At 45.0% G+C, this 140,042-nt stretch overlaps 6 protein-coding genes and 1 non-coding gene across 15 annotated transcripts; 3 read left to right on the top strand and 4 right to left on the bottom strand.

The window, feature by feature from the left end:
- Window positions 1-29,381: 29,381 nt before the first annotated feature.
- stx12 (syntaxin 12) lies at window positions 29,382-41,334 on the bottom strand. Its single transcript, XM_036970689.1, has 10 exons — window positions 40,747-41,334; window positions 37,896-38,073; window positions 36,898-36,967; window positions 35,816-35,915; window positions 35,193-35,330; window positions 35,040-35,083; window positions 34,798-34,903; window positions 34,401-34,473; window positions 32,783-32,865; window positions 29,382-31,185 (listed from the first exon to the last, which is right to left on the bottom strand). Exons 2-10 carry the CDS (start codon window positions 37,993-37,995, stop codon window positions 31,093-31,095), a joined length of 807 nt encoding a protein of 268 aa, XP_036826584.1. The 5' UTR covers window positions 37,996-38,073; window positions 40,747-41,334; the 3' UTR covers window positions 29,382-31,092.
- A 520-nt stretch (window positions 41,335-41,854) lies between these two features.
- On the bottom strand, window positions 41,855-50,202 carry LOC110487875 (tRNA selenocysteine 1-associated protein 1). Of its 4 annotated transcripts, none has more exons than XM_021559790.2 (9): window positions 50,036-50,202; window positions 49,621-49,718; window positions 47,553-47,655; window positions 47,214-47,266; window positions 46,978-47,109; window positions 46,598-46,714; window positions 46,085-46,271; window positions 42,523-42,556; window positions 41,855-42,233 (listed from the first exon to the last, which is right to left on the bottom strand). In XM_021559790.2, the coding sequence occupies exons 1-9, from the start codon at window positions 50,057-50,059 to the stop codon at window positions 42,073-42,075; spliced, it is 909 nt and encodes a 302-aa protein (XP_021415465.1). In that variant the 5' UTR covers window positions 50,060-50,202; the 3' UTR covers window positions 41,855-42,072. The 4 variants fall into 4 exon arrangements, with proteins under 4 accessions (XP_021415465.1, XP_021415466.1, XP_021415467.1 ...); XM_021559791.2 differs by having other exon boundaries at window positions 47,553-47,652; window positions 50,036-50,201; XM_021559792.2 differs by having other exon boundaries at window positions 49,621-49,730; window positions 50,036-50,188.
- A 100-nt stretch (window positions 50,203-50,302) lies between these two features.
- LOC110489365 (phosphatidylinositol-3-phosphatase SAC1-A) lies at window positions 50,303-76,882 on the bottom strand. Of its 2 annotated transcripts, none has more exons than XM_036970929.1 (20): window positions 76,379-76,882; window positions 74,678-74,775; window positions 73,791-73,865; window positions 73,282-73,409; window positions 69,248-69,397; window positions 67,337-67,396; window positions 67,035-67,068; window positions 60,168-60,269; window positions 59,883-59,968; window positions 57,954-58,040; window positions 57,729-57,797; window positions 57,198-57,277; window positions 56,952-57,050; window positions 56,262-56,502; window positions 55,877-55,946; window positions 54,703-54,775; window positions 54,254-54,347; window positions 53,941-54,033; window positions 53,700-53,757; window positions 50,303-53,490 (listed from the first exon to the last, which is right to left on the bottom strand). In XM_036970929.1, the coding sequence occupies exons 1-20, from the start codon at window positions 76,405-76,407 to the stop codon at window positions 53,354-53,356; spliced, it is 1,863 nt and encodes a 620-aa protein (XP_036826824.1). In that variant the 5' UTR covers window positions 76,408-76,882; the 3' UTR covers window positions 50,303-53,353. The 2 variants fall into 2 exon arrangements, with proteins under 2 accessions (XP_036826824.1, XP_036826825.1); XM_036970930.1 differs by having other exon boundaries at window positions 56,364-56,502; window positions 76,379-76,537.
- Window positions 76,883-80,930: 4,048 nt separating this feature from the next.
- Window positions 80,931-81,013, top strand: LOC118946557. Its single transcript, XR_005041428.1, has one exon. It is a non-coding gene; the product is annotated as a small nucleolar RNA Z195/SNORD33/SNORD32 family (small nucleolar RNA).
- Window positions 81,014-82,989: 1,976 nt separating this feature from the next.
- LOC110487871 lies at window positions 82,990-88,073 on the top strand. Its single transcript, XM_036970628.1, has 3 exons — window positions 82,990-83,383; window positions 83,570-85,110; window positions 86,135-88,073. Exon 2 carries the CDS (start codon window positions 84,168-84,170, stop codon window positions 85,083-85,085), a length of 918 nt encoding a protein of 305 aa, XP_036826523.1. The 5' UTR covers window positions 82,990-83,383; window positions 83,570-84,167; the 3' UTR covers window positions 85,086-85,110; window positions 86,135-88,073.
- A 62-nt stretch (window positions 88,074-88,135) lies between these two features.
- LOC110487872 (E3 ubiquitin-protein ligase PPP1R11) lies at window positions 88,136-92,693 on the bottom strand. Its single transcript, XM_021559789.2, has 4 exons — window positions 92,365-92,693; window positions 91,505-91,613; window positions 88,647-91,373; window positions 88,136-88,615 (listed from the first exon to the last, which is right to left on the bottom strand). Exons 1-3 carry the CDS (start codon window positions 92,440-92,442, stop codon window positions 91,207-91,209), a joined length of 354 nt encoding a protein of 117 aa, XP_021415464.1. The 5' UTR covers window positions 92,443-92,693; the 3' UTR covers window positions 88,136-88,615; window positions 88,647-91,206.
- A 21,828-nt stretch (window positions 92,694-114,521) lies between these two features.
- Window positions 114,522-138,177, top strand: LOC110487870 (alpha-1,3-mannosyl-glycoprotein 2-beta-N-acetylglucosaminyltransferase). 5 transcript variants are annotated; one of them, XM_021559787.2, is made up of 4 exons: window positions 114,563-114,971; window positions 132,566-132,861; window positions 133,014-133,910; window positions 137,077-138,177. In XM_021559787.2, exons 3-4 carry the CDS (start codon window positions 133,038-133,040, stop codon window positions 137,776-137,778), a joined length of 1,575 nt encoding a protein of 524 aa, XP_021415462.2. In that variant the 5' UTR covers window positions 114,563-114,971; window positions 132,566-132,861; window positions 133,014-133,037; the 3' UTR covers window positions 137,779-138,177. The 5 variants fall into 5 exon arrangements, with proteins under 5 accessions (XP_036827265.1, XP_021415462.2, XP_021415460.2 ...); XM_036971370.1 differs by having other exon boundaries at window positions 114,522-114,654; window positions 132,566-133,910; XM_021559785.2 differs by having other exon boundaries at window positions 114,563-114,939; window positions 132,566-133,910.
- The last annotated feature ends 1,865 nt before the right edge of the window (window positions 138,178-140,042 follow it).

Here is a 140,042-nt window from a genome sequence, read left to right as displayed (position 1 = left end):
CCGGCTCTCTCTCTCTCTCTCCTGCTCTCTCTCTCGCCTGCTCTCTCTATCTCGCCTGCTCTCTCTCACTACTACCCCCCCTCTCTTTCTCTCTCCTGCTCTCTCTCTTGCACTCCCCCTCTCTTTCTCTCTCTGGCTCTCTCTAACACTCTCTCTCTCTCTCTCTCCCCATCTCTCTCTCTCTCTCCTGCTCTCTCACACTCCCCCTCTTTCTCTCTCTCCAGTTCTTTCTCTCCTGCCCCTCCCTCCTCTCTCTCTCTCTCTCTCTCTCTCTCTTTCTTCTCTTTTTCCTCCACCATTTATCATCTCTTTTTATTTGTGGTGTTCTTGTACTTCTTGGCAGGGACCAGGAGAACTGTAGGCTTTTGAGAAGGACTGCCCTGTCATCCTGTGGCACTAATATCTGGGCGAGGCCACCACAATAGTTGACACCAGCTGTGAGGTGAGCTGGAGAGGGTCTGGGGTGGTGTGTGAGTAAGGATGACGGCTTACTGACATGAGCCGCGTTACCGAACGTATGATAAGTGAACACTACTGTTGTTTGAAAAAGAGCCAGCACAGTGCTTTCTCAGCCCCATAATATAAGGGTAAGGGCCTGAGGACTCACATGGCTGAGGTGGAAATAAGGAAACCTGTGACAAGGCCTTAGAATCCACAGAGTGGATGACTGAGCTGCAATATTTACACATAGGCTGCGATCCTAAACAGAACCCTATTCCCTTTAAAGGGCACTACTTCTGACCGCCCCATAGGGCCCTGGTCAAAAGTAGTGCACTATACATGGACTAGGTTGCCATTTGGAACGCAGGAAAAAGACAGATAGGATGGATGTTACTGCTGAGAACAGCATACGGTTGCATTCTAGATGAAGAGCACACTCAGGGAGAGATGGAGGAGAATGACCGTAGTTAAAACTCTGCCAAAGAGCTTGTTTGCGTCCCAAAAATCATCCTATTCATAGGGGCCTTGATGAAAAGTAGTAGGGAATAGGGTACTATATAGGGAATAGGGTACACTATTTGGAACGCGGCCCTTTTCGTTAGCATAGCATCTCAGTATTACGGGGAATTAACGCCACTACCATAGTGTGTGTACAGTAGATCCTGTTAAGTCCTGCTGGATATACTATTAAATATCAGCAGTGGTAGAAAAACAACTGTCATACTTGAGTACAAGACCCAGTGCATTCAGAAAAGTATTCAGACCCCCCCCCCCCCCCCCCCCCCCCCCCCCCCCCCCCCCCCCCCCCCCCCCCCCCCCCCCCCCCCCCCCCAACAATAGACAAACACAGTCTGCTTAAACTAATAACACACAAACAATGATACGTTTTCATGTCTTTATTGAAAACACTGTGTAAACATTCACAGTGCAGGGTGGGAAAAGTATGTGAACCCTTGGATTTAATAACTGGTTGACCCTCCATTTTGCAGCAATAACGTCAACCAACCGTTTTCTGTAGTTGCGGATCAAACCTGCACAACGGTCAGGAGGAATTTTGGACCATTCCTCTTTACAATACTGTTTCAGTTCAGCAATATTCTTGGGATGTCTGGTGTGAACCGCTCTCTTGAGGTCATGCCACAACATCTTAATCGGGTTGAGGTCAGGACTCTAACTGAGCCACTTCTTCTGTTGAAGCCCTTTTGTTGTTGATTTACTTCTGTGTTTTGGGTCGTTGTCCTGTTGCATCACCCAACTTCTGTTGAGCTTCGATTGCCGGACAGATAGCCTTACATTCTCCTGCAAAACGTCTTGATAAACTTGGGAATTCATTTTTCCGTCCATGATAACAAGCTGTCCAGGCCCTGAGGCAGCAAAGCAGCCCCAAACCATGATGCTCCCTCCACCATACTTTACAGTTGGGATGAGGTTTTGATGTTGGTGTGCTGTGCCTTTTTTTCTCCACACATAGTGTTGTGGGTTCCTTCCAAACAACTCAACTGTAGTTTCATCTGTCCACAGAATATTTTGTCAGTAGCGCTGTGGAACATCCAAGTGCTCTTTTTCAAACTTCAGACGTGCAACAATGTTTCTTTTGGACAGCAGTGGCTTATTCCGTGGTGTCCTCCCATGAGCACCATTCTTGTTTAGTGTTTTACGAATCATAGACTCATCAACAGAGATGCTAGCATGTTCCAGAGATTTCTGTAAGTCTTTAGCTGACACTCTAGGATTCTTCTTAAACCTCATTGAGCCTTCTGCGCTGTGCTCTTGCAGTCATCTTTGCAGGATGGCCTCTCCTAGGGAGAGTAGCAACAGTGCTGAACTTTCTCCATTTAAAGACAATTTGTCTTTACTGTGGACTGATGAACATCAAGGCTTTTAGAGATACTTTATAACCCTTTCCAGATTTATGCAAGTCAACAATTCTTAATCTTAGGTCTTCTGAGATCTCTTTTGTTGGAGGCATGGTTCATATCAGGCAATGCTTCTTGTGAATAGCAAACTCAAATGTTTGAGTGGTTTTTATAGGGCAAGGCAGCTCTAACCAACATCTCTAATCTCGTCTCATTGATTGGACTCCGGGTTAGCTGACTCCTGACTCCAATTAGCTTTAGGAGGTCATTAGCCTAGGGGTTCACATACTTTTTTCTACCTACACTGGGAAAGTTTAAGTGATGTATTCAATATAGAGAAGAAAATACAATAATTTGTGTGTTATTAGTTGAAGCACACCATGTTTATCTATTGTTGTGACTTAGACGAAGATCAGATCAAATTTTATGACCAATTCATGCAGAAATCCAGGTATTTCCAAGGCGTTCACATACTTTTTCTTGCCACTGTACACACAATACCCCACAATGATAAAGCAAAAACAGATTTTTAGAAATGTAGAAACCCTTTACTCAGTACTTTCTTGAAGCACTTTTGGCAACGATTACAGCCTTGAGTCTTCTTGGGTATGACGCTACAAGTTTGGCACACCTGTATTTGGGGAGTTTCTCCCATTCTTCGGGTTCAAGTCCGGGCTCTGGCTGTGCCACTTAAGGGCATTCAGAGACTTGTCCCGAAGCCACTCCTATGTTGTCTTGGCTGTGTGCTTAGGGTCATTTTCCTGTTGGAAGGGGAACCTTCGCCCCAGTCTGAGGTCCTGAGCGCTCTGGAGCAGGTTTTCATCAAGGATCCCTCTGTACTTTGCTCCGTTCATCTTTCCTTCGATCCTGATTAGTCTCCCAGTCCCTGCCGCTGAAAAACAACCCCACATCATGATGCTGCCACCACCATGCTTCACTGTTTCCTCCAGACGTGGCGCTTGGCATTAAGGCCAAAGAGTTCAATCTTGGTTTCATCAGACCAGAGAATCTTGTTTCTCATGTTCTGAGAGTCCTTTAGGCGCTGTCATGTGCCTTTTACTGAGGAGTGGCTTCCGTCTGGTGGAGTGCTGCAGAGAAGGTTGCCCTCCTGGAAGGTTCTCCCATCTCCACAGAGGAACTCCAGAGCTCTGTTAGAGTGACCATCGGGTTCTTGGTCTCCCTGACCAAGGCCCTTCGTCCCCGATTGCTCAGTGCGGCCGGGCGGCCAGCTCTAGGAATAGTCTTGGTGGTTCCAAACTTCTTCCATTTAAGAATGATGGAGGACACCGTGTTCTTGTGGACCTTCAATGCTGCACACATTTCTTGGGTACCCTTCCCCAGATCTGTGCCTCGACACAATCCTGTCTCGAAACTTAGAGGAAACACTCTGGCGTTACGGGATCCCAAAGCCCTCGTGTGTGTTTTCACAGCAAACCAGTACAGTATAACAACAGAAGGGGGCTGGGGAACAGGTGAGAGAGTGAGGGATGGCGTTACGGGATCCCAAAGCCCTCGTGTGTGTTTTCACAGCAAACCAGTACAGTATAACAACAGAAGGGGGCTGGAGAACAGGTGAGAGAGTGAGGGATGGCGTTACGGGATCCCAAAGCCCTCGTGTGTGTTTTCACAGCAAAGTACAGTATAATAACAGAAGGGGGCTGGGGAACAGGTGAGAGAGTGAGGGACAGATAAAGACAGGTTGTCTAATATCTTTTTACTTTTGTTTTGAATGTTCTTCATTGGAAAATGCCAAAAAGACACACAAAAAAAGACAGGTAGGTGGGGTCAGAGGTCACACAGAGATGTTGTAAGAGATTACATAATGCAGCTGGGCAACATTGATATAGGCTAGAGGAGAGGAGGAAGAGCAGGAGGATGAGGGAGACAGAGAGAGAGAGAGAGAGAGAGAGAGAGAGAGAAATTAATATTATTCCACGGTGACTCAAAGATCTGCTTCCTCAAGGGGGAATCCTGGCATCTGGATCACGTTAGAGGAACTCTGTGTTGATCCTGCGTGGAGAACGAGGCTGAAAAACAGGCCAACTGACTGACCAGAGTCCAGGTTGGGACGCCAAGGGGGTGAGGGGGTGGTGGATTAGGGGGGGGGGGGGGGGGGGTGACCGTGTCGGGGGAATCCGGCTCTTCTCCGTCTCTTCTGCCAAGTGTTCATAAAAAGCTGGACATTGTTTCCAGGCTGGTGTGAGAAAGCACAGGGGCGAGAGGGGGTGAGAGGAGGGAGCGGAGCCAAGAGGAACGGGGTCATGCAGAGCTTTCCCGGTGATCAAAACAACTGTACCAGCAGCATCACTACCACCCAGTGAGGGGGAAGATAGGGAGGATTGGGCCTAATCTGGGTACAGTTGATCTCTCCCCGGTGTCACTGGAAACACTGACGATGTTGGCGAAGCTCCTCGCCGGCGCCGGCTAGCTCCCAGGAACACGAGAGCGCCTGATAGTGGGAGATGATGACAGTCAGCAACATTTATTAACCTCAATGTTTTGGTCAACTATTTCATAGCCAACAACAAAAGCTTTGTCAACAGTGTTTCCATTCATTATGTTCATAAATACATAAATTAAGTTCATAAGTTCACTGAAGTTCATAATACACAATGTTTACGGCTAGAACGTCATACTTCATAGTTGGAGGAATATGTATTGATAGTGTATTGTATAAGATTTTGGACTTTCTAATATCTCAGCTGAAAGATGCAATGATAATTTATGTTCAAACAAATGGAGAATGCCAGACGGGAGGGAGATCAGAGGGAGACCAGAAGGGAGGGAGACCAGATGGGAGGAAGACCAAAGGGAGACCAGAGTAGAGGGAGACTAGAGGTGAAGAAGACCAGAGGGAGATCAGAAATACCATATTTACAAGTATTCAGACCCTTTGCTATGAGACTCGAAATTGAGCTCAGGTGCATCCTGTTTCCATTGATAATCTTTGAGATGTTTCGGCAACTTGATTGGAGTCCCCCTGTGGTAAATTAAATTGATTGGACATGATTTGGAAAGGCACACACCTGTCTATATAAGGTCCCACAGTTGACAGTGCATGCCAGAGCGGAAACCAAGCCATGAGGTCAAAGGAATTGTCTGTAGAGCTCTGAGATAGGATTGTGTCGAAGCACAGATCTGGGGAAGGGTACAAAAACATGTATACAGCATTGAAGGTCCTAAAAAACACAGTGGCCTCCATCATTCATAAATGGAAGAAGTTTGGAACCACCAAGACTCTTCTTAGAATTGGCTGCCTGGCCAAACTTAGCAATCATGGGAGAAGGGCCTTGATCAGGGAGGTGACCAAGAACCCGATGGTCACTCTGACAGAGCTCCAGAGTTCCTCTGTGGAGATGGGAGAAACTTCAAAAAAGGACAACCATCTCTGCAGCACCCAACCAATCAGGCATTTATGGTAGAGTGGCCAGACATAAGCCACTCCTCAGTAAAAGGCACATGACAGCCCGCATGGAGTTTGCCAAAAGGCACCTAAAGGACTCTCAGTCCATGAGAAACTAGATTCTCTGGTCTGATGAAATCAAACTTGAACACTTTGGCCTGAATGCCAAGCGCCACGTCTGGAGGAAACCAGGCACCATCCCTACGGTGAAGCATGGTGGTGGCAGCATCATGCTGTAGGGATGTTTTTCAGCGGCATTGACTGGGACACTAGTCAGGATCGAGAGAAAGATGAACGGAGCAAAGTACAGAGAGAGCACTCAGGACCTCAGACTGGGGAAAAGGTTCACCTTCCAACAGGACAACGACCATAAACACACTGCCAAGACAACGCAGGAGTGGCTTCGGGACAAGTCTCTGAATGACCTTGCGTGGCCCAGCCAGAGGTCGGACTTGAACCCGATGGAACATCTCTGGAGAGACCTGAAAATAGCTGTGCAACGAAGCTCCCCATCCAACCTGACAGAGCTCAAAGATCCAGGACTCAAAGATCTGCTTCCTCAAGAGGGAATCCTGGCATCTGGATGACGTTAAGAGGGAATCCTGGCATCTGGATGACGTTAAGAGGGAATCCTGGCATCTGGAGGACGTTAAGAGGGAATCCTGGCATCTGGATGACGTTAAGAGGGAATCCTGGCATCTGGATGACATTAAGAGGGAATCCTGGCATCTGGATGACGTTAAGAGGGAATCCTGGCATCTGGATGACGTTAAGAGGGAATCTGTGTGGAGAACGAGGCTGAAAAAAAAACAGGCCAACTGTTTGACTGCAACGCAAGCTGGTGCTGATGGACCAGGGTCCAGGTTGGTGAACCAGGGTCCAGGTTGATGGACCAGGGTCCAGGTTGGTGGACAAGGGTCCAGGTTGATGGACCAGGGCCCAGGTTGATGGACCAGGGTCCAGGTTGGTGGACCAGGGTCCAGGTTGATGGACCAGGGTCCAGGTTGGTGGACCAGGGTCCAGGTTGATGGACCAGGGTCCAGGTTGATGGACCAGGGTCCAGGTTGGGACACCAAGGAGGGTGAAGAGGTGGAGGGGTTAGGCAGGGATGGCGGAGTGGCAGTGTATTGTAGAAGATTTATGGATTTGCTAATATCTCAGCTGAAAATACGCAATGACAGTCTATGTTCCAACAAATGGAGAATGCTAAAAAAAGCTGTGTCGAGTGTGATAAAGTGTTAAGTATTAGGACAGTAAAGGGAGTTGATGGAAACAAATGGACCTGCATTTATATCAACCTCTCTGGTGAGCGTCCTCAATGACACACTAGAGCCCTATAAGGCTCTGGTCTAAAGTAGCGCACTATATAGGGAATAGGGCTCTGGTCTAAAGTAGTGCACTATATAGGGAATAGTGCTCTGGTCTAAAGTAGTGCACTATATAGGGAATAGTGCTCTGGTCTAAAGTAGTGCACTGTATAGGGAATAGGGCTCTGGTCTAAAGTAGTGCACTATATAGGGAATAGTGCTCTGGTCTAAAGTAGTGCACTATATAGGGAATAGGGCTCTGGTCTAAAGTAGTACACTATATAGGGAATAGGGCTCTGGTCTAAAGTAGTACACTATATAGGGAATAGGGCTCTGGTCTAAAGTAGTATACTATATAGGGAATAGTGCTCTGGTCTGAAGTAGTGCACTATATAGGGAATAGGGCTCTGGTCTATAGTAGTGTATATAGGGAATAGGGTTCTGGTCTAAAGTAGTGCACTATATAGGGAATAGGGCTCTGGACTAAAGTAATGCACTTTATAGGGAATAGTGCTCTGGTCTAAAGTAGTGCACTATATAGGGAATAGGGCTCTGGTCTATAGTAGTGGACTATATAGGGAATAGGGTTCTGGTCTATAGTAGTGGACTATATCGGGAATAGGGCTCCTTTTGGGATGCGTCCTCTAAGTATATAGGGAACAGGGCTCTGGTCTATAGTAGTGTACTATATAGGGAATAGGGTGCCATTTGGGATGCACACGGGAGGCTGACATTCATCCCGCTCTGTTAAATTGCTCTTGAGGCCCTGAGTGGAACTGATGACAGAACTTGATTCAAACATTTCTCCCTTATTCCCCCCTGACTAAAAAGAAATGCATACTGACTGTCATCTAGAAAGTAGCCAGAGAGACTGGAGACCTATAAAACCCTCCCTAGGGAAGGGCTTGAGTCTATGTGTAAGCAATGAAGTAAAGTGCGTTCAGTTCAGTTTAGGGGGGAATGTTGAGTTAAGATGGTTTTCTTCTTCCACAAGGCTTTGAGTTCCGAATGGAACGTTATTTCATGTCTGGTACACAGGGTGCCATTTGGGGTGTGTAGTACACAGGGTGCCATTTGGGTTGTGTAGTACACAGGGTGCCATTTGGGGTGTGTAGTACACAGGGTGCCATTTGGGGTGTGTAGTACACAGGGTGCCATTTGGGGTGTGTAGTACACAGGGTGCCATTTGGGGTGTGTAGTACACAGGGTGCCATTTGGGGTGTGTAGTACACAGGGTGCCATTTGGGGTGTGTAGTACACAGGGTGCCATTTGGGGTGTGTAGTACACAGGGTGCCATTTGGGGTGTGTAGTACACAGGGTGCCATTTGGGGTGTGTAGTACACAGGGTGCCATTTGGGGTGTGTAGTACACAGGGTGCCATTTGGGTTGTGTAGTACACAGGGTGCCATTTGGGGTGTGTAGTACACAGGGTGCCATTTGGGATGTGTAGTACACAGGGTGCCATTTGGGTTGTGTAGTACACAGGGTGCCATTTGGGATGTGTAGTACATAGGGTGCCATTTGGGAAGTAGCCTCGATCTGAGGTTTCGGGCATCGCGTGACCGAGAGAGTGCAGAGCCAGATCGCAGTTAATTGGCGGAGCCAGGGCGTTGTCCTAGTTACCAGGGCTACGGTGAGCTCCAAAAGTATTGGGACAGTTCCAGATTTTTTGTTGTTTTGGCTCTGTACTGAAATGAGATTAAAGTGCAGACTGTCAGCTTTAATTTGAGGGTATTTTTATCCATACCAGGGTGAACTGTTTAGAAATTACACCACTTTTTGGACATAGTCCCCCTATTTTAGGGGACCAAAAGTATTGGGGCAAATCAAATGCTTACTTACAAGCCCTTTAACCAAAAACGCACTTTGACGAAAATACAGTATAGGAAAAATATTTACAAAATAAACTAAAGTCCAAAATAAACGAGGAACAATAAAGTAACAATAGCAAAGCTATATACAGGGTTACCGGTACCAATGTGCAGGGGTACAAGTTAGTCGAGGTCATTAGTACATGTAGGTAGAGGTAAAGTGCATAGATAATAAACAGCAAGTAGCAGCAGTGTAAAAACAAAGGAGGGGTGTCAATGTAAATAGTCCAGGTGACTATTTTATTCATTGTTTAGCAGTCTTATGGCTTGGAGGGGTAGAAGCTGTTGAGCATTTTGGACCTAGACTTGGCGCTCTGGGACCGCTTGCCGTGTATTAAAGTAGTCAAAAAGTTTAGTTTTTGATCCCATATTCCTAACTCGCAATGACTATATTAAGCGTACAAACTCGTGGAAACTTGGATTCATTTGCTGTGTGTTTTGGTTGTGTTTTAAAATGATTTTGTGTCCAATAGAAATGAATGGGAAATAATGTAGTGTGTCATTTTGGAGTCACTTTTATTGTAAATAAGAACAGAATATGTTTCTAAACACTTCTACATTCATGGATTGGACCCTTTTAAAAAATTTTGCCTAAAATGACATACCCTATTCTAACTGCCTTTGCTCAGGACCTGAAGCAAGGACATGCATATTCTTGATACCATTTGAAAGGAAACACTTTGACCAGCCACTGACTTGCCCAGTTAAATAAAGGTTAAAAAATAACCCCTGTGTTGTCTTAGGGTAAAAAAATGACCAGCCACTATGTTTAACAGCAGAGAAAACCCCCTAAATGATATTTTTTCAACTTGAAATTTGATGACTTTTCCTAGAGTGACACCAACATTAGAAAAAGTGAAACATTCCCTTTGTTCATATTTCCATGAAAGCTGTACACCCCATCAGGGTACAAAGATTGTCTTAAGGACATTTTTAACCCGGCAGTTATAACATCATTTACACACCACATTTCATTCAGAGGTAAATTTGTATTTTCATATCTGTAATGTAAGTGATTTTCACAGTTCATTTTATTATGTATTGCTGTAATATCATTGATTTATGTGATTATTTCTGTGACACTGATACTAATTACTGATAGTAATCTCTTTTGTCAAGAGGTCACGGTCCTTTCCGGCAGCATATGCCCAGCAGGCCAGCAAAGTATGGCATCAAGAAATGGGTGGTCTGTGATGCACAATCCACTACGCTTGAAAGATGCAAGTCTACACAGGGAAGCCGACCAGTGGAGGCCCGGACAAGAACCAGGGGATGCGGGTTTTGCTTGAGGTGACAGATGAACTGAGGAGGTATAATGTCACGTGTGACATTTTCTTCACCTCTTATGAACTCAGCCAGCAGCTCCTGAAGAGAAAGATCACCATGGTTGGCACAGTTAGAAAGAACAAGCCTGAGCTCCCCCCTGCACTCCTCTCAACAAGGGGGAGAGAGACCTTCTCATCAAAGTTTGCCTTCAACCCCACCACCACTCTAGTTTCTTACCTCCCAAAGAGGAACAAGAATGTGGTCCTCCTGAGCACACTGCACAAAACGGCTGAGATCAGTGATGGTGAGGACAGGAAGCCAGCCATCATCCTGGACTACAACCACAACAAAGGAGGCGTGGACAACCTGGACAAGGTGATTGGAACTTACAGCTGCAGGTGGATGACTGTCCACTGGCCCCTGGTCATCTTCCATAACATCATTGATGTGTCCTCATACAATGCCTTCGTGATATGGAACAAGATCTACCCGACCTGGATGCCTGATAAGCGGAACAAGAGGAGGGTGTTCCTGGGAAAGGCACTTGTAACCCCACACATTCAATGAAGGGAGCGCCTCACCCGCACAGCAGCGCTTGTGAAAGCTGGTCAAGGGGCTGAATCTTGTCCTGATCCACCTGAGGCAGACAAGTGGAGATGCCAATTCTGCCCCACAAAGAAGGACTGTTCTGCTGCACATGTGAGAAATACATCTGCAAAGTCCATGCACACACACCTGCATACTGTCCTGCATACTGTCCTGCATACTGTCCTGCATACTGTCCTGCATACAAGACAAAGAGCCTCTGAGAGTGACCACAGTTTTCGGGTCCATCCTGTTCTTTTCGTATATTTCAAGGGCACAGCTGTGTGTAGATATGACGAGAATAGAGGCTAGCGTGAGCAGCAGCAACAATTCTATCAGCAGAAAGGAGTAACAAAACTGGAAGCCCACTTGTTTGTATGCTATGTTCCCACCATGATCTCACACACCTGCTAAACTGCTACGTAGACAGAGGGTGTATTTTCCTATAAAGGCTGAGACCCAACTCTTGTTTGTTGAGCTCTTACCTCTACACTGTTGTTGAGTGAATTGTTGACCAGCTCCAGATTTGCAAATCTTATAATAAAAAGTTGCTGTTTGAAGAATCAACAGTCTCTTGCTTTCTGGTTAGAATTTCCACAACAATGTCCCAAATGGCACTCAATTCCCTACGTAGTGTACCAGTTTTGACCAGGGCTAAGCTTGTTAAGTGGTTTGAAGCCATGCCTGTAAAGAAACTAAGCTGGCCTCTTAGCGCTGACATGGGTTACACAGAGACTGAGCCAGGCTCTTAGCCCTGACATGGGGCACACAGAGACTGAGCCAGACTCTTAGCCCTGACATGGGGCACTCAGAGACTGAGCCAGACTCTTAGCCCTGACATGGGGCACTCAGAGACTGAGCCAGGCTCTTAGCCCTGACATGGGTTACTCAGAGACTGAGCCAGACTCTTAGCCCTGACATGGGGCACTCAGAGACTGAGCCAGACTCTTAGCCCTGACATGGGGCAACCAGAGGCTGAGCCAGACTCTTAGCCCTGACATGGGGCACTCAGAGACTGAGCCAGACTCTTAGCCCTGACATGGGGCACTCAGAGACTGAGCCAGGCTCTTAGCCCTGACATGGGGCACTCAGAGACTGAGCCAGGCTCTTAGCCCTGACATGGGGCACCCAGAGACTGAGCCAGACTCTTAGCCCTGACATGGGGCACTCAGAGACTGAGCCAGACTCTTAGCCCTGACATGGGGCACTCAGAGACTGAGCCAGACTCTTAGTCCTGACATGGGTTACACAGAGACTGAGCCAGACTCTTAGCCCTGACATGGGGCACTCAGAGACTGAGCCAGGCTCTTAGCCCTGACATGGGTTACTCAGAGACTGAGCCAGACTCTTAGCCCTGACATGGGGCACTCAGAGACTGAGCCAGACTCTTAGCCCTGACATGGGGCACTCAGAGACTGAGCCAGACTCTTAGCCCTGACATGGGGCACTCAGAGGCTGAGCCAGACTCGTAGCCCTGACATGGGGCACTCAGAGACTGAGCCAGACTCTTAGCCCTGACATGGGGCACTCAGAGACTGAGCCAGACTCTTAGCCCTGACATGGGGCACTCAGAGGCTGAGCCAGACTCTTAGCCCTGACATGGGGCACCCAGAGACTGAGCCAGACTCTTGGCCCTGACATGGGGCACTCAGAGACTGAGCCAGACTCTTAGCCCTGACATGGGGCACTCAGAGACTGAGCCAGACTCTTAGCCCTGACATGGGTTACTCAGAGACTGAGCCAGACTCTTAGCCCTGACATGGGGCACTCAGAGACTGAGCCAGACTCTTAGCCCTGACATGGGGCACTCAGAGACTGAGCCAGACTCTTAGCCCTGACATGGGGCACTCAGAGACTGAGCCAGACTCTTAGCCCTGACATGGGGCACCCAGAGACTGAGCCAGACTCTTAGCCCTGACATGGGGCACTCAGAGACTGAGCCAGACTCTTAGCCCTGACATGGGGCACCCAGAGACTGAGCCAGACTCTTAGCCCTGACATGGGGCACCCAGAGACTGAGCCAGGCTCTTAGCCCTGACATGGGGCACTCAGAGACTGAGCCAGACTTTTAGCCCTGACATGGGGCACCCAGAGACTGAGCCAGACTCTTAGCCCTGACATGGGGCACCCAGAGACTGAGCCAGACTCTTAGCCCTGACATGGGTTACACAGAGGCTGAGCCAGACTCTTAGCCCTGACATGTGGCACTCAGAGACTGAGCCAGACTCTTAGCCCTGACATGGGGCACCCAGAGACTGAGCCAGACTCTTAGCCCTGACATGGGGCACTCAGAGACTGAGCCAGACTCTTAGCCCTGACATGGGGCACCCAGAGACTGAGCCAGACTCTTAGCCCTGACATGGGGCACCCAGAGACTGAGCCAGGCTCTTAGCCCTGACATGGGGCACTCAGAGACTGAGCCAGACTTTTAGCCCTGACATGGGGCACCCAGAGACTGAGCCAGACTCTTAGCCCTGACATGGGGCACCCAGAGACTGAGCCAGACTCTTAGCCCTGACATGGGGCACTCAGAGACTGAGCCAGACTCTTAGTCCTGACATGGGTTACACAGAGACTGAGCCAGACTCTTAGCCCTGACATGGGGCACTCAGAGACTGAGCCAGGCTCTTAGCCCTGACATGGGGCACTCAGAGACTGAGCCAGACTCTTAGTCCTGACATGGGTTACACAGAGACTGAGCCAGACTTTTAGCCCTGACATGGGGCACCCAGAGACTGAGCCAGACTCTTAGCCCTGACATGGGGCACCCAGAGACTGAGCCAGACTCTTAGCCCTGACATGGGTTACACAGAGGCTGAGCCAGACTCTTAGCCCTGACATGGGTTACACAGAGGCTGAGCCAGACTCTTAGCCCTGACATGGGTTACCCAGAGGCCCTAGCCGGTCTGTATGGACCATTGCCCTTCTCCGCTCCACCATCACCCACCGTGACCGACATCTGCAAATCATTGCACCCCTTTAATTATCCTCCGGTGAACCCCATGGAAAATGCGACACAAGCCATTGGAATGTAAACTCAACCCGTTGAAAACTCCCATTGATGTTCTCTTTTGTTTTGTATTCAGCTCGGGGCTTGTCAGCTCGGGGATTCGATCCAGCAACCTTTCGGTTACTGGCCCATCGCTCTAACCACTAGGTTGGGGCCACGGTTGCCCTTGTGATGCTTGTACCGGCAGGCAATGGCTTGCCAATGCAAAAGACACATAAGAAGCATTTTACACTCTGACTTGTGGCTGATTGTTCATGGTACACTGACTATGAAAGAATAAGGCAAACACAACACATGGTCACAATAGAACATTAGATCAAGGCTGCAGTACTGGTTTGTGTCCCAAATGGCACCCTATTCCCTTGTCAAATAGCACCCTATTCCCTATGGCCTTGTCTGAAGCTGTGCACTATTAAGAGGAATGGGGTGCCATTTGGAAGCATGCCTGGTTATGTTGGCTATGTGCCTTCCCATCGCCAAAAAAAAAGCTAGTGATTTCCAAATCACTGCCAGAATCTTCCCAACATCCAAAACAAGCAATTCTAGAGGAATGTGCACGGCACAACAATTCTAAATGCTGAAACAATTATGGTGAGTCAACAGGGATGTTGAAGCCGTCATCAGAGCCTGCCTGTATACCCAGGCCAGTGATAAAACCTGCTCATGTGTTCAGACAGACAGGGAGGAGAGTGTACAGTACAGTACAGTGGTGGGCCTCTGTTACACATGCCAGGCACACCAAACACAACATGTGCACAGAGACTGGTTAAAGACTGGAGTACAGAAGGTGAACAACTCCTAGTAAGGGCTTCCCATGATCATGGTGTAGGTCTGATGTGTGTAAGAGCAGTAGCCCAACCAGGTAGAGGCCTGTGTATGAGCAGAAGCCCAACCAGGTAGAGGCCTGTGTTAGAGCAGAACCCCAACCAGGTATAGGCCTGTGTTAGAGCAGAAGCCCAACCAGGTAGAGAGAGGCCTGTGTATGAGCAGAAGCCCAACCAGGTAGAGGCCTGTGTTAGAGCAGAAGCCCAACCAGGTAGAGGCCTGTGTAAGAGCAGAAGCCCAACCAGGTAGAGGCCTGTGTTAGAGCAGAAGCCCAACCAGGTAGAGGCCTGTGTTAGAGCAGAAGCCCAACCAGGTAGAGGCCTGTGTAAGAGCAGAAGCCCAACCAGGTAGAGGCCTGTGTTAGAGCAGAAGCCCAACCAGGTAGAGGCCTGTGTAAGAGCAGAACCCAACCAGGTAGAGGCCTGTGTAAGAGCAGAACCCCAACCAGGTAGAGGCCTGTGTAAGAGCAGTAGCCCAACCAGGTAGAGGCCTGTGTTAGAGCAGAAGTCCAACCAGGTAGAGGCCTGTGTTAGAGCAGAAGCCCAACCAGGTAGAGGCCTGTGTTAGAGCAGAAGCCCAACCAGGTAGCACCTTGTACATTTATTTACAAAAAGGCTTGCTTGGTAGTGCAAGACAAATGTGTCTTTGTCTTGATGCTTCTGAGAAGCGGTTTTAATTGAATTGAGGCTTGGGTTTCCACTCATCTTGGTTTGCATTAAACTGAATAAGGATCATTTACATTACCATTTTGGACCAGTTTTAATTACTCAAACTAAGTTAATGGAATCCCTGGCAACATCCTGACAACAGGGCAAAACTAAAACACATAAAGAACCCCAGGCTCCTGACAACAGGGCAAAACTAAAACACAGAAAGAATCCCTGGCTCCTGACAGCAGGTCAAAATGAAAACACAGTAGGAATCCCTGGCTCCTGACAGCAGGGCAAAATGAAAACACAGTAGGAATCCCTGGCTCCTGACAGCAGGGCAAAATGAAAACACAGAAAGAATCCCTGGCTCCTGACAACAGGGCAAAATGAAAACACAGAAAGAATCCCTGGCTCCTGACAACAGGGCAAAATGAAAACACAGAAAGAATCCCTAGCTCCTGACAACAGGGCAAAATGAAAACACAGAAAGAATCCCTGGCTCCTGACAACAGGGCAAAATGAAAACACAGAAAGAATCCCTGGCTCCTGACAACAGAGCAAAATGAAAACACAGAAAGAATCCCTGGCTCCTGACAGCAGGAATGACAGCTTGTGCCTTGTGTTTTACATGTCTGTGTATATAATCTTTTAGTTCCAGAGTTTTGACGGGTGAGGAGGGAGTGGTGCTGCAGCTGGATCTAATTCAAGCCTGGATGTTTGAAGAGAGAGAGGGGGGCTTTAGACAGCATCCCAAATGGCACCATATTCCCTATTTAGTGCACTACTTTAAACCAGAGCCAATAGGGAACTAATTGGGACATAGCCTATTGTGTTCCACCACATTGGGGGAAACCTACTTGGTCCTAGCTGTCTTTATCCAGTTTCCACTCTGTTCTGAATCCACTCGCTAGCCTGGTAAATTAACAAGACATCTACTGACAACGTAGGCACCGAAATATAACATGTGCAGGACACTGAGTCACAGCCAAGACATGTGAGCTCCCTCCAAGTAATGAAGGACTGGAGGGTTTCTTTATTTCCACTCTGCCTCTTTCATCTTCTTTCTCATGCATCCTGTTGGTGCAGGAAAAAGAAATGGATGATTAAAGCTGGCAGCAATAAGAGGCTGCCATTGGCTGTCCTGTGAGTTAGCCAAGAAGAGGGAAGTCAGACTTGAAAATAAGAAATTAAACATCAGATAAATCCATTGGGCTCAGCTCTTATATAACTGGTGGTGAGCTTGTAGGAAAACAGAGCTCTGTGTGTACGGTCTACTGTTGACTGTGAAAACAGAGCGCGTGTGTACGGTCTACTGTTGACTGTGAAAACAGAGCACGTGTGTACGGTCTACTGTTGACTGTGAAAACAGAGCACGTGTGTACGGTCTACTGTTGACTGTGAAAACAGAGCACGTGTGTACGGGCTACTGTTGACATTGTTGTAATGTTGTTGAGACTGGAAATTAAGCCAGCTGGTTCTGTTGTTGAGACTGGGAATGAAGGCAGCCTGTTCTGTTGTTGAGACTGGGAATGAAGCCAGCTTGTTCTGTTGTTGAGACTGAGAATGAAGCCAGCTGGTTCTGTTGTTGAGACTGGGAATGAAGGCAGCTTGTCCTGCTGTTGAGACTGGGAATGAAGTCAGCTGGTTTTGTTGTTGAGACTGGGAATGAAGCCAGCTGGTTCTGTTGCTGAGACTGGGAATGAAGTCAGCTGGTTTTGTTGTTGAGACTGGGAATGAAGCCAGCTGGTTCTGTTGTTGAGACTGGGAATGAAGGCAGCTGGTTCTGTTGTTGAGACTGGGAATGAAGCCAGCCGAAGGAAACGGGGTTGGCCTGGGTGTAAAGAAACATGACGTGTGACACCTCTGAAGGAAACGGGGTTGGCTGGGTGTAAAGAAAGATGACGTGTCAGAGTGACACCTCCAGAGGAAACGGGGTTCGCTGGGTGTAGAGAAACATGACGTGTCAGAGTGACACCTCTGAAGGAAACGGGGTTGGCTGGGTGTAAAGAAACATGACGTGTCAGAGTGACACCTCCAGAGGAAACGGGGTTGTCTGGGTGTAAAGAAACATGACGTGTCAGAGTGACACCTCCAGAGGAAACAGGGTTGGCTGGGTGTAAAGAAACATGACGTGTCAGAGTGACACCTCCAGAGGAAACAGGGTTGGCTGGGTGTAAAGAAACATGACGTGTCAGAGTGACACCTCCAGAGGAAACGGGGTTGGCTGGGTGTAAAGAAACATGACGTGTCAGAGTGACACCTCCAGAGGAAACGGGGTTGGCTGGGTGTAAAGAAACATGACGTGTCAGAGTGACACCTCCAGAGGAAACGGGGTTCGCTGGGTGTAGAGAAACATGACGTGTCAGAGTGACACCTCCAGAGGAAACGGTGTTGGCTGGGTGAAAAAGAAACATGACGTGTCAGAGTGACACCTCCAGAGGAAACGGGGTTGGCTGGGTGTAGAGAAACATGACGTGTCAGAGTGACACCTCTGAAGGAAACGGGGTTGGCTGGGTGTAAAGAAACATGACGTGTCAGAGTGACACCTCCAGAGGAAACGGGGTTGGCTGGGTGTAGAGAAACATGATGTGAGACACCTCCAGAGGAAACGGGGTGGGCTGGGTGTAGAGAAACATGATGTGAGACACCTCCAGAGGAAACGGGGTGGGCTGGGTGTAGAGAAACATGATGTGAGACACCTCCAGAGGAAACGGGGTGGGCTGGGTGTAGAGAAACATGATGTGAGACACCGCCAGAGGAAACGGGGTTGGCTGGGTGAAAAAGAAACATGACGTGTCAGAGTGACACCTCCAGAGGAAACGGGGTTGGCTGGGTGAAAAAGAAACATGACGTGTCAGAGTGACACCTCCAGAGGAAACGGGGTTGGCTGGGTGTAGAGAAACATGACGTGTCAGAGTGACACCTCCAGAGGAAACGAGGTTGGCTGGGTGAAAAAGAAACATGACGTGTCAGAGTGACACCTCCAGAGGAAACGGGGTTGGCTGGGTGAAAAAGAAACATGACGTGTCAGAGTGACACCTCCAGAGGAAACGGGGTTGGCTGGGTGTAAAGAAACATGACGTGTCAGAGTGACACCTCTGAAGGAAACGGGGTTGGCTGGGTGTAAAGAAACATGACGTGTCAGAGTGACACCTCTGAAGGAAACGGGGTTGGCTGGGTGTAAAGAAACATGACGTGTCAGAGTGACACCTCTGAAGGAAACGGGGTTGGCTGGGTGTAAAGAAACATGACGTGTCAGAGTGACACCTCCAGAGGAAACGGGGTTGGCTGGGTGAAAAAGAAACATGACGTGTCAGAGTGACACCTCCAGAGGAAACGGGGTTGGCTGGGTGAAAAATAAACATGACGTGTCAGAGTGACACCTCCAGAGGAAACGGGGTTGGCTGGGTGAAAAAGAAACATGACGTGTCAGAGTGACACCTCCAGAGGAAACGGGGTTGGCTGGGTGTAAAGAAACATGACGTGTCAGAGTGACACCTCCAGAGGAAACGGGGTTGGCTGGGTGTAAAGAAACATGACGTGTCAGAGTGACACCTCTGAAGGAAACGGGGTTGTCTGGGTGTAAAGAAACATGACGTGTCAGAGTGACACCTCCAGAGGAAACGGGGTTGGCTGGGTGTAAAGAAACATGACGTGTCAGAGTGACACCTCTGAAGGAAACGGGGTTGGCTGGGTGTAAAGAAACATGACGTGTCAGAGTGACACCTCTGAAGGAAACGGGGTTGGCTGGGTGTAAAGAAACATGACGTGTCAGAGTGACACCTCTGAAGGAAACGGGGTTGGCTGGGTGTAAAGAAACATGACGTGTCAGAGTGACACCTCCAGAGGAAACGGGGTTGGCTGGGTGAAAAAGAAACATGACGTGTCAGAGTGACACCTCCAGAGGAAACGGGGTTGTCTGGGTGTAAAGAAACATGACGTGTCAGAGTGACACCTCCAGAGGAAACGGGGTTGTCTGGGTGTAAAGAAACATGACGTGTCAGAGTGACACCTCCAGAGGAAACGGGGTTGGCTGGGTGAAAAAGAAACATGACGTGTCAGAGTGACACCTCTGAAGGAAACGGGGTTGGCTGGGTGTAAAGAAACATGACGTGTCAGAGTGACACCTCCAGAGGAAACGGGGTTGGCTGGGTGTAGAGAAACATGACGTGAGACACCTCCACACACAGGCTGAATGGTTACCAGACCATGGTAGCGTCCCAAATAGCCCCATATTCCCTTTATAGTGCACTACTTTTGACATTGGCCTGTTCAACAGTAACACACTACATAGGAAATATTATGCCATTTGGGACACAGACCAGGATGTGACATAATGCCTTAGTACCTTTGAGCGCCGTGGCAACGCCCCGGCTGTTTCCCCTTGGCCAAAAGTGTCTCAAATGCCACCCTATTCCCTATGTAGTTCACTACTTTGGTCAAAAGTAGGGCTCCAAGGGCCTCACGGTTGGCGCATTAGTCTAGGGCACTGCATCGCTAGCTGTGCCACCAGAGACTCTGGGTTCGCGCCCAGGCTCTGTCGCAGTTGGCCGCGACCGGGAGGTCCGTGGGGCCGACGCACAATTGGCCTAGCGTCGTCCGGGTTAGGGAGGGTTTGGCCGGTAGGGATATCTGTGGCGGGCCGGGCCGGGCGCAGTGCGCGCTAACCAAGGTAGCCAGGTGCACGGTGTTTCCTCCGACACATTGGTGCGGCTGGCTTCCGGGTTGGAGGCGCGCTGTGTTAAGAAGCAGTGCGGCTTGGGTTGTGTTTCGGAGGACGCATGGCTTTCGACCTTCGTCTCTCCCGATCCCGTACGGGAGTTGTAGCGATGAGACAAGATAGTAATTACTAACAATTGGAAACCACGAAATTGGGGAGAAAAAGGGGTAAAAAAAAAAGAAGGAACAGGGGAAACAGGCTTACACCCCCCACCCGCAGAAATAGAGGGCGTAATGTGATAGAAACCAAACGGTGTTCACTCACGTTGCTGGGCATGGGACAGTTGCGGTAGCGGGCCTCTCGTTTGCAGAGAGGAAAGGTTCCCGTGAACCAGGAATGCCACATTCTTTAAGGCATACCCGCTCATATTTGAGTTTTAACTTGACAGACTTTTACTGTCAAAGAGGTAAACTATTTAAAGAGTGCATGGTTGGGGAGGAATTGACCTACAAATCTATGGCTATAGCAGCCTATAGTAGGCCTACCTGTTATTTCTTAAATAAGTAGAGTCTAATTAGTAGAGTCTAATTAAAATGAAGACGGTTGAAAGAAATTATTCTTACTCAAATTGTCTCCTTTCAGCACCTTGAGCTGTCCATTTCTGATTGATTGTGCCGAGGCTGCTGCTTCAAGTTTCAGGACCATGATGTAAGTTATTCAAATCTGGCTTATATTGAGGTCAAGCCCATAGGATTGAGACCACACTAAATAGCCCATAGGATGGAGACCACACTAAATAGCCCATAGGATGGAGACCACACTAAATAGCCCATAGGATTGAGACCACACTAAATAGCCCATAGGATTGAGACCACACTAAATAGCCCATAGGATTGAGACCACACTAAATAGCCCATAGGATTGAGACCACACTAAATAGCCCATAGGATGGAGACCACACTAAATAGCCCATAGGATTGAGACCACACTAAATAGCCCATAGGATTGAGACCACACTAAATAGCCCATAGGATGGAGACCACACTAAATAGCCCATAGGATGGAGACCACACTAAATAGCCCATAGGATTGAGACCACACTAAATAGCCCATAGGATTGAGACCACACTAAATAGCCCATAGGATGGAGACCACACTAAATAGCCCATAGGATTGAGACCACACTAAATAGCCCATAGGATTGAGACCACACTAAATAGCCCATAGGATGGAGACCACACTAAATAGCCCATAGGATGGAGACCACACTAAATAGCCCATAGGATGGAGACCACACTAAATAGCCCATAGGATGGAGACCACACTAAATAGCCCATAGGATGGAGACCACACTAAATAGCCCATAGGATGGAGACCACACTAAATAGCCTATAGGTGCAATTGATATTGCTCGCCTAGCGGAGAATCAGGGAAAAGGGGCAGCATTGGGCAAACATCAATATATAAAGCCTAATAAGCAACTCATTAAAAGGAGAAATATTGAAATTTCATCAACTACAAATTACATGACGCTCCCCTGGACTAGATTTCAAAAACACTAAACCCTCCCCTTGACTGAAATTGAAAAAAGCATGACCCTCCCCATTGTCTTTCAGGTAACCATTCTGTACATTTTTATCTATCCCTAATCTAAATGACAGCGGGAAAATAACTAAGCCTGTACAGAACAAAAATATATTTTTAAATGCATCCTGTTTGCAATAAGGCTCCAAAGTAAAAACTAATTGTGGCATAGAAATGTACTTTATGGCCTGAATACAAAGCGTTATGTTTGGGGCAAAACCAACACAACACATCACTGAGAACCACTCCTCATATTTTCAAGCATGGTAATGGCTACATCCTGTTATGGGTATGCTTGTCATCGGCAAGGACTGGGAGTTTTTTTTTTTAAATATAAAAATAAACAAAATAGAGCTAAACACACAGACAAAATCCCAGAGGAAAACCTAGTTCAGTCAGCTTTCCAACAGACACTGGGAGATAAATTCACCTTTTAGAAGGACAATAACTGAAAACACAAGGCCAAAATATACACTGGAGTTGCTTACCAAGATGACCTTGAATGTTCCTGAGTGGCCTAGTTACAGGTTTGACTTAAATCGGCTTGAAAATCTATGGCAAGACCTGAAAATGGCGGTCAAGTGATGACGAACAAAAAACTTGAGAGCGCTTGAATAATGTGCAAATATTGTACAATCCAGGTGTGCAAAGCTCTTAGAGAGGTATCTAGGAAGAGTCATCGATGCCAAATGTAATTCTAACATGTATTGTGACACCTGTATGTGGACACCTGCAGGTCAAACATCTCTATCCAAAAACATGGGCATTAATATGGAGTTGGTCCTGCATTTGCTGCTATAACAGCCTGCACTCTTCTGGGAAGGCTTTCCACTAGATGTTGGAACATTGCTGCTATAACAGCCTCCACTCTTCTGGGAAGGCTTTCCACTAGATGTTTGAACGTTGATGCGTGGACTTGCTTCCATTCAGCCACAAGAGTATTAGTGAGGTTGGGCACTGATATTAGCCGATTAGGCCTGGCTCACAGTCGGCATTCCAATTCATCCCAAAGTTGAACGATGGGGTTGAGATCAGAGCTCTATGCAGGCCAGTCAAGTTCTTCCACACCGATCTCGACAAACCTTCTGTATGGACCTTGCTTTGTGCACGGGGGCATTGTCATGCTGAAACAGGAAAGGGCCACAAAGTTGGAAGCTCAGAATGGTCTAGAATGTCATTTTATGCTGTAGTGTTAAGATTTACCTTCACTGGATCTGGGGCCTGGCCCGAACTATGAAAAACAGGCCCCAGACCATTATTCCTCCTACACTAAACTTTATAGTTAGCACTATGCATCGGGGCAGGTAGTGTTCTCCTGGCATCTGCCAAACCCAGATTTGTCAGTCGGACTGCCAGATGGTGAAGCGTGATTCATCACTCCAGAGAGCACATTTCCACTGCTCCAGAGTCCAATGCTTTACACCCCTCCAGCTGGCACTATACGCATTAGGTTTGTGTGCGTGCGGCTGCTCGGCCAGATAAATCCATTTCACAAAGCTCTTGAAGAACAGTTATTGTGCTGACACTGCTTCCAGAAGCAGTTTGGAACTCGGTAGTGAGTGTTGCAACAGAGGACAGACGAACGGTCCCGTTCTGTGAGCTTGCGTGGCCTACCACTTCACGGCTGAGCTGTTGTTGCTCCAAGACATTTCCGCTTCACAATAACAGCACTTACAGTTGACCGGGGCAGCTCTAGCAGGACAGAAATTTGATGAGCTGACTTGTTGGAAAGGAGGCATCCTATGAAGGTGCCACATTGAAAGTCACTGATCACTTCAGAAAGGCCGTTCTACATCCAATGTTTGTCTATGGAGATTGCAAGACGGTGGGCTCGATTTTACACACCTGTGGCTGAAATTGCCGAATCCACTAATTTGAAGGAGTGTCCACATACTTTTGCATATATTGTTAATTTCTGTATTTCCAATACAATTGCAAAAAAAATTAAAACATGCTTTCCCTTTGTCATTATAGGGTATTGTGTGTAGATGGGTTAGAACATATATTTCATCCCTTTTCAATTCAGGCTGTGACAACAAAATGTGGAATAAGTCAAGGGGTATGAATACTTTCTGAAGGCACTCTAGAGTATGTCTCAACAGATGGTTAGTAGTTTGCAGCTCCTCTTTTAGAACTAAAGTTCTGTAGACACTTACATGTTCTCCCCAGCCTGTAGCAAGAGCTCCACTGACCCCTGCTGGCTGAGGTCACAACTGTTTTCCTCAGCCTGTAGTCAGAGCTCCACTGACCACTGCTGGCTGAGGTCACAACTGTTTTCCTCAGCCTGTAGTCAGAGCTCCACTGACCCCTGCTGGCTGAGGTCATAACTGTTTTCCTCAGCCTGTAATCAGAGCTCCACTGACCCCTGCTGGCTGAGGTCACAACTGTTTTCCTCAGCCTGTAGTCAGAGCTCCACTGACCCCTGCTGGCTGAGGTCACAACTGTTTTCCTCAGCCTGTAGTCAGAGCTCCACTGACCCCTGCTGGCTGAGGTCATAACTGTTTTCCCCAGCCTGTAGTCAGAGCTCCACTGACCCCTGCTGGCTGAGGTCACAACTGTTTTCCCCAGCCTGTAGTCAGAGCTCCACTGACCCCTGCTGGCTGAGGTCACAACTGTTTTCCCCAGCCTGTAGTCAGAGCTCCACTGACCCCTGCTGGTTGAGGTCATAACTGTTTTCCTCAGCCTGTAGTCAGAGCTCCACTGACCCCTGCTGGCTGAGGTCACAACTGTTTTCCCCAGCCTGTAGTCAGAGCTCCACTGACCCCTGCTGGCTGAGGTCATAACTGTTTTCCTCAGCCTGTAGTCAGAGCTCCACTGACCCCTGCTGGCTGAGGTCACAACTGTTTTCCTCAGCCTGTAGTCAGAGCTCCACTGACCCCTGCTGGCTGAGGTCATAACTGTTTTCCTCAGCCTGTAGTCAGAGCTCCACTGATCCCTGCTGGCTGAGGTCATAACTGTTTTCCTCAGCCTGTAGTCAGAGCTCCACTGACCCCTGCTGGCTGAGGTCATAACTGTTTTCCCCAGCCTGTAGTCAGAGCTCCACTGACCCCTGCTGGCTGAGGTCATAACTGTTTTCCTCAGCCTGTAGTCAGAGCTCCACTGATCCCTGCTGGCTGAGGTCATAACTGTTTTCCTCAGCCTGTAGTCAGAGCTCCACTGACCCCTGCTGGCTGAGGTCATAACTGTTTTCCCCAGCCTGTAGTCAGAGCTCCACTGACCCCTGCTGGCTGAGGTCATAACTGTTTTCCTCAGCCTGTAGTCAGAGCTCCACTGACCCCTGCTGGCTGAGGTCACAACTGTTTTCCTCAGCCTGTAGTCAGAGCTCCACTGACCCCTGCTGGCTGAGGTCACAACTTCTACTTCACATATAAGATTGTATGTTTTGCATTTCACCTTATATAACAGAGAACGGCTTTAACTTTCATTTCAGTTGTGAGAAGATAGATAAGAATGGTATACCAAACCTTTTTTTATGTACTCAGTGGACCGTTACTAGCATGTCTTAACCACTCCATTATAACGCCATTATAACGCCATTATAACGCCATTATAACTCCATTATAACACCATTATAACTCCATTATAACTCCATTATAACACCATTATAACACCATTATAACTCCATTATAACTCCATTATAATGCCATTATAACGCCATTATAACACCATTATAACACCATTATACCATTATAACTCCATTATAACGCCATTATAACGCCATTATAACACCATTATAACACCATTATAACTCCATTATAACTCCATTATAACACCATTATAACACCATTATAACTCCATTATAACTCCATTATAACGCCATTATAACGCCATTATAACGCCATTATAACACCATTATAACACCATTATACCATTATAACTCCATTATAACGCCATTATAACGCCATTATAACACCATTATAACACCATTATAACTCCATTATAACACCATTATAACTCCATTATAACACCATTATAACTCCATTATAACACCATTATAACACCATTATAACACCATTATAACACCATTATAACTCCATTATAACACCATTATAACACCATTATAACTCCATTATAACACCATTATAACACCATTATAACTCCATTATAACACCATTATAACTCCATTATAACACCATTATAACACCATTATAACACCATTATAACTCCATTATAACACCATTATAACTCCATTATAACTCCATTATAACACCATTATAACACCATTATAACGCCATTATAACACCATTATAACACCATTATAACGATCCAGTACATTGAAAAATTGGAGGCCCCTTACACTTCAACATGTTGAAGCAAAAAAAAAATTGAGCAAAATGCAATTCACAGAATTAAAAAGGTATTGTCGCATATCATTCATCCTAATCAGACAGGTTTTTTATTTTTTACATGGACAATACATTAGAGATAATATAAGACAAGTACTGGAAACAATAGAACACTATGAAATATCTGGGAAACCAGGCCTGGTATTCATAGCTGACGTTGAAAAGGCTTTTGATAAAGTATGACTGGAGTTTATATATAAATGCCTGGAATATTTTCAATTTTAGGAGGACCTCTTATACAATATTATGTATAGTAACCCTAGGTGTAAAATAGTAAACAATGGCTACATCTCATAAAGTTTCAAACTGTCAAGAGGAGTAAAACAAGGTTGTCCACTATCGGCATTTCTATTTATTATGGCCATCAAAATGTTAGCTATTAAAATCAGATCCAACAACAATTTAAAATCCACAATGTTGACCCCTCCACGACCTCATAGATGAAATAGATACTTGTTCCAACCTCTATGGATTACAACCAAATTATGATGTGTACTATATTACGTATTGGATCACTAAAATATACACACAAGTCCGGGCTCTGACTGGGTCACTCAACATTCAGAGACTTGGCCTGAAGTCACTCCTGTGTTGTCTTGGCTGTGTGATTAGGGTTGTTGTCCTGTTGGATGGTGAAGCGCTCTGGAGCAGGTTTTCATCAAGGATCTCTCTGTACTTTGCTCCGTTCATCTTTCCCTCGATCCCGATTAGTCTCCCAGTCCCTGCCGCTGAAAAACAACCCCACATCATGATGCTGCCACCACCATGCTTCACTGTTTCCTCCAGACGTGACGCTTGGCATTCAGGCCAAAGAGTTCAATCTTGGTTTCATCAGACCAGAGAATCTTGTTTCTCATGTTCTGAGAGTCCTTTAGGTGCTGTCATGTGCCTTTTACTGAGTAGTGGCTTCCGTCTGGCCACTCTACCATAAAGGCCTGATTTTTGAAGTGCTGCAGAGATGGTTATCCTTCTGGAAGGTTCTCCCATCTCCACAGAGGAACTCTGGAGCTCTGTTAGAGTGACCATAACATGCTTGGTCACCTCCCTGACCAAGGCACTTCTCCCCAGCTTGCTCAGTTTAGCCAGGCGGCCAGCTCTAGGAAGAGTCTTGGTAGTTCCACACTTCTTCAATTTAAGAATGATGGAGGCCACTGTGTTCTTGGGGACCTTCAATGCTGCAGACATTTTTTGGTACCCTTCCCCAGATCTGTGCCTAAACACAATCCTGTCTCAGAGCTCTACCGACAATACCTTCGACCTCCTGGCTTGGTTTTTGCTCTGACATGCACTGTCAACTGTGGGACCTTTATATAGACAGGTGTGTACCTTTCCAAATCATTGGGGTGGCATGGTAGCCTAGTGGTTAGAGCGTTGGACTAGTAACCGAAAGGATGCAAGTTCGTATCCCCGAGCTGACAAGGTACAAATCTGTCGTTCCGCCCCTGAACAGGCAGTTAATTAACCCACTGTTCCTAGGCTGTCATTGAAAATAAGAATTTGTTCTTAAGATCCATCCTTCGAAACGAGCACACAGTGCCATTTACCAAATTGAAGTACTGCCAAATGCCTTTCCCTCACCTCGATTTATATTATATATACAGTGCTGAGTGGTAATAATTTTGCACGCCCAATTTTTCAGTTTATGATTTGTTAAAAAAGTTTGAAATATCCAATAAATGTCATTCCACTTCAAGATTGTGTCCCACTTGTTGTTGATTCTTCACAAAAAAATGCAGTTTTATATCTTTATGTTTGAAGCCTGAAATGTGGCAAAAGGTCGCAAAGTTCAAGGGGGCCGAATACTTTTGCAAGGCACTGTATATATATATACACACATATACACACACACACATATAGAACTGTAGCTGTGGATCATCCTCTATTGACCCAAACATATTTTACTCCTTCTCAACAGTTGTGGGATACACACACACACACTAAATCCTTTACCCCCACACAACCATAAACTCACATTCTCAACAGTTGTGGGATACACACATACACCCACACACACTAAACCCTTTACCCCCACACAACCATAAACTCACATTCTCAACAGTTGCACCATCCCAGAGCCCAACTCAAGAAAGGTCCTGATTTACAAATGCACTTACTGTTGCAGCTGCAAGACTGTGCAAAAAAATGGGCAGAAATGTATTTAACATTGTCACGTCCTAGATGGAGGTAAAATGTACACCTTTTCCCTGAAACACCCACAACACGGTCCCCCGTATTGACCATATTCCCAAGCATCTCCATGCAGTCAGACTTTTGATTTTGTGCCACCAGGGTCACAATATTATACCTGAATGTCTGAGTGTGACCCCCTCCCCATGGGTTACTGCAGCTAGTGTTGCCAGCACTGCCACTGCCTGGGTGGGGGCACCCCACCGGAATCCCCACCGGCTAGGTACAAGGTCGTTGATGGCAGCTTTGTACACCTGTTAATTGAAATGCAATCCAGGTGACTACCTCATGAAGCTGGTTGAGAGAATACCAAGAGTGTGCAAAGCTGCCATCAAGGCAAAATATATTCTTGGGTTACTACATGATTCCATATGTGTTATTTCATAGTTTTGATGTCTTCACTATTATTCTACAATGTAAAAAAAAAACAGTAAAATGAATGAAAATCCTTGAATGATTAGATGTGTCTAAACTTTTGACTAGCACTGTATATGGGGGATAGAACCATCCCAGCTCTGCAGCTTTTTCTGAGAAGAGACAGAATCATTAGATCATTTGTTTTGGTACGGTCTCCATATGTAACTTGTTTTTGGTGGCATGTTCGGGAATGGCTGAAGAATTACAACATTTACCTGGAGCTAACTGTGCAAATAGCACTGCTGGGTGATTTAAAATGTTTATCTTTAATTTACAATTGGTGGAACCTATGAGAATAGAAAGGTTCAGAACTTTGTGAAACATCACAGTTGAAAAATATTTGGCAAATAGAAGTCAAACCTGGATTGTGTTCAGAGAGAGATGGGAGGGATTGAATGGAGCAGGATGGGACAAAAAATAACAAGTTAACTAAAGTAAAATATACTGTGCTCCTAAAATATATATAGTATGTATAAGCTGGAAGTAAAAACCTAAGTGTAGGGGAAAATAATAAAAGGAAACTATATATTTTATATATTTACGGCAGGTAGCCTAGTGGTTAGAGCGTTGGACTAGTAACCAAAAGGTTGCAAGATCGAATCCCCGAGCCGACAAGGTACAAATCTGCCGTTCTGCCCCTGAACAAGGCAGTTAACCCACTGTTCCTAGGCCGTCATTGAAAATAAGAATTTGTTCTTAATTGACTTACCTAGTTAAATAAATAAAATATTTACGAAAAAAATATATGGGGGATTAGAAATGTTGCAGATAATTACATTGGATGGAATCTACAATATTCAAGCTGATCCACCCCCTAAAATATGAAAAAAAATTATAAAAATTATAAGTTGGATAATAAAAAGATATACAAAAAATATAAAACAGCTTTACAAGGTAAAACAGTGATTATATTTACACTATTGTCTATTTGGAAGGAAAAGTCATGACAAAAAAGTCTCACAAAAAGGAACGTGTATTTAAGAGTTTTTATTTAAGCATATTTGATAGAAGCCATAGATATCAATAAAACAGGTTGACAATTACTTTTGTTTTGTTTTTAAAACTATGGTTGCAATTAACAGATATAATATTGTCATTATAATGGGTTTGTAGTCCAAGATTGTAATATATTACAAAAAAAATTGCATCATAACGAGAACATCAGTCATAAATGAAGTTTTACAGCACATAAACAACTATGATCATCATATCCAGTCAACGCCATCTACGACAGGGATTATAAACTAGATTTGAACCGCGGAATGATTTAAAAAATTATTATTATTGAGCCGATGGATGGTCAAGGTGCCGGAAACGTAATTACAAATCATTTGAAGCTTAATCTGTATTTTGGAAACTGCTAAGAGGTTTGCTCTTCAACAGTGTTAATAAAATGTGTTTATTACGACCAGAGAGTTTGTTATTATCATGTAGACAGTTGGATTTTAAAAAAAAGTTTAAAAAAAAAGGTTCACTATCAGAACCTGATCTCACCTGAGCAATATAAGGACCATGAGGTGGTTTTCCTGGACACAGATTAAGACTAGTCCTGGACTAAAATGCAAGCTCAATGCAGAATCGCCATCGAGGCTCAATCTGTGTTCAGGAAACCTCTCCTATAACTTGAATGGAGTGTGGCACTCTAAACTGTTTTACATACCAGAAAGGTGCAGGAAATGTACAGGTTACCAAAATCATTTATCTCCCTACAAAACCCAGAGATGAATTTACAAAAACAACAGTTTTATTTTTTTTCCATATCGGTGTCCGTCCCCATTTGATATATAATAGTTCATCAACAATGATATAACAACAATTATGTATTATGTGTTTGGAAATACAATGAATGTTAGTGTAGTAAATATCACAAGTAGAATTAAACAGAATATCTTTATATTAATTTACACTCTCCAGCCCCATTTTACTCCAATACTCTCCTTCATTTGAATAGAAATACTACTGCCTTGTCTCAGGGTAAATGAAACAGGAGGTTAGCTGGAGGCCTTGAGCTCAGGTAGGGAGTGTCAGGTTACATATCCCAGACCCATCCCTTTGCCCTGATGCCACTCCCCTGACCCTGGCAACAGTGAGCTAGCTGGGCATTGCTTCAGGTTGGAGGGGATCCATCCCGGGCTGGTGTTTCAGGTTGGAGGGGATCCATCCCGGGCTGATGTTTCAGGTTGGAGGGGATCCATCCCGGGCTGGTGTTTCATGTTGGAGGGGATCCATCCCGGGCTAGTGTTTCAGGTTGGAGGAGATCCATCCCGGGCTAGTGTTTCAGGTTGGAGGGGATCCATCCCGGGCTGATGTTTCAGGTTGGAGGGGATCCATCCCGGGCTGATGTTTCAGGTTGGAGGGGATCCATCCCGGGCTGGTGTTTCAGGTTGGAGGGGATCCATCCCGGGCTGGTGTTTCAGGTTGGAGGGGATCCATCCCGGGCTGGTGTTTCAGGTTGGAGGGGATCCATCCCGGGCTGGTGTTTCAGGTTGGAGGGGATCCATCCCGGGCTGATGTTTCAGGTTGGAGGGGATCCATCCCGGGCTGGTGTTTCAGGTTGGAGGGGATCCATCCCGGGCTGATGTTTCAGGTTGGAGGGGATCCATCCCGGGCTGGTGTTTCAGGTTGGGTGGGGGAATGAAATAAATAAAGATGTGAAAGAGAGGAGGGTTGTCTGTCTCTCTTCTCATTTGGTGGCTTGCCAGATGATGATGCCTAGTATGGTCAGTACTATGGACATGACCATAGCCAGAATGCACATCTTCTTACGGGACTTTTGCTAAGGGGAGAAACAGAGCAGAGGGATGGTAGGTTGGTGACAGTCGATGTGCAGAAAACATCATGGCACCGATTCATTTCATGGTACCTGTTACTGGTGACGAAACGATCGATTCGACGGCTCAACGCTATGCGGGCCGATCTTTTTTTTTTTCCAAAGCAGCAAACCGACAGCATGCTAGGTCGTGCTCAGTGGTGTAGCGGAGGGTATTACGCTGTATATTTTCAGTGGGCTTTGTGTACACTCACTCCTCAATCCCCACTGACGTGTATCAAAGTAGTGTAGGTGGAGGGTACACGGCGAATCAATCATGAACAACGTAGCCTACACAAATGCAAGTCAGTCAAATATTTGGCAATATATATATATATGGGTGTGAAAATGTTATGTTATTCGGCACCCAGGGTAGATAATGTGGCCACGGCGCTTGTTGAACCCGGCGAAAGTCGGATCAAAGGCTTCAGCAACGGACCGGAAGAGTTTAAGGGACAGGTTATGAGGTTTAGGCCCTGACTTGAACAGGTAGCCACCCTTCCCACTGTATATTAAATAGGCTGGGTTTCTGTACAGCACTTTGAGATATCAGCTGATGTACGAAGGGCTATATAAATACATTTGATTTGTCTCATCGCGCACTAGCGACTCCTGTGGAGGGCCGGGCGCGGTGCACGCTAACCAGGTCGCCAGGGGCACAGTGTTTCCTCCGACACATTGGTGCGGCTTGTGTTTCGGAGGATGCATGGCTCTCGACCTTCGTCTCTCCCGAGCCTGTACGGGAGTTGTAGCGATGAGACAAGACAGTAACTACTAACAATTGGATACCACGAAATTGAGGAGAAAAAGGGGGTATTTTGTTTTGGAAAAAATAAAGAAGAAAGGTTATACAAGAACAGTAATATTAGCATAGAAATGTAGCCTAGTCCTTGTTTTGTTACCCATAACTCTCCTCCACCAAAGCGCTTGTTGCTGATCTCAGCAGCGAGTAGCATCCAAGCCTTTAGCTGAGGTGAAGTGCGGGAACTCCTCGGGTATCCCATTCTCATGTAACGCTGTGCCACCAGAGAGACTGGATTCGAGCCCAGACTCTGTCGGTAAGCTTGTCCTATTCTGAACTCTGTGCTTATCCCTTAGCCTAACGTATCAGCCATAAGGGCTGAGCCTATTGTTTCATTCTAGATATCATGGTCCATGACCATATCATGGTCAATGCCATGATTTAGGTCATTCAGAGTACACGCCACCGTTTCTCCGAATTTTTCCACGCCCCTTTCCTACACCGGGAAGGCCATTTTGAAAATTAGAGTATACCCACTTCTCCATGGCATCAACAGCCAATCAGGCACGGGCTGGAAGCTATAACGATCCTCGATTGGTCAGTTGCACCATTATATATCGTGCTGTGATATCGCCTGGAATTTGCATCATGTTCAGCTTTTGTCAACTTAATGTTCTGTTCACACTTTGTTCAAACTCAGTTCGCCATGAGACGCTTTCCTTCTATTGAAATGTAATGGGTTCCCTCATTTTGTTGACAGTCATCGCTAGCTAGCTAGCAGCGGACACACACTTACTCTGCCGCAGTGATATTCAGCCTTACCTGGTAGTAGGAGGCTCTCTGGAGCTGTTCTGTCCCTCGGTCTACGTGGACCTCAGCACTCTCCACGTTGGCCTCTATGCTGTCTGTGGTGTAAACACAGAGGGTCAGACATACTGGCTCAGCTTGTTACTGCCTTAATAAGGTACGCCAGATTTTTTTTTTTTTTTTACACATATGTGCCTTCAGAACGTAGTCACACCCCTTGACTTTTTCCACATTTTGTTGTGTTAGAGCCTGAATTTAAAATGGATTCAATTTAGATTTTGTGTCACGGACACACAATACCTCATCATGTGAAAGTGGTATTATGTTTTTTGACATTTTTTACAAATGTCTTTAGTCAACAAGTATTCAACTCCTTTGTTATGGCAAGCCTAAATAAGTTCAGGAGTAAAAAAATTGCTTAACAAGTCACATAAGTTGCATGGACTCACTCTGTGTGCAATAATTGTGCTTAACACGATTTATGAATGACTACCTCATCTCTGTAAGGTCCCTCAGTCGAGAAGTGAATTTCAAACCCAGATTCAACCACAAACACCAGGGAGGCTTACCAATGCCCCGCCAAGAAGGGCATCTAATGGTAGATGGATAAAAAAATAAATTAAAAAGTAGACATTGGATAATATCCCTTTGAGCATGGTGAAGTTAATATTTACACTTTGGATGATGTTTCAATACACCCAGTCACTACAGACATATAGACGTCCTTCATAACTCAGTTGCCGGAGAGGAAGGAAACCACTCAGCGAATTCACCATGAGGCCAATGGTGACTTTAAAACAGTTTAATGGCTGTGATAGGCGAAAACTCTGGATGGATCAACAATACTGTAGTTACTCCACAATACTAACCTAATTGACAAGAGTGAAAAGAAGGAAGCCTGTATAGAACACAAATATTCCAAAACACCCATTCTGTTTGCAACAAGGCACTAAAGTAATATCGCAAAGAATGTGGCAAACCAATTCACGTTTTGTCCAAAATACAAAGTGTTATGTTTGGGACAAATCCAACACAACACATTACTGAGTATCACTCTTCATATTTTCAAGCACAGTGGTGGCTGCATCATGTTATGGGAATGCTTGTAATCGTTAAGGACTGAGGAATTTATCAGGATAAAAAAAAAAAAAACAGAGTGGAGCTAAGCACAGACAAAATCCTAGAGGAAAGCCTGGTTCAGTCTGCTTTCCACCAGACACTGGGAGATGAATTCACCTTTCAGCAGCAGGTTGAATAATTCTTTATTTTTAAAGAATAATGGGCAAATGTTTTACCCAGAAAGATAAATTAATTATTATGTATTCATGTAAATTAGATACTTATGCATTTCATTTTTAATACATTTTCTACAATTTCTAAAAACATGTTTTCATTTTGCCATTATGGGGTATTGTGTGTAGATGGGTGAGAAAATATATATATTTAATAATTTTGAATTCAGGCCGCAACAACAAAATGTGGAATAAGTCAAGGGGTATAAATATTATAATACAGATAATTCAGTTATTATTTTTTTTAGAGAGTTCAAATCATGTTTCAGAGGCGTGGTTTTTATGAAGGAAGTAACTGATTGGGCACTGTACTCCAGTACTACAACAGTGATGGGACTCACCAATCATCTCTCCCTGATCATGGATCATCACTGCTAGATCCTTGAAGATCTGGTTCACATCCAAGATGTCCGACTGAAATGACACAATATAACTCAATAAAAAAGGCAACGCTGAAATAACACATAACTCAATTCCTTGTGCTCCCGAGTGGCGCAGCGGTCTAAGGCACTGCATCTCAGTGCTAGAGGCGTCACTACAGACACCCTGGTTCGAATCCAGGCTGTATTACAACCGGACGTGTTTGGGAGCGCCATAGGGCGGCGCACAAATGGCCCAACGTCGCCCGTGTTAGGGTTTGGCCGGGGAGGCAGTCATTGTAAAATAAGAATTTGTTCTTAACTGACTTGCCTAGTTAAATAAAATATAAATGTGATGAGCAGAGAGAAACAGACTGACCTCCAGCTGTCTGATGTTGGTCTCTCTCTCCTTGATAAGCTCCAAGTCCTCTTCTGTTATGGCCTCCTCTGTCGTCTGTGTGGTTGTCTGACCCCAATCTTCTTGGCTACAAAAAAAGAAAGAGCGAAGAAACACTTGTATGGAGAGAAGGAGATACAAACAATATGTAAGAAACCAGGCACCATATCCTGGAGTAGAGAAGTATCAAAACATCCTCCTCAGAGAGAGAAGCTTGAACCTACTTATCAAAAGACACGAGCTGTTCCTCAGAGGCACCATCTTCAGCCTGACAGAGAGGAACCAGACATTACTTGAAGTTTGATCATAGAAAACCTGCCAATGGTATGATACTCAGCATTCCAGCCATTGTTCTATCTGTATTTTCAAAGCCTTACAGAGAGACGGGAACCAGCTCTGGCTCTGGCCACAGACTCCTTCTCCTTCTGTGCTGCCTGGCGCTGTACGGCCTGGAAGTTGTTGAGGGCAGCGGAGAAATCATTCATCAGCCGGTCCTTCTGGATCTTCTGTTGCCTCTGTGGGTTGAGAAGAAGAAGAAATGGGTCATTCAAACACATTGTCCCTGTCAAGCGGTTGTCACTGTCACCGAGTCCCCCCCCCCCCCCAGGCACCGAGTTCCCCCCCTCCCCCCAGGCACAGAGTTCGCCCCCTCCCCCCAGGCACCGAGTTCGCCCCCTCCCCCCAGGCACCGAGTTCGCCCCCTCCCCCCAGGCACCGAGTTCGCCCCCTCCCCCCAGGCACCGAGTTCGCCCCCTCCCCCCAGGCACTGAGTTCCCCCCTCCCCCCAGGCACAGAGTTCCCTCCCCTAGGCACAGAGTTCCCCCCTAGATCTTGGGTCAGTTTTGCATTTCCTTCACTAACGGTTAAGGTTAGGACCGGGGAAGAGGGGATGCTAGATCTGTACCTATGGGAAACTTCAACCTGGAGCCATTCAAACACACAAAAGGTTACTCAAGGAACTCCCATTGTCATTGTTGGGATGTCCGTCCCACACACAAACCTGCTCGGAAGGTGCTGAAGATAGTGAGACGGAGCCCAGGTCTTTCAGGTGCTTGTTGGTCTCCTTGGCCAGCTGGTTTGTAAAGTGCTGTATGTGCTGCCTGAGAGAACATGAACAGTAAGGGAGATACTAAACTCTCAGGGAGAAACATAGAACACACACACACACTGTTCTGTATACAGCACACAACAAGTTAGTCAGTGTATCACGTAAGTAAATTACCAGTCAAAAGTTTGCACTCACCTACTCAGTCAAGGGTTTTTCTTTATTTTACTATAATAGTGAAGACAACAAATATGAAATAACACATATGGAATTATGTAGTAACCCAAAAAAAGAAACAAATCAAAATATATTTTAGATTCTTCAAAGTAGCCACCCTTTGCCTTGATGACAGCTTTGCACACACTTGGCATTCTCTCAACCAGCATCACCTGGAATGCTTTTTTTTTTTCAACAGTCGTGAAGGAGCTCCCACATATGCTGAGCACTTGTTGGCTGCTTTTCCTTCCCTCTGTGGTCCAACTCATCCCAAACCATCTCAATTGGGTTGAGGCCAGGTGATTGTGGACGCCAGGTCAACTGATGCAGCACTCCATCATTCTCCTTCTTGGTCAAATAGCCCTTACACAGCCTGGAGGTGTGTTTTGGGTCATTGTCCTGCAGATTGTCTGTTCTGAGTTCTGAGTTCTGAGGCTGGTAACTCGAATGAGCTTATCCTCTGCAGCAGAGGTAACTCTGGGTCTTCCTTTCCTGTGGCGGTCCTCATGAGAGCCAGTTTCATCATAGCCCTTGATGAGTTTTGCGACTGCAAAGCTGTCATCAAGGCAAAGGGTGGCTACTTTTAATCATCTCAAACATAACATATTTTGATTTGTTTAACACTTTTTTGGTTACTACATGATTCCATATGTGCTATTTCATAGTTTTGATGTCTTCACTATTATTTTACAATGTAGAAAATAGTAAAAATAAAGAAAAAAACCTGGAATGAGTAGGTGTGTCCAAACTTGACTAGTACTGTATGTACATTAATACGTTTATCAGCGTATGTACAAGCAAAACATTTTGAGAATACTTACAGACGGTCCTGCAGTTCGCTTGTGTCTTGCCTCGTCCCCAGCTGAGTCACCATGCTCTTTATCTGAGCAGCTGGGAAGAGAGAAGACGTACATTCTCTAAACTGTAGGCCAGGGCTGCCTAACCCTCTTCCTGGTGATCTACTGTCCTGTAAGTTCAGTCCAACCTTCTTCCTGGTGATCTATAGTCTTGTGGGTTTTCAGTCCAACCCTCTTCCTGGTGATCTATAGTCTTGTAGGTTTTCAGTCCAACCCTCTTCCTGGTGATCTATAGTCTTGTAGGTTTTCAGTCCAACCCTCTTCCTGGTGATCTATAGTCTTGTAGGTTTTCAGTCCAACCCTCTTCCTGGTGATCTATAGTCTTGTGGGTTTTCAGTCCAACCTTCTTCCTGGTGATCTATAGTCTTGTGGGTTTTCAGTCCAACCCTCTTCCTGGTGATCTATAGTCTTGTGGGTTTTCAGTCCAACCCTAATTTAACACACCTGATTCTACTAATTAGCTGCTCAACAAGACCTTAACTAGCTGAATCAGATATGCTAAATTAGGGTTGGACTGAAAACCTACAGGACAGTAGATCTCCAGGAAGAGGGTTGGACTGAACCTACAGGACAGTAGATCTCCAGGAAGAGGGTTGGACTGAAAACCTACAGGACAGTAGATCTCCAGGAAGAGGGTTGGACTGAAAACCTACAGGACAGTAGATCTCCAGGAAGAGGGTTGGACTGAAAACCTACAGGACAGTAGATCTCCAGGAAGAGGGTTGGACTGAAAACCTACAGGACAGTAGATCTCCAGGAAGAGGGTTGGACTGAAAACCTACAGGACAGTAGATCTCCAGGAAGAGGGTTAAGACTGAAAACCTACAGGGACAGTAGATCTCCAGGAAGAGGGTCGGGCAGCCCTGATGTAGGCTATAGAATACATCATGTATTGATCATTAAAGTACTGACTGAATTATCTTCATCACATCAACTCTTCTCTTTCTGCAGCAATTACTTACTGTTCTGTGTGATCTTCTGGATGTTTGAGCTGCATGTCTGGATGAGGGTATTGGAGTCCCGTGGCTGGGTGCGATAGCTGTCTGCTTTACTGTAAGACATTGCTGCCAGTGTGGCGTCCTCTTAGGTCTCACGGTGAAGACTGTTGGGTGGTTGCGTGGCAGGTGTATTGGGAAAACTCTGGGAGAGGAAGAAGTCGTTTAAAAGTTTTGTTATCAAGACAGAGATATACAGAGGGTGCAATTTGGGACACAGCCCAAAAAAATCCTATCCAGCTGTTAATAATGGAGAATAGAGCATGATGTCCACTATATAGTGCATTCGGAAAGTATTCAGACCCCTTCCCCAACTTTGTTATATTACAGCCTTATTCTAAAAAGGATGAAATAACTTATTTTCCTCATCAATTTACACACAATACCCCATAATGACAAAGCAAAAAAAACGTCATTATTTTAATTTATTTTTTGTTTACATATATATATATAAAAAATAAAAGAAATACATTTACATAAGTATTCAGACCCTTTCATATGAGACTCGAAATTGAGCTCAGGTGCATCCTGTTTCCATTGATAATCCTTGAGATGTTTCTATAACTTGATCGGAGTCCAACTGTGGTAAATTCAATTGATTGGACATGATTTGGAAAGGCATACAACCTGTCTATATAAAAGGTCCCACAGTTGACAGTGCATGTCAGAACAAAAACCAAGACATGAGGTCGAAGGAATTGTCGGTTGAGCTCCGTAACAAGATTGTGTCGAGGCACAGATCTGGGGAAGGGTGCCAAAACATTTCTGCAGCATTGAAGTTCTCCAAGAACACAGTGGCCTCCATCATACTTAAATGGAAGAAGTTTGGAACCACCAAGACTCTTCCTAGTGCTGGCCGCCCGGCTAAACTGAGCAGTCGGGGGAGAAGGGTCTTGGTCAGGGAGTTGACCAATAATCCGATGGTCACTCTGACAGGGCTCCTGAGTTACTCTGTGGAGATGGGAGAACCATCCAGAAGGACAACCATCTCTGCAGCACTCCAACAAGTCAGTTCGTCAAATTTCTGCCCTGCTATAGCTGCCCCGGTCAACTGTAAGTTGGAGCAACAACAGCTTAGCTGCGAAGTGGTAGGCCACTCAAGCTCACACAACAGGACCGCTGAGTGCTGAAGCATGTAAAAATTCTGTCTTCGGTTGCAACACTTACTACCGAGTTCCAAACTGACTCTGGAAGCAGAGTCAGCCCACATAGGGAGCTTCATGAAATTAGTTTCAATAGCCGAGCATCTGCACACAGGCCAAAGTTCACCAAGCATCGGCTGGAGTGGTGTAAAGCTCGCCGCCACTGGACTCTGGAGCAGTGGAAAAGCATTCTCTGGAGTGATGAATCACGCTTCACCATCTGGCAGTCCGAAGGACAAATCTGGGTTTGGCGGATGCCAGGAGAACGGTACCTGCACCAATGCATAGTACTGGTGTAAACAACTGTAAAGTTTGGTGTAGGGATAATGGTCTGGAGCTGTTTTTCATGGTTCGGGCTAGGCTCCTTAGTTCATGTGAAAGGAAATCTACAGCAAACAATGACATTCTTGATGATTCTGGGCTTCCAACTTTGTGGCAACAGTTTGGGGAAGGCCCTTTCATACCAATATAGATATCGTTACAGATCGGTATGGAAGAATTTTACTTGACTGCACAGAGCCCTGACCTCAAGACCATCAGGACAAATTGGAACGCCAACTGCGAGCCAGGTCTAATCGCCCATCAGTGCCCGACCTCTCTAATGCTCGTGGCTGAATGGAAGCAAGTCCCTGCAGCAATGTTCCAACATCCAGTGGAAAGCCTTCCCTGAAAAGTGGAGTCTGTTACAGCAGCAAAGAGGAGACCAACTCCATATTAATGCCCATGTTTTTTTTAAATGAGATGTTCGACAAGCAGGTGTCCACACACTTTTGTCCAAGTAGTGTAAGAACTATTATCAAACGTATCAGTCAGGTTTGTCCTAAGATAGGCCTATTACAAAGTGTCACAAGTTACATATTAACAGCTAAATGCCTAGTCATAACTGGAGAGAAGTGCTGTCACAAATGTATGTAAAAGGGGCTTTATAAATATATTTTATTTGAGTGTTAAGTATGATTTAAAAGGTAATGACTCCACACACTTATTTCACGATCCATCCGGAGCAGCTCAAATACACATAGTAGCAAACACTATCTAGCCATTTAGGACAATCATTGGTTTAATCGATTTTCTCTTCCACAAGCTTTTAGACAGGAGAGTTCCAGGGAACAAACACAAAGTGCCAGGTCACACAGTAGCAAATCCGACAGTGTATTGAGTGACACACTATTTTGAAATAGCAGTTTCTCACTCCCAAAACATCAGACTGCCACATAACTACCTAGCCAGATATTGAGTAGGTAAGCTATTAAATAGACCACAAGCGAGATTTAGCCCTCGTTGCAGTCGGGTTTTTCTTCCGAATTTAACTAATGTTATGGCTGCTAGCTAGTTGGCTTGCTAGATGATTTACAGCTAAAGTTATGTAGCTTGCTTGCAAGCTAACTGGCTTTCCACAAAACAGCTGTTTAATACAAAGTTAATGAATGTTTCCAAATTGTATAATTTAATTGGGAGTTGTATTGCTTACACAGACAGGCCTGCTCTGATGACGTTGAAAATAGCCGCGCTAGCTAGCTAGCTTCAATGCTAATCGTTAGCACAAAGACATCAGATGCGTTACTCGGCTCCCAGCAAATTGTAGACGCTTGTCAACAAAATGTGACTTTTTTTTATTTCAAACAGCGAGTTAAACATTAACGCAGGTTTAAACTGAAAAAATAACCCAATCTTACTTGTTTAGTAGGCTGTTGCACATAAAACATCCGCTGTGCTTTCACTTTGTTCCTCCGTCAAGAAGCTAGCCTCCCAAAACTGTCAAATGACGTCATTGCGTACATTAAAAAAACAACCTTTGGGTGGCGCCAACAGTAATAAATAAGAGTAATTAAAATAAAAACATTAACGTACATATTGTTAAAAAAAATTGCCGCGTTTTACAACTTTCAATCGGGGGCAGAAGACGATTCCCTACAAAATGGTATTCAGAAACTAAACAAACTCAAGAGTAGGCTTAGTCATGCAAAATATGATCTCAAATCCTGTCCAGCGTGGGATTCATTCAATTGGCATCCCGTCCCTCCCTTTCAGTCACTGGGAAACCTTGTGACTCGTGGTTTTCTGCTGATGAAACCAGCGCTCTCACTTTGCTCAACAGAGACTGGGGCACATTTAGCAGTACACAACGTTAGAGAACACACAGATAGAAAAATAAAACCATCATGCCTCTGACATGTAGAATAAGGAATCATGTCCACTCTATTCATGCCATCCGCAGCGTTCCATAACGTTGTACCTGGCTAAACTCTCCCCAGTCTATGAGACTTTACATTTTTAATTTATTTTACCTTTATTTAACTAGGCAAGTCAGTTCAGAACAAATTCTTATTTTCAATGACGGCCTAGGAACAGTGGGTTAACTGCCAGTTCAGGGGCAAAATGACAGATTTGTACCTTGTCAGCTCGGGGATTTGAACATGAAACCTTTCGGTTACTGCTGCCCCAGGGTAGCCTAGCGGCTACTCCTCCTTTAATTTTGGTTGGGTCATTTTATAAGACATCTCTACCTGGCAACATGATACATACACGTTTACTCCATCTTTACAAACGCATATGGAAACAGACAGAAGGCAGTTTAACATAGCAGATTACACAATTACTCAATTGAGAAAAATGATGTCCCAAATGGCACTCTATTCCTTATATAGTGCAATACTTTTGACCTAACTACTTTTAGGCCCTAGCTAAAAGTAGTGCTGCACTAGAATAGAGAATAGGGTCCCATTTGGAATACATTCTTCTGTGCAGTTTAGCGAAGCATAACAAATGGAAACAGGAAGCTTATTCTTAGGCACAGCATGACTTTTAATAAAGATACACAAAATAAAACGCTTGTCAATTAAAAAAAAAAATAAAATAAAAAAGTATTGTAAAGCAAATGGCAGTTATGGCCAAGGACTGGGGATTTGTCTTTAACCTTTCCATGATCAAACATTTACAGAATATAATATGAAAGACCAAAGAACATGGCAAAAGAGGATATTGCCATTCCATTGTACGCCTCAACAGTAGACAGGTTCTGGAAGGCTACTCGTGGTTCCAAATGCTTGTTCTGAGGATTCCAAGGGTTGCCAGTGGCACTGGATAAGGGCATCATACAGTTCCTCACTGTGTTCCATAAACTTCCTGTTGGCTTCCAACACATCCAGCTCTGGGTTAGGATCTACAATGGAGGAAAAGGCTGGCTGTGATTATTTGTTGACTGATGTCAACAACCCCAGTCTCCTGCTCGTGAAACGAACGCCTTAACCATTAGACCAAGGAGGAGCACAAGTCTGACTCCGCTACATTCCATATACACTGGTAAACCCTCGGAACATGCAGGATATCAATCTAAGTTCATTATGAAACACCTCAATGTCAGCAAGTCAATGTCATCAAGAGACTTTTAGATAATAGGCCACAAAAGTCTGGAGAAAAACAAGTAGGAACAACAAAAAAATAACACCTACCTTCCAGACCATCCTCTTCAACAGCTTCATTTTCCTGAAAATGTTAAATGAGTTGGTTAATAAAATAGAGTATATTGAAAACACGAAGGAAATGACAATGCATTCAGGTGTCAATATTGTCTAAGAAGTTGTAGTGACGTTGAGCTACGTAACAAACCAAATCAAATTGTATTGGTCACATGCACATATTTTGCAGATGTTATTGCGGGTGTAGCAAAACACTTGTGCTCCAACAGTGCAGTAATATCTAAAAATTCACAACAATACACAAATCTAAAGTAAAATAATGGATAATATATATATATATATATATATATATATAAGAACGAGCAATGTCGGAGTGACATTGACTAAAATACAGTAGACTACATATGAAATGAGTAAAGCAGTATGTAAACATTAGTTTAGTGACTAGTGTTTCATTATTAAAGTGAACAGTGATTCCATGTGTACGTACAGTTGAAGTCGGAAGATTACATACACAGTAGCCAAATACATTTAAACTCAGTTTCACAATTTCTGACAATCAATCCTAGTAGAAATTCCTCGTCTTAGGTCAGTTAGAATCACCACTTAACTTAAAATGTGAAATGTCAGAATAATAGGAGAAAATCATTTATTTCAGCTTTTATTTCTTTCATTACACTCCCAGTGGGTCAGAAGTTTACATGCACTCAATTAGTATTTGGTAGCATTGCCTTTAAATTGTTTAACTTGGGTCAAACGTTTAGGGTAGCCTTCCACAAGCTTCCCACAATAAGTTGGGGGAATTTTGGGCCATTCCTCCTGACAGAGCTTGTGTAACCGAGTCAGGTTTGTCGGCCTCCTTGCCCACACACGCTTTTTCAGTTCTGCCCACACATTTTGTATGGGATTGAGGTCAGGGCTTTGTGATGGCCACTCCAATACCTTGACTTTATTGTCCTTAAGCCATTTTGCCACAACTTTGGAAGTATGCTTGGGGTCATTGTCCATTTGGAAGGCCCATTTGCGTCCAAGCTTTATCTTCCTGACTGATGTCTTGAGATGTTGCTTCAATGTCTCCATGTTATTTTCCAACCACATGATGCTATCTATTTTGTGAAGTGCACCAGTCCTACCTGCAGCAAAGCATCCCCACAACATGATGCTGCCACCCCCGTGCTTCACAGTTGGAATGGTGTTCTTCAGCTTGCAAGCCTCCCCCTTTTTCCTCCAAACACAACGATGGTCATTATTGCCAAACAATTCTATTTTTGTTTCATCAGACCAGAGGACATTTCTCCAAAAAGTACAATCTTTGTCCCCATGTGTAGTTGCAAACTGTAGTCTGGCTTTTTAAAAATGGCGGTTTTGGAACAGTGGCTTCTTCGTTGCTGAGCGGTCTTTCAGGTTATGTCGATAAAGGACTCGTTTTACTGTGGATATAGATACTTTTGTACCCGTTTCCTCCAGCATCTTCACAAGGTCCTTTGCTGTTATTCTGGGATTGATATGCACTTTTCACACCAAAGTACATTCATCTCTAGGACACAGAACGCGTCTCCTTCCTGAGCGGTATGACGGCTGTGTGGTCCCATGGTGTTTATACTTGCGTACTATTGTTTGTAAAGATGAACGTAGTACCTTCAGGTGTTTGGAAATTGCTCCCAAGGATGAATCAGACTTGTGGAGGTCTACAGTCTTTTTTCTGAGGTCTTGGCTGATTTCTTTTGATTTTCCCATGATATCAGGCAAAGAGGCACTGAGTTTGAAGGTAGGCCTTGAAATACATCCACAGGTAAACCTCCAATAGGCTAATTGACGTCATTTGAGTCTAAAGCCATGACATCATTTTCTGTAATTTTCCAAGCTGTTTACAGACACAGTCAACATAGTGTATGTAAACTTCTGACCCACTGGAATTGGGATACAGTGAATTGTAAGTGAAATAATATTGTCTGTAAACAATTGTTGGAAATACTACTTGTGTCATGCACAAAGTAGATGTCCTAACTGACTTGCCAAAACTATAGTTGTCTGGTCTGGTCTGTGCATGCTCTTAGGACGTGGCTAGGGATGTTGTCTGGGCCGGGAGCCTTGCAAGGGTTAACATGTTTAAATATCTTACTCACTTCGGCCACAGAGAACGAGAGCCCACAGTCCTTTGGAGCACGCCACGTCAGTGGCACTGTGTTATCCTCAAAGCGAGAGAAGAAGGTGTTTAGCTAGTCCGGAAGCAAGACGCCAGTGTCCGCGACGTGGCCGGGTTACCCTTTGTAATCCGTGATCGTCTGTAGACCCACATACGTCTCGTGTCTGAGCCGTTGAATTGCGACTCCACTTTGTTTCTATACTGACGTTTTGCTTGTTTGATTGCCTTACGGAGGGAATAACTACACTGCTTGTATTCAAACATATTCCCAGTCACCTTGCCATGGTTAAATGCAGTGGTTCACGCGAATGCCTCCATCTATCCACGGTTTCTGATTTGGGTGAACCCAGTCAGTGTATATGTCAATGTTCTTCTCAGAGGCTCCCAGGAACATATCCCAGTCCGCGTGATCAAAACAATCGTGACGCATGGATTCCGATTGGCCAGACCAGCGTTGAACAGACCTTAGCACAGGTACTTCCTGTTTGAGTTTCTGCCTATAGGAAGGGATGAGCAAAATCGAGCCATGATCTGATTTGCCGAAGGGAGAGCAGGGGAGGGCCTTGTAGGCATCCCGGAAGTTGGAGTAGCAGTGGTCAAGTGTTTTAGCAGCGCGAGTACTACAGTCAATGTGTTGATAAATCTTTGGTTGCGTTTTCTTCTAATGTGCTTTGCTAAAATCCCCAGCTACAATAAATGTGGCCTCAGGATATGTGGTTTCCAGTTTGCACAAAGTCCAGTGTAGTTCCATGAGGGCCGCCATGGAATCGGCATGAGGGGGAATATACACGACTGTGACTATAACCAAAGATAATTATCTTGGGAGGTAATACAGTCGGCATTTGAGTAGTTAATCATGAAACATACACCCCTGCCCTCCTCCTTCCCGGAGAGTTCTTTATTCCTTTCTGCGCAATGTACCGAGAACCCAGCTGGCTGTATGGACAGGGACAGTATATCCAGAGAGCCATGATTCCGTAAAATTTGTTACAGACCCTGATGTCTCTCTGAAAGGATATCCTCGCCCTGAGCTCGTCAACTTGTCCAGAGAGTGAACATTAGCGGTGGATGGTGTGCAGAAGTCCACTCCGAATACCTCTTCTTCGCCAGGTATGTTTTGGAGCAGCCTCTGTAATAAGTTCCAATTGCCCCGGGGGTTACGAACAAAGGATTCAATTCGGTAATGTCGTATTCCAGGTTGTAATGCTGGTGAGTTACCCCCGCTCTGATATCAAAAAGTTATTTCCAGCTGTATGTAATAACACAAAAAACTTTCTGGGCTAATAATGTAAGAAATGACACACCAAAAAACAAAATACTGCAAAGTTGCTAAGGAGCTAGAAGCAGAGCTGCCATGTCTGTCAGAGTAATCTTGCCATCACTAGTAAAGGTGACGTTGAGCTATGTAAACATATCACCAGTGAAGGGGAAGCAGGGCAGCAATCTTACCTGTGCAAAATTCTGTGTGTAATCATACTGGTTGTAGTTGTAGCCGCCATAGTTGCCTCCATTCTGGTCGTAGCCCCAAGAGCCCCATCCACCACCATATGACTGTTGATTGTATTGTTGCTGGTTGTGTCTGTAGCCTCCTCCATGTGACCCCCACCCCCTGTTGTCTGATTGATTATGCCTAGTTCTGTGAGTGAGAGAAAATTATTGGTAACCGAGGCATCTGACAGTGATTATTAAAAACCCATATCTTCATGAGTTGAAAAACTATTATTTTGGGGAAAGATACTCTCTGCTCAGGTCTTCATGAGCGCGTTGCAAAATCTGACTAACAAGGGGAATAGTCAAATATTATGTTGGAAATATAGCTACAGTTTTAAAGGCTATAAAAAAAAAGGTGGTTTGGAAACTGAATGGGTTATGCTACAACCCTGGTTTTTCGAATGGCATATACACACCATGTCTGGAGATGGCTTATAACACAGTAACAGTAAGAACTGAAGTAAAACTGACTTGTTAGCAGCTAGGCTCAGTCGTAGGGGCTTGCTCCCAAGCCCCACCGCTCCCTGACACTCCTCCAGGGCCAGCTTTTGAAGCCTCTGGTCTGGGAACTGGACAAACCCACAACCCCTGGAAACAAGAGAAACGTTCAGACAAGTATACAAGTAAACAACTAGCTTCGTCTGTGAATATTCTTTTTGGGGTAGTGGAAGAAGTTAAGACATTTAAAATGGTTAGTGTAGAAGTAGTGACTCTTATAAATAGTCGTGGAAGAGTAACAGATGACGTTTTGGAAATGGCCGTATAAATTGTATTCACATCCTATTAGATCACATCAACCTTGATATATTGAAACCCTTCTATTAGGGATTATAACATCCTACTGGACTCACTTGGAGTTCCCCGTGCCATCCAGCACCACCTTCCCCCCACGACAGGATGGATAGCGGTTGTAGAAGAACTCGTACAGCATCCCGTCATCCACTTCAGGTGTGAGATCCCCAACAAACAGAGAATAGAGTGGACTGTAGCAAAGAGAAGGGGGGGAGTTGTGTGTTCATTTCCAATGTCTCTATATGGCATCTCATGACATATGAGACACATATCTCAACCAAGCTGGTTGATATACCTGCTTTCTCCTTGCTTCCCAAAAGTGGCCCGGTTTAATTTAAATCTTCTGGGCTGTGAAGTACAAAAAAGGCTTCCGGTGAAATGCTAATTTACAATATCATGACAATATGCATTCATTTATACAACAAGCGCTAATGAGGCAAATCGCATAAATATCTTGTTTTGTCTCAGGCTACCAAAAAGCATGATGTATAAACTGATACAATCTAGGTCTGCATTTCCACTGGGGCCCGGGTCAAAAGTAGTGTACTATTTTATGGGGATGAATAGGGTGCCATTTGGGATGCAAAATGGAATTCATAACATCCAAGCAGCCTTGTTAAAACGGTATATTTACCGGTGTGGCTCCTGGCAGTGCTTTTCCATTGACTTTACGAAGACACCTCTCAGCTGTGGCTTCATCCGTCAGCTCCACGAAGCAGTAGCCTGCTGCACCCCTACTGAAGAGCAACACAGAGAAGGGATATCAGTCCAATGTTGCATTCAAAGGATGGATTTTTAAACTGTGTATGGTGTGTAGCTATAATACAATGGTGCTAGCCTGGGTACCAGCCTGTTTGTGCCCTCGTGCCACTCCTTGTCATGTCAAAGGCACAAAAGCTCAGGACTCTCTCTGCAACCGGGTCGCCCCCAGGTGGTGCGGGTAGGCAACAACACGTACGCCACACAGACCTTCAACATGGGGCCCCACAGGGGTGTGTGCTAAGTCCCCCGGGGCGTTTACTCAAACATCATTATTCATTATTAAGTTTGCTGACAACACAGCAGTGGTAGGCCTGAACACCGACGACGTGACAGCCTATAGGGAGGAAATGGTGGTGGTGCCAGGACAACAACCTCTCCCTCCAGGTGAGCAAGAGAAAAGGTGCTGATCGTGGACTAAAGGAAACTGAGGGCCGAGCACCCTAGGACTTCAACTTGTAGGCAATCACTTTGGGTACTGGTGTCTTGCAGAATAATTTTATAACTGTTTTTATTATAAGGCTCCCCTTTTTTTTACTTAACCTTTATTTAACTAGGCAAGTCAGTCTCATACCCTCACCACCCTCCTCTCTTCCACCCTCATCACCATCCTCCTCTCCACCATACTTCTCTCCTCTACCCTCACCATCCTCCTCTCCACCATCCTCCTCCTCCTCTACCCTCACCATCCTCCTCCTCCTCTCCTCTACCCTCACCATCCTCCTCTCCTCTACCCTCACCATCCTCCTCTCCACCATCCTGCTCCTCTCCTCTCTTCCACCCTCACCCTCATTCCACCCTCATCTCTTCCACCCTCATTACCTCATTGTGACAGCCTTGGAACAGTGGGTTAACTGCCTTGTTCAAGGGCAGAATGACAGATTTTTACCTTGTCAGCTCAGGGATTCAATCTAGGAACCTTACGGTTACTGGCCCAATGCTCTAACCCAGGCCTGGGCAATTCCAGTCCTCTAGGGCCTGATTGGTGTCACAGTTTTTCCCCAGCCCCAGCTAACACACCTGACTCCAATAATCACCTACATTTGATTAATCAGGCGTGTTTGCTAGGGATTGGAGAAAGAGTGTGACACCAATCAGACCCTCGAGAACTGGAGTTCCCACCCCTGCTCTAACCAGAAGGCTACCCCCCCCCCCCCCCCCCCAAAAAAAGTGACCCTTGATCACACTCTAAATAAATTTGAAACAATTGTTGCAGCAGCACATGCATTGGCTGATAGGGAAAACATATCTGCCAATAAAAATTAGTTTAGGTAGTGACCCTGTAACGATTTCACCCAAGACATGTTTTGTTTTGTCTCATATATCAATATGGATATAACCTCTGTGTGATGAAGTTGTGCAACGCAAATGGCTACAACAAGCCTACATAGAGTGGAATTCACTAATACAACAGTCAAAATGCCTATTATAAAAGGCCTACAGACCATGCTCCCAAATACATTTCCCAAAAATAAGAACGCTAATTACTACACAGTACACACTTTTATAGGATTAGGGTTCCCCCAAGGCCATATCTCATTGCTTGTTTACGGATGCCAGACAGAAGACATAGGTGGCTACCTGTGCTAATTAGCTATCTAGCATGCTCCGACCACCTGTGTGTAAGTGGGGAGTAAGTGTGGTTGTCAACTGGAGGCACACACAGCTTGTGGATATGTGCAAAACTGCTACAGTAAGTATCTTTATTTGAAAGAGTTATTTCTGATGTGAAAGATACAGGTTATATCATAATGTTTCGCAAACCGGTTTAAAAGCTATGGTTAACTTTCCCAAATGTTTATAACAACGTTGGACTTGTAGTTCATATGGAGCCAAATGTGGGCGAATATAATCGCCGAAAACCCCTAACGTAACGTTAGGAGAAAGGGGTTAGAGAGCTAGTGTAGTTAACTCGGGTCAAACATCATGGATAAAATACTCACCCGGTCATCTTGTTGCGTATAATCCGTACACTCACCACCAACTCCCCCATAGTGCCGAAGGCTCGGGTTATGAAGTTTTCGTCCATGTAGGGCTCCAACTAACAAACAGACTTCATTATCATAACATGGTAAGGTTAGCTAACGTTAATTTAGCTAAGAGTTAGCTACCACATGTCCCTTGCAAATATTATAGACTGCTGCGTTTAGTTAGTAATATGTGTCAAAATGTTCCATCTGCAGCAAGTTAACCGATTTAGCACTACACTAAGTTAACGTCAGGTGGCTAGTTATGTTACTACTAGCTAGCATGCTAGCAAACAACTTAAGTTGAAGCTAGCTACTTAGCTTCAACTAGCTAATTTACCTACAACCTGAAGCGTTAAAAATATCGACTGAACTGGTTTGAGATACTCACGTTTCCCATCCATAGCGTGCTCATGTTAAGACCTGTAGTTGTCAACCTTATTTAATTGTTTTTACATTTACAGTTGTTAATCCCCGAAATAACACATGCAGCCCCTTGTAAGTGTCGTGTCGGAAGAGGCAACAGGGACGTTTCTGCGCAGGCGCCTTGAAAACAAGTCCAACTGACTGCTCTCTAGCCTGGTCCCAGATCTGTTTGTGCCATCATACCACTCACGCCAAAAATGTTTTAAAAAATATTTAAATTGAACACGAAACATTTTTTTTTTTAAATAGTCGTTTATTGATAAATCATCCATAAACCTCACATGGAATTACAAAGTGGGGAATAATGTGTCAATTGACAGTTTACATAATTGCATTCACAGCAAGGTCATCGCCTAGTTCTCGGACAAGAGGATAGGCTATCCTATCTTCAGGTATTTGACCATTCATTATGAAAATAGGACATCTGCGACTACCCTCTAAATTACATTGCGAGTTAAATATCTAACTTTGTTTAGGTTATAGCCAATCGGATTGCAAAAGTATAACCATGTGATGTTAAGTTTTTTAAAGTGTAGTAAGCTACTGATCCTGTCATACCGCTGAACCACTCAGTAACAATTTTTGAAGAAGGATGTCATTTTCTTTTTACATTCTGACGTTACACGGCACCAACTGGGAATATGGTCTTTCTAGCAAACCAATGTCACAGCACGTGACGATAAATCACTAGTTTCAGTAACAGCCTGCCACTTACATTTGCAAAATGAAAAAAAAAAAAAAAAAAAGTTATGAGAATTGACCATATTTAGGTATGTGTACAACTGACCTCAGTTGATTTACTAGCCAGAATCTTCAAAGCTAGCCTGGGTTCCAGTCTGTTTGTGCTATCATGCAAATTCCATGGTCACCCATTGTCATGACAAGGACTGGCATTATAGCAAAAACAGATCTGGGACCAGGCTACATCAGTCCAGTTAAAATGTATTATGGTCATAGGAAATGAATGTTCAGGGTTTTGAATAAACAACCAAGGAATGGTGATGAGGAAAGGAGATAATTAAAAAAAATATTATCCACTACCACATCATGAATACAACAACCATATTCCAAAATAAAGACATTCAAAACATAAGCCCAAGATAGTTTCCAATCCCCATATAAAAACAGAAATATTCACCAGGCAAAATCATACACCTTCAAAAAAAAATGCTCTTGTTGACTCACACGAAACACTTCTTCTAAAGTCTCATCCAGAAAGAAGAAAAACAAAGAACCACTGCTTGATCTTTACATTTAGTATCTGCAACTAAGTGCTCAGCATACAATCTTAATGTAAAATATACAGTTTATATAATTACAAGGATATGTTCATGGAAACGCATAACGGTAGCACAGTAGACAAGCTTGAGTTGGTCCTCCCCTCTGGTGTTACCACTGCCCAGCTTGAATAAAACAGTTCTAGCATATAAACATGATTCTAACTTAACTAAAGATCTAAAACTTACTACAAACACATTCTAAATGAGCAATGGAATTGCAATTCTGTTCTAGAATATTTACACCATGACAACTACTTCTGTATTATGAATGCAAGATCGAAATCCAAGCTGGAAAGCAGGCACAGAAAGGCATAGCAACATAAACAGTCTACAATACAATCTCTAATGAATACAGTACATCTGGAAACACCCTGAAAACCATTAATCTGACGCAATCATATTCATGAGAACAAGGAACGATTATCTTAAGTCCACCCCGTCATCCATTGTGGGGCGAGCTTGTTAAGGCAGTATCTAAAATCAGTGTTTTCCAACCCTGGTCCACCAACAGTACAGTTGAATTGTCAAGGGCTACAAACACACCTCGTTCAACTCATTGATGGGCTTGACGATTAGTTGAATCAAGTGTGCTTGTAAAGGGTTTCAATAGTGTTTACTGTTTGGGGTACTGGAGGACCAGGTTTGGAAAACACCGATCTAGAGCAGGAGTATGAAACTCAATCCACTGAGGGTTTTAGTAGTGCTAGGGGGAAAACCCTCAGCAAGATAACACTTCAAAAACGTGTGAGACGTCAACTAGAACACACAGACAAGACAAGGTTATTATAAACAGCTGGAAAATGGCCACCACATGACAACTACGGTATTAGCGCAGGGCTCTCCAACCCTGTTCCCGGAGAGCTAGCCTCCTGCAGGTTTTTGCTCCAACCCCAGTTGTAACGAACCTGATTCAGCTGATCAACCAGCTAATAGGTGAGCTAGGTAAGGGTTGGAATGAACTTACAGGACTGCAGCTCTCCGGGAACAGGGTTGGAGAACACTGGTATAATGACCACTACAACCAACAATTAATGAACATTGAAAGATTTCACACCTCTCAGATCAAATACTATGTGCAACTTCTTAGATGTTCACCCAAAGTGCAAAACTAAGATGGTAAGACAAGCACAAAACCCTTACTTATAAATAGAATCATAAATACTATACATGATTATGTTCATAGTAGGAAGACATTCTCCCCCTCCACGTCATTCTTCTCTAGGATAACTAGCTAGTTTAGTTGTATAGCGCTTTTTAAAATGAGTTTAGTAAGGCTTATTACGTTCAATAGGACAACCAAAACATGTTATCTTTCTGAACAATGTACCCCAGTCATTCTAGTGCCTGTGAAAATGCCAACCGTTTCTCTGTGGATTTCTAGTTTAAAATACATAATTGCATTTTATTAAATTACAGTAAACAATAGTTAAACCAAAGAAACCATTCATTAGTGTATTACATGAATATTCTTGTTTAAGTTGCCTTAGTGGAAAATGAAGAATTCTCCTGCAATTCACTGAAGTTGTGACGTGTTTTCAGAGAACTCTAATAACCCTGTGTGCCTTAAGTTGGTTAAACCGTCACCACGGTCGGCCGACTACGCCAACCACCAACCCTCTCCAACACCAGACAACAAAATAAATGAAACACCATGATCTAAGGAATGTGGAATAGGATGATGGCCTGGAAAGTGAAGGAGGTGAGAGAGTCTGATAGGAGACTACAGTTCAGCTCAACGGGTTTGCTGCCTGATAAACAGGAGTTCAGGGTTAGAATAGAAGCCCCAATAGAAACTATAAGGCTACATCCCAAATGGCACCCCATTAAAGTGCACTATATAGGGAATAGGGTGCCATTTGGGATGCCGCCCCCTAGGACGACAGCGTAGAGAGCAGTTATGTGCAGAGTCCGAGCCTCGAGCAGCCGGGAGGAAGAAGAGGAAGAGTTGAATTAAGAGGTATAGGAGTCTGCTGAGCCGAGCTGCTTTCCACATACACACAGGTTCAGTCCATCTTCTCTTTCTGCACCAGTTTGGGGGCGTCCACAAAGTCGCGGCCGTTGAAGACGATGACAGCAGCGGTGACGGCGGCGGCAGCGCCCCAGAACAACACATAGGCCAGGGTCTCAGTCCACGTGTCACCTGGGAAAGAGGGGGACGTGAGAACAACCAATAAAGTACACAAAAGATATACAGAAAGAAACAGTGATTTTTTTTGTGACCAGATATGAACACATTTGATGGATATAGACATGACCAGAACAAGCTAGCATGCCCTAGCGTCCTGAGGTTAGTAGAGCTAGCGTTAAAAGGCTAAAATTGACTTGTCAGATGAACAGTGGTTTTCTTACCAGCCATGAGGAGACAGATGATACACATGGAGAACGCGACCACCATGATGATGGGCAGCTGCAAGCAAAGATAACATACAGAACTCCATATTAGAATGGGAGGAGAGGACCAGTGATGTAGTCGTGTGAAGTGAATGACAAAACATGACTGATCAGTCTGGACATCCCCAAAAAATGCATCTCCTGACTCCTATGATGATACCGGTCTCCATCTCTCAGCAGTAATGGGGATGCAACTGACCGTGAGGAACTTCCAGTCCTTCTGGATACGGAGTGGAGTGGGGCCGTCCGTTTCGTCAACAGCATAGTTTCCAAGGAACAAATCAATGGAATCCTGGAGACAAGAAACACACGTACCCTTTTGAGCAACAAACGAGCCGACAACTAACAAAGCAAAAACAGAAACGAAGAAAGCAATATTGGTCTATGGAAAGATTTCTCAACTATACAGTAGATATCTGATATAATCATTTATTACCGACTACCTTACGTAGTAGTAGTAGTTCACTAAATTATTTAATGTCCTTTTTCTAGACCTTAAAAACCAGACGTACTTGTCTGAAACCGTCAGAGAAGTTATTCTTGTAGTAACGGATGGCAGAGTTCACGCCGTCCATCACCAGACCCATCTGGGTCCTCTTCCCTGTCCTGATGAAGGACAAGAAACAGACACCGTCAACACAAACTCTCCACAACAAGGACGAGTGACACACGTCACAAATAACCAGAAAGACAGAGATAGTCTGCCATTTTGTCCACATAGCAATACTAATTGAATGGCATCAATCTGGTGTTGAAGAAATAACAACCATCAACACACTACATCTCATGGTCAACTTGTACTACTTGTACACACCAACCAGCTAGTACCTAGAAAGTCCACATATAAATTAAAGCACAAGGGACCTCAAATTGAAGCCGCGCAACGAAACAGTTGACCTTCAACAGTCGCAAGCATAGTGTCTGAAGACCTGTAGGTCAGCAGCACACGGACGTTCAGTACCTTGTGAAGTCAGTCTTCAGGGCTCCCGTACCGGCGTACTGCTTGGCGCATGCGTTGGCATTGTCAGCCCAAGCTAGCGCAGAGAAACAAGAATATAAACAACACGGACAGACATTATTAGTGAGCAGAGAAATACCCAAAAAATGCGGGACAAGAGAATGCTTTTGCGGGACTGTGTAGCCTGCACGAATACAAAGTGTTGGCAGCACCCCCATCCCCCTGTAAATTACGTCATCATTTCTCAAAGTTTGTACCGACAGAGTAGTCCCATTAAATATCATTACAGAATACACATCAAATGCATCCTCCCTTTGCAACGTCTGCCTATGCCCACACACACACATTGTATCGAGAAAAGTGGACATTTAACCAACTCAAACACCAAGTTGGGTATAATTCGTAACAAGCTAATTGACGCGCGTGTAGCCTACTCTTTTTGCCTTGCGCAAAATGTGGCGATGCAGAAACGAGACCACGTGGAGCTGGGAATATTTGGCCAAGGAAACATTTCTGTTTTTTCTCAGGGAATGGAAAACAGTTAGGGAGGCTTTTAAAAAACAGCAGTGAAGTAGCAGAAAATCTGTTGAATGAGAAACTAATGAACATGGAGAACATACGTTTGAGGAAATTACTGGATATATGAAGCTCTTCCTCAGAAGCACACTTTTTGTAGTTATTCTGGACATTATTGTTTGGTTACAGGACAAAATGCAGGACTGTCCCACACAATTCAGGACATGTGGTCACCTGAGAATAGTGTGAGGGACCACACAGATCAACTTCATATTTTATTTATTTAACTCGGCAAGTCAGTTAAGAACAAATTCTTATTTACAATGACGGCCTAGGAACAGTGGGTTAACGAACGACAGATTTTTACCTTGTCAGATCAGGGATTCGATCTTGCAACCTTTCGGTGACTAACCAACGCTCAAACCACTAGGCTACCTGCCGCCTCACTCAAAAGCTGCGTACACACACACACACACACACACACTACACTTATCCCAGGGCTGACAGCCTCTCCTTAGCCCAGGGCTGACAGCCTCTCCTTAGCCCAGGGCTGATTTTAACTAAGGGTTAGGAGAAGTCCTGGGCTAAGAGAATGCAGTGTGTGTAAAAAGGCCTAAAGCAGCTGCCATTCATAGGTTGTAGAGGGGCGGGGCCCACTTACCATTCTTGTAGATCTTCTCAAAATCGGCCTGTTCCTCAATCCGCTGGGCCACATGCAGGACACCCATCCTCTGTGGACAACCACCAAACAAGCATACATACATAAGTCCATTTAGAAGGTGATAGGTTTGAGAACTGGGGACAGGTCTCAGTAAATTCAGCTTGTTCTCAAAAATAAACTGGCAATGATACTGTGGGAAACAGTAGCCACTGGTTGTCTTTGTTCAACCCTTTGCCTCTCATCTCTAACTCTCTCATCTAACGGTCAGAAGGATCACGCCCCAGTGTGTGAAACAAGGGGGATTCAAGTAATAACGAGTGCAACCCTCCTAGCTCCTACCTGTAGCTGGGACTGTATGGAAGGCCGGCTCGGGAGGATTTCCTACCTGTAGCTGGGACTGTATGGAACGGCGGGCCGGCTCGGGAGGACTTCCTACCTGAAGCTGGGACTGTATGGAACAGCGGGCCAGCTCTGGGGGACTTCCTACCTGTAGCTGGGACTGTATGGAACGGCGGGCCAGCATGCTCTGGATGACATTGGTACGGTCCAGACAGTCCATGCAGTTACTGCGGAACGTCCCCTTCTGCTGGGACAACACCTTCCCCGCCGCGTCGACCATGAAGTAGCTGCAGACAGACAACAGAGGAGTCAGGAGACAAGGCTAGGAGAACACATATCCACGGAGCCAGTGACAGCACTGTAAAGTTGGAACAACACCTACCGCTCCCTCTGCAGGGAGACAACAGAGGGGCTACAGAAGGCTAGAGGAGTCCCAAATGGCACCCTATTCCCTATATAGTGCACCATCTACTTGAGCCCCAATGGAAGGGAATAGGCTGCCACTTGGGATGCAGCCTGGGAAAACTCATATGCCCAGAGGAATTTCAGAAGTCACTGACTAATGTAATCACTGGCATTGTACCATGAAGACAGACCAGAGATAAAGGGCAGAGGAGAAGACAATTAGCCTCGTCTGTGTTCATATGCCTATCGTCTTGCTAAAGAACATTAACCCGAGTCTTGTATGGTTGTGGGTGTAGACTAGCAGCTTATTGTCAATATAGGAGAGTAATACCTGTATTCATCTTGTGTCTCAGCCACATTGTCCACCAGGATATTCAGACGATCCCATCTCATCCCGCTGCACTCCTTGTGGAAGTCGAATGCTACGTACCTGCAGTCATAAGAAACAACGAGTGGATGTGTTAGATCCGTCCATCAATGAACCCATTCACCTAAAAAAAAATTGTATAAAAAAAATCATAGAAATGATAAGACGATGGGTGAGAGGGTGTTCAGGAGTGCGGTGTTTGGGTCTTACTTGATCATGCCGTTCTCCATGCCAGACACCATCTTGGCAAAGGCTTGCTCCAGTGGCTTCTCTGAACCCTTCTGGTTGATCTGGAGGAAGGAGGGGGAAAAAACACCATCTTTCTCTGAACAAAAATGGTAAAAAAAAAGATATATATATTTTAAAAAAGCAACATGTTAATTGTTTGTCCCATGTTTCATGAGCTGAAATAAATGATCCCAGAACTGTTCCATACTGCACAAAAAGCATATTTCTCTCAAATGTTACCAAATTGGTTTATACATCCCTGTCAGTGAACATTTCTCCTTTGCCAAGATAACCCCATCCACCTGACAGGTGTGGCATATCAAGATGCTGATTAAACAGCATGATCATTACAGGTTCACCTGTAATGCACCTTGTTGCATGTTGGGTTTATACTTTTGTTTAGTGTATATAAATCCTTCTAATGCTTCTCTTTCACAATGCTTTGACAGGGATTTGTTTTAGCCATCGTGAGGCTTAAAAAAAAAAAAATAAAAAAAAAAAAGAGGGTCCTACCAGGTTCAGAATGGTTTGCTTTCCATAGATGAGGACCTGGGAGTCAAAATGCCTCTGGAAACCATCCATCTAGGAAGACAGTTGAGGGAGAATTAGTTAATTGAGGATTTGGTCGACAGGAGATCCACAGAGTGGGTTTACCTAACCTTTGACCTGTTATACTGACTAGACAAATAGTGCAATAGATAAGAGGGGAAAGCTGCCAGAACATATGAAAGCCCTTACGTGATTGGTGTTCTTGCTGATCAGTGGTTTGGGCTTGTATTTCAGGTTGGGTCTCTGAGACCAGAAGAAGGGCATGGAGCCTCGTGTCTGTGGACAGAAAACATATTAAAAAATAAAATTAAAAAAAACTCTTATTTCTCTGTATTGGTTCAGAGTAGGGTTGTGGAGGTCTTTCAATTTTGCCAGCCGGTTACTGTCATGCAAAAGACTGCCGGTCTCACAGTAATTAACATACACACGTTGAGCATCTCCAGGCCTCCATGCATTTAAGGCCTCCATGCATTTAAGGCCTCCATGCATTTAAGGCCTCCATGCATTTAAGGCCTCCATGCATTTAAGGCCCCCATGCATATAAGCTGAATGAATACAAGCAGCTGATGCACACCTTTGGAAAATATACATATAAAAAGAAAGTCTAATAGATCCATTTAATATACACCATCAAAATAAATCCATTATTTACTTTAGTCCGGTCTAAAGAAGCATTATATGAAAAAAATATATACATTTACTTAAAACAGAACATGAATTGGTCTGCTGTATGTTATCTGGCCATAGGCTGTAGGCTGGTTCATTTAGCAGACTAGATATCCTTATAAGTCCAGCACCATTATTTTATAGCAAGAAGAATAGATTTGAACTTATCTGAATAAAATATAATGGCTACTATTTTTCCCCCATTCCGGGACCAGTACACAAAGTGGCTACGATGAGCGTAAAAGTGATCATTTGAAACAGGTCCTGTAAATAATAAACCTTCACGTCTTACATATCAAAACATATATATGGGCTGCATGATGCAGCTGCCATGATATATAGGCTGTTGATTTGAGAAAGTTACAAAAAAATGTTTGTTTTTTTAAAGCTTGTGATCTTCTCTTTGCCTCAGGCTGCACAGATGATCATATTGTCACCCATCAGACTATTCTCAATTTAATCTAGTCTTTACTAATACATACAACTGGTTTTGATTTAGAATGGCCCGTTATTAAGTGGGCAGCAACAAACAGGAACAGGAACAAGAGATGAAATACATGTTATCTGAATACACTCCAATAGCCGAATGGAGGCAGCACGTTTTCCCGCGTATCTGTTTACCATGACGCCGGGTAGGCTACCCCGGTTTTATAACGGAGCCGTACGGAATATGAGCAGTTGAGAAATAAATCTAAGAACATTTTGTTCACTCTGTGTGTAAACCACTGTTTGAGGTTCATGCTCTCGCTGCGTGACAGGTGATATTCTGTGTGCCATGATCTCTCCAACCATGCTCCTGCAGCTACCCAGTGCTTACATTTTGGGAAACCAAGTGAAATCTGTTCGGGAACATTGATCGTAACATGTTGTTTTCACAACTAAACATATTTCATTAAACTGTTGATAGCCCCACTGCATACTGCAGAAATGAATAAAGGAGAGTGGAGATGGGAACACATGGTGAGATATTCTATATAGCTAAAAGGTAATGGGTCACCCAATTAATTATTAAAATGTAAAAAAAATTCCCTATAGTAATTAGGCTTTTCAAAATAAAATACAAATTCACTATAATTGTAGGCTTAGTGTTTTTTTATTTACCTTTATTTAACTAGGCAAGTTAGTTAAGAACAAATTCTTATTTTCAATGACGGCCTAGGAACAGTGGGTTAACTGCCTGTTCAGGGGCAGAACGACAGATGTGCAACTTATCAGCTTTGGGATTTGAACTTGCAACCTTCCGGTTACTAGTCCAACGCTCTAACCACTAGGCTACCCTGCCGCCCTGCACAATCAATGAACCAACAGCATCGCCTAGGGCTATACGTTCTCTCCCAGACTATTCCTAAACCGCCATCTAACACTACCACCTCTTCCCCTGCTGCCGGAGCTGCCACTGCCGGAGCTGCCACTGCTAACACTACCATTGCTGCGAGCACCACAACTACTCACCTGTACGAATGAAGCCCTTCCTCCATTGTACAGGACTATTTGCTCAGTCTCCACAAAGTTAGCAGCGTGGCCCTCAGAATCGATACCTGAGGGGGGAAAAAAATAAATAATGAGAGAATGATTATTACCTATTCAACATGCCAGTAGTGCTGCTCAGTACCATGGTTCCATCCCAATTGGCACCCTATTCCCTATATAGTGCACTACTTGACCAGAGCCCCTGGTCAAAAGTAGTGCGCTACATAGGGAACAAGGTTCCAATCGGGACGTGACCCCGTGTCTTACCTCTGACGTAGTACCTGACCCCAGCCCTGAAGCAGCTCCTCCTGGAGATGAGGATCCATTCAAAGATCTTCCCGTTGACACGACACGGTTTCATCACGATGACTGGATCAGGGTCAAGGACCTCACAGAACACACTGCTACATCATCAGGCCAAATTGTACCAAGATCACATCCAAAATGGCACCCTATTCCCTATATAGTGCACCACTACTGATCAGGGCAAAAGAAGTGCCCTATATAAGGAATAGGGTGCCATTTGAGACTTATCCCAAGTGGAGGACGCCATGGTACTGGGTACGCTAAGTGGTGGACGCCATGGTACTGGGTACGCTAAGTGGGGGACGCCATGGTACTGGGTACGCTAAGTGGGGGACGCCATGGTACGCTAAGTGGAGGACGCCATGGTACGCTAAGTGGAGGACGCCATGGTACTGGGTACGCTAAGTGGTGGACGCCATGGTACTGGGTACGCTAAGTGGGGGACGCCATGGTACTGGGTACGCTAAGTGGGGGACGCCATGGTACGCTAAGTGGAGGACGCCATGGTACGCTAAGTGGAGGACGCCATGGTACTGGGTACGCTAAGTGGAGGACGCCATGGTACTGGGTACGCTAAGTGGAGGACGCCATGGTACTGGGTACGCTAAGTGGAGGACGCCATTGTACTGGGTACGCTAAGTGGAGGACGCCATTGTACTGGGTACGCTAAGTGGAGGACGCCATTGTACTGGGTACGCTAAGTGGAGGACGCCATTGTACTGGGTACGCTAAGTGGAGGACGCCATTGTACTGGGTACGCTAAGTGGAGGACGCCATTGTACTGGGTACGCTAAGTGGAGGACGCCATTGTACTGGGTACGCTAAGTGGAGGACGCCATTGTACTGGGTACGCTAAGTGGAGGACGCCATTGTACTGGGTACGCTAAGTGGAGGACGCCATTGTACTGGGTACGCTGTTATATAAATATTCATACACATAGCTCATATAAACAAAGACATTCCGTCGTAAGAACACATACACCCAGCCATAAGACTGACCCCCTCTTCCTTATATAAACACACATCTCATCTCCCTCTAACTGGCCGGTCCCAAGAGCAAAGAACTTTTGCTGTGCACCAATGGGGCCCGCTCTGGCTAGAGCAAGGCCCGCCTCCAACCCTCCGACCAGTCAAGAAGACCGAAACGACAAGACTCCACCTACTTTATTCTATGTATAAAAATGTATGTAACCATTGTATAGGCCTCTTTTTCACCTGGCTCCTTGCCGAGTTATGTGAACTAGGTCCGTGCACGTAAAACTGCGGGACAAGATATCTCTGACTCATTAAAACTGTCTTTCGTTACAACTGAAATCCACTCTGTCCAGCGTCCGTGATTTGGTCTCAACTCTCCAGTATTTGAACACTAACAACGCTAAGTGGAGGACGCCATTGTACTGGGTACGCTAAGTGGAGGATGCCATTGTATTTGGTACGCTAAGTGGAGGATGCTATTGTACTTGGTACGCTAAGTGGAGGACGCCATTGTACTTGGTACGCTAAGTGGAGGACGCCATTGTATTTGGTACGCTAAGTGGAGGATGCTACTGTACTTGGTACGCTAAGTGGAGGACGCCATTGTACTTGGTACGCTAAGTGGAGGACGCCATTGTACTTGGTGCGCTAATTTTATTTTATTTTTTTTATTTCACCTTTATTTAACCAGGTAGGCTAGTTGAGAACAAGTTCTCATTTGCAACTGCGACCTGGCCAAGATAAGGCATAGCAGTGTGAACAGACCACAGAGTTACACATGGAGTAAACAATTAACAAGTCAATAACACAGTAGAAAAAAAGGGGAGTCTATATATACATTGTGTGCAAAAGGCATGAGGTAGGCAAATAATTACAATTATGCAGATTAACACTGGAGTGATAAATGATCAGATGGTTATGTACAGGTAGAGATATTGGTGTGCAAAAGAGCAGAAAAATAAAAATAAATAAATAAAAACAGTATGGGGATGAGGTAGGTGAAAATGGGTGGGCTATTTACCAATAGACTATGTACAGCTGCAGCGATCGGTTAGCTGCTCAGATAGCAGATGTTTGAAGTTGGTGAGGGAGATAAGTCTCCAACTTCAGCGATTTTTGCAATTCGTTCCAGTCACAGGCAGCAGAGAACTGGAACGAAAGGCGGCCAAATGAGGTGTTGGCTTTAGGGATGATCAGTGAGATACACCTGCTGGAGCGCGTGCTACGGATGGGTGTTGCCATCGTAACCAGTGAACTGAGATAAGGCGGAGCTTTACCTAGCATGGACTTGTAGATGACCTGGAGCCAGTGGGTCTGGCGACGAATATGTAGCGAGGGCCAGCCGACTAGAGCATACAAGTCGCAGTGGTGGGTGGTATAAGGTGCTTTAGTGACAAAACGGATGGCACTGTGATAAACTGCATCCAGTTTGCTGAGTAGAGTGTTGGAAGCAATTTTGTAGATGACGTCGCCGAAGTCGAGGATCGGTAGGATAGTCAGTTTTACTAGGGTAAGTTTGGCGGCGTGAGTGAAGGAGGCTTTGTTGCGGAATAGAAAGCCGACTCTTGATTTGATTTTCGATTGGAGATGTTTGATATGGGTCTGGAAGGAGAGTTTAGAGTCTAGCCAGACACCTAGGTACTTATAGATGTCCACATATTCAAGGTCGGAACCATCCAGGGTGGTGATGCTGGTCAGGCGTGCGGGTGCAGGCAGCGAACGGTTGAAAAGCATGCATTTGGTTTTACTAGCGTTTAAGAGCAGTTGGAGGCCACGGAAGGAGTGCTGTATGGCATTGAAGCTCGTTTGGAGGTTAGATAGCACAGTGTCCAAGGACGGGCCGGAAGTATATAGAATGGTGTCGTCTGCGTAGAGGTGGATCAGGGAATCGCCCGCAGCATGAGAAACATCATTGATATATACAGAGAAAAGAGTCGGCCCGAGAATTGAACCCTGTGGCACCCCCATAGAGACTGCCAGAGGACCGGACAGCATGCCCTCCGATTTGACACACTGAACTCTGTCTGCAAAGTAATTGGTGAACCAGGCAAGGCAGTCATCCGAAAAGCCGAGGCTACTGAGTCTGCCGATAAGAATACGGTGATTGACAGAGTCGAAAGCCTTGGCAAGGTCTATGAAGACGGCTGCACAGTACTGTCTTTTATCGATGGCGGTTATGATATCGTTTAGTACCTTGAGCGTGGCTGAGGTACACCCGTGACCGGCTCGGAAACCAGATTGCACAGCGGAGAAGGTACGGTGGGATTCAAGATGGTCAGTGACCTGTTTGTTGACTTGGCTTTCGAAGACCTTAGATAGGCAGGGCAGGATGGATATAGGTCTGTAACAGTTTGGGTCCAGGGTGTCGCCCCCTTTGAAGAGGGGGATGACTGCGGCAGCTTTCCAATCCTTGGGGATCTCAGACGATATGAAAGAGAGGTTGAACAGGCTGGTAATAGGGGTTGCGACAATGGCGGCGGATAGTTTCAGGAATAGAGGGTCCAGATTGTCCAGCCCAGCTGATTTGTACGGGTCCAGGTTTTGCAGCTCTTTCAGGACATCTGCTATCTGGATTTGGGTAAAGGAGAACCTGGAGAGGCTTGGGCGAGTAGCTGCGGGGGGGGGGGGGAGCTGTTGTCCGAGGTTGGAGTAGCCAGGCGGAAGGCATGGCCAGCCGTTGAGAAATGCTTGTTGAAGTTTTCGATAATCATGGATTTATCGGTGGTGACCATGTTACCTAGTCTCAGTGCAGTGGGCAGCTGGGAGGAGGTGCTCTTGTTCTCCATGGACTTCACAGTGTCCCAGAACTTGTTGGAGTTGGAGCTACAGGATGCAAACTTCTGCCTGAAGAAGTTGGCTTTAGCTTTCCTGACTGACTGTGTGTATTGGTTCCTGACTTCCCTGAACAGTTGCATATCGCGGGGACTATTCGATGTTAGCGCAGTCCGCCACAGGATGTTTTTGTGCTGGTCGAGGGCAGTCAGGTCTGGAGTGAACCAGGGGCTATATCTGTTCTTAGTTCTGCATTTTTTGAACGGAGCATGCTTATCTAAAATGGTGAGGAAGTTACTTTTAAAGAAAGACCAGGCATCCTCAACTGACGGGATGAGGTCAATGTCCTTCCAGGATACCCGGGCCAGGTCGATTAGAAAGGCCTGCTCACAGAAGTGTTTTAGGGAGCGTTTGACAGTGATGAGGGGTGGTCGTTTGACTGCGGCTCCGTAGCGGATACAGGCAATGAGGCAGTGATCGCTGAGATCCTGGTTGTAGACAGCGGAGGTGTATTTGGAGGGCCAGTTGGTCAGGATGACGTCAATGAGGGTGCCCTTGTTTACAGAGTTAGGGTTGTACCTGGTGGGTTCCTTGATGATTTGAGTGAGATTGAGGGCATCTAGCTTAGATTGTAGGACTGCCGGGGTGTTAAGCATATCCCAGTTTAGGTCACCTAACAGAACAAACTCTGAAGCTAGATGGGGGGCGATCAATTCACAAATGGTGTCCAGGGCACAGCTGGGAGCTGAGGGGGGTCGGTAGCAGGCGGCAACAGTGAGAGACTTATTTCTGGAGAGAGTAATTTTCAAAATTAGTAGTTCGAACTGTTTGGGTATGGACCTGGAGAGTATGACATTACTTTGCAGGCTATCTCTGCAGTAGACTGCAACTCCTCCCCCTTTGGCAGTTCTATCTTGACGGAAGATGTTATAGTTGGGTATGGAAATCTCAGAATTTTTGGTGGCCTTCCTGAGCCAGGATTCAGACACGGCAAGGACATCAGGGTTAGCAGAGTGTGCTAGAGCAGTGAGTAAGACACACTTAGGGAGGAGGCTTCTGATGTTGACATGCATGAAACCAAGGCTTTTTCGATCACAGAAGTCAACAAATGAGGGTGCCTGGGGACATGCAGGGCCTGGGTTTACCTCCACATCACCCGCGGAACAGAGAAGGAGTAGTATGAGGGTGCGGCTGAAGGCTATCAAAACTGGTCGCCTAGGGCGTTGGGGACAGAGAATAAGAGGAGCAGGTTTCTGGGCATGGTAGAATATATTCAGGGCATAATGCGCAGACAGGGGTATGGTGGGGTGCGGGTACAGCGGAGGTAAGCCCAGGCACTGGGTGATGATGAGAGAGGTTGTATCTCTGGACATGCTGGTTGTAATGGGTGAGGTCACCGCATGTGTGGGGGGTGGGACAAAGGAGGTATCAGGGGTATAAAGAGTGGAACTAGGGGCTCCATTGTAAACTAAAACAATGATAACTAACCTGCACAACAGTATACAAGGCATATTGACATTTGAGAGAGACATACAGCAAGGCATACAGTAATCACAGGTGTTGAATTGGGAGAGCTAGCTAAAACAGTAGGTGAGACAACAGCTAATCAGCTAGCACAACAACAGCAGGTAGAATGGCGATTGATTAGGCAGAGAGGGTCGGATTAACTACACACAGAGCCTAAATGCGGCTGGGGCCGACAGATAAAACATAAACAAGCAGAATGGATTACCGTGAATTAATGGACAGTCCAGCATGCATCAGCTATGTAGCCAAGTGATCAGTGTCCAAGGGGCAGCGGTGGATGGGGCAGGGAAGCTGGACTGGCGAGTGTTATCCAGGTTAGAAAACTAACAATGACTAAATAGCTTGTAGCCAGTTAGCTGGTTAGCTTCTGAAGGTTCTTGAGTGTGTTCTAAAAATGTAAAGATAATAGCGGTTCCGTATCACATTGGGTGAGGCAGGTTACCGGAAGGTATAAACAAATAAAAAAATCGAAAAGGGATAGAAAGTAAATATGGGTTCAGTGAGTGTTTGGGACGCGGCGATTCAGATGGTTAGCAGGCCTGTGCTAACAAGCTAACAGTTAGTAGACGGTGCTAAACACGGTAGCAGTTAGCGGACCGGGCTAAACAAGCTAGCAGTTAGCAGGCCGAATTTGCAAGCAAGGAGATAGCAAGGGCTAGAGAGTTAGCCTTTGGGGACGTCGCGATGGGGGGAGTCTGTTTATTCCTCTTCATGCGGTGACATCAATGGACCGGTCGTGGGTCTGGATATTGTAGCGCAGGAGCTCAAAATGTTCCGTTTGCGATGGGAATCCGGGGGTGAAAAATAAAAATAAAATAATAGATAGGTCCGTTATGCTCTGGTTAGAGTCGCGTTGTTCGAACTGGCGAGAGCTTTCCGAGCTAAAGGTTAGCTGATGACCGGTTAGCTGACCGGTTAGCTGAAGACCGCTAGCAATGTTTTGCTGAAGCTGGTAGTTAGTTTGCTAGTTGGCTAGCTTCAGTTGAGGGGTTCCAGATCCGAAGTAAATATAAATACTTTAGGAAAAAAAGCTACGTTGGGTGATGCGGGTTGCAGGAGAGTATTTAGAAGAAGTTGAGGTTCAGCAAAAAGTTTTAAAGATATGTGAAGAAAACGAAACGAAAACAAACGATATATACAAGGAACACGACAACACGTCCTACTGCTACGCCATCTTGGAACAGGGAGTGGAGGACGCTAAGTGGAGGACGCCATTGTACTTGGTACGCTAAGTGGAGGACGCCATTGTACTTGGTACGCTAAGTGGAGGACGCCATTGTACTGGGTACGCTAAGTGGAGGACGCCATTGTACTTGGTACGCTAAGTGGAGGACGCCATTGTACTGGGTACGCTAAGTGGAGGACGCTATTATTTGTGACCTTGCAATGGATTTCTAAAGTTCCCGATGGGAATGATTTAAGTTCCACTGAGTTGAAATTGGTTCTTGAAAACACTCAAGAGACCCATTCAAAGTCTTATGTTCGGATGTGGTTCCACTGATTATTACTACAAGAAAGATCAGTGGGAGCAAAGCAAGACTGTGAAAAGGATACAGCCATGGACAACAGGGATCGCAAACTTGTGGAGCTGAAAAGGGAAACAAAGAATATATTTTTTAAAACTTTGTCACTAGATACATTAGAACAAAGAATAAAAGACTGGTCATCTATAGTGTGTTCTTGTTAAAACAGACCATTTCAGAGGGGTAAGGTTGATGTTATCTTGTCCATATTCTAATACTATTACCTCCGGTACGTCAGAATAAGAAAACAAGCGAATGAAGACTGTGGACATGTGTAATGTATTATAACGCAAACAGGTGGAGGTGTTGTGATGTCCTCTTCATATCACTCACCTCCGGCTGGGTAAGGAACTCTCTCAGGAGGCTTCCATTCCACACAAACCTCTGATCTGCCTAGAAACACGAGAACCAATCAGTCAGTCAGAGTCAATCAATTCCTTCAATCTGTCCAATCTGCAGTAAATTATTTCCACTCGCTGAGTTTTAGCAGACAACGGCCAGGTTTCCATTGACTGAGAGTTCCATTTATTAAAGAAAATAAATAAATCACTGCAACGTGAAATGGAAAAGGCAGATATAGGAAACCTTTTCTAAAGATCGTACAACATCTGTTTGACGGGTGGATTTTTACATTTTGTCGAGCTTTCTTTATGACGACAAATGATGGAAACTGTTCCCCCCCCCCCAAAAAAAATGATGATTGCCAAATCAATTTTAAGGTACGTGATTTCTCCATAACTACAAAACTCCACATCTAATTCTAAGTGCCCACTGCTCGCTAAAATCATTTTTTAAAACTAATTATTTATGCCTGAATTGCTTCGCTTTTCTAATTGGCTGACAAGTTTCACCATCCAATTATTAAAGTTTGCCGTGGCGATACGCTGGCACAAGAGAATTGTTAAAATATGGCAAATATTAGTTAATTATTGCATTCTATACATGCTAACTTTCGCAGGCTATTATCCTGAGACATGTGGGAAGGGAATACAGGCTTTCTCCAATGTATCAGTGCACAATTCTCCTAAGAGCTTCAACCACTACTTTGATTAGACGAGGGCAAGGTGAAGCTACCAGCCTATTGCTTATAACTAACCTATTCTTTCAAATCTAGATGAAGTGCTTATTTTAGGAGCATAAGAGTTTTTTTTGGGGGGGGGGGGGGGGGGGGCACGGCCAGAGTTCTCCTACTGCGTACAAAGCAAGTCAACCACGAAGGCTGAGGTCAGAGTGTATTATCAAAATATGTTTTTCTAAAATAGATATTTCACAGGATGTGGTCTGTCATCTATCTGTGGTATTGTCCCATTAGATGATATCCATGGCTCATCCATATTGGAGCAGTGTCACTGCCACTGCAAACTGTGGTGTTTGGGCTCCTGCCATGCATGTAAACCACACTAGTCACCTTGCCCTCATGTGTACACACAGATTGACTTTTTCAACCCCCCCCCCCCCCCCCTCAGTCTCAGCTGAGGCATTACTCTCATGTGCAGAATGTGTACAGGATTTTCACTTTCTTCTCCAATGAAACCTTGTTCAACTGGTTTGTTGGTGAGTAGAATGTGTGCCCCTAGTTTAGACATGGAACAGGAGTACCTATCTATCCCCCTCCGCCCCCATGCCGTACCCCGTCTGCCCCCATGCCGTACCCCGTCTGCCCCCATGCCGTACCCCGTCTGCCCCCATACCGTTCCCCGTCTGCCCCCATACCGTTCCCCGTCTGCCCCCATACCGTTCCCCGTCTGCCCCCATACCGTTCCCCGTCTGCCCCCATACCGTTCCCCGTCTGCCCCCATACCGTTCCCCGTCTGCCCCCATACCGTACCCCGTCTGCCCCCATACCGTACCCCGTCTGCCCCCATACCGTACCCCGTCTGCCCCCATACCGTACCCCGTCTGCCCCCATACTGTCACCCTATGGACCATGTTTCAAAGTAAGGCACTATATATATAGTGAAGACTGCAGCGTCTAGCTGTGTTCTGTTAATTTGTCCTGTGATTTATACAAAAAAAAATTGCATATAAAATAGATGAGACAATTTCCTGCTAGGATGCATTTCCATTTAACTATCTTGTGTCGAGTAAAAACAGCTGGACTTAATGTCACACACACAAAAAAAAAAAAAAAAAAGTGTCTGCCCTCTGATAGAAGTAGATAGTTTGCCATATTGCTAATATCCAATCTTTCCAGGTCTACAAAAGAGCCTAGAAGGTTATGTAAGGTCTCCCCTCCTCTCCTACCCTCTCCAGCAGGCTCATTTCCTGGAAGTCGTGGCTGACGTCGGCCAGTCTCTGGAGGGTGTGGGTCAGGTCATAGTCAGTGCAGAAGTAGAATCCATCTGTAGTCAGCACGTTGTTAATCATGGACAGGAATGTCTTGTTGTCTTGCGTCTGGAGAGAGAGAGAGAGAGAGAGAGAGGAAGAGAGGAGGGGAGAAAATAGATTAGCTGGCTGGGCACAACTCATGACAGTGCAGTTTGTAGGAGTTTGAAGTGTGAAGTGTGACGTGTGAGAAGAGAGGCTGTTAAGCCAGGGATGTTTTCATTAATGAAATTAAACAGCATGCTTTAGAAACATGGAAATAAAATCTTACTTGGTGACCAATAAACAAATGAAATACATTTGAATCAGATTGACAGTATTAGCAGTATCACAGCCTCAATTGACTCCAGTGTGTTAAAAAAAAAAATATATATATAATTTTTTAAAAACGTGGCCTTATTGCATGGATAATGACATCATTGACATATTACAATAGCCCTCCGTTGATAGATTTCCATCTAAACCTTGTCCACTTCACCTCCCTCCCAGGGCTTTACTGCACGTGGAGGTTAGGATGCATAACCACTAATGATCTCTGCATCCCAAATGACAGCAGCCTATTCCCTATATGGTGCAGGTGTCTTACTTCAGCTACCGAGCAACCCCAGGCATTAAGGCCCCTCCCTCCACATGTCTAATAGGATCTGTATTCTGAATGCTAAGCCAGTTAGCCCAGGGAGAGAAGACGGACATGAATGACTCTACGACTACGCCCACAAGGATTTCTCCCCAAGTGTCTTTACGCGATCCCTCACATCCCATCTGCTTGTGTCCTTCTCAACAGTATTGGAGAAGAGGTTCCTCCTCAGGTCTTCTCCAATGCGCTCTGAAGAGAAGCGGCAAGGAGAGAGGATGCAAGGAAATACAAACGAGAATCGTCCTATTACCTCCTCACCCACTACAAGGCTGCTTCCCTGCATTATATGTCAGCACTTTAATATCCTGTTTTTGCCAGTGAGTGCAGTCTGTCTCCTCTCCCCGCGCCCCGGGTGCTCTGGTCAAATGTAGGGCACTGCATGGGGAAATAGGGTGACATTTGGAATCATACATGTTTCTTAACACCTCCAAACTAATCTCCAGCCCCAGTTTCCACTATTAAAACGCTTGAAGCATTTTAGGTCCAAACTTAACTTTCACTGACCTTTCTAATAAGATATAGGTCTTTCTTTACATGGCAAGTAAACAGTGTGACAACCATGTACTAGTAGTATGTGGACACACCCGTTGCTGACAGGTGTATAAAAATAGAACAAGACAAACATTGGCAGTAGGCTGGGCCCGTATTGAAGAGTTCAGTGAATTTCAACGTGGCACCGCCATAGGATGCCACCTTTCCAACAAGTCAGTTAGTCAAATTTCTGCCCTGCTAGAGCTGCCCCCGGTCAACTGTAAGTGCTGTTATTGTAAAAAGTGGAAACGTCTAGGAGAAACAACGGCTCAGCCACAAAGTGGTAGGCCACACAAGCTCACAGAACGGGACCGCCGAGTGCTGAAGCGCGTAAAAAAAAAAACACGTATATCCTCTGTCGCAACACTCACGACCGAGTTCCAAACTGCCTCTGGAAACAACATCAGCAAGTGTTCTTCTGGAGCTTCATTAAAATGGTTTTCCAAGGCCGAGCAGCCGGATACAAGCCTAAAATCACCATGCGCAATGCCAATGCACAGTGCCAACTGTAAAGTTTGGTGGATGAGGAATAATTGTTCGGGCCCCTTAGTTCCAGTGAAGGGAAACCTACAGCATACAAGGACATTCTAGATGATTCTTTGACTTTCAACTTTGTGGCAACAGTTTGGGGAAGGCCCATTCCTGTTTCAGCATGACAATGCCCCCGTGCACAAAGCGAGGATCATACAGAAATGGCTACAGAGCGGTATGGAAGAACTTGACTGGCATGCACAGAGCCCTGACCTCAACCCCATCGAACACCTTTGGTATGAATTGGAACGCCGACTGCAAGCCAGGCCTAATCGCTCAACATCAGAGTCTGACCTCACTAATGCTCTTGTGGCTGAATGGAAGCAAGTCCCTGCATCAATGTTCCAACATCTAGTGGAACGCCTTCCCAGAAGAGTGGAGGTTGTTGTAGCAGCAAAGTGGGGGTGGGGGGGGGGGGGGGGGGGGGGGGACCAACACAATATTAATGTCCATGATTTTGGAATGAGATGTTCGACGAGGAGGTGTCCACATACATGTAGTGCATGTTAAATCCGTGTAGTTTACGTGTAACAACAAAAGAAAAAAAAAAGTGTACATTTTTTTTTAAATGTTATTTCTGTCCTCTGAAGGGCTGTGGTGTATGGGCCAAAAACGTGTATATAAATATATATATATTTTTTTAAACAGTGACACAACTTCCGTTTTCCATACTAAAGGCAATACAGTGTAAACTTAGTCAGCCGTGCCGTTAGCCAGCGTTGTTCTGACTGTGCTGTGGTGCGTCTATAAACTCCCCGGTGGCAGTTACAGTGACTTAAGTTATGTCCCAAACGGCACCCTAGTCCCTTTGATGGGACTCTAGTGCACTACAAAAGTAGTATAGGGATAAGGATACCATTTGGGATGTAACCTTACAGTCTCAAGCCAAGGCTGCTCTTTCAATTAGCAGTACAGGAATAGCCAGCCTTGATGAATAATGTACATGGCCTGCGTCACTGAAATGACATACTAACTTTGTCATTGTGTGATTCCAACAGTAGGGAATAAAGGCAAAGGAGCTTGTTGTTGAAACAGGAGGTCCCCTCTAGTTCAAAAGCTACTGTCTGTTAGCCGTCCTAACGCTACTGTAGCTAGGTCCCCTCTAGTTCAAAAGCTACTGTCTGTTAGCCGTCCTAACGCTACTGTAGCTAGGTCCCCTCTAGTTCAAAAGCTACTGTCTGTTAGCCGTGCTAACGCTACTGTAGCTAGGTCCCCTCTAGTTCAAAAGCTACTGTCTGTTAGCCGTGCTAACGCTACTGTAGCTAGGTCCCCTCTAGTTCAAAAGCTACTGTCTGTTAGCCGTGCTAACGCTACTGTAGCTAGGTCCCCTCTAGTTCAAAAGCTACTGCCTGTTAGCCGTGCTAACGCTACTGTAGCTAGGTCCCCTCTAGTTCAAAAGCTACTGTCTGTTAGCCGTCCTAACGCTACTGTAGCTAGGTCCCCTCTAGTTCAAAAGCTACTGTCTGTTAGCCGTCCTAACGCTACTGTAGCTAGGTCCCCTCTAGTTCAAAAGCTACTGTCTGTTAGCCGTCCTAACGCTACTGTAGCTAGGTCCCCTCTAGTTCAAAAGCTACTGTCTGTTAGCCGTCCTAACGCTACTGTAGCTAGGTCCCCTCTAGTTCAAAAGCTACTGTCTGTTAGCCGTCCTAACGCTACTGTAGCTAGGTCCCCTCTAGTTCAAAAGCTACTGTCTGTTAGCCGTCCTAACGCTACTGTAGCTAGGTCCCCTCTAGTTCAAAAGCTACTGTCTGTTAGCCGTCCTAACGCTACTGTAGCTCGGTCCCCTCTAGTTCAAAAGCTACTGTCTGTTAGCCGTCCTAACGCTACTGTAGCTCGGTCCCCGCTAGTTCAAAGACACGGTATATAGGCCATTTCCTCAGGGCTGTGGACTGTTTCCATGGGAGTGTGCTTTCCCTACTGCTTGGCAAACACTAGCATAAATTCAAACCAAATTCTCCCTGTGTACTGATGGAGTGATAACATGCACCAACTATCAATGAATACACATACAGTATCTAGAAAGAGGCTGAAACAGAATCAGCTGACAGTGGTGCATATTGGAATTGGTAACAACCCTGGCTAGTCACATATACGTTATTTACCACCAGAGACTGGTGTTGAATAAACACGACCACCCTTCCTGTCCTCTCACTTGCCTGTCTCCCCCTCTAATTTTAGACTAGATTTAGAAACAAACAAATTTAAATAACAAAAACATAATATCCCCAAAAATGTGCCAGAGCGTGTTTGTCACCTGGTTCTCAGTGAGGTGAAGCACAGTCTTTTTGTAGGAAATGATGTCAAAATCCACTGCCTTCCACACAGCGTGACCCAAGAGGCTGCCCACATTCCTCTTCTTGGTGATGACAATCAGGTACATCCCTGTGAGAGGGGAAATCCATGGGTTAACCTGGCAGCCTGGTCAGCCCCATATCTAAACAGTAGCAGTGTTACAGGGGTACATCTTGTGGGACAAGATGGAAATGACGTACAAATGATCTCGTCGTTCTTCCAAAGTGTGCACTTGGTTCACTTCCAACTCATTTGAAAGTAAATTACTGCTCTAAGGAATATGGTGGAAACACCCGCTAGTGGCTAGGCCACAACTCCACCAATCCAATGTTTTTAGATTTGTGGCAAGTAGTGAACGAGTACACACTTCAGAATGAAGGAGATATTGTTGGGGCGCACCAAGTGGTAGTCCTACATCTTGTGTGACAACATATACAGGACCAGCCCAGTGTTGTCAGGCTGTGGACCTACCTGCCACCAGGCGGACAGTTCCCATGATGCCACAGATGGGCCTGGTGTTGGCTGACGACGGAACATCCTTCTTCCCTAAAGAAACGAGACTAAAATCAGTGGTTCACCTTTAATCATTTAGTTTTCGAGATGGTAAAACCTTTCAGTATAAAAACATAAAACAACTCAAACCAGACATACCGTAACATACGAAGAAAAGATAATGGAGCTATCTATACATCTTGAAATATAATCTTTGAGAACTAACAAATCACCAAAATAAAATAAGACAGACCGGGAGAATCAACATTTCCCAAAAAGGTAATGGAATTGATTTTGAAATAAATGTTTAATAAATGTCACTCAGACAGCATAAGAACACAGCGTAAGCCACGGACACACGCGCAGAACTGCAGCAAACTAGCTTTAAAAACAGCTAAATGTCTCTGTGGCCCAGAGGACGGTCTATAAAACGTCGGTCAGAAACAGCACCATTGGTCACTATTCATAACTTCCTCACTTCAGGAACTCCATTGGATACCTAGGAAAAACCCTCTCGGCAATGAGGCAAGGCACTCGTACAGAGCCATTAAAAGGGTCAAGGCATGGTTAGAACCATGAGCAGGGGTCCACTATTTACATAGCAACACAGAGCATCTTCATGTCCATATCAACTGACAGGAATTCTAATGGTATTGACCCTGAACTCTGTTGACTCACGCCAATCAACGGCAACGTAGTTCTGTTTTGTGTTGACACTCTTCCCATTGAAGCCACCAGCGTCATATTCACTAGAATCCAAATGGAAGCCGAAACTGGGAGGAACCAAACTGATTTCAACCAATAAGAAAAGCTTATTTTTGTTTTCTGTTGCAAAGCGTTTTGCTACAGTGGGCACTATGTCTTACCAGTCAGGGTCATCTCATTGGACACCCTGTCGATGGCCAGAACTGCATCCACCCCGTCATCACAGGCCTCAATGTAGAACTTCTCTGGGCTGGTGTGCCTGTGGGAAGGGAGGGGGAATAATGAGGTTCAAGTATGTTGCGGACTAGGGTGAAGTACCTAGGGAATACTTCACCCCGGAGAAGGTTTACAGAGAACATCCAGTGACATGTTGGGTCAAGAGAGCATGGCATGTAATGATGTGAGCTTAACATCACAACAGATCTGCATCGTCAGATCATTTAAACGGGTTCGCTCAAGAGGACTGAGCATTGCAACTGTCTGTCTGCATTAAAGGCAACTCTCTTCTACACCACTGCCTGTCAGTGAGTATTGTAGTGCATGAATCTCTTCAATGATTAGGCTTAAAATGGTGCATTCAGCGAGAGACTGAAAGAAAGATTGCGCAACACTCGTCTTAGCCGAGGCCTTGTATGACACAAAGCCAAGTAAGCCTAGCCTACAACAGCTCATCCACGCCTGTGCAAACAAAGAACATTTTGGCCTAAAAGGAACGGCAAAGAACAATGTACCGTGTAACAAAGGTGTTTCTCTCTCTCTCTCTGGCTATGATTGATTTCCTATAGCAGCATAAAACGGGCTGAACAACTTAACCTGCTTGCAGGTTTTTTAAGAGCTTGAAAATCAAGCACCAGAAAAATGTGACCTCATTTCTGGGCGACAATAAAGTCTGTAGAATGGAGTGCCATCATGCACTACCCTGAGCTATAAGTGAGGACTGAGGAGAAGTGGCTGCCAGACAAAAGCCTTATTGTTAGGGGTTTTTCAGCACATTCTCATGCCACAGGAAAGCCTGGGACAACCAGATATACTGCTGGCATAACAACCACTCCATATTTCAATTAGCTGCTCGCATGACTTAACATGAAAAAGTAGGCTAGAACCTGTTCATGGCCATTGTATGGGCAGATACCTATTCTCAACGAGCTAACCGTGCCAACTCTGATACAGCATCAATACTTCATGAGCACCATTGTTGTGGTAATACATCTACTACTGACTTGGCCCATTTACTTGTCGTTTTGAGCCACTCAGTCAGCTATTCAGCACCCCACCCCAATGTTGCCCAATATGTCCTGCAAACTGTCACACCCACTACAAAGACGGCACATAAAAATTAAAAAAATTATGCAAAACTTGGACTGATATACGATTGGTCTGATTGCCCACCCTGTAGGCTACTCCATGTATTGTATATCATATAGCTGAAAGGCCAGATCTCTGGTCAGTGTTATCCCCTGCTGCTTATCCACATCTACTAGCAAACAATAAGACAATTATGTTATTATTATTTATATTTTTTGCAACTACACAAGCTAATAAGCTGACCTGAAATGACAGGCAACTGCTTATACAACATTAATGGCATTTCGTCGTTTCCATTAATCTAGACAAATAGATAGTTAGCTTGTTAACTAGGTATTTAAGCGAGTTCTAGACGGGATTGCCATTGATTGTTAGCTTAGCTAGCACACAGCAGGCAATCAAGCTAACTAGCTGATGTCAACCCGAATTTTGAAATTCATGACAAGATATTGACACATGTCCACTGTACGTCTCTTTGGGTGAAACCGTGAACCTGATATTGAGTATACTTGATCGGTGTCGTTTAACTACATTTAAAAGTGAAGCACAATACTTACAAATTGAACCTCTCGTAGGCAGTCGGCATCTTCACTTCTTGTATCAATCTGACCTTAATAATCTTCTTCGATGGTGGTGTTTTACGGCGGACAACACCGGAAATGGTGTATTGCCGCCCACTACTGGTTGCGGGAAATGACTAAAAAACGTTTAAAAAAATTGTTTTTAACTCAGTGCACTGAGGTATTAGAGAGGAAGAGGAAGAGAGAAGCCCAACTCCGAGGAAAATCAGTCTCCCTCCAGCGGGTGGCGGTTTTTCGTTGTTAAGCCCTCCAAGCATAGGAGTTTTTGTTTGTCGGTCAATGAGTGTCGAATTTGGTAAACAAAAAAAATAGCTTATTTGCTACTTGAGGTTTATTTGATCGAATATAAGTTTCGTAAGGCTTAAGTTGGTACGATGTAAGTAGGACACGTTACATCCCGGAAAATTTGAGAAAAAAACAGTTAATATCAAAGTTGTCTCGAGATATTTATGCATATTCATGACATGAGGCTAGTTGAATACAGGCGATTGACGTCAATAACCCTCATCGAATATTCAGAAAAGGATTACAATAATGCAGTGGCGACCCGTCATTCGGGGCAGGGCCTGTTTTGAGACCCACATTTTATTTTTTTTATAAAATGGAGGCTTTCCTGTTTTGCATGTCATTTTGGCATTAATAGGTGTCACATATCAGTTTGAAAACGATATATATATATATATATATATCATTGAGTTAATAAAGCCACATACAAACATGGTCTCTTTTTTGTTTTCTTGAGTAAGGCAGCTCCAAAATGCAGGTGTTTCAGCCTAGCTCAATGAAACCTGTGCCGGTGGAAAAATATTTTGATGTGGGCCCCAGCTGTAATAGCTACTGTATATCGGACAGTGCAGTTAGATTAACAAGAATTTAAGTTTTTAACCAATATAAGACACTTGTATGTACCTAAATGTTTAATATCCATCATTTTTATGATTATTTATTTGAATTTGTCCCTCTAGTAGGACGCCTATCCCAGAGAGTTTTAAGACAATTCTTATTCACAATGACGGCCTAGGAACAGTGGGTTAACTGCCTTGTTCAGGGACAGAACGACAGATTTATACCTTGGGGATTCGAGCCTTTCGGTTACTGGCCCAACACTCTAACCACTAGGCTACCTGCCGCCTCTTTCTAGAGCTACTATCTGAAGATCACTGATGACATCATGATTCCATGATGAGTGCCGCTTTGTGGACAAAGACTTCCATTGACTTCCATTGGATGCAGTCTATCACAGTGCCATCCGTTTTGTCATCAAAGCCCCATATACTACCCACCACTGCGACCTGTACGCCCTCGTTGGTTGGCCCTCACTTCATACTCGTCGCCAAACCCACTGGCTCCAGGTCATCGACAAGTCTCTGCTAGGTAAAGCTCCGCCTTATCTCAGCTCACTGGTCACCATAGCAGCACCTACCTGTAGCACGCGCTCCAGCAGGTATGTCTCTCTGGTCACACCCAAAGCAAATTCTTCCTTTGGCTGCCTTTCCTTCCAGTTCTCTGCTGCCAATGACTGGAACGAACTGCAAAAATCACTAAAGCTGGAGACTCTTACCTTCCTCAGCTTTAAGCACCAGCTGTCAGAGCAGCTCACAGATCACTGCACCTGTACATAGCTCATCTGTAAATATCCCATCCAATCTACCTTTTAATATATATATATATATATATATATATATATATATATATATATATATATATATATATATATTTCACCTTTAAATAAAGATAAATAAATACTGCATGGGGATGAGGTAGGTAGATACCATAATGTATTTATTTATCTTGCTCCTTTGCACCCCAGTATCTACTTGCACATTCACCTGCTGCACATCTACCATTCCAGTGTTTAATTGCTATATTGTAATTATTTCACCACCATGGCCTATTTATTGCCTTACCTCTCTTATCCTACCTCATTTGCACATGCTGTATATAGATTTTTCTACTGTATTATTGATTGCATGTTTGTTTATTCCATGTGTAATTCTGTGTTGTTGTATGTGTCTACCTGCTTTTCTTTATCTCGGCCAGGTCGCAGTTGCAAATGGGAACTTTAACCAGCCTAGCCTAGCTGGTTAAATAAAGGTGAAATAAAATAAAAAATTGTCATGGCGGAGAGAAAAGTGTATTTTGTCAGGATATCTATAAAAGTGGGCGTGCCAGAGGGTGTGGTTTGTAGGGCTGTCATGGATATTTAGTGTGAAATACGCCACCTATTGCGCATAATAAGTATTTGTCGAAGGTTTCGAAATCTCAGAAATTGTCGATATTTTCCAGTTTATCACCTTGTAAATATTTACCTGAAAACAAACGTGGAAATATAGATGTTACAATATTGTATCTAAACATCATTATGGGATATGTATGAATGACAATATAAAAACAGGCAGTATATGTGCTAGCCGTATAGCTGTAAGGACCCAGCCGTATAAATAGAACGCACCCCCGTTCATTAGGCCTCTCTCCAGTCAAGACGCTTGAATGAGTGGTGTAGGCAGATGAGAAAAAGATGAAGACACGCGTTACATTTATGTCGGGAAAAATGCATCCCAAATGGGTTGGTAATGCTTGTTATAAAGACGGCGAGTGTGGCTGAGAGGTTGCCCAAGTCACCAGAAGTTTGCAAGGTAAATCTAACTAGTTTATATACCTACTTTAGCTAGCCAGCAACACCATGTGCGCATGCACGAAAGACGTGCACCGCTGACCCTAATAATGAAATTTGTCTTGCGTTTGGAGTGTTTATGATGATTTACTAGACTAGAGTCTCTGATTTACAGTGATGTTCTTTCACAGTGCACTGAGACACTTCCCTCAATTATGTATCATTCACTAACGTTACCTATATAGTTGAAAGATAATTTAATTAATGCAACATGTTTGGTTGTCTCAGGGAAGTGGACGGGCGTCTCAAGCAGTGTATCATTTGATGGTGAGTTTCTGGGGCACCTGGAGGTTGACAAATAATTCAAGTTATTGAAGTAAGATCCATTGTTTGCTTTCCGTCCGTAAATGTTTATTTTATTCTGCAATTAATTTCGAACTCTACATTTTGCGTGCTAAAACGTGTTTTTTTTCTATTATGGATCCCCTTCCTGTCGTCCATCAAAATTACGCCAGTTATTACAATTTAATAAAACAGTAATCTAGATTCAGATTTCACAAGTGTGCCCTAAGCCACTACCACATCTACAATACAAAATCCATGTGTATGCATAACATATCTGTGCCTGTGTTCCATAAGTTTACTGCTTACATCAGTTACTTGATGTGGAATAGAGATCGTTGTAGTACTGTGTGCCTCCCCTAGTCTGTTCTCGTCTTGGGGACTGAAGTTTAAATGTGCAGCACGATGTACCGAGCTTGCCCAACAAACATTTAGTTAACCTTGTCATTTTGTCGGGACAGTACTGATGACTGACTCCTGAGTGGTGCAGCTTTTTACGGCACTGCATCGGGGTCGGTATAATTTGGTGAACGTTCCAAAAACGTCGTAAATGACAAGGTTGGCAACGAACACATACGACGTATCATGGGCAATTCTGTAACGTTTTTCACACGCCATGTTTATTCCCAAAAATGTCTGTCCTATTAAAAATAAGTTACGTTGTGAGTTGATACCTATTCGGCAGCTAGTTGGCTAGGTTATTTGCAAATGCTACTTTTGTATGCGTTTGTTGGCGTTGTTTTTTGGAACGTAACAAATTGTTCCCACCCCTGCATCTCAGTCCTAGAGGAGTCACTACAGATCCTGGTTCGATCCTTGGCTGTTTAACCGGTGGTGATTGGGAGTCCCATAGGGCGGCGCACAATTGGCCCAGTATCGTTAGGGTTTGGCAGGGGTAGGCTATCATTGTAAATATGAATTGGTTCTTAACTGACTTGCCTAGTTAAATAATATAATTTACATCCTAGGTGGCCATCAGAATGGCTTACTATCAACTGAGTTATTGGTTAACTATAATGAATCATTGATTGGTTTTGCAAACTGCTGAAATTTGACATAATGCTTTTGGTTCTGATTAACCAATATTCACACTAGTTACATAATGTCATGTGTTTTAACTCTTTCTCCTTTCTCTAACGCTGCATTCTCAGATTCCATGGCGTTTGTCTCCAGTGTTCTGTGGGAGGAAATAGCTGGATCACAATGAATGCTAACTCCTGCAAGTGTTCAGCCAATCGGTGAGATTAATGCACAGAAGCCCTGTTGGCTCCAACAGTGTATGCATTAATGATTTCCTAGACTAGCCTCTGAGAACATCATGACGTTCACGTGACTGTGCTCTGGAAATGCATACTGGGTATCATGCCATCAAGTACCTTTGGATTCTAATGTATTTCATTACTTTCTAGACCGATTGAGGATACTTTCGTGCAAGGCTCTTACCCTTTGTGAGATATTTGTTATGCATTAAAGTAGTTTTCATTGAGGTCTCTTCGTGGCTCAGAGTACCAGTGGCTGTGAATCAATTCCCTAAACCTTCGTTAAATACATTTATCCAAGTACATATTTTTGCTTGTCAGTGATGTTTACCACAGTAATGTATTTGAGTTTAACGACCATGAGAATACTTTACATGCACTACCATCTGAGACATAAAAGCAACCTTGTTGAATCATTTGAACCTCATGTTGTAGCAAAAAAAGCTTACGTCTTGCTGTGTTACTTTCCCAGGTTCTGCTGCTCGATGGCAGGGGCCATTTTAATTTGTCTGCTTGCTGCCGTTGTGGCAACATAAGTTCTGCTGAGGTGAGTTGTGAAATCAGTTATTTTGATCCATTAGTAACATCTAATGACTAATCATTATCCAGTCCGAGGATTTCATGTCACTTGACATGTGTACTTACACCATGATGACCTAGCTATGTTAATATATGACTTAACCACAGCTGTCAATGATTCTGCTTAACATACATTGCTTGAGTAACTACTATGATAACTCACATTACCATCTGAGACAGTGGATATTCTAGTGGTCCTGTGTACTTGTCCATGTTTCAATATGTAATCATTTCTCTGCATTCAGGCCACAAGGTGGTTGTTGAGGGTGTCAACATCTTTGGGAACAAATGTAAGTAATTGACACTTTGCATTTTTGTGACACTTGTGTTTTTGGTGTACTTGTGTTATGGGATAATGCCTGTAGAGCGTCTATGATGATTGCGATTTCGGTTCCTGAATTAAACTGATGCTTTCTCGCAGCGCACTGAGACACAAATGCCAAATATCAAGAGCATGTGAATGAATTAGTCTTGACTCTGTCATTCAATACATGATCACTTGAACTGATAAGATTCTATCGGTTGGTTTCCCCAGTCACTTGTTTTGCAAGTGATGTGACCTTATTGTTTCAACTGAGTAGCTGATAAATCCAATTGGGTTAGATGTTTTCATATGTACATTGTAATGGAGGTAGTAATTGCTGCCTTTTCCTTTCTTGAGGTTGAGTGTTGCTCCTTTGCCCTGCCCAGACCGTGGACTCCAGGATTACTTGTATATGTTGACAGGTCAGTACAGAAGGTGGTTGTTTCCTTGCTGTGTTGGTGCCATGTTGTCTCTTTGAAGATACTAGTTGACGGTGTCTGATTACCATTAAGCTCTTTCAATGCACTGACACTGCAATTTGTTTGCCTTTACCTTCCTAATCATGTTATGTGTTTGTAACTGACACATTTGTCTTTTTAGGACTTGGAGGATCTTGAAATAGATGGGAGATTCTTCAAGAGCTTCAGTTGTGAAATGAAATGCTTAACGTAAGCACTTAGTTGATTGGGGGACTTTGCTGTATACTGTGCGTATGAACAATTTTATCTTGGCTTTGATTCCCTGAAGTTGGCAAGACGACGATCAAGGATTTTCGTTTGTGATATCTGACACCCTCCTACTAAAGGTTAACACTCTGACAACTGCTGATGTAATTAGACGTTAATTGCCACTTATGCAATTTGTGCTTGCAGTGTTTGAATAAAAAAAATGAGGAGTCATCCGTGTACTGTTTCTGACTGGGGGTATGGGCTTGCAAATTGTTTGTGATATCTAACACTACCCCATACCTCTTATAAGGTTGCCCCTGTAAGAAAGAGGTTACTAACCAACACAAGCATTCAATGCAGAAGTTTCACATGAATAGTAAATACTTTCTACTGTTTAATTTAGTCAGGTTTGGCTAGTGTATCAATTATATCCAGCAGTCTTGACTAAGCCACTACAAATAATGACCAATAGCAGCCAACAATGGCGCATAACCGGGCGTGTTAATGTGAAGCATCCGGTTAGCGTTTCCACTCACCACCAAATTTGGTGATGGGAGAAGGTGGATTTTTGGCGAACATTATGCCACTTTTCTCATCGGTGACATTTGCTCCTCGTACGGGTTTCTTTCCGAAACTAGAATCTAATCGGACTGGCAGGAATTGTAGACCTTAACCTTTAAAAGTTTTTAAAAATCAAATGCGTTGGAGGCATGCATGGCCTAATTGAGTTATTTCTCACACGCATCACAGATAAAGGCGTTCCTAAAAATGTAATATGCAAATAAATGCTAGAACGCACCAATCGGAGCTCACTAGCTTGTGCTTGACTGCCTGCTATGGTTCATTTCTACAGTGGAAAGACTGACCGTAGCCTATCTAGGGTTATATAATCTTTGGTACAGAACTCGTTTCACTCGGCTCGGAAGTATGCCAGCTATTTCCGGTTCCAGGTGCGTTCTATTGTATGCTAACTAGTTAGCAGCTTCAATTACTGCAGATAATCGGCGAGTTTCGCAGTTTTCGGAATAAACGTCTAGCTGATATCGTATGGACGTAATTGTAAAAGATGCCAGTCGTTTAAGTGGATACATCAACGACGTTTAGATAACAGTTCAGTACGTTTGGCACTCAAATTAGCCTACTTTGCCAATAAGTTGATAGCTAGCTACGTGGACGTTTTCTGATCTTGATTAGCGAACTGTTATAGGGGACAAGGTGAGTTTTGCTTTAGCGAGTGACAACTAACTTTAACTAGACTACCGTTAGCTAGATAAATGTATCAATATCTAACTTTTGTAAGATTATCTAGCGCTTAGCTGGCTAATGTTAACCATCTTACTAGTTACTATTTTTGTTATGATGTAGCAATGAGTTGACTCCTATTTTAACCCCCCCCCCCAGATCAAGAAGTGGAAGAGACTCGAGAGAAACACATTGTCGGAGATTTAAGATTGGCCTGCTACATTCCTCCACTAAACGTCTTTACCCTGTAAAGTTGGACATGTTATTCAGAAAGTACCTGAAAATATTGTAGCCAAGTACATATATGTATAGACTAAGATATCTTACAATTTAATCCCTAATCTTTACACTGTAGATGTAAAACTGGCTATTTGATTTACTCAAAGTTGTATTTTGGTGTGGTTTGTTTGTATGGCACTCACTGTTATAAAAGCAAAATTGGCTAAAGCAAGGTGAAAGTCTATTTGGGGAAGACATGTAGCTAGTACCTCACATTGGAATTTTCCCTTGGGTGTAGGTGTTGTGCTGTGTAGGGACCGTATTGTTGGTTTCGATATAACATTGAACACCTACAGGTCTTTCATGTCCTGAGGTGCACACCCTCTAATTGTTAATTTGACTCATTCATCTAATGTACTATACTCTAACAAAACCTTTGAGCTGATAGACATACAGTTTAACCCGTTAGTACATTCTTCATAAGTCCTTTAGTCTAAAATCCAGACAGAATTAAGGGAACTAAACTAAGGGAGCTGACATGACAGATGTAGTAGGAAGAGTCTGGGGGTGGGTGCGTCCAGCTGTCTCCTACTGGCCCTGGGGCAGCAAAGTAGCACCTGACAAAACCATGAAAGACGAGAGGCAGACAAGAGGCAGCTGGGGCTTGGGAGGGTTAACAACATGGTTTTGGGGAACCGGACAGAAAAGGCAAGCAAGTGACCAAACAACATTGATTGACGAGTACTGGGAAGCAAGTGAGGAGAAAATCCAGTCCCTGGAAATTGAAGATATGGGCGAGGGCAAGCAGGTGGCTGAGGGGAAAGCAGAACATGGTGGCTCCAGATGGTGGACTAAGGTTCTGCCGTCCCGCGACTTCTTCTGGCCAAGAGCAGCTGAACCTGGTGGGCTCAAGCAGAGGAAATGTATCGGTGGAGGATGGGACTCTGACAACGATGGGGAGTATTCTGACTATGGAACTCCTCCACCTTCTCCCACACCTAGCTCCTCATCAGCCTTCCGGTTCTTTGCACGTGCCTGGAATGGGGAGATAGTTCCGGAACACTATGAGATCTGCTTCAACCTCCTTCGCCACCTGTTTGACCTGCTCGTGGTGGGCTTCCTGTGGACTGTGTCCCCCCCTACCAAGTTGGTCCTGGAGATGCTAGGGGTCCAAGGAGGACTGAAGTTGTGGCTCCATGGAATGGCAATGTTTTTTGTCTCCACTGTTGGAATGGCAGGACTGCTCTGGTTGGTCCAGGAGTATCTTCCACATTTTGCTCTGGTGTACGGCATCGTGCAAGCACTAGTCATCTCTGTCAGCGTCCGGCAGTGTGTGATCTTAGGAGAGGGCGATGAGGTGGAGGAAGAGAAAGGAGAAAAGGAGGTGGAAGATGAGGAGGAGGAGGAAGTGGGAGACGATGGGGAAGTTACAGAAATGTACCTGACTACAAAATAATATCCCTGAAAGAAAGTTTGTTTTGGTAAGTTGTTTCTGTCTCTTTCTCTCTGTTTGATTTTCTGTGTTTTCAAACTGTACTACAGCCTTGGGATGTAAAGTGTGAGTTTTCATGTTAACGAATTGCAGAAAAAATATTGTGCAAACTTAGTGTAAACTCAAACTATGGAGACTATTCTTGTCTAGTTTGGCAATCTTTGCACCTTCTACAATATTTTTTGTTTGTTTGTTTTTTTGGGGGGTCATTTAGCAGGCACTCTTATCCAGAGCAATTAGGGTTATTTGCCTTGCTCAAGGCCACATATCACCTAGTCTGCTCGAGGATTCGAACCAGCGACCTTTCGGTTACTGGCCCAAAGCTTTTAACCGCTAGGTTACAGCCCGCCACAAACTGCTCTGCTTTGAGCTATTTTAATCGACAGCCTGCCACAAACTGCTCTGCTTTGAGCTATTTTAACCTACAGCCTGCCACAAACTGCTCTGCTTTGAGCTATTTTAATCGACAGCCCGCCACAAACTGCTCTTTCAGCTATTTTAATCTTGCAACCAGAGAAAAGGAACTGTGACATTCTCCAAGTTGTGTGAAACCAGCTTGAACTAATGATATATCTATGGCTTTGGGGAAAGACGTGTCATTACAGTTTACATAGAGAGCGGTTATGTATGAAGGGGAGGATGGGATTTTATTTGCCTGAAGGGGTGCTGCTATAATAGCCACAAACAGCAGCCCCACGGGAATAAAGTGAGGGTTTTTGTCCATGTAATAGGGTCAAAGGGCACGTTTGCTACAGAAAATTACAAAAAGCGTTTATTTTTGGGCAAGGTCAGATTGTCCCTGCCTCAGTACGTTTTCTTCCGTTTTCTGCCTAGTGGATACAACCCAGACTTTTAGAGCTGACAGTTTTCAAGTTGTTTTCATCTCCTGTTTTTCTCTTGCTGTTGTCATCCTAATGACCTTCCCATGTGATTTTGTTATGGTTAGCTTGAGGCTATTTTAAAGCATCTCAACCACTAACTGTTTACTGATCATTATGTTTTTCTCCCCACAGGAAATCCTTTGACATGGAGGAAAGTTGGAGGGAAGAGGGATGTGGAGGGACTGAGAAGTTACGTTTCGACAGCCTATCAATGCAAAGACAGTCACGTGAAAAGAGCTGAGCCCAGCTGACACCGTGTTCAATGAGGAGAGGGAGAGGCTGAAGGACTTTGAAGCTACATTTCACCTCACTACTGTGATATTCATTGGAGCTGAGGGCAAAGCACATCCACTACAATCTTGGTCAAATAGGCCCCAGTGATAACACTTGTCATCTCTCAGTTCTATTCTTCTGCCTTTTCGTTTCCCTCCCCCTAAAGTACTTTTATTTGATACTCAAATTCATACAATTATGTTTAATTAGACATGGCAAGAGGGATTCTTTTGTTTTGTTCAGATTTACTTTTGAATATCTACTCGACAGATACCAGCACCTTTTTTTTCTCCATAGTTTTCTTTCAAAGCTTAATGTTTGTTTTTTTGGACATAAGGTTTATTAGCCTTTTCTGTTTATTTCCTGTGCCATAATACTGCATGTGTAGGTAGTTTTAACTTTACAAGTATGCCTTAGTATATTATCCCTGTCTTTCTCCATGATAATCATATTCTTAATAGTACACTACAAATTGAACACATTTATATATGTATCTGTCTTATCACACATATGGTTCCTGATTTGAAAGGTAACTTACAGACCAGAAACATTCAATGGTAAGACTTTTTTTTTATTATTTTTTTAAAAGAAACTGTGTTTATATGAAACTTGGTTGTGCAGTTATCCAGTAGCAAGTTTTGCACAATCCCATAGAAACCAACAGTCAAGCTCAGGAACACTAAATTCTACCTGCAAAGGTTTTCTTCTTCCTCAGCATGAGCCACAATCTACAGTATTGCATGCGGAAGAGGGTTTTTTTTACCCACAGTGCCCCTGTATCATGAAAGCTTTGAAAGAATGTTCTAGTTTCTACAATGGCCTTTTTCAGATATTTTTTTTTGTATCGTAGCAAAACAGATACAGCTATCAAAACTTCACAGTGATGCAGAATGTTATACGATACCCTCGCTGCGTACTGATAATGAGAACTTTGAACAGTGATACCATATCTGCAATTCCTCTCTGCCTTTTATCTCTCGTGTGTGTTTTTGTTGCATTTTTGACTTGTTACTCCATGTGTCGATTATAAAGAAAGATGTTGTTTTGTAACGAGAATGTGCAATGTCCCCAGACAAGTGCTGGATCACTGTCAAAATGACTCGAGAATCTGATTCTCAAAAAAGAATAAGGTAGCAAAACCATCACATGAAAATCCACCATGTTCAGTAGCCAAACATTGATCAATGTTGCAGATGTAAAAATGCCATGAAACGAGTGACATAATATCTCATAGGGTGTGTTTATCCCTAGAAGGCACCCTATTTTCTATATAGCTCTATGGGTCCTGGTCAAAAGTAGTGCACTATGTGGGGAATAGGGTGCCATTTGGGATGCATCCAAGGCCATGTGTCAGGTATTGGGAGCTCTCCGTCAATAGGATTCATACTTTTGGCAGCCAGGACAAAGACCAGAATAACCTCACTGATGAGGTCCCTGGATGTGACCTGGTCATTTGACTTATTTCTACTTGTCTCCATGGCCACAAACCACTAATTCAGTATCCCTCTGTGTTGACCTTTAGTGAGATGAGGTAACTCCGGTACAGTCCTGGAAACCTGAACGGTCTTGTAGGTGGGGTTGATGGGAGACCCAGGGGTCTATTCAGTAGTGCACACCGTAGAAAAACATTGTGCAACGGAAATTAGTTCTGGTAGTCTTTTAGTCCCCTTTTGGCCTGTTTGCTTACGTTTGGTTCCTAGTGAATACACCCCTGGCCTGAACTATCAGTGTTGTAGGAGAGATTGTTGGGAGGTCCAGAACTAATATAATAATAATAATAAACCAATATTCTAATTTCCTTGAATAATCTTTATTTGTGCTATGATATACACATACATCTCAAGTTCAACTCATGTAACGCACTTGGACAAAGTGATTTAATCTTTCATTCACATTAAATCTGATCTCACGTGATGTATTTTATGTACAGAAAGGTGCTTTACCAGTACAGGAACATTGTATGTGTGTATCTGTAATAGAAAATGGTGACGTATGGTGAAATTGGATGTAGTCCATATATATTACTATACACTATATACATAGTGTATGTTGTCACAGATCAAGTACAGTTTAAGTAGTAATACGGTGTTTGGAATCACAGAGGATGAAGCCCGAGACACTGGCCTTTTCTCAATTGCATACTCCTCACTTCCTCTCTCCTCAAAATCCATTGGATGAGAAAGCCAGAGGTCCCACCCCTCTAACCGTCTCCTTCGACTGGATTTTGAGAAGGAGACGAGGAGAGAGGATGCGAGGAGTATACAATGGGGAAATGGCCAGTGACATTTGGTCAGTTGAGACACTGGTGAACACAGCTTGGGCCAGCAATTCCTCATGCACCTTCTCCCTATCCATTCAATTCATCATGCACCTTCTCCCTATCCATTCAATTCATCATGCACCTTCTCCCTATCCATTCAATTCATCATGCACCTTCTCCCTATCCATTCAATTCATCATGCACCTTCTCCCTATCCATTCAATTCATCATGCACCTTCTCCCTATCCATTCAATTCATCATGCACCTTCTCCCTATCCATTCAATTCATCATGCACCTTCTCCCTATCCATTCAAAAACTCTCTTTCTCCCATGTCTTCAGTTGAACTGCATGATCTGGACTGCGGTACTACTACATTTTGTCCCACTTTATGTTCAGTCTAGTACGGAAAGTACACAGCAGCACTAAATAAATGGCATTTATCTCCTCTCACTGAAACAAACGTTATCTTCTCTGCCCGATCACAGCAGATCACAGTGCAATAAGTATGATGCAATTATAAGACTGATTTAAAATGGCAGCTTTTTTTTCCCTTCATAACCAACCAGCATGCAGCGGAGGTTACTGCCAATGTTGCCCTGGTGCATTCATTCTCAGAGGGGATAACCTCACTGATGGGGATAATGAATGAAAGGATATACAGTGAACTACAAAAGTATTTGGGACAGTGACACAACTGTTGTTTTGGCTCTGTACTCCAGCACTTGGGGGTGTAAAATTATGCATAGACTGTGAGGTTAAAGTGCAGACTGTCAGCTTTAACTTGAGGGTTACAGACACACAAATGTCATACCCCCAAGACATGCTAACCTCTCACTATCACAATAACGGGAGGTTAGCATTTTATGTCATACCCCCCCAAGACATGCTAACCTCTCACTATTACAATAACGGGAGGTTAGCATTTTATGTCATACCCCCCAAGACATGCTAACCTCTCACTATTACAATAACGGGAGGTTAGCATTTAATGTCATACCCCCCAAGACATGCTAACCTCTCACTATTACAATAACGGGAGGTTAGCATTTTATGTCATACCCCCCCAAGACATGCTAACCTCTCACTATCACAATAACGGGAGGTTAGCATTTTTAGGAGGAGCGGGGGATGTGATATGTTCGTCTAACTTTCTCACGTATTATTATTCACGATTCATTCAGGATTATCCAGAATTATGGTAGCATTCACATTAGTGTAGAAGTGTTCAGAAACATATATTATTTGACTCCAAAATGACAATACATTATTTACCATTCATTTCTATTGGGCACAAAATAATCTTAAACAACCAAACAGAAAATGAATCCAACAAATTTGTAGTCACAAGCTTGATGTAGTCATTGCGTGCTATGAATATGGGACCAAATACTTAACTTTGTACTCCTTTAATACACTTAAGTGAATCTATCCCAATACGGTTGATCCCCTAAAATGGCAGGACTATGTACAAAAAGTGTTGTAATTTCTAAACGGTTTTAAATATGAATGAAAACACTTTCTAATTAAAGCTGGAAGTCTGCAATTTCACCTCATAGTCAGTGTCATTTGAGTAGAGCCAAAACAACAAAAATGTCACTGTCCCAATACTTTTGTAGCTCAGTGTATATAATCTGTATATCATTAGTTGCATATGCATGGTTTCTAAGATTTTTCTAATTATTGGTATGTTGACATTCTCTCACCTCATCAATACAAAAGGACATATCTTTACATCTTCTCAGAATTTAAGGCAACCTGCCATCAATTCTGTTCTTATTTGAAGTGCTGAAACTAATGTACTCAACACTTCTGAGGATTGTAAAAGGGCAGGGAGAGGATTGTGCATCAACACATATTTCACTGCACTCAACTGAAAGGTAATGTCAGCAATGTTACATGAAAATAAGAAAGCCAAGACTAGCTTTTCCTTAAAATAGTGTCCTAAATACTCCCCTAAACTTCTTTAATGTAGACAGATAGACAACTGTTTGTCTGTACAACATTGTGTCCATAAAATAAGACTGTTTGCTACTTAAGTATTCATGGAGTACTCATTACTTTGAAGTAGAGATAAAAGACGTTACGACCCAAATGGCAGCCTCTTCCCTTTAAAGTGCAATACAGTCGACCAGGGCCCTATATAGGGAATAGGGCAGGGCTCTCCCACCCTGTTCCTGGAGAGCTACCCTCCTGTAGGTTTTAACTCCAACCACAGTTGTAACTAACCTGATTAAGCTCATCGACCAGCTACAAAAACCTACAGGATGGTAGCTCTCCAGGAACAGGGTTGGAGAGCCCTGGATAGGCTGTTGTTTGGAACTCGCTCCCTAGTAGTAGTCTGGGTACCAGACTATTTCAGCTCTCTACATTGTTACATCATCATCTTTCCAAATCCCTGTTTGACAAGCAGGAACAGACTGTCTGGCACACAGGCTAAGATACTGCAACATAAGTAATATCAAGTATTTAGACAAATAAGGAAAAGTACTCTTTATAAAAAAGAAAAATGATTGTAATATATACAATGAACTCTCAACAGCACCCCGTTTTCTTATCAAACAGGTTCTAATCTGTATCCCTTTTCCTTCCAGTACTGCCTTTGACTGAACTAAATGAGACTGTGTGTGTAGCAGTATGTGTCGTAACCCCCAGTCTCCACTCTTAATCATTAATGGGCATGTGATCCTCCAGAGTTCCCGCCACCCCCTCCACTGTGTCCATGCATGTCTTTCCCATGTCCTAGAATGCAGTGTGCACTTCCACAGCCTTCGTCATCTCCCTCGCTTTCAGAGGAGGACTCTCCGAACTGTTTGGGTTTCTCGTAGACGCAGCAACCTGTGAAGGTGTCAGAAATACTCAGTCATCAATAATGCCTACAATTGCATGCATATATTTTAGAGCACCAGATAACAGAGAAGTGCATCTAAACAGCTAGAAACAGAGGGAGGTGTGAAATAAATACTCACACTTGGAGGACCTCCTTCCCATATGCTCGTTGTCCACTGTGTCGCTGGACCACTCCACCTTCTTGTCAGTCTTTCTCTTCCTCAGCTTGATGGTCAGGCTACGCCCCTCCTGAGAGACACAAACAGGAGACTGTTAAAGCTTCACCTTCATACAGGCATTTGGTGTTTCTCTTGTCAACAAGGTCATGTAGTCAGTCAACATCACATTTGCTAGTTAGTTGATGGGCTGGTACAACTGGCAATGTGATACACTTGACAGCTAGGATCAAATAGTTTCACCATGATTGTATGAGCTAATTAGTAAGGGGCAATTCTATGGTAACGGAATTACGCCAAGACTCAGATTTTTTTTATTTCAAAGTTGAACAAACCATAGATCTCTATGCCCAATTACTATTGTGAACAATTTGCACATAATTTTTTACAAAAGCATTTATAGGAAGAACTGTGCAGAAGTTTGACAACACAATAAAAACAGAGGTTAGATTTGAACGTATTTCTTCTGTAAATTACCAAACGTCGCATTTGCACAGTTTTTTTTACCAGTAAATGTTTTAGTAAATTTAGTAAATTGTTCAAAGTAGTCATTGTGCAAACATTTGTATGGCTTGTTAAACTTCGAAATCAATTAATTTTGTTTGGCATAGGTTTTAAAGTGAAAAATCTTGCCTCTGCATAAATGCCGCATTTACATGGAATTGCTGGCTTTAGGTAATAATGGATTACTTTAGCTATTGTAACTAGATAACTGATCTACTGCGGCCTCTGCATGCATATTGGACTCGATTCCAAACAGTTTATTCGTTATCTTCCTGTATCTACTACTTGGCAAATGATTTGGGTTTCTATAGCTAGTTTACCTGCTGGGGCGGTGGCGGTGTTTCTACTTGAATGGTCTCCGTTATCGTCTCGTTAGAAGTACCTGGCGCCTCCGCCATCCCGATGATGTTAGTTTTGCGGTATTGAGGTCGCGCCAGCCGTCAACAAACGTCAACGTTGTTTTGGGAACAACAACCACCCTGTTTCTGCAACACTAAACAGACTCGTTGTCGTTAGATGTTCGGCAAGAAGCTGTATCAGAATTACAAAAACAAAAAAAAAGAATCGGCTATATGGAGGAAGTAATTCCTAGACGGACCACTTCCGGCAGTTCCGTACGCAAACGTGTTCGCCGGAAACATTGATTGTTGTATGGTTGCTGCAGCTAGCTAGTTATTAAATGACACGAACATAATTATCAAGGGAAAACAGTTTAAAAACGGTTTATTTTTATTATCTTATTAATCCAAATGTATTTACAAAGCAAACAAATATGAACTGAAGATAATTAGAATATACCAAAAAAAATGAACACTTTGATCCCACGTCTTAATTTTGTTAACAAGTAGGTAGGTATGTGTGTGGCAACATCCAAACTTTTTTCCAACAGATATTATCAATAAATCCGGCCCAATAAGGCCCAAAAAGGTATACAATATCCTGCTGAAACAAGGTTCGTATCTCTCTGTTGTTGAATGGACCAAAAGAGGAACAATTCTTTCCTACTGATGAGTCAACAGGGTTAATGGGAGGTAGGTTCTGAGGGTCAGGTCTTGACACGTTCCTGAATAATAAAGTAACACCTGAGGGAATGGCATCTAAAATAACTGCAACATCTTTAGGTGTTACAGGGACCTTGTAACGTGATAATAATTCCTTATAATTAAGTGTAAGAGCCTCTGCATTTACCAGTTGGCTCACCAATAGGATATTATTTCGGAACCAATATTCTTAAAACAAATAAGTATTTTTATACAATATATCCCGATTATTCCATATATAATATCTGTGTGGGGAAAAAAATATGTTTATAAATTAAGGACCATGACAAGAAAACCTGCCGATGAAAAGCAGAAAGTTTCACTGGAACTTTGTCAACATTATAATTGCAAACCAACATGAAGTAAAAAAATATTCATAAATATTATCCTGCCAACCACTATATGAAGAAGTTTAAGGAAAACACCAACTCAAATTGCTCCTTTTGTAATGACCACCCAGAAACAGTGTTGCCTCTTTTTTGGCATTCTGTTCATGTAAGAAAACTGTGGCAAGACATCAGTAGATTTATAATTGAACACATTTATGAAGATTTCACACTATTGTGGAGAGATGTACTGCTTGGATTCTTATCCTACGATAGAAATAAGCTGAAACAATTTTATGTAATTCATTTCATTATTATTTTAGCCAAATTTCATATTCACAAATGTAAATTTACAAACAAAAAACACCACGTTTTCTTATCTTACAAAAATAAATTGAAATGTATTTTAAGACAATTAAATACCCGACTAACAAAAAAAGCTGTTAGAATTGTAAGTGTGTCTATGTCCCTTGTTAAGGTCCTTGTGTAATGTGATTTTGTACCCCCCAATGTGATATTGGTGTAGTCGAAGAGTCACACGTACTAAGTACAGATGCGCGCGACTCTTGGCGAAAGTCATCTGCGCCCATTCAACATAGCTTAGTTTTACGTTTTTATTACTTAGAAACAAAATCACTTTTTTGGGGGGTTGTCAAACACGTACAATGATGTTTTGGGAGCAGTCGCTAAGATTATATTTGGTTGTGATCTTTGCAGAATAACTATTTTGGATGCAGCGGTTGTTAGCTAGAATGCTAACGCTCATTGAAATAATAGGCTGTAGCAACAGCTAGCGTTAGCCAAAGAGACATTTTTCTGGTTGAAATTACAGCGTTTTTTTTTTTTAAGTATCAAAGTTAACCACCACCACTTGCGCGCATCGCCCTCGTGCGGTAATGTTTGTAAACACAGAAAGGGGGTCTACACTGGAATTTGTAGCACTCAATCACCATAGGTTTTTTGTATGTATGACTATTCTGCATAATTATGTGAGAGAGCGAAAAGGTCTTTGACAAGGTGCAGATATTGTCTGTATTTACTCCCACAGCTTTCATGTTCTTCGCTATCAAGGCAGAATAAAAACAGCAAATGCCTAGAACTATGTTTTGTTTTAAAGGGGTAACATTAAATGGATTGGATTTTTTACATTTATTGTTACAATAATTCATTGATTGAAGGTGAACAGTTGCTTTCATGCTTTACTTTGTTTTACAACAACACTGAACAAAAATATAAACGCAAGATGTAAAGTGTTGGTCCCATGTTTCATGAGCTGAATTAAAAGATCCCCGAAATGTCCCATACGCACATAAAGCTTATTTCTCTCAAATGTTGTGCACAAATTTGTTTACATCCCTGTTAGTGAGCATTTCTCCCTTGCCCTTGTTTTTCTTTCTCTCTATTGGATGGGGAGGTGTCGACTGGTATACTATTAAAATGACTCATCCATACACGTTTGGCTTTACAAGTTGTAGTCAAACTAGTATACTATTAAAATGACTTATCCATACACGTTTGGCTATAGATGTTGTAGTCAAACTCAAACATAGAAAATCAATATTTATTGTACCCCTTTAGTACCACTGTGATATGTATGATTACTAGTTCTCTCAACAGAAACCCCTTCATTGACACTATGGTGGATATGGAGCTGGGTACACAATCTCATCTAGACGTGGTTGTTGTCTGTCTGGCAGTTATCTAATAGCTTAGATGTCTTAGACATATCTAATCTTTCTCTTCTGTCTATCTCCTCCTCTCATACTCCTCTTCTCACGGAGTGAAACGTTTTGATGCCTGAGAACAAGTGCATTAATAGAGATAATGTTCAGAGGAAAAAGGGATAAAGTCATGTATTGATCCATCTGTATGTAGAGGGAGCCACATTCACTGTATCTGTATGTAGAGGGAGCCACAGTCACTGTGTCTGTATGTAGAGGGAGCCACAGTCACTGTATCTGTATGTAGAGGGAGCCACATTCACTGTATCTGTATGTAGAGGGAGCCACATTCACTGTGTCTGTATGTAGAGGGAGCCACATTCACTGTGTCTGTATGTAGAGGGAGCCACATTCACTGTGTCTGTATGTAGAGGGAGCCACAGTCACTGTATCTGTATGCAGAGGGAGCCACAGTCACTGTATCTCTACAACTATACGTGTCTGTTCCCTCACTCTTGAGATAGAAAGGGTGTAAGAATCATGTAAGGTAATGCTCTAATAATGTAGAGCCTTAATAATGTAGTGTCCTAATAATGTAGTGCCATAATAATGTAGTACCTTAATAATGTAGAGCCTTAATAATGTAGTGTCCTAATAATGTAGAGCCTTAATCATGTAGTGCCCTAATAATGTAATACTTTAATAATATAGTGCCCTAATAATGTAGTGCCTTAATAATATAGTGCCCTAATAATGTAGTGCCTTAATAATGTAGTGCCTTAATAATATAGTGCCCTAATAATGTAGTGCCCTAATAATATAGTGCCCTAATAATGTAGTGCCTTAATAATGTAGTGCCTTAATAATATAGTGCCCTAATAATGTAGTGCCCTAATAATGTAGTGCCCTGATAATGTAGTGTCCTAATAATGTAGTACTTTAATAATATAATACTTTAATAATATAGTGCCCTAATAATGTAGTGCCCTAATAATGTAGTGCCCTGATAATGTAGTACTTTAATAATACAGTGCCCTAATAATGTAGTGCCCTAATAATGCATTGCCCTAAACAAACATACCCAGATTCTGGGATAAGTCAAAAACGTTATTATTTTTGTACTGAAAGAAGATGTGTTTTCAAGTGAAATACGGTAGAAATTTTTGATTTGCACAGTGGAAAGTGAATTAATCTCCACGTTCATATTTTCTGGCCAAAAGGAATCATATTTGTCAGTTATCCCAGAACCTGGTTTGATTTAGTCAAGCCAATAATCTAATGTGTACACATGAGATGTAGGTTACCTGCTATTCATCAAGAATGCCCACAGGGCACATCTCCTGTAATGTCACATAGAAATTGGATCAGTTACCTAATATGAACTGAATCTGCAAAAAAATATCATATCAGGATCTTCTTTAGTGGAGAATCCTTCACTTTCCACTGCGGGGAAGAAAATTAATCACTACTGCATTTCACTTGAAAACACATTTTCTTTCAGTACAAAAAATAATAATGTTTTCGACTTATCCCAGAATCTTTACATTAAGGCACTACGTTATTAAGGCACTACGTTATTAAGGCACTACGTTATTAAGGCACTGCGTTATTAAGACACTACATGATTAGGGCACTACATTATTAGGGCACTACATTATTAGGGCACTACATGATTAGGGCACTAGATTAAGTCATTTATAATGTTCTTTGGACACCATACAGTAAAGGCCACACCCAGTTGCCATGGTAAATCTCTTATCTTGTTCTATATGCTAAATATTTCTCTTGCCCTCTTTCCCCCCTCCTGTCTCTCAGCCGCTCTGCAGAACCTTTGTTGAAGAAGCAGTGTTTTTTTTGCATCGTGAAGAGATGGTCCAGAGACACACAGGGCATTTGACTTTCTCTTTGTGTAGTATTTACATGTTGATCACTGGCTATGACTGCATCTCAAATGGCCCCCTATTCCCTATATAGTGCACTACTATAGACCAGAGCCCTATTCACAGCATAGTGCACTACTTTAGACCAGAGCCCTATTCTCAGCATAGTGCACTACTTTAGACCAGAGCCCTATGTAGGTCAGAGGGTCTTTCGATCATTTGAGCATGTCAAGGAAAAGGATGTAAAGCATGGCACTGACTCTCTCTCTTCTCTGTTTCCCTCCCTCTCCTCTCTCTCCTCTCTCTTCTCTGTTTCCCTCCCTCTCCTCTCTCTCCTCTCTCTTCTCTGTGTCCCTCCCTCTCCTCTCTCTCCTCTCTCTTCTCTGTGTCCCTCCCTCTCCTCTCTCTCCTCTCTCTTCTCTGTTTCCCTCCCTCTCCTCTCTCTCTCCTCTCTCTTCTCTGTTTCCCTCCCTCTCCTCCCTATCCTCTCTCTTCTCTGTGTCCCTCCCTCTCCTCTCTCTTCTTTCTCTCAGGCGGTGAGAGAGAGTTGAGGGAGGGAGGGAATTGAATTGAGAAGCGAGAGTAAGTAGCTCTCCAACATGTTTTAGATCAGGAAGAGGAGTCACGCAGGTTCCTCAACAAGAGAGGGAGAGGACGCGGAAGAGGCCAACGCGGAGGGGGAGGAAGAAATCAAGACTATCCAACCACACGGAGCAGGACCAGAACAAGGCAGCAATCAACATTTCTGGAGAAGCCCTTTCCTGATGATAGTTTAAGGGTATTGTCTAAAGGACTGTCATTTGCCCCCACATACTCAACTAATGAATTCAATACAAAGACTGACCTATTTCGTTTCTACAGGAATCTACATCTGATGGCCTGGTACAAACAAAACATCTCTCTAACTACAGACACCAGTGTCTCTGGTCAGACAGTTTCTGTTCCCTCAAAAACACGTTTTAAGCCCAAGTCCACTTCTTGTCCCATCGTCCAGAATGCCACACTAAATACATTTGCCAATAAGGTGAATTTTGATGTGGAGAATCTGTTTAAGGGTAAAATTGACTCCAACCAAACACGATGTAAGCTTTCTAAGACAGAGAGGGATGCTGTTGAATCATTGTCCAAAAATGAACAGATTGTGGTTAAAAAAAAGCAGACCAAGGTGGCGCTACAGTAGTGTGGAGTAAAGACAAATATGTGACAGAAGCCTACCGTCAATTAGACAATGATGAATTCTACCAATCTCTTACCTTCAACCCTACAGAGGACCTAAAAACTGAATTGAAAGGGATCCTCACAGAAGCTAAGGAGAAGGGCTACATTTCACAGACAATAAGTTCAAATGTATTTTCAATAGCAGCCTGCGTATGGCTTTTTAAAAATCTTCTTCCAAAAGTCCACAAGAATCTTGAAACCCCCCAGGCAGACCAGTCGTTAGCAGGCAGGCAGACCAGCAGGCAGACCAGTCGTTAGCAGGCAGACCAGTCGTTAGCAGGCAGACCAGTCATTAGTGGTAATGAAAGTCTGACAGAACCTATCTCTAAGTACATTGATTACTTTATTGAGCCTTTTGTGACGTCACTTCCTGCCCGTCTTCAAGATACCACAGACGTGTTGAACAAAATGAAGGAATTGAACAATATAGGTACAGCTTCCTTTTTAGTCACCACGGATGTGGAGTCTCTATAGACCACCAGTGAGCATGAACAAGGTTTGGCAGCTATGCACCATTTCTCAAGTACCCGGGACTGAGACTGAGATGCCTCCTGCAGAATTCTTTGTCTCACTGACTGAATGGACTCTTAATCATAACATCTTTATCTGTCAGGTCCGTATTAAACAGGTTAAAGGACGTGCCATGGGAGCTCCAGCCCTTCCTACGCTGGTTTGTACTTGGGTAGATGGGAAAATGACTTCATTTTGGATCCTTCTAATAACCATTTATTTGACCGGATTATATGGTGGGGAGGATATATTGATGATGTTTTCCTTGTTTTGGTCCGGCTCAGAAGATGAACGTATTTCCTTCCACCAATACCTTAACAGCATTAACCCTAACGTCAAACTAACTATGGAGTACAGCAAGGATAACATTAATTAACCCTAACATCAAACTAACTATGGAGTACAGCAAGGATAACATTAATTAACCCTAACATCAAACTAACTATGGAGTACAGCAAGGTTAACATTAATTAACCCTAACATCAAACTAACTATGGAGTACAGCAAGGATAACATTAATTAACCCTAACGTCAAACTAACTATGGAGTACAGCAAGGATAACATTAATTAACCCTAACATCAAACTAACTATGGAGTACAGCAAGGATAACATTAATTAACCCTAACATCAAACTAACTATGGAGTACAGCAAGGTTAACATTCATTAACCCTAACGTCAAACTAACTATGGAGTACAGCAAGGATAACATTAATTAACCCTAACATCAAACTAACTATGGAGTACAGCAAGGTTAACATTCATTAACCCTAACGTCAAACTAACTATGGAGTACAGCAAGGATAACATTAATTAACCCTAACATCAAACTAACTATGGAGTACAGCAAGGTTAACTTGAATTTGCGATCAGGAAACAGACTACAGTGTCAAATCTGCTGAATTGGAGAATCGCTTCTTGAATCGGGGCTACAGCGTTCATGTCCTGAAAGATGCAGGTATAAGGGCTGGAATACTTGTCAGAGAGAACTTGTTGCGAAGGGAAATGCCTCGTGATACATCAGAGAGAGTGTATTTTGTTACAAAATACAGCACTGAAGCAGAGAACATTAAAAATAATTGGGGAATCATCGAAAGTGATACGCTACTACGCCAAGTCTTTCCTGAGCCACCAGTCATAAGCTTTAAGAGATGTCCTACCCTAAATGACAAATTAGTCCACAGTTATCTTCTGGGTGACTCTCAAAAAACATGGCTTGACCACAAACCCAAGGGCTCTTCTAAATGTAACCATTGCAACCATTGCAGAAATATTGCACAGAAAAAGCATTTTGTTGAAACATGCTTCCAAAATGGAGTATTACGTCAAGCATTTCATTAACTGTAAAACCACTCATGTCATCTATAGATTGGAATGTCCACAGTGCAAGGTGTTCTACATTGGAATGTCCAAAGTGCAAGGTGTTCTACATTGGAATGTCCACAGTGCAAGGTGTTCTACATTGGAATGTCCACAGTGCAAGGTGTTCTACATTGGAATGTCCACAGTGCAAGGTGTTCTACATTGGAATGTCCACAGTGCAAGGTGTTCTACATTGGAATGTCCACAGTGCAAGGTGTTCTACATTGGAATGTCCACAGTGCAAGGTGTTCTACATTGGAATGTCCACAGTGCAAGGTGTTCTACATTGGAATGTCCACAGTGCAAGGTGTTCTACATTGGAATGTCCACAATGCTAGGTGTTCTACATTGGAATGTCCACAGTGCAAGGTGTTCTACATTGGAATGTCCACAGTGCAAGGTGTTCTACATTGGAATGTCCACAGTGCAAGGTGTTCTACATTGGAATGTCCACAGTGCAAGGTGTTCTACATTGGAATGTCCACAGTGCAAGGTGTTCTACATTGGAATGTCCACAGTGCAAGGTGTTCTACATTGGAATGTCCACAGTGCAAGGTGTTCTACATTGGAATGTCCACAGTGCAAGGTGTTCTACATTGGAATGTCCACAGTGCAAGGTGTTCTACATTGGAATGTCCACGGTGCAAGGTGTTCTACATTGGAATGTCCACAGTGCAAGGTGTTCTACATTGGAATGTCCACAGTGCAAGGTGTTCTACATTGGAATGTCCACAGTGCAAGGTGTTCTACATTGGAACGTCCACAGTGCAAGGTGTTCTACATTGGAATGTCCACAGTGCAAGGTGTTCTACATTGGAATGTCCCTAGTGCAAGGTGTTCTACATTGGAATGTCCCTAGTGCAAGGTGTTCTACATTGGAATGTCCACAGTGCAAGGTGTTCTACATTGGAATGTCCCTAGTGCAAGGTGTTCTACATTGGAATGTCCACAGTGCAAGGTGTTCTACATTGGAATGTCCCTAGTGCAAGGTGTTCTACATTGGAATGTCCACAGTGCAAGGTGTTCTACATTGGAATGTCCACAGTGCAAGGTGTTCTACATTGGAATGTCCACAGTGCAAGGTGTTCTACATTGGAATGTCCACAGTGCAAGGTGTTCTACATTGGAATGTCCACAGTGCAAGGTGTTCTACATTGGAATGTCCACAGTGCAAGGTGTTCTACATTGGAATGTCCACAGTGCAAGGTGTTCTACATTGGAATGTCCACAGTGCAAGGTGTTCTACATTGGAATGTCCACAGTGCAAGGTGTTCTACATTGGAATGTCCACAGTGCAAGGTGTTCTACATTGGAATGTCCACAGTGCAAGGTGTTCTACATTGGAATGTCCACAGTGCAAGGTGTTCTACATTGAAATGTCCACAGTGCAAGGTGTTCTACATTGGAATGTCCACAGTGCAAGGTGTTCTACATTGAAATGTCCACAGTGCAAGGTGTTCTACATTGGAATGTCCACGGTGCAAGGTGTTCTACATTGGAATGTCCACAGTGCAAGGTGTTCTACATTGGAATGTCCACAGTGCAAGGTGTTCTACATTGGAATGTCCACAGTGCAAGGTGTTCTACATTGGAATGTCCACAGTGCAAGGTGTTCTACATTGGACGGACAAAGAGACACCTTCAAGACCGCTTAGTGGAACACAAGTACGCCATACGGGTAGGCAACGAAGACTACCGCATGGCAAGACACTACAAGTCCTTACACCATGGCAACCCTGCCTACCTACAAGCTATGGGTATTGATTATGTTCTGGCCTCAATTAGAAAAGGGGACCGTCTTGAACAGTTAAACCAAAGGGAACGATTTTGGATTTACAAACTACAGGCCACTAAGTACCCTGGTTTAAATAAAGATATGGATTTACAAACTACAGGCCACTAAGTACCCTGGATTTACAAACTACAGGCCACTAAGTACCCTGTTTTAAATGAAGATATGGATTTATCACCTTTCCTGTAGGGTCGTCTTAGGTCCATTTGTTGTCATCTAGTGGCCATTTTGCTCTATTGCCCTCAGCTACGTTCAGACTGTTGTTGTTCATGTTTTGCTGTGTGTACTATGGAATATATTGCTTTCTTACTCTTGACACTTCTCCCAGTCATATTTAAGGTTAGAACTACCTTTCTAACTGTTCTAATACTATTGGCTTGGAGTTGTATTTTTATTATAACATAGTTACAGTATTTTCACTTTTTAATTGGTATAGTATTGTTTACTAGGTGTGTCCAATCAATTGTGTAACCACTCCCTCTTCCAATTAGGGCCAATTGGAAAAGCTGTTCGAAAGAGGACATTGTATTATTTCTTTGTACTTCCTGACGAAGGCCATGCAGCCGAAACGGGTCAGATTTTTTCAACATTGTTTCTATTGAACAGGCCATACAAATAAAGGCATTTTAATGAATTTTATATTAAGAGTGCCTTGGTCCTTCTTTCTTTTTGATGACCAATTCATCCCTTTTACCAAAGAGCACCTTCTGTCTACCAAAATGTACTATTGTGTACCTTAGTAGCGCTTCCCTTCCTCCTCTTTCTATCAGTTTGGTATCAGGTTGTAAAATTCCCTGTTTTCCCCAAAAAAACCTGGTTGGAATATTCCCGGGAATAGAACATCTGGAATCTTCCAACTAGGATTTCAGGACGTCAGTCAGCCTGTTTTTTTTTTAAATGTACATTCCAAACTGAACTGTGATCAGTGAACAATAGTGTGACGTGTGATAGAAGCAACAACAGGTCTGTTTGTTTTACTGCTGGACTGGCTGACGTTGTCCGTGCTAAGCTACACCAGGCCCTGACATCTTTATTGTTGCCCGCTGTCCCCTGGCTCTATGACACTGATGTCATAAACAAATCCTTGTTATGACTTATGTGGTTTTAACAATAAGCTGTCTGTTTGTGTTCTTCACGTCAGTGATCGGTGTGTTTCCAGGCAGATTTTGGTGAGGTCATCAGATTCCAGCCCATTGAGTGACTGTGTAATGGTTACTGCTGACACCATTACGCTGACTCGGGTGACTACTGACACCATTACACTGACTCAGAGAGACTGATTACACCATTACACAGACTCAAAGATGCTGATGACACCATTGCGCTGACTCAGGGTGACTGCTGACTCCATTGCACTGACTCGGGGTGACTGCTGACACCATTACACTGACTCGGGATGCCTGCTGACACCATTATACTGACTAGGGGTGACAGTTGACACCATTACACTGACTCGGGGTGACTGCTGACACCATTACACTGACTCGGGGTGACAGTTGACACCATTACACTGACTCAGGGTGACTGATTACACCATTACACAGACTCAGGGTGACTGTTGACACCATTACACTGACTCAGGGTGACTGTTGACACTATTACACTGACTCAGGGTGACTGCTGACACTATTACACTGACTCAGAGAGACTGATGACACCATTACACTGACTCGGGCTGACTGTTGACATCATTACAAAGATTCAGGGTGATGGACAACATTACACTGACTCAGGGTGACTGTTGACACTATTACACTGACTCAGGGTGACTGCTGACACCATTACACTGACTCAGGGTGACTGACACTATTACACTGACTCAGGATGACTGCTGACACCATTACACTGACTCAGGGTGACTGCTGACACCATTACATTGACTCAGGCTGACTGTTGACACCATTACACTGACTCAGGGTCACTGGTGACATCATTACACAGACTCAGGGTGATGGACAACATTACACAGACTCAGGGTGACTGTTGACACTATTACACTGACTCAGGGTGACTTGACACCATTAAACTGACTCAGGGTGACTGTTGACACTATTACACTGACTCAGGGTGACTGATGACACCATTACACTGACTCAGGGTGACTGATGACACCATTACACTGACTCAGGGTGACTGCTGACACCATTACACTGACTCAGGGTGACTGTTGACACTATTACACTGACTCAGGGTGACTGCTGACACTATTACACTGACTCAGGGAGACTGCTGACACCATTACACTGACTCAGGGTGACTGTTGACACTATTACACTGACTCAGGGTGACTGCTGACACTTACACTGACTCAGGGTGACTGCTGACACCATTACACTGACTCAGAGTGACTACAGACACCATTACACTGACTCAGAGAGACTGATGACACCATTACACTGACTCAGGGTGACTGACACCATTACAATGACTCAAGGTGACAGACACCATTACAATGACCCATAGTGACTGACACCATTACAATGACTCAGGGTGACTGCTGACACCATTACACTGACCCAGGGTCACTGCTAACACCATTACACTGACTCAGAGAGACTGACACCATTACACTGACTCAGGGTGACTGCTGACACCCTTACATTGACTCAGGCTGACTGTTGACACCATTACACTGACTCAGGGTCACTGGTGACACCATTACACTGACTCAGAGAGACTGACACCATTACATTGACTCAGGGTGACTGCTGACACCATTACATTGACTCAGGCTGACTGCTGACACCATTACACTGACTCGGGCTGACTGTTGACATCATTACAAAGACTCAGGGTGATGGACAACATTACACAGACTCAGGGTGACTGCTGACACCATTACACTGACTCAGGGTGACTGCTGACACCATTACATTGACTCAGGCTGACTGTTGACACCATTACACTGACTCAGGGTCACTGGTGACACCATTACACTGACTCAGAGAGACTGACACCATTACACTGACTCAGGGTGACTGCTGACACCATTACATTGACTCAGGCTGACTGCTGACACCATTACACTGACTCGGGCTGACTGTTGACATCATTACAAAGACTCAGGGTGATGGACAACATTACACAGACTCAGGGTGACTGCTGACACCATTACACTGACTCTGGGTGACTGCTGACACCATTACACTGACTCGGGATGCCTGCTGACACCATTACACTGACTTGGGGTGACTGCTGACACCATTACACTGACTCAGGGTGACTGTTGACACTATTACACTGACTCAGGGTGACTGCTGACACCATTACACTGACTCAGGGTGACTGACACCATTACACTGACTCAGGGTGACTGCTGACACCATTACACTGACTCAGGGTGACTGCTGACACCATTACATTGACTCAGGCTGACTGTTGACACCATTACACTGACTCAGGGTCACTGGTGACATCATTACACAGACTCAGGGTGATGGACAACATTACACAGACTCAGGGTGACTGTTGACACTATTACACTGACTCAGGGTAACTGCTGACACCATTACACTGACTCAGGGTGACTGCTGACACCATTACATTGACTCAGGCTGACTGTTGACACTATTACACTGACTCAGGGTGACTGTTGACACTATTACACTGACTCAGGGTAACTGCTGACACCATTACACTGACTCAGGGTGACTGCTGACACCATTACAATGACTCGGGCTGACTGTTGACACCATTACACTGACTCAGGGTGACTACAGACACCATTACACTGACTCAGAGAGACTGATGACACCATTACACGGACTCAGGGTGATGGACAACATTACACAGACTCAGGGTGACTGTTGACACTATTACACTGACTCAGGGTGACTTGACACCATTAAACTGACTCAGGGTGACTGTTGACACTATTACACTGACTCAGGGTGACTGATGACACCATTACACTGACTCAGGGTGACTGATTACACCATTACACTGACTCAGGGTGACTGCTGACACCATTACACTGACTCAGGGTGACTGTTGACACTATTACACTGACTCAGGGTGACTGCTGACACTATTACACTGACTCAGGGAGACTGCTGACACCATTACACTGACTCAGGGTGACTGTTGACACTATTACACTGACTCAGGGTGACTGCTGACACTTACACTGACTCAGGGTGACTGCTGACACCATTACACTGACTCAGAGTGACTACAGACACCATTACACTGACTCAGAGAGACTGATGACACCATTACACGGACTCAGGGTGACTGACACCATTACAATGACTCAAGGTGACAGACACCATTACAATGACCCATAGTGACTGACACCATTACAATGACTCAGGGTGACTGCTGACACCATTACACTGACCCAGGGTCACTGCTAACACCATTACACTGACTCAGAGAGACTGACACCATTACACTGACTCAGGGTGACTGCTGACACCCTTACATTGACTCAGGCTGACTGTTGACACCATTACACTGACTCAGGGTCACTGGTGACACCATTACACTGACTCAGAGAGACTGACACCATTACATTGACTCAGGGTGACTGCTGACACCATTACATTGACTCAGGCTGACTGCTGACACCATTACACTGACTCGGGCTGACTGTTGACATCATTACAAAGACTCAGGGTGATGGACAACATTACACAGACTCAGGGTGACTGCTGACACCATTACACTGACTCAGGGTGACTGCTGACACCATTACATTGACTCAGGCTGACTGTTGACACCATTACACTGACTCAGGGTCACTGGTGACACCATTACACTGACTCAGAGAGACTGACACCATTACACTGACTCAGGGTGACTGCTGACACCATTACATTGACTCAGGCTGACTGCTGACACCATTACACTGACTCGGGCTGACTGTTGACATCATTACAAAGACTCAGGGTGATGGACAACATTACACAGACTCAGGGTGACTGCTGACACCATTACACTGACTCTGGGTGACTGCTGACACCATTACACTGACTCGGGATGCCTGCTGACACCATTACACTGACTTGGGGTGACTGCTGACACCATTACACTGACTCAGGGTGACTGTTGACACTATTACACTGACTCAGGGTGACTGCTGACACCATTACACTGACTCAGGGTGACTGACACCATTACACTGACTCAGGGTGACTGCTGACACCATTACACTGACTCAGGGTGACTGCTGACACCATTACATTGACTCAGGCTGACTGTTGACACCATTACACTGACTCAGGGTCACTGGTGACATCATTACACAGACTCAGGGTGATGGACAACATTACACAGACTCAGGGTGACTGTTGACACTATTACACTGACTCAGGGTAACTGCTGACACCATTACACTGACTCAGGGTGACTGCTGACACCATTACATTGACTCAGGCTGACTGTTGACACCATTACACTGACTCAGGGTGACTGTTGACACTATTACACTGACTCAGGGTAACTGCTGACACCATTACACTGACTCAGGGTGACTGCTGACACCATTACATTGACTCGGGCTGACTGTTGACACCATTACACTGACTCAGGGTGACTACAGACACCATTACACTGACTCAGAGAGACTGATGACACCATTACACGGACTCAGGGTGACTGACACCATTACAATGACTCAGGGTGACTGCTGACACCATTACATTGACTAAGGCTGACTGCTGACACCATTACACTGACTCAGGGTCACTGGTGACACCATTACACTGACTCAGAGAGACTGACACCATTACACTGACTCAGGGTGACTGCTGACACCATTACATTGACTCAGGCTGACTGCTGACACCATTACACTGACTCAGGCTGACTGCTGACACCATTACACAGACTCAGGGTGACTGATGACACCATTACAAAGACTCAGGGTGATGGACACCATTATACTGATGGTGTCCGTCACTCTGAGTCAGTTTAATGGTGTCAACAGTTACCCCGAGTCAGTTTAATGGTGTCCGTCACCCTGAGTCAGTGTAATGGTGTCATCAGTTGACACCATTACACTGACTCAGGGTGACTGACACAATTACACTGACTTAGGGGGACTCACCTTAATAAGTCAAACCCATTGAATTGTTTACAACACAACAATGACTCAGAGTCTTTCTGGTGCTCATATGTCTTTCAGAGGAATACACACTTGATGCCTGTTGTGTTGTGAGAGCATTGCTGTTTGTTTTCTCTCCCTGTCTCGCTAGAATTTGTCCCATAAAGTGCCCATAGTTCCTCGCTCTTACTTTGTATTTTACCGTTATTAATTTAACTAAGCAAGTCAGTCAAGAACAAACTGTTATTTACAATGACGGCCTAGGAACAGTGGGTTAACTGCCTTGTTCAGGGGCAGAACGACAGATTTTGACCTTGTCAACTCGGGGATTCGATTTAGCAACCTTTCGGGTTACTGGCCCAACGCTCTAACCACTAGGCTACCTTGCCAAGTTGTCTACCCTATAAATATGCCCCAACAGAGGCAGTTTATACCCCCAACATTATCGTGGAAACAGGGTCATGATGCTTGGCACAGAACTGACTAGGCAGCTGCCTTTCAAACAGGTAGATATAACATCCAGTCTAGACTAACTGCACCAGCGACAACAGGTATATAATACCCCATAACACCCAGTCTAGACTAACTGCACCAGCGACAACAGGTATATAATACCCCATAACACCCAGTCTAGACTAACTGCACCAGCGACAGCAGGTATATAATACCCCATAACACCCAGTCTAGACTAACTGCACCAGCAACAACAGGTATATAATACCCCATAACACCCAGTCTAGACTAACTGCACCAGCGACAACAGGTTTTGATATTAAAGACAACAGTTTCTGATATTAACGATAATAGGTTCTGATATTAAAGACAACAAGGTCTGAATCACTGCCCCCTCTTCTTACCTTCTCTATCTCTCCCTCTCTCTCTCCTCTCTTTCTCTCTCTCTCTTCCTCTCCCCTCTCTATATCTCTCTCTCTCTCCCTCTCGCTCGCCATCTCACTCACTGGTGAGGGATAAGCATGGCAGGAAGATGAGTAAATGTCATTGGCCCTTTAGACGTCATCTTTGGCATCTCTCTGGAGTTCCAGACGCACACAGTCAGCCAGCCAGCCTAGTCAGACCTGCCCAGCCAGCCAGCCAGCCAGCCTAGTCAGACACGCCCAGCCAGCCAGCCTGGAGATATACAACTTTTTTATGAGTAGCCAAACAATTTATTACAGGGAAGATCAGCAGAGTACTAAATCCTGGGGATGCTGGAAGGACACTACTGTCATAGTATTGACAATCTTGTTCTGGGCTGTAAAAACAACAGGGGGAGAAGGGAGAAGATAGATGATGTCATGCTGCTGTGAACTTTCCAGTGAAACCTCTAAATTTCAACTTTACAAACAACCCGTAGTGGAGCTACTCTGTTATTGTAATTATTTACTTAGCAGGATTTCAAAAGTAAATGTCACAAATCACAAAATTACTTAATCTCACTCTTCTCTCTTTCTGTCTTCCTCTGTCTCTTTCTCTCTCTCTCGTCTTCTCAGTGGCTCCAAGAGAAAGTGAAGGAGGCCAACCTTGATCCCCGTGAGAGCGTGGTTGCCATGGAAGCACAGGTCAGCCAGTCGACCTCCGCCGTCCCTCGACTCCCTCCTCTCGGTCCTATCAGTCATTTGTGGTAGTTCTGTCTGAGTGGGCACGTTCATTACATCATCTGTGATCTCTCCCTGGCTACATCCCTGGCTATTCTCTATGTAGTGCACTACTTTTGACCAGGGCGTTTTTGGGACGGAGCCCCCTAACGCCCCTCTCCCCTATGGTGTCCAGAGGAAAGACTTCCCTAAGGGGATCAGATGCACTCCACTTCACTCTTTGATCTAACAAGGCCCAGGGTGAGTTCCTCCCTGTCTGATCTTACAAGGCCCAGGGTGACTTCCTCCCTGTCTGATCTTACAAGGCCCAGGGGGACTTCCTCCCTGTCTGATCTTACAAGGCCCAGGGTGACTTCCTCCCTGTCTGATCTTACAAGGCCCAGGTTGAGTTCCTCTCTGTCTGATCTTACAAGGCCCAGGGGGACTTCCTCCCTGTCTGATCTTACAAGGCCCAGGGGGACTTCCTCCCTGTCTGATCTTACAAGGCCCAGGGGGACTTCCTCCATGTCTGATCTTTCAAGGCCCAGGGGGACTTCCTCCCTGTCTGATCTTACAAGGCCCAGGGTGAGTTCCTCCCTGTCTGATCTTACAAGGCCCAGGGTGACTTCCTCCCTGTCTGATCTTTCAAGGGCCACGGTTACTTCCTCCCTGTCTGATCTTACAAGGCCCAGGGGGACTTCCTCCATGTCTGATCTTTCAAGGCCCAGGGGGACTTCCTCCATGTCTGATCTTTCAAGGCCCAGGGGGACTTCCTCCCTGTCTGATCTTACAAGGCCCAGGGGGACTTCCTCCCTGTCTGATCTTACAAGGCCCAGGGGGACTTCCTCCCTGTCTGATCTTTCAAGGCCCAGGGGGACTTCCTCCCTGTCTGATCTTACAAGGCCCAGGGGGACTTCCTCCATGTCTGATCTTTCAAGGCCATGGGGGACTTCCTCCCTGTCTGATCTTACAAGGCCCAGGGGGACTTCCTCCATGTCTGATCTTTCAAGGCCCAGGGGGACTTCCTCCCTGTCTGATCTTACAAGGCCCAGGGGGACTTCCTCCCTGTCTGATCTTACAAGGCCCAGGGGGACTTCCTCCATGTCTGATCTTTCAAGGCCCAGGGGGACTTCCTCCCTGTCTGATCTTACAAGGCCCAGGGTGAGTTCCTCCCTGTCTGATCTTTCAAGGCCCAGGGTGACTTCCTCCCTGTCTGATCTTTCAAGGGCCACGGTTACTTCCTCCCTGTCTGATCTTACAAGGCCCAGGCCCAGGGTGAGTTCCTCCCTGCCTCTCTTCAGGCTTTTATCTGATGACTCTTTCTGAAAGAGTTGGACTATAACATGAGCAACAGGTCCCAAATCTTGCTGCTGTGATGGCACACTGTGGTATTTCACCCAGTAGCTATGGGAGTTTATCAAAATCGGGTTTGTTTTCAAATTCTTTGTGGATCTGTCTAATCTAAGGGAAATATGTGTCTCTAATATGGTCATATATTGGGCAGGAGGTTAGGAAGTGCAGCTCAGTTTCCACCTCATTTTGTGGGCAGTGTGCACATAGCCTGTCTTCTCATGAGAGTCAGGTCTGCCTACGGCGGCCTTTCTCAATAGCAAGGCTATGCTCACTGAGTCTGTACATAGTCAAACCTTTCCTTAGGTTTGGGTCAGTAACAGTGGTCAGGTATTCTGCCACTGTGTACTCTCTGTTTAGGGACAAATATAATTCTAGTCTGCTCTGTTTTTTTGTAAATTCTAATGTCAAGTAATAATTATTTTGTTTTCTCATGATTTGGTTGGGTCTAATTGTGTTGCTGTCCTTGGGCTCTGTGGGGTCTGTTTGTGTTTGTGAACAGAGCCCCAGGACCAGCTTGCTTAGGGGACTCTTCTCCAGGTTAATCTCTTTGTAGGCGATGGCTTTGTTATGGAAGGTTTAGGAATCGCTTCCTTTTAGGTGGCTGTAGAATTTCAAGGCTCTTTTCTGGATTTTGATAACTAGCTGGTATCGGCCTAATTCTGCTCTGCATGCATTGGTTGGTGTTTTATGTTGTACACGGATGATATTTTTTGCAGAATTCTGCGTGCAGAGTCTCAATTTGGTACATGTCCCATTTTGTGATTTGGTATATGTCCCACCTTGGTTGGTGAGCAGACCCCAGACCTCACAACCATAAAGGGCAATGGGTTCTATAACAGATTCAACTATTTTCAGCCAGAACCTGATTGGTATGTCGAATTTTATGTTCCTTTTGATGGCATAGAAGGCCCTTCTTGCCTTGTCTCTCAGGTCGTTCACAGCTTTGTGGAAGTTACCTGTGGCGTTGATGTTTAGGCCAAGGTATTTTTTGTTTGTTTGTGTGCTCTAGGGCAACGGTGTCTAGCTGGAATTTGTATTTGAGGTCCTGGCATCTGGACCTTTTTTGGAACACCATTATTTTTGTCTTACTGAGATTTACTGTCAGGGTCCAGGTCTGGCAGAATCTGTGCATAAGATCTAGGTGCTGCTGTAGGCCCTCTTTGGTTGGTGACAGAAGCACCAGATCATCAGCAGACAGTAGACATTTGACTTCATATTCTAGTAGGGTGAGGCCAGGTGCTGCAGACTGTTCTAGTGCCCTCGCCAATTAGTTGATATGGAAGGTGGGGCTTAAGCTGAATCACTGTCTCACCCCTGTGGAAAGAGATGTGTGTTTTTTCCCAAGTTTAACAGCACACTTGTTGCTTGTGTACATGGATTTTATAATGTCATATGTTTTTCCCCAACACCACTTTCTATCAATTTGTATAGTAGACCCTCATGGCAAATTGAGTCTAAGTATTTTTTTAAAACAACAAAGCTGGAGAGACTTTGCCTTTGTTTGTTTGTTTGTTTGTTAATTAGGCTGTGTATGGTGAATATGTGGTCTGTCGTATGATAATTTGGTAAAAAGACAATTTGACATTTCCTCAGTATATTGTTTTCACTGAGGAAATGTATGAGTCTGCTGTTAATGATAATGCAGAGGATTTTCCCAAGGTTGCTGTTGACGCATATCCCACAGTAGTTGTCGGGGTCAAATTTGTCTCCACTTTTGTGGATTGGGGTGATCAGTCCTTGGTTCCATATATTGGGGAAGATGCCAGAGCTAAGGATGATGTTAAAGAGTTTTAGTATAGCCAATTGGAATTTGTGGTCTGTATATTTTATAATTTCATTGAGGATACCATCAACACCACAGGCCTTTTTGGGTTGGAGGGTTTTTATTTTGTCCTGTAGTTCATTCAATGTAATTGGAGAATCCGGTGGGTTCTGGTAGTCTTTAATAGTTGATTCTACGATTTGTATTTGATCATGTATATGTTTTTGCTGTTTGTTCTTTGTTATAGAGCCAGAAATATTGGAGAAGTGGTTTACCCATACATCTCCATTTTGGATAGATAATTCTTTGTGTTGTTGTTTGTTTTGTGTTTTCCAATTTCTCTCTCTCTCTCTCTCTTTCTCTCTCTCTCTCTTTCTCTCTCTCTCAAGGGTTTTATTGGCATGGGAAACACGTTTACATTGCAGAAGAAAATGAAATAGAGAATAAGGGAAATAAACAAAGGTTTTAAATGTTATGTTATTGGCTTTGTACAGTGTTGTAGCAATGAGAAAATAGTTGAAGTGTGAAAGGGAAAATAAATAAACAGATCATGTTGGCTGTACTCCACTGGTTGCCCCGTTCTCATGGTAACGGGCCACAAATCTTGCTGCTGTGATTGACGCACTGGGATATTTTGCGTAACAGACGTGGGAGTTTATCAATGTTTGATTTGTTTTCAAATTATTTTGCGGGTCTGTGTAATCTGAGGGAAATATGTGTCTCTAGTATGGTCATACATTTAGGAAGGCTAGGAAGTGCAGCTCAGTTTACACCTCATTTTGTGGGCAGTGTGCACATAGCTTGTCTGCCTACGGCGGCCTTTCTCAATAGCAAGGCTATGATCAATGAGTCGTTACGTGGTCAAGGATTTTCTTAGGTTTGGGTCGGTAACAGTGGTCAGTTATTCTGCCACTGTGTACTCTCTGTTTAGGGCCAGATAACATTCTAGTTTGCTCAGTTTTTTCGCTTGATTCATTCCAGTCTGTCAAATAGTTATCTTTTGTCTTTCTCGTCTGCTTTGTCCCTCTCTGTCTCTTTACAACTCTTCTCTCTTTTGTTATTTCTGCTCAACTTCCTGACAGGCACACTGGCACTTCCCTCAGGGGGAAGCAGACTTCCCTCTGGTCCAGGAAGCGGTGAGGTGTAGCCAGGTTCCTCAGAGTCCAGGGTGACATGACCAAGGAGAAGTCTGACAGTTAGTCACTGTCACATCAATGGCCCAACTGAACTCAGCTGGATAGATACATGTTATGTCCATTAGCCTGGTATTGGATAAGTTGACACAACACTTTACTTCATGGATCTCACAGATTTATTAGTTGACCATACAGAGATTTGAGAGATGAACTATAACACTGGTTTAATGTGACCATTGCATGTTCTACATAGTTGGCCCTGGAATAACCATACTGGTGTTGTGATCATACCCCTACATGTAGTGGTGGCCCATGCTTGGAGTCGAGTCACATAGGCATGGATGTAAAATATTACATTATTCCCATACCACTGTTGTGTGTCTGTCATCAAAAGATGGCATGCTATATGCTATTATATATATATATATATATATATATATATATATATATATATATATATATATATATATATATATAAAAGCTTTCATTAAAAATATATCACATTTCAGGATGAATTGTATATGAGTAAGCACCATCAACAGGCAGTAAGTAGCGCTACATTATTTAGTGGACACGTTTAAGTATCTCTGTTTTGAAGTGTAATGATATGACTTGTCAACTCTTATCAGTGGATCCAGGCTTGGGGCCAAATTTGAGCGGAGATAAAAAGGTCTAAATGATTGCACACCGCGCAGGGTTTTGTTTCAGCAGAACATTGCATTTAACTAACCATAGACACAACAGATAGATAGCAACAACAACAAAAAAACAGATGGATGGCAGGGCACTTTGTTGCTAGGGGAAATTGTAAAGGGGAGGAGGAGGAGGATTGCGGAGGTTGGCCTTACTTAATGAGTCAATCCGGAAGTAGAGTGTACAATTCGGCGTTGGTGTTCAATGAAAAATAACGTCAAGAGCCAGTGAAACAGACACGGGCTTGGACGGAATCGGTAAGAGAGCAGTGGTGAAGGGGATGATGATTATCATCATCATCGCAAATTCATCTCGGTGAATTATTTTGTTGATATTAAAAAATAAAAAACCATCTAGCTAAATGGCGGATTCGAGGTAGTGAGGGGTGATAGAGCGGAAAATGGGAACTGGACATACAGTGAGGTACTGACACCGGTGTGAAAAACGGGAGAGGAAGAAAAGTGAGAGTGGAGACCAGTCATCATATCAATGCTGCTTTCCAGAAAGCAGACAACACGTCCCACATGGAAAATGACAAAAAGGTGACGTGGAAATTGTACTCATGCTTAGTTGGGTAGGTAGTTAACTGTTAACTTAATACATTTGACTTGATGTACCCAGCTCGTTATGGAACTAACTAACCAGCATTTTGTTTTCTGAAAAACTCGATTTCTGACTTACTAGAATGTGAGCTAGTTCGCATCAACAATATGCAGATGTTCAAGTAGTGCAATTTCCCAAAGATGTCTAATTCATTGTGGTTGCAATAAGAGTGAATAGCTAACTATCCCAGTCATGCAATCAATCACATGCAAACTAGCTAACGTTACGAGTTCCACACGTTAGTCAGTGGGAGCACCAGACTGCTTGCCATTCGTTTTTATTTCTTTATTTTTTTATTGTGAAATAGTTGTGTAATTTGGTCACGTTTGTGTTATTATTCATGAACTATTGTAGGTGTTTTCTGATATTCCATTAGTTTGGCAATGGCCTTTGCCAAGTTGTTGCTTTGTATTTGGCCACGTCTTTGACTGGCAAGCGATAGTCGAGTTATAATGTAGCGAAATGACATAAGTTGCATTGAGACTGACTTGACTTTATCATTATACTGAAGCCAAGTTTAGTTTAGTAGAATAATCTTCTGTAGACTAGGACACCTCCACGTAATTACTTTAATAACAATTAATAACAATTAAAGTAATTCCAGCAAGACTACTGAATCAGTTGAACTTCTAATTACAGTGTTTTAACCACTCAGGTTTAAGTGTCAGAGAGAGAGAACGAAAGGCGAGTATGTTCAATGGGAGGTTAGAGTATCAAATGGTCTGTTCCTTTTGAGGGAGAGCAACAATTCCCTCCCCTTTCTTTTCTCCCACCTAATTTCCCATCCACCCCTTGCCTTTTAAACTTTCTGCTCATTTGTTTGAAGAGACACTGGAGAACTAGACTGCTCTGTTTCAGGTACTGAAGAACAATACTGTTCACCCTTTGGCACCTCCTTGTCAAAACCTTTTCTTCTTTGGCTTTTGTGTAACGTGTCTCTTACAATGCTACCGTAGATTGTCAAATGATTGCCATCTCCCTGTTTTATTTCCATCTTTGATGTTTGTCTACCCATAAGTCTATGCTGTCTACTCCTCTGTCCCCAACACCCTCCTCTCTTTCTTTTTGTTTTCCCCTCCTTTGCTTTATGCCCTCGTTCTCTCACCTTATAGCTGTTAAGTGTTGCAATCCTACCGTGTCTAGGTGTTTGAAGCCCTGTGTTTTCAGATGTAACGGTTAACCGTGTGTGTGTGTGTGTGCTAGTGAGTGTCAGCTGGAATTGTCGTAGCTCTTGGTGTTCTCATTGTCAGATGGTGAGCTGGGTAGATTAGCTGGTGAGCTGGGTAGATCTCCAGCTCTGTTGAATTTGTTGCTCACCGATTTCCTCTCTAATAGTGATGGGGAACAATCAATAATTATATATTGGTATATTATTTTTGACGATGTATCGTTTTGACAGTATCACCATATTTTTTTTTTTTTGGGGGGGGGGGGGGGGGGGCGCTACTTTGCTGTACCTGCACCAAAACTCCAGTATTTGTCCCTCATAGCTTGTTTTTTAAATTGTATTTTTATTTTGGCAATGAACTCTCCTTCTCCAGAGTCAGGCGAACTCCTTTATCTCCTTCCCCAGAGTCAGGCGAACTCCTTTATCTCCTTCCCCAGAGTCAGGCGAACTCCTTTATCTCTTTCCCCAGAGTCAGGTGAACTCCTTTATCTCCTTCCCCAGAGTCAGGCGAACTCCTTTATCTCCTTCCCCAGAGTCAGGCGAACTCCTTTATCTCCTTCCCCAGAGTCAGATGAACTCCTTTATCTCCTTCCCCAGAGTCAGATGAACTCCTTTATCTCCTTCTCCAGAGTCAGATGAACTCCTTTATCTCCTTCCCCAGAGTCAGGCGAACTCCTTTATCTCCTTCCCCAGAGTCAGGCGAACTCCTTTATCTCCTTCCCCAGAGTCAGATGAACTCCTTTATCTCCTTCTCCAGAGTCAGATGAACTCCTTTATCTCCTTCCCCAGAGTCAGATGAACTCCTTTATCTCCTTCCCCAGAGTCAGGCGAACTCCTTTATCTCCGGTGAACTCCTTTATGCTGGGGAAGTAGATAAAGTGCCTCATTGCCAAAATCCCGAAGTATCCCCCTTTTTTAGTATCCCCCCCTTTTAGTATCCCTCTGCAGCAGACAGACATATGGTGAGCAATATGTTTTCCATTGTCTTGTCCCTCTGCAGCAGACATGGTGAGCAACATGTTTGGAACATTGTCTTGTCCCTCTGCAGCAGACAGACATATGGTGAGCAACATGTTTGGAACATTGTCTTGTCCCTCTGCAGCAGGCATGGTGAGCAACATGTTTGGAACATTGTCTTGTCCCTCTGCAGCAGACAGGCATATGGTGAGCAACATGTTTTCCATTGTCTTGTCCCTCTGCAGCAGGCAGACATATGGTGAGCAATATGTTTTCCATTGTCTTGTCCCTCTGCAGCAGACATGGTGAGCAATATGTTTGGAACATTGTCTTGTCCCTCTGCAGCAGACAGACATATGGTGAGCAATATGTTTTCCATTGTCTTGTCCCTCTGCAGCAGACATGGTGAGCAACATGTTTGGAACATTGTCTTGTCCCTCTGCAGCAGACATGGTGAGCAACATGTTTGGAACATTGTCTTGTCCCTCTGCAGCAGACATGGTGAGCAACATGTTTGGAACATTGTCTGGTCCCTCTGCAGCAGGCAGACATATGGTGAGCAACATGTTTTCCATTGTCTGGTCCCTCTGCAGCAGACAGACATATGGTGAGCAACATGTTTTCCATTGTCTGGTCCCTCTGCAGCAGGCAGACATATGGTGAGCAATATGTTTTCCATTGTCTTGTCCCTCTGCAGCAGACATGGTGAGCAACATGTTTTCCATTGTCTTGTCCCTCTGCAGCAGACAGACATATGGTGAGCAATATGTTTTCCATTGTCTTGTCCCTCTGCAGCAGACATGGTGAGCAACATGTTTTCCATTGTCTTGTCCCTCTGCAGCAGACAGACATATGGTGAGCAACATGTTTGTAACATTGTCTTGTCCCCCTGCAGCAGACATGGTGAGCAACATGTTTTCCATTGTCTTGCAATAAAATCACAGTAATAGAATCGTGATACATATAGAATCGCGATACATATAGAATCGCGATACATATAGAATCGACACCACAAAACATTTTTTTGTGATAATGTCGTATCATAAAGTCCCTGGCATATCCAGCCCTACTCTCCAGCCTACATTTCCTGAAAACTAAAAAAAAAAGGTGGGTAAAAGCATCAGTTAGTTAGCCTAGTATTTACTGTGAACAAAGCATGGAGGACAAATGTTAAAGTTGTAGGCTACAGCTGCACAGTACTCATCCAGACTGGGACATTAACTCTGAGAAGCTAGTTTGTACTTAGTCTGATTGACAATGCTTACAAGATTATTGTTCTTATTATCACCTGTAATTGGTTTAGACACCTCGTCTGTTGAAAGTCTCCTGTCAGGATATACAGTGACCTCTTTCTCCCAACCCGGACTCAATCAATCCCCTTATCTAAGCCTCATGAGGCCATCCTTCCAAATGGCGTCTGGAACCCCTCATGCCCCATGTCTCGCTGCTACGTTGTGTTCTCAGTATCTGTAACCCCCATTTCTTTCTGTCCTCCCTCTATAGACCTTATTGTCTGTTCGGAAGGGCATTTCAGGATGTCGGCTAGTTAGATGAGGATGTGTTCAAGACCTGGACCTGCTGAAAGGGTTCTCTTAGACACACTAAATAGTTAAACTATTAGCACAGATTTGGTAGATATTTGACAATGATTTTCTACCCATGTTTTCTGTGATATCTAGGCCTATTTTTATGGAATTTGACTGTTTGAATTTGAATTTGACTGACACATTTTCAGTGATTGAAAGATGTCCGGATATTAAAAACGCTGTAGGCTAGATCCCTGAGCTGGTTATGAAGCCGGGATATTATTTGGTCTGCTTGCCTTTTTTTAAGGCTGGATTTTTTTTCGGTTGATGTTGAAATGCTCACTCCGCAAGTATTTACGACGTTTGTAAAACCAAGGAGAAGAGGTGCCAGGTTTGTGTGAGCTCTGAGGGGAAAGCTTGAGTGTCTCTTTAATTCGTCAGCATATTGACTTTGTGTGGTACGCTCTTCTCTCAAACCACTTATTAGAGTGGGTTGCATAAGTAATAACTCAGAAGATTTGACTGAACTAGGGTAATAAGTCGTCAGATGTGTGTTATGACTAAGTTCCTTCACTTTTTAAAGCTAGACATATCAACTGTGAGAGCTAATATGTACCGGGTGTGTGACACGTGTTCTAGGTATAAGCCTAATCGTGCCATCTGGTATGAACACTGTTCAGACAGGAAGACATTCAGTCGTCCTGAATGGAAGTTTTAAAATGTTTTTAATGTAGGCTAAACAATAGTCGAGTCAGTGTGGTATGCATGGCTGGACCTAGTCAGCCAGGAGAGACAAGGAAAAGGGATTTACGAAGCTACTTAAGACTTGAGATGCACCCAGACAAGTACGTCTACTGATATAGTATACGTTCTGTAACTCTGACCCCCTAACTCTGACCCCCTAACTCTGACCCCCTAACTCTGACCCCTCTGTCCCCTAACTCTGGTCCCCTAACTCTGGTCCCCTAACTCTGGTCCCTCTGTCCCCTAACTCTGGTCCCCCCTAACTCTGGTCCCTCTGTCCCCTAACTCTGGTCCCCCCTAACTCTGGTCCCCCCTAACTCTGGTCCCCCCTAACTCTGGTCCCCCCTAACTCTGGTCCCCCCTGACTCTGGTCCCCCCCTGACTCTGGTCCCCCCCTAACTCTGGTCCCCCCCTAACTCTGGTCCCCCCCTAACTCTGGTCCCCCCCTAACTCTGGTCCCCCCTAACTCTGGTCCCCCCTAACTCTGGTCCCCCCTGACTCTGTCCCCTAACTCTGGTCCCCCCTGACTCTGTCCCCTAACTCTGTCTGTCCGTATGCAGGTTTAATACCTTGTTAAGAGGATTCATGGGCAGGAAACTGCTTCCTGCTCGAATATGCCCCTTGGGAAATTTGTCTAAGTGTGTCCCAAATTGAACCGGATTCAGTGCACTACCTTGTCCATGTATTCACTATATAGGGTACCATTTAGGATGCATCAAGGCTTTGGTGGTAGCAGCAGGGTAGTGTTAGAAAATGGGATGTGTGCCATGAATAATAATGATAGAAACCAGGGAGGGGAAACTGGTGGCTGGCTGGCTGCTTTTTGTTTCATGGAACTCAGAGTCTCAACGTATTATTGTGGATTAGTTAGAATAACAGAATGCTCCAGGTGTCATTTATACACATGTGGTTGTGCATCAGCAGGTTCTCTCTTATGTCAGTCAGCTAGGTTTCCATCCAACTGGCAACACATTTTCATGGGACTGTTCTAAAATCCCCATTAAAACAATATGTACATTTTCTCACCATCGAATTGGCTTGTTGCAAATAGACTGTGTTGAACAACGCAGTGCGAGGTAAAATCCCCATGTACCGAATAATATATATATATATATTATTTTTTTAAAGTTCAGTTTTCATCGTATTTTCACCTTCACTGATGTTTTTGTCACAACACTATGTTGCTGTATATAGTGTATTTGTCCACTGTGGTATTGGCACGTGCTCTCTAGCCAACATCTCACAGATACAGTGCGGTTATAGCCTACACGATGAGATTATTATGGACAAAAGAGTGAGAGAATTTTTATTTGTCAACCCCGCAGCCAATCATCATGTCACCAGAATAAGACGATCAATATTTCTTGGAAAAGGAGCATCAAGCTCATCGCCTTGTAGTTTCTCCACCCTGTGAAGTTCGTAACTTATTTCATCTGGAGCCTAATCGACGAGTTAACAGCATAGTGGGAGAACAACGCGTCATCGCGTGACTCCGAACTTTACTTCCATCTGATTTATTATTTTATCAATATTTGCGCATACAAGCTTTTCACCTCCATTTCTTCCACAATACATTTTACCGACACAGAGATCCATGTTTGTTTTTGTTTTGTCGACATTTGGAAAGTTACCTGAGTTGCTGTTGCCGCCAGGCCCGGCGCACCATTGTTATTCAACACACTTTACTTACATACAAAGGTTGGATGGAAACCTGGCTATAGACAGTCACTCAATTTGCCCCTGTCAGCTAAATGTTTTTTTGGGACTGGTAAATTAGTCTAGCCAGCTATTTAAACTTGAAGTAATCATGATTGAATTATAGCCCAGGGGCCCCCCATTTGATTTTGTTCGTCACTCTCACTCAGATATTAAAAACGGCAGATGTTTCTCCGCTTTGGCAAAATAAGTGAAACGGGGAAATATTCTTCTGCCCCATGGACATTTTTTTTTTAGAATTGTAGCAAAGTTGCTTTAAAACTGTAAAATGTTCTCTAAGCCCCATGGCAAAATGTGTAGAATGAAAAGGCTAGAGTCGACTCTGACTGCGTGTGTGGGTATGGATGTGGGTACACAGACCCGCGAGCTATGGCGGCCCCTCATTAGTTTTGTGTGGCCCCCCCACACCCATCAAAGTTGATGTTCCTTATCTGGAGAAACCTGCTGGTGGTGAACCATCACCAGAGGTCCTACCGTGAGTCCCAGATGGCAACCTATTCCCTATATAGCGCACTACTTTAGACCTGGGCACTATAGAACCCTATTCCCTATACAGTACACTACTTTAGACCAGAGCCCTATAGAACCCTATTCCCTATATAGTGCACTACTTTAGACCTGGGCCCTATAGAACCCTATTCCCTATACAGTACACTACTTTAGACCAGAGCCCTATAGAACCCTATTCCCTATACAGTGCACTACTTTTGACCGGGTTCCGTAAGGGACCACCGGGTTCTGATCAATAGTAGTGCACTATATAGGGACTAGGATGCCATTTGGGATAATACCCTGACAGTGTGTTTCCCTGAAGGCTGAACCTGCTAGTGCTGTTGTGCTGTGTTTGTTTCCATCAACAAAGAGACAAAAAGGTATCAAGGTGATATCCATTTAGGGCCGTGTTCGGTTGGAGTGTGGTATCGAGCTCCTCAGAAAGACTGCCTGTGGATGCTGGCTGGTATACATGTGTTATCTCAGAGACTCCCTGTGGAGCTGGCTGGGTGAATTAAATCATTTGGATATAGCACACAGGGTCCCTTGGGTTACTGTCCAGCTAACAAGCTTTTAAAAAAAAATCTCCATTGACTAGAATATGGATGGCCATGGCATTATGCTACTGGACTTTACAGTTGTGTTTAAAACCACACACATGAAATGTCCTGTTCCTCTGCGATACTCTGGCTGATGGGTCCTGTTCCTCTGCGATACTCGGGCTGATAGGTCCTGTTCCTCTGCGATACTCGGGCTGAAACGTCCTGTTCCTCTGCGATACTCGGGCTGATAGGTCCTGTTCCTCTGCGATACTCGGGCTGATAGGTCCTGTTCCTCTGCGATACTCGGGCTGATAGGTCCTGTTCCTCTGCGATACTCGGGCTGATAGGTCCTGTTCCTCTGCGATACTCGGGCTGATAGGTCCTGTTCCTCTGTGATACTCGGGCTGATGGGTCCTGTTCCTCTGTGATACTCGGGCTGATAGGTCCTGTTCCTCTGTGATACTCGGGCTGAAACGTCCTGTTCCTCTGCGATACTCGGGCTGATAGGTCCTGTTCCTCTGCGATACTCGGGCTGATAGGTCCTGTTCCTCTGCGATACTCGGGCTGATAGGTCCTGTTCCTCTGCGATACTCGGGCTGATAGGTCCTGTTCCTCTGTGATACTCGGGCTGATGGGTCCTGTTCCTCTGTGATACTCGGGCTGATAGGTCCTGTTCCTCTGTGATACTCGGGCTGATGGGTCCTGTTCCTCTGCGATACTCGGGCTGATAGGTCCTGTTCCTCTGTGATACTCGGGCTGATGGGTCCTGTTCCTCTGCGATACTCGGGCTGATAGGTCCTGTTCCTCTGTGATACTCGGGCTGATGGGTCCTGTTCCTCTGTGATACTCGGGCTGATAGGTCCTGTTCCTCTGTGATACTCGGGCTGAAATGTCCTGTTCCTCTGTGATACTCGGGCTGATAGGTCCTGTTCCTCTGTGATACTCGGGCTGATGGGTCCTGTTCCTCTGTGATACTCGGGCTGATAGGTCCTGTTCCTCTGTGATACTCGGGCTGATAGGTCCTGTTCCTCTGCGATACTCGGGCTGAAACATCCTGTTCCTCTGTGATACTCGGGCTGATAGGTCCTGTTCCTCTGCGATACTCGGGCTGAAACATCCTGTTCCTCTGTGATACTCGGGCTGATAGGTCCTGTTCCTCTGTGATACTCGGGCTGATAGGTCCTGTTCCTCTGCGATACTCGGGCTGATAGGTCCTGTTCCTCTGCGATACTCGGGCTGATAGGTCCTGTTCCTCTGCGATACTCGGGCTGAAACATCCTGTTCCTCTGTGATACTCGGGCTGAAACATCCTGTTCCTCTGTGATACTCGGGCTGATAGGTCCTGTTCCTCTGCGATACTCGGGCTGAAACATCCTGTTCCTCTGTGATACTCGGGCTGATAGGTCCTGTTCCTCTGTGATACTCGGGCTGATAGGTCCTGTTCCTCTGTGATACTCGGGCTGATAGGTCCTGTTCCTCTGCGATGCTCGGGCTGAAACGTCCTGTTCCTCTGTGATACTCGGGCTGATAGGTCCTGTTCCTCTGCGATGCTCGGGCTGAAACGTCCTGTTCCTCTGCGATACTCGGGCTGATAGGTCCTGTTCCTCTGCGATACTCGGGCTGATAGGTCCTGTTCCTCTGTGATACTCGGGCTGATGGGTCCTGTTCCTCTGTGATACTCGGGCTGATAGGTCCTGTTCCTCTGTGATACTCGGGCTGATGGGTCCTGTTCCTCTGCGATACTCGGGCTGATAGGTCCTGTTCCTCTGTGATACTCGGGCTGATGGGTCCTGTTCCTCTGCGATACTCGGGCTGATAGGTCCTGTTCCTCTGTGATACTCGGGCTGATGGGTCCTGTTCCTCTGTGATACTCGGGCTGATAGGTCCTGTTCCTCTGTGATACTCGGGCTGAAATGTCCTGTTCCTCTGTGATACTCGGGCTGATAGGTCCTGTTCCTCTGTGATACTCGGGCTGATGGGTCCTGTTCCTCTGTGATACTCGGGCTGATAGGTCCTGTTCCTCTGTGATACTCGGGCTGATAGGTCCTGTTCCTCTGCGATACTCGGGCTGAAACATCCTGTTCCTCTGTGATACTCGGGCTGATAGGTCCTGTTCCTCTGCGATACTCGGGCTGAAACATCCTGTTCCTCTGTGATACTCGGGCTGATAGGTCCTGTTCCTCTGTGATACTCGGGCTGATAGGTCCTGTTCCTCTGCGATACTCGGGCTGATAGGTCCTGTTCCTCTGCGATACTCGGGCTGATAGGTCCTGTTCCTCTGCGATACTCGGGCTGAAACATCCTGTTCCTCTGTGATACTCGGGCTGAAACATCCTGTTCCTCTGTGATACTCGGGCTGATAGGTCCTGTTCCTCTGCGATACTCGGGCTGAAACATCCTGTTCCTCTGTGATACTCGGGCTGATAGGTCCTGTTCCTCTGTGATACTCGGGCTGATAGGTCCTGTTCCTCTGTGATACTCGGGCTGATAGGTCCTGTTCCTCTGCGATGCTCGGGCTGAAACGTCCTGTTCCTCTGTGATACTCGGGCTGATAGGTCCTGTTCCTCTGCGATGCTCGGGCTGAAACGTCCTGTTCCTCTGCGATACTCGGGCTGATAGGTCCTGTTCCTCTGTGATACTCAGGCTGAAACATCCTGTTCCTCTGCGATACTCGGGCTGATAGGTCCTGTTCCTCTGTGATACTCGGGCTGATAGGTCCTGTTCCTCTGCGATGCTCGGGCTGAAACGTCCTGTTCCTCTGCGATACTCGGGCTGATAGGTCCTGTTCCTCTGCGATGCTCGGGCTGAAACGTCCTGTTCCTCTGTGATACTCGGGCTGATAGGTCCTGTTCCTCTGCGATACTCGGGCTGATAGGTCCTGTTCCTCTGTGATACTCGGGCTGATAGGTCCTGTTCCTCTGCGATGCTCGGGCTGAAACGTCCTGTTCCTCTGCGATACTCGGGCTGAAAGGTCCTGTTCCTCTGCGATACTCGGGCTGAAAGGTCCTGTTCCTCTGCGATGCTCGGGCTGAAACGTCCTGTTCCTCTGTGATACTCGGGCTGATAGGTCCTGTTCCTCTGCGATACTCGGGCTGATAGGTCCTGTTCCTCTGTGATACTCGGGCTGAAACATCCTGTTCCTCTGCGATACTCGGGCTGAAACGTCCTGTTCCTCTGCGATACTCGGGCTGAAACGTCCTGTTCCTCTGCGATACTCGGGCTGAAACGTCCTGTTCCTCTGCGATACTCGGGCTGAAACGTCCTGTTCCTCTGCGATACTCGGGCTGAAACGTCCTGTTCCTCTGCGATGCTCGGGCTGAAACGTCCTGTTCCTCTGCGATGCTCGGGCTGAAACGTCCTGTTCCTCTGCGATACTCGGGCTGATAGGTCCTGTTCCTCTGTGATACTCGGGCTGATAGGTCCTGTTCCTCTGTGATACTCGGGCTGATAGGTCCTGTTCCTCTGTGATACTCGGGCTGATAGGTCCTGTTCCTCTGCGATACTCGGGCTGATAGGTCCTGTTCCTCTGTGATACTCGGGCTGATAGGTCCTGTTCCTCTGTGATACTCGGGCTGATAGGTCCTGTTCCTCTGCGATACTCGGGCTGAAACATCCTGTTCCTCTGCGATACTCGGGCTGATAGGTCCTGTTCCTCTGCGATGCTCGGGCTGATAGGTCCTGTTCCTCTGTGATACTCGGGCTGATAGGTCCTGTTCCTCTGTGATACTCGGGCTGATAGGTCCTGTTCCTCTGCGATACTCGGGCTGAAACATCCTGTTCCTCTGCGATACTCGGGCTGATAGGTCCTGTTCCTCTGTGATACTCGGGCTGATAGGTCCTGTTCCTCTGCGATACTCGGGCTGAAACGTCCTGTTGCTCTGCGATACTCGGGCTGATGGGTCCTGTTCCTCTGTGATACTCGGGCTGATAGGTCCTGTTCCTCTGTGATACTCGGGCTGATAGGTCCTGTTCCTCTGTGATACTCGGGCTGATAGGTCCTGTTCCTCTGTGATACTCGGGCTGATAGGTCCTGTTCCTCTGCGATACTCGGGCTGAAACGTCCTGTTCCTCTGCGATACTCGGGCTGAAACATCCTGTTCCTCTGCGATACTCGGGCTGATGGGTCCTGTTCCTCTGTGATACTCGGGCTGAAACGTCCTGTTGCTCTGCGATACTCGGGCTGATGGGTCCTGTTCCTCTGTGATACTCGGGCTGAAACATCCTGTTCCTCTGTGATACTCGGGCTGATGGGTCCTGTTCCTCTGCGATACTCGGGCTGATAGGTCCTGTTGCTCTGTGATACTCGGGCTGATAGGTCCTGTTGCTCTGTGATACTCGGGCTGATAGGTCCTGTTGCTCTGCGATACTCGGGCTGATAGGTCCTGTTCCTCTGTGATACTCGGGCTGATAGGTCCTGTTCCTCTGTGATACTCGGGCTGAAACGTCCTGTTCCTCTGTGATACTCGGGCTGAAACATCCTGTTCCTCTGTGATACTCGGGCTGATGGGTCCTGTTCCTCTGCGATACTCGGGCTGATGGGTCCTGTTCCTCTGCGATGCTCGGGCTGATAGGTCCTGTTGCTCTGTGATACTCGGGCTGATAGGTCCTGTTCCTCTGCGATACTCGGGCTGAAACGTCCTGTTCCTCTGTGATACTCGGGCTGATAGGTCCTGTTCCTCTGCGATACTCGGGCTGAAACGTCCTGTTCCTCTGTGATACTCGGGCTTATAGGTCCTGTTCCTCTGTGATACTCGGGCTGATAGGTCCTGTTCCTCTGTGATACTCGGGCTGATAGGTCCTGTTCCTCTGTGATACTCGGGCTGATAGGTCCTGTTCCTCTGTGATACTCGGGCTGATAGGTCCTGTTCCTCTGCGATACTCGGGCTGATAGGTCCTGTTCCTCTGCGATACTCGGGCTGATAGGTCCTGTTCCTCTGTGATACTCGGGCTGATAGGTCCTGTTCCTCTGTGATACTCGGGCTGATAGGTCCTGTTGCTCTGCGATACTCGGGCTGATAGGTCCTGTTCCTCTGCGATACTCGGGCTGATAGGTCCTGTTCCTCTGCGATACTCGGGCTGATAGGTCCTGTTCCTCTGCGATACTCGGGCTGATAGGTCCTGTTCCTCTGCGATACTTGGGCTGATAGGTCCTGTTCCTCTGTGATACTCGGGCTGAAACATCCTGTTCCTCTGCGATACTCGGGCTGAAACGTCCTGTTCCTCTGTGATACTCGGGCTGAAACATCCTGTTCCTCTGTGATACTCGGGCTGATGGGTCCTGTTCCTCTGCGATACTCGGGCTGATAGGTCCTGTTGCTCTGTGATACTCGGGCTGATAGGTCCTGTTCCTCTGCGATACTCGGGCTGAAACGTCCTGTTCCTCTGCGATACTCGGGCTGATAGGTCCTGTTGCTCTGCGATACTCGGGCTGAAACATCCTGTTCCTCTGTGATACTCGGGCTGATAGGTCCTGTTCCTCTGCGATACTCGGGCTGATAGGTCCTGTTCCTCTGCGATACTCGGGCTGATAGGTCCTGTTCCTCTGTGATACTCGGGCTGATAGGTCCTGTTCCTCTGTGATACTCGGGCTGATAGGTCCTGTTCCTCTGCGATACTCGGGCTGATGGGTCCTGTTCCTCTGCGATACTCGGGCTGATGGGTCCTGTTGTTCTGCGATACTCGGGCTGATGGGTCCTGTTCCTCTGCGATACTCGGGCTGATAGGTCATGTTGCTCTGCGATACTCGGGCTGATGGGTCCTGTTCCTCTGCGATACTCGGGCTGATGGGTCCTGTTCCTCTGCGATACTCGGGCTGATAGGTCCTGTTGCTCTGCGATACTCGGGCTGATAGGTCCTGTTGCTCTGCGATACTCGGGCTGATAGGTCCTGTTGCTCTGCGATACTCGGGCTGAAACGTCCTGTTCCTCTGCGATACTCGGGCTGAAACGTCCTGTTGCTCTGCGATACTCGGGCTGATAGGTCCTGTTCCTCTGCGATACTCAGGCTGAAACATCCTGTTCCTCTGTGATACTCGGGCTGATAGGTCCTGTTGCTCTGCGATACTCGGGCTGATAGGTCCTGTTCCTCTGCGATACTCGGGCTGATAGGTCCTGTTCCTCTGCGATACTCGGGCTGAAACGTCCTGTTCCTCTGCGATACTCGGGCTGATAGGTCCTGTTCCTCTGCGATACTCAGGCTGAAACATCCTGTTCCTCTGCGATACTCGGGCTGATGGGTCCTGTTCCTCTGTGATACTCGGGCTGATGGGTCCTGTTCCTCTGCGATACTCGGCCTGAAACATCCTGTTCCTCTGCGATACTCGGGCTGATAGGTCCTGTTGCTCTGCGATACTCGGGCTGATAGGTCCTGTTCCTCTGCGATACTCGGGCTGAAACATCCTGTTCCTCTGCGATACTCGGGCTGAAACATCCTGTTGCTCTGCGATACTCGGGCTGATAGGTCCTGTTCCTCTGCGATACTCGGGCTGAAACATCCTGTTCCTCTGCGATACTCGGGCTGAAACATCCTGTTGCTCTGCGATACTCGGGCTGATAGGTCCTGTTCCTCTGCGATACTCGGGCTGATAGGTCCTGTTGCTCTGCGATACTCGGGCTGAAACATCCTGTTCCTCTGTGATACTCGGGCTGATAGGTCCTGTTCCTCTGCGATACTCGGGCTGATAGGTCCTGTTGCTCTGCGATACTCTGGCTGATAGGTCCTGTTCCTCTGTGATACTCGGGCTGATAGGTCCTGTTCCTCTGTGATACTCGGGCTGATAGGTCCTGTTCCTCTGCGATACTCAGGCTGAAACATCCTGTTCCTCTGCGATACTCGGGCTGATAGGTCCTGTTCCTCTGTGATACTCGGGCTGATAGGTCCTGTTCCTCTGCGATACTCGGGCTGAAACGTCCTGTTCCTCTGCGATACTCGGGCTGAAACGTCCTGTTCCTCTGCGATACTCGGGCTGAAACATCCTGTTCCTCTGCGATACTCGGGCTGATGGGTCCTGTTCCTCTGTGATACTCGGGCTGAAACGTCCTGTTGCTCTGCGATACTCGGGCTGATGGGTCCTGTTCCTCTGTGATACTCGGGCTGAAACATCCTGTTCCTCTGTGATACTCGGGCTGATGGGTCCTGTTCCTCTGCGATACTCGGGCTGATAGGTCCTGTTCCTCTGTGATACTCGGGCTGAAACATCCTGTTCCTCTGTGATACTCGGGCTGATAGGTCCTGTTCCTCTGCGATACTCGGGCTGATAGGTCCTGTTGCTCTGTGATACTCGGGCTGATAGGTCCTGTTGCTCTGTGATACTCGGGCTGATAGGTCCTGTTGCTCTGCGATACTCGGGCTGATAGGTCCTGTTCCTCTGTGATACTCGGGCTGATAGGTCCTGTTCCTCTGTGATACTCGGGCTGAAACGTCCTGTTCCTCTGTGATACTCGGGCTGAAACATCCTGTTCCTCTGTGATACTCGGGCTGATGGGTCCTGTTCCTCTGCGATACTCGGGCTGATGGGTCCTGTTCCTCTGCGATGCTCGGGCTGATAGGTCCTGTTGCTCTGTGATACTCGGGCTGATAGGTCCTGTTCCTCTGCGATACTCGGGCTGAAACGTCCTGTTCCTCTGTGATACTCGGGCTGATAGGTCCTGTTCCTCTGCGATACTCGGGCTGAAACGTCCTGTTCCTCTGTGATACTCGGGCTTATAGGTCCTGTTCCTCTGTGATACTCGGGCTGATAGGTCCTGTTCCTCTGTGATACTCGGGCTGATAGGTCCTGTTCCTCTGTGATACTCGGGCTGATAGGTCCTGTTCCTCTGTGATACTCGGGCTGATAGGTCCTGTTCCTCTGCGATACTCGGGCTGATAGGTCCTGTTCCTCTGCGATACTCGGGCTGATAGGTCCTGTTCCTCTGTGATACTCGGGCTGATAGGTCCTGTTCCTCTGTGATACTCGGGCTGATAGGTCCTGTTGCTCTGCGATACTCGGGCTGATAGGTCCTGTTCCTCTGCGATACTCGGGCTGATAGGTCCTGTTCCTCTGCGATACTCGGGCTGATAGGTCCTGTTCCTCTGCGATACTCGGGCTGATAGGTCCTGTTCCTCTGCGATACTTGGGCTGATAGGTCCTGTTCCTCTGTGATACTCGGGCTGAAACATCCTGTTCCTCTGCGATACTCGGGCTGAAACGTCCTGTTCCTCTGTGATACTCGGGCTGAAACATCCTGTTCCTCTGTGATACTCGGGCTGATGGGTCCTGTTCCTCTGCGATACTCGGGCTGATAGGTCCTGTTGCTCTGTGATACTCGGGCTGATAGGTCCTGTTCCTCTGCGATACTCGGGCTGAAACGTCCTGTTCCTCTGCGATACTCGGGCTGATAGGTCCTGTTGCTCTGCGATACTCGGGCTGAAACATCCTGTTCCTCTGTGATACTCGGGCTGATAGGTCCTGTTCCTCTGCGATACTCGGGCTGATAGGTCCTGTTCCTCTGCGATACTCGGGCTGATAGGTCCTGTTCCTCTGTGATACTCGGGCTGATAGGTCCTGTTCCTCTGTGATACTCGGGCTGATAGGTCCTGTTCCTCTGCGATACTCGGGCTGATAGGTCCTGTTCCTCTGCGATACTCGGGCTGATGGGTCCTGTTCCTCTGCGATACTCGGGCTGATGGGTCCTGTTGTTCTGCGATACTCGGGCTGATGGGTCCTGTTCCTCTGCGATACTCGGGCTGATAGGTCATGTTGCTCTGCGATACTCGGGCTGATGGGTCCTGTTCCTCTGCGATACTCGGGCTGATGGGTCCTGTTCCTCTGCGATACTCGGGCTGATAGGTCCTGTTGCTCTGCGATACTCGGGCTGATAGGTCCTGTTGCTCTGCGATACTCGGGCTGATAGGTCCTGTTGCTCTGCGATACTCGGGCTGATAGGTCCTGTTGCTCTGCGATACTCGGGCTGAAACGTCCTGTTCCTCTGCGATACTCGGGCTGAAACGTCCTGTTGCTCTGCGATACTCGGGCTGATAGGTCCTGTTCCTCTGCGATACTCGGGCTGATAGGTCCTGTTCCTCTGCGATACTCGGGCTGAAACGTCCTGTTCCTCTGCGATACTCGGGCTGATAGGTCCTGTTCCTCTGCGATACTCAGGCTGAAACATCCTGTTCCTCTGCGATACTCGGGCTGATGGGTCCTGTTCCTCTGTGATACTCGGGCTGATGGGTCCTGTTCCTCTGCGATACTCGGCCTGAAACATCCTGTTCCTCTGCGATACTCGGGCTGATGGGTCCTGTTCCTCTGTGATACTCGGGCTGATGGGTCCTGTTCCTCTGCGATACTCGGGCTGATAGGTCCTGTTGCTCTGCGATACTCGGGCTGATAGGTCCTGTTCCTCTGCGATACTCGGGCTGAAACATCCTGTTCCTCTGCGATACTCGGGCTGAAACATCCTGTTGCTCTGCGATACTCGGGCTGATAGGTCCTGTTCCTCTGCGATACTCGGGCTGAAACATCCTGTTCCTCTGCGATACTCGGGCTGAAACATCCTGTTGCTCTGCGATACTCGGGCTGAAACATCCTGTTGCTCTGCGATACTCGGGCTGATAGGTCCTGTTGCTCTGCGATACTCGGGCTGAAACATCCTGTTCCTCTGTGATACTCGGGCTGATAGGTCCTGTTCCTCTGCGATACTCGGGCTGATAGGTCCTGTTGCTCTGCGATACTCTGGCTGATAGGTCCTGTTCCTCTGTGATACTCGGGCTGATAGGTCCTGTTCCTCTGTGATACTCGGGCTGATAGGTCCTGTTCCTCTGCGATACTCAGGCTGAAACATCCTGTTCCTCTGCGATACTCGGGCTGATAGGTCCTGTTCCTCTGTGATACTCGGGCTGATAGGTCCTGTTCCTCTGCGATACTCGGGCTGAAACGTCCTGTTCCTCTGCGATACTCGGGCTGAAACGTCCTGTTCCTCTGCGATACTCGGGCTGAAACGTCCTGTTCCTCTGCGATGCTCGGGCTGAAACGTCCTGTTCCTCTGCGATACTCGGGCTGATAGGTCCTGTTCCTCTGTGATACTCGGGCTGATAGGTCCTGTTCCTCTGCGATACTCGGGCTGAAACGTCCTGTTCCTCTGCGATACTCGGGCTGATAGGTCCTGTTCCTCTGCGATACTCGGGCTGAAACATCCTGTTCCTCTGCGATACTCGGGCTGATAGGTCCTGTTCCTCTGCGATACTCGGGCTGAAACATCCTGTTCCTCTGCGATACTCGTGTTTCTGAATCTGCTGATGATGCAATTGACAACTTCTAGATAATATAAACTAGTTGTATTCTATAAGGAGACTACTGTGTGTTTTGTGTTTATTTCAGACTGTTTCACTAATGTGAAAATGTAAATTGAAATGTACTTTTCTCTCTCCCTCTGTTTTTCAGGGTGATGTCCGAGGGATAACGGCAAGGACCCTCAGCCCTTCCACCCCAATGTGACCCTGTTTCTTCCTTTTTATTTTATCACCTCTCTCCTCTCCCCATTTTTATTTTATTATTTTATTTTTTTACTTTCCTGTTTTTCTCAATTTCCCCTTGAGCCAACTCACTCTCTTGTTCCTCTGTTTCATGGAGGACAGCCAAGCCGATAACAACAAAGCACGTCTCCATCTCCGTCTAGCAATAGAGGTTCTGGATCGTTCTCCTGTGGTGTTATTGATCACACAATGATTGGATGAGAAGTAAGGATCTTATGATTGGACCTCAGTTCTCTCCACCCCTATTGGACAACGTTTTTTTTTTTTTCTCATCTTTGTGTTTTTGTTTGGACCCTATTGGCTGTTTGTCACTTCAACACTGTCCCACCTCAACTGTTATCTTTTCCTCACTGTAGTCCATCCTCTGATGTCATTGGGCCATGGTTCGCAAGAGAGGCTCCCTTATCTTGTGTGGAGCTTTCCTATTCGTCGCCTGCAATGGCTTGCTTCTCCTGTTCCTTTGGGGACGAACTCCCATTGGTCGCTTTGGGGAAGGGGGCGGGGCTGAACCAGGGGGGCGGGAAGAGTGGGGCGTGGCCAAAACAAAAGGGGGTGGGACTAATCTGGCAGGCGAGGTGATCCGATTGGCCGAAGAGGTAGAATCGGAACTCGAGACCCAGAAGGAACTTCTGAAGCAGATTCAGAGTCACAGGTCACTGTGGGAAAAGAGGAGAGGGATGGGAAGAAGACAGACGGATGGAGGGAAGGTAGAAAATAAAGAGAAGGAACACAAACCGCCGCCACAGTTGTCTGCAGTACCTCCAAAGGACGATTCAGAGAACAAGGACCAAAGTCCAGAGGAAAATACACCGGAATTGATCATTACAGCAGTCCGAGACTCTAAAGGAGACACACAACTGGACAATGAAATAAAAGAGCTGACCGACTACACCAAATTGAATGTTACTGTCATCAGCCCACAAGTTGTCATTCCCATATTGGTCATCGCCTGTGACAGGGTGACCGTGAAAAGGAGTCTTGACAAGTTGATCCAATACCGCCCCTCTGCAGAACTCTACCCAATCATAGTTAGTCAGGACTGTGGCCATGCTGAGACTGCCCAAGTGATTGGCTCATATGGCAGTCAGGTGGCCCACATTAGCCAACCAGACCTCTCGGTCATCCGGGTACGGCCGGAGCACAGGAAGTTCCAGGGCTACTATAAGATTGCCAGACACTACCGCTGGGCCCTCAACCAGGTGTTCAACACACTCTCTCACTCCACCGTGGTGATCGTGGAAGATGACTTGGAGGTAAGTGAACAGTAACTGAAATCCATACACCCCTGTCTGCATGCACTGTAATTGAGGAATGGATTTAAAATGCACCTCAGTCTGAATGTGTTGACAGCGTTGATTAGAAGTGTCTGAGTTGCTGGTGATTTGCATGACGTTCAATAGAAGATGAACTCAGTCAGTGAAATGAACTGAAATCCCTGCTTGGCACCAAGGTATTGATGTGAAGCATCAAGACTTTTTAGTGACTTGCATGAGGCTCCTGTATAAGTAGTCCTGTAGCTGATTTATCCACTGCTGCCTTTTCTGTTGCTCTCTCCATCCCTGGCATAATGGTTTTCAGTTGCTCTCTTCATCCCTGGCATAATGGGTTGCAGTTGCTCTCTCCATCCCTGGCATAATGGGTTGCAGTTGCTCTCTCCATCCCTGGCATAATGGGTTGCAGTTGCTCTCTCCATCCCTGGCATAATGGTTTTCAGTTGCTCTCTTCATCCCTGGCATAATGGTTTGCAGTTGGCTTAAGCGCTTAGACACCAGTAGCGTTTGCTGGCTGAGAGTACTTAGCACCTCTGAACATATTTGCGAACCAAGTCCGCACCGATTTAAAAAAAAAAAAAAAAAATTCCATGTAGATTCACGTGGAAAATGTCGCCAGAAGGACGTCCTAAAACACAGAGCTGAGCGATCAGCAGACAAACGAAATAACTTCTTCTAAGGTCACCAACGTCCCCGTGGCCTGCAGCAAAACATTTAAGCGCTCTGTTTGCAGAATTAAGCTTAAACCCCCCCCACGACGCCGTACACGCCGTCTGCCCTGTGCAGTTTAAACGGGTGTTCACCCGTGAAGAGCACACGTCTCCAGTGTGCCAGTAACTTTCGAAGGTGGGCATTTACCCACTGAAGTCCGTTACGATGCAGAACTGCAGTCAGGTCAAGACCCTGGTGAGGACGACGAGCACGCAGATGAACTTCCCTGAGACGATTTCTGACATTTTGTGCAGAAATGATTAGGTTGTGCAGTTCCACAGTTTCATCAGCTGTCCCGGGTGGCTGGTCTCAGACGATCCCGCAGGTGAAGAAGCTGGATGTGGAGGTCCTGGGCTGGCGTGGTTACACGTGGTCTGTGGTTGTGAGGCCCGTTGGACGTACTGCTGTGTTCTCTAAAACAACGTTGGTGGTGGCTTGTAGTAGAGAAATGAACATTCAATTCTCTGGAAATAGCTATGGTGGACATTCCTGCATGCCAATTGCACCCTCCTTCAACTTGAGACATCTGTAGCATTGTGACAAAACGGCACATTATTAGTGGCCTTTTATTGTCCCCAGCACAAGGTGCACCTGTGTAATGATCATGCTGTTTAATCAGTTTATTGATATGCCACACCTGTCAGGTGGATGGATTATTTTGGCAAAGGAGAAATGCTCACAAACAGATTTAATTACATTTGTGCCCAACATTTTTGAGAAAATAATTTTGTGTGTATGGAACATTTCTGGTATCTGATATGTCAGCTCATGAAACATGGGACCAACACTTTACATGTTGTGTTTATATATATATATATATATATATATTTTCAGTGTATTTAAAATCTGTCTCACATTTAAATATGGAATCCTGATGATGAAAGTGGATCCTATAATGTTCATTTACACAACATTTAATTTGATACCTAAAACAGAGCATTCCTCACTGAAACATTTAACATTTTGTAGCCAGCATTTTGGCTTGGCTCTAGCCTATCGATATAGTCTAATTAATAGTCTATTGTGACCAGTGGTTAGACTGCCACTTGGGATCTTTCACTGTGATCTGTGAAGACCCAAGGCATTTTCAGTCAATCATTTGTAAATCACTCCTCTAAACATTAGTATATAGGCTATGCCATTCAGCAGATGCTTCTGTCCAAAACGACGTACAGTCATGCATTAATGTTTCGTATGGACGCCCCAGTGGGAATCGAACCCATGATCTTGCTCTACCAACTGTGCCAGAGGGGAGGAGTCAGGGGGCAGAACCGAGGGGGAGGAGTCGGGACAGAACCGAGGGGGAGGAGTCAGGGGGCAGAACCGGTCTTAATCAATGTCCCTAATTCAGTGGACAGCTGTAATCCTGGTTGGCCTTCCCAGATTAGCACATTTAACTGATTAGTGGATTAACCAACGTTGGCACCTAGCAGAGAGGGGTGATGGGAAGGATCCCTAAATCCTGCTCGGTTCGTTCTGTCCCCCATCAAATCAGACCAAGCCAGTGTCCCAAATGGCACCCTGTGGGTCCATAGGGCTCTGATCAAAAGTAGTGCACTATATAGGGAATAGGGTGCCATTTGAGTAGCAGACGAAGTGAAACAGCCAGCTGGGTGAACAAATGGTCTAGGGGGGGACGTCAGACAGAATTCTGCACCAGAGGTGTAATGAGAGTTACAGGAAATGGCTAAAACAACAGAACTGTCCTGAGTCACCAGTTTAAATCTTTTAGGCTAAACTTTCCCCCCACACACCCTCCCCAGAGAGAGAGAGGGGAACAGTTACTGGGAACTGTGTCCACTTATGTAACTGTTCCTGTAGATGCTGACAAAGACATGTTTTTGTTTTTGGCAAGTCATTTTGTGTTGACATACCATTTGGCATTGTATTAATCAGGCCAAACATTTGACTGGTCATTCCTTGAGGCCCATATGGGTGTTTTTATCAGGCCTGCTCACGTTTTTATTTTGGTCCTTTGCTTGTTTTGCATAGAGCAGATGCCGTTTTCTAACCAGTCTCTTTAAAAAAAAATATAGCCTGGGTGCCAGTCTGTTTTTGGTCTCTTTTTAAAAACATATAGCCTGGGTGCCAGTCTGTTTCTGGTCTCTTTAAAAAAAATATATAGCCTGGGTGCCAGTCTGTTTCTGGTCTCTTTTAAAAAAAATATAGCCTGGGTGCCAGTCTGTTTCTGGTCTCTTTAAAAAAAATATATAGCCTGGGTGCCAGTCTGTTTCTGTTCTTTTGCCAACTCCTTATGTTTGGCATATCATGCAGCACAAACAGATCTGGGTTCAGGCTAGCAGTTTTCAGTGATCATAACTAGTAATGAAGTCTACTGTATATACTGATTTTAATGGTTGTTTCTTATCACAGTCAGGAGAGACTACTAAGTTGTCACTGTAACACAGTTTACTAATCAGATGACTCTGTCTCCAAGGTTGCCCCAGACTTCTTTGAGTACTTCCGTGCCCTTCACCCCATCTTGACCTCTGACCCCACCCTGTGGTGTGCGTCTGCCTGGAACGACAATGGCCGGGAGGGACTGGTGGACCCTGGGAAGGCGGACCTCCTCTACAGGACAGACTTCTTCCCTGGGCTGGGCTGGATGCTGCTGAAGGACATCTGGGCAGAACTAGAACCCAAGTGGCCCACAGCCTTCTGGGACGACTGGATGCGTCACCCCGAGCAGCGTAAAGAGCGCTCCTGCATCCGCCCAGAGATCTCCAGAACTATGACCTTCGGACGCAAGGGTGTCAGCTTGGGTCAGTTCTTTGACCAGTATCTGCGTTATATTAAACTCAACACTGACTTTGTGCCTTTCACCAAACAGGATCTGTCTTACTTGATGAAGGAGAACTTTGACGTCAACTTTGTGAAGCAGGTTTACAGCGCCCCTCTGATTAAGGTGGAGGAGCTACAACAAGGGGGTGGTTTGACGGGAACTGGTCCGTACCGGGTGCAATATTCCAGCCGGGACAATTTTAAGGTTCTGGCCCGTAACTTAGGGGTGATGGATGACTTGAAATCGGGGGTTCCCCGTGCGGGTTACAGGGGTGTGGTTAGCTTCCTATCCCGTGGACGACGGGTCTTCTTGACCCCACCTGAGGGATGGACAAAGTACGACGTCAGCTGGAGCTGAGAGGTTTGAACAGGACTTATTGTGAATGTTATCGAAGACAGACTCGACAGAGAGGAACACCTTCTCTAACCAAAGAAAACAAAAACAAGGTAACATGAAGGAGCGGAAGCTAAACAGACAGGTGTGGGAAGGGATATGTGATAGAGTGAGGCACAGTGTGACACAGGGCAACACCCAGGCAGTGAAACCACAGCACGTCTCACAGAAATTACGAACCATTTAATGCTTGGTTGTTCTCCTGCTAGAGCTGGAATGCTTTATGGTGGGGGTGTCGAACTCATTCCATGGAGGGCTTAGTGTCTGTTTTTTTATTATTTTAATTAAGACCTAGACAACCAGGTGAGGGGAGTTCCTTACTGAGACCTAGACGACCAGGTGAGGGGAGTTCCTTACTGAGACCTAGACAACCAGGTGAGGGGAGTTCCTTACTGAGACCTAGACGACCAGGTGAGGGGAGTTCCTTACTGAGACCTAGACGACCAGGTGAGGGGAGTTCCTTACTGAGACCTAGACGACCAGGTGAGGGGAGTTCCTTACTGAGACCTAGACGACCAGGTGAGGGGAGTTCCTTACTGAGACCTAGACGACCAGGTGAGGGGAGTTCCTTACTGAGACCTAGACAACCAGGTGAGGGGAGTTCCTTACTGAGACCTAGACAACCAGGTGAGGGGAGTTCCTTACTGAGACCTAGACAACCAGGTGAGGGGAGTTCCTTACTGAGACCTAGACAACCAGGTGAGGGGAGTTCCTTACTGAGACCTAGACAACCAGGTGAGGGGAGTTCCTTACTGAGACCTAGACGACAAGGTGAGGGGAGTTCCTTACTGAGACCTAGACGACCAGGTGAGGGGAGTTCCTTACTGAGACCTAGACGACCAGGTGAGGGGAGTTCCTTACTGAGACCTAGACGACCAGGTGAGGGGAGTTCCTTACTGAGACCTAGACGACCAGGTGAGGGGAGTTCCTTACTGAGACCTAGACGACCAGGTGAGGGGAGTTCCTTACTGAGACCTAGACGACCAGGTGAGGGGAGTTCCTTACTGAGACCTAGACGACCAGGTGAGGGGAGTTCCTTACTGAGACCTAGACGACCAGGTGAGGGGAGTTCCTTACTGAGACCTAGACGACCAGGTGAGGGGAGTTCCTTACTGAGACCTAGACGACCAGGTGAGGGGAGTTCCTTACTGAGACCTAGACGACCAGGTGAGGGGAGTTCCTTACTGAGACCTAGACGACCAGGTGAGGGGAGTTCCTTACTGAGACCTAGACGACCAGGTGAGGGGAGTTCCTTACTGAGACCTAGACGACCAGGTGAGGGGAGTTCCTTACTGAGACCTAGACGACCAGGTGAGGGGAGTTCCTTACTGAGACCTAGACGACCAGGTGAGGGGAGTTCCTTACTGAGACCTAGACGACCAGGTGAGGGGAGTTCCTTACTGAGACCTAGACGACCGGGTGAGGGGAGTTCCTTACTGAGACCTAGACGACCGGGTGAGGGGAGTTCCTTACTAATCAGTGACCTTAATTCATCAATGGAGTACAAAGGAGGAGTGAAAACCCGCAGACACTCGGCCCTCCGTGAAATGAATTTGACACGTGGTTTACGGTTTGCTCCAACGTGATGTCTTAAACCTAAAGGTTGATTACGTGGATTTGGAGACCTCAGAGACTTGCTTTTTGTGGGGTTTTTTTTTCTGTGTCACCAGATCTTAAAAGATCCAAATGGCTCCCTGTTTACTGCACTACCTTTTGACTAGGAACCATAGGGCTGTAGTATAAAGTAGTGCACTAGAGGGACCCATTTAGGACAGCCTCTGTCTACATTCTATTCTCAGATGTCTACTTTAAAAAGAACTTGCAGTATTCCACTCACTCAAAGTGAATGAATGAGGTCGAAATATTAGTTAGACTGGTATTAAACTTTTATCATAAATATATAATCTGATTTATTCTTTAAAATGGAAAAAAAAAGTACCATGATTTTTTTTTGGAGGGGGAAATACTATTTTGGGAATGATTTATTTATCTCTTGTAAATGGTTTTATAAAGAGATGATCAGAGGTTCATACATTGCCTTGCAGCGAGCCAATTTAACACCTGTATGTGACATTATGTTGTGCTCATATCAAATGGCACCCTATTCCCTATATAGTGCACGACCTTTGTCCAGAACCCTATGGTGCCCTGATCAAAAGAAGTGCACTATAAAGGGAAAAGGGTGCCATTTGGGACGTCCATATACTTTAGCCCCTTTTTCAAAATGA

This window comes from Oncorhynchus mykiss, chromosome 32, assembly GCF_013265735.2.
Source record: "Oncorhynchus mykiss isolate Arlee chromosome 32, USDA_OmykA_1.1, whole genome shotgun sequence".
NCBI classification, from domain to species: Eukaryota; Metazoa; Chordata; class Actinopteri; order Salmoniformes; family Salmonidae; genus Oncorhynchus; species Oncorhynchus mykiss.
This window is presented reverse-complemented; position numbering and strand designations above follow the sequence as displayed.

Coding starts and splice junctions, on each gene's coding strand:
- stx12 (XM_036970689.1), bottom strand. CDS start 37,995: ATGTCTTACAGTAAAGCAGACAGCTATCGCACCCAGCCACGGGACTCC. Junction 34,474..34,797: donor CCAACATCAGACAGCTGGAG/GTCAGTCTGTTT, acceptor GTGTCATTTCAG/TCGGACATCTTGGATGTGAA. Junction 32,866..34,400: donor TGATCAGGGAGAGATGATTG/GTGAGTCCCATC, acceptor TTTACACCACAG/ACAGCATAGAGGCCAACGTG.
- LOC110487875 (XM_021559790.2), bottom strand. CDS start 50,059: ATGAGCACGCTATGGATGGGAAAC. Junction 47,656..49,620: donor ATACGCAACAAGATGACCGG/GTGAGTATTTTA, acceptor GTTGCTCTTCAG/TAGGGGTGCAGCAGGCTACT. Junction 47,267..47,552: donor CACTGCCAGGAGCCACACCG/GTAAATATACCG, acceptor TGTACTTCACAG/CCCAGAAGATTTAAATTAAA.
- LOC110489365 (XM_036970929.1), bottom strand. CDS start 76,407: ATGCCGACTGCCTACGAGAGGTTCAATTT. Junction 73,410..73,790: donor AACTGTCCGCCTGGTGGCAG/GTAGGTCCACAG, acceptor CCCCTCTCACAG/GGATGTACCTGATTGTCATC. Junction 58,041..59,882: donor GAAGGGCTTCATTCGTACAG/GTGAGTAGTTGT, acceptor TTCTGTCCACAG/ACACGAGGCTCCATGCCCTT.
- LOC110487871 (XM_036970628.1), top strand. CDS start 84,168: ATGACAGATGTAGTAGGAAGAGTCTGGGGGTGGGTGCGTCCAGCTGTC.
- LOC110487872 (XM_021559789.2), bottom strand. CDS start 92,442: ATGGCGGAGGCGCCAGGTACTTCTAACGAGACGATAACGGAGACCATT. Junction 91,614..92,364: donor CACCGCCACCGCCCCAGCAG/GTAAACTAGCTA, acceptor TGTGTCTCTCAG/GAGGGGCGTAGCCTGACCAT. Junction 91,374..91,504: donor GGGAAGGAGGTCCTCCAAGT/GTGAGTATTTAT, acceptor ACACCTTCACAG/GTTGCTGCGTCTACGAGAAA.
- LOC110487870 (XM_036971370.1), top strand. CDS start 133,038: ATGGTTCGCAAGAGAGGCTCCCTTATCTTGTGTGGAGCTTTCCTATTC. Junction 133,911..137,076: donor TCGTGGAAGATGACTTGGAG/GTAAGTGAACAG, acceptor TCTGTCTCCAAG/GTTGCCCCAGACTTCTTTGA.